We start from the raw sequence: 144,179 nt of genomic DNA, 5'->3' as shown, positions 1-144,179 counted from the left end.
GCTTGCTTTTTGCTGACCAGGCCACTCTATATAAAGATTTGGAATAGATGAAAATAATAAAGATATAACAAAACATGCCATTCCTATTGCAATACATACCTCTATGACATGATTACATAATGACCGTGTTTTCATTTGACGTCACATTGAACTTTGTCTATGACTTAGAAATTAATGTTTTGCTTTGTTTTTTTCATCTCGCATTACAGATAGCAATTTCATTCTGGCCAACGCCCGTGTCGTGGACTATCCGATCGTTTACAGCAACGATGGGTTCTGTAAGATGACCGGATACAACCGCGCAGATTGTATGCAGAGGAGTAGCACGTGTAACTTCATGTACGGCGAACTGACCAATCAGGATGCAGTAAAGTCAATTCAGGAGGCCTTTGAGAAGCTTGATGCGGTACAGGTGGAGCTGCTTATCTACAAGAAGAGCAGTAAGTGGATTTTTCTTTTTATTTCCCTCTTAATGTTTTGTTGTTGTTGTTTTGTTTTGTTTTTTGTTTCGATGCCTTATTTGGGAACAAAGAGCCTGGTTCAGGCTATGGTTTTCCAACTGCTTTCAGTCGTGAGAGGCCGCTGTCTTTCATACGCGAAGTTTGAGCCATTCTACTTGATTTTGCTTTCATCTATTTTTAGGAGTGCTAGCAGAGAGGAATATTTTCAGGATGTATATGCAGTTCAGCCTTTAAGGTACAAGAGCCCTTTGTAAGTCTCAGTCCAAGAGACAGTGAAGTGGGGTTTTGTTTTGTGTGTGTGTGTTTTTTTTTTTTTTTGTTAGCAACGTCTCCAGGTATAAAACAAAAACAAGTAAATCTGATCTGCAATGTTGGTTCTACTGTATCTATGCTTTGTGTATATAATACGAAGAAAAAGAAAAGCTGTTACATGTTTTAGAAAATTTAAATGTAGCCTGTGGGTGACCGGATATACCATACTGAAATTTCACCAGTAGAGTTGCATTAACCAACTGGGACACGAATTACTGTTTAATTACAATGATATTTGTTCATTAATTAGACCTATCTTGATTGTGACACCGTCAAACTGTCAAATATTTGTGTGCTCGATGCGATCCTCCATGAGTTTGAAAAAAAAAATATTTATTTTCTAATACTAGTAAATAAATTGAGATACAGACAGTTGAACATTTCCTTTAACCTCCCGGATTGATAGATGAGTGGAGAGAGGGAAGAAGACTTATTTTCGTAGAAGATTTGGGATCAATTTCTTCTTCCGATGTGATTTTGTGTTGTGCACCCTCGAAAGAATTTGGAAATCACCAGATATTCCAGTAAGGATTGTTTCACACCTCCGTATATGAAACCAAGCTTGGCAATTATAACACACATACCTACAGCGGGTTAAACAACGTGGCTTATGACCTTATTCGTATTCAGAGTCTGCAGTGCCTTCCCTACATAAAAAAGGAGAAACAAATTGGTTTCACACGATTACCGCGTGCATCTTCTTAAATGTTTAACGAGAGTTGGACAGCGAAGATTGATGTACCTCGCCCACAAGGGATCATACTACTGCCCTTTGTTCTAGGGTTCAAACAAACTGGCTGCACTACAAGGCTGTAGAAATCACGTCCTTTTTCTGAGATCGGTTGTAGTGTATAGGGACCTAAACATCTTTGTATGTACTATGTCCATAAAAATAGGCTGTTGAGTACTATAATGAATGATAATCAAAGGTAAGTCATCATTAGCCGTACAGCGTACCGGGAATTCGCACGAATACAAAAAGGAACGATTAGATTAATACGTCTCCGCGAAACGGAGGGAGTGAGGGCGCCCTTTTGAATTGAAGAGACAGAGAGAGTTGGTTGCTACCAAAAATTTCTCTTAAAAAAAGATTTCATGACATTTTGGGGAGCGCCAATGAATGCATGAAAGGTGCTGAGTGGATGACCTACAATCTAGGTTATCATGTCGTCATGCAGATTCGTGCCAATTATTTCAAGCTTTAACCACGAGATTGCGACACCGTGGTGCATTTAGTTTGACATAGGGAGCATTTTGTGGCTATTTACGGGAAGAAAAGCCCTGACTGATACCCCTTTCATACTGAGAGTTAGACCTCTTCAAGCGAGATAACTTCCAATATAAAATATTTAGCCCAAGCTTAAGTTAGCCAAATCTACAATGAGGTTTGATATTTCGATTTTAATCCGGTCTAAACTCACTAACCCAAGCCGTCAACAATGGGTTTGCTTTCGAGTGTTTTTATGTTAATTGAATCTCCGATAGGTGCATTGTTTTGCAGCCAACTAGGGTGGCTAAATTTATCTCTCTTCAGAAGCGGACTGGAGTCATGCACAGTAAAAAAGGGGGTATAAAATTGCATACTCTAAGGACACTGTCAATCAATATTCTGTAAACTACCTAATGACAACGTTAAATTTTCCCCATGCATACGCAAGTGACTGTACCAGGGTTATTAAACCCGAAAGTTTTGATGGAGATTGTTCGATGTTTGATAGAGTTCAAGCGTGTTGCAAGGATCCAGTGGCGCCAGCAGCGAAAATAAGTGGGCATTTAAATCAATTTAAGACCATGGTCTGTCGCTTCGGGTGGATTAATGCTCATAATCTATCAATAGTTTTACCTTTAGAGTCCACTAATCAGCATAATTATAGTGGGGGCAGTGTTTGGATATATATACCAGTATCTACGTTGACTTTTATGTCCGTGTACGTGTCAATGTGTGTGTGTGTGTGTGTGTGCGTGCGTGCGTGCGTGCAAGGGAGCAAGAGAAAGGGAGAAAGAGAGATGGTTCCCCATGCCATGTGAATGCAGTCTTTTAAAGGCATAATTTACCATTTGCAGATAAGCAAAAACCCAGCATTAAAGTTTTAAAATAGTTCTTAAATGTGAGTTAAGGATAGAAACAACCACTGTAAAAATTTGAATCCGTATAAGCGATAATATATAATGTGAAATACACAAAATGTGAACAATAGTTATGATAAAAATGTTTCCAGACTAAACCGTCTACAGTTATGGTTTATTGAGAAAAATACTGATTTCTCCATATATTTTAGACTTCATTGCCAAAATTTTTGGTAGGATGTTTTGCGATAGAACAGACCTACACATATGCATCAAATGTGATATCTTGAAAATTGCTGAAATCACTGCTCCAAAAGGTAAACAGGACCTTTAAGTAACGATATATTTTTATTCCTTAAAAGACTGTATTTTATCGACGTGTTCGTTCGAAGGAAAAACATCTGCAGGAAAATAAAATACAGTGTATGCTGGGATGGACATTTTTTTCTTTTTTGTATGCCGTTTGTTTTGCATTGCTCAGCAGAATAAAGCTCGAGATCACACACCTTTGGGAATTATTGAAAAAAATGTAACAAGAAAAAATACAACAATAATTTTTGTAAGTCACTGGGTCATTAGAATATAGTATGATATTATGATTATTTTATCAGCAGTATTCTCATCATATCTCAACATTCTGACTGCGAATTTCATTTGAAAATATTATACAGTGCATTGTAACTTTCATCTACTTGCTCATGAAGAACTTTGAAAATCTAGAATAATTTACCATGAATAGATTCCATTATGCAACAGAAATGTAAAATGAGAGCGTAGGTTGACATGAGCAAAACAAGAAAATCGTCGTGTAGTTTATTTCGGGGTTGTTTGTATGTGTTTGTGTATATGTGTTGTCAGCAAAATAAAGTATCACGAGCTTTGTAATTTTATTTGAAACATGTACACCCACACGCACACGCGCGATATATCTGTATTGGTGTAAGGAGAGACAATAAGAGGTAAATCATAATTACCTTCGTAGCATTCAGAGAATGTGTTTGTTTGCGTCACTTGTTGTCCTTTTTAGTGTGCGTTTGTATGTATATTATGTGTGTGTGGGTGCGCGCGCGCGGGTGTGTGTGTTTACACAGTTAGCGAACCACGGACTCGCCTTGAGGTCACTGGCTCGCTGTTGACCGCTCCTTGCTTACGTCTGCCCACGTATCATGTCTGACATAAATGTCTGTCCAAAATATATTGATCTTCATTGCGTGCCATAAAATTGATAGTCCATGTTAAACCGATGCCCTTTTGACTTTTTACGTTGGGCCAGCACACCGGCTAGGCTATGTTATTTCTCACGTTAGCAATAAAATGTAATGAACATACGCCAGTATTAAAGGAAATCAGCAGTTGCCATTTCTTGGGCTACGACCCAATTTTATCTCGATGCACGCACAAACGCACAGAAACAATATACATTCATATATTATATAGATTAGGATTATAATATATGATAGAGAGATGCTAGATTAGAGAGATCATATATTAGAGAGATTATATGATAGAGATGTGCACACTACTTTTTAAACATTGTAATAAAACATATTCACCTGTGATATAAGTCGCAAGCACGTTGCGATGTTAAGTCTATGCCTCGTTCTTCTCTTTAAAAGCAAGGTTTGTGGGGTGTTTTTTCCAAGCGTATTGTGTAATTGAATACTTCCTGTCACATGTAAATTGGTTGAAAACTCTATGTCAGCTGAACATTATAATTAGCATCACATGAAAGTAGATAGACGAAAAAAAAATCGGCATCTTCAGACGATGATGCTGTAATCTATACGAAAGGAAAAATCCTCCCATAAATTTAGAATTCCGATGAACAGAACTGCATACGTGTAGATGCCAATTTCAATTTCAATTTCAATTTACTTTCACGTTTTTCAGTGAGAAATTGTGGAATTTTTTGAACTTTTTCTTAAAGAAAATTTTTTGAATTTTTGAATTTTTTTTTGATGAATTTTTTTTTTATTTTGAATAATTTCTCAATGGAGAATCAATGAACAAATTTTGAAAGAAAAAAGTTTTTAATATTAAACCTCAAATTGATAATTTACAAATGCTATGTTTAATATAGATTCATACAAATTTGTAATTGGATCTGTATTGTTTGAATTAATTCATCACAAATTTGCTTCACTATGTGTCTGATTATTGTTTTGAAATTTAGTAGGGTTTTGACAAAAAACAAGAAGTTTGAATTATAAGCCACTTAAAATCAGATCTGAAATTTGTGAATGATCTCTGTTGGTTGAAGGTAGTACATAAATTGGAGGGGTTCCCCAAACGATATAAAAAAAAATATAAACACACGTAACATTTTCGCAAATCTTTACAAAAATATGTCATGGCGAATAACGTTTAATGAGCCACCATAAAAACCTGTAAAACCTGTATCATTACTATTTTTTTATAATCTATGATGTTCTTTTGCTCTTGATTATTTTGTGAGTTATGTGTTTTTGTTATCGACGTTAATGTTTGGTAAATGAATTTCGTTTCATTTCATTCCATCTATTTTCATTCAAAAATCGTATTCTCTAACATTCGTACTTTGCATCACAGATTTTGGATTCTTTGAACTGGTTCCTGTGAAAGAGTAGTGGGGGGTTAGGGGGAGGGGAAGGGGAGGAGGGAAAAAACGACTAAATTACCCGTCTTCATTGTCTTATCCTCAAACTTTGATATATTTTATCTCATTCTAGAGTGATTGATTTTTCAGGGTTAAGGGGGAATTTGCTCCCGTTTGATGGCTTAGATTAGTTTAGATGCTCCGGTAATGATTGTCAGTCTATACCTGCAACAGAGAAGGACTAGGCAACTAGCGGGAAAAAAAAAAGTAAGAAAAATCTATACAAAATGACTACGTTTGCTCCTCCCTCCAGACAAGTTTAATCGATGGAGATGAGTGTTCTCAAAAGTACCTACTCTGAATGTTGCTTCCAGAAGAGCCCCGGGGGCTGACGTACTTTTCCTAATCCATTTAAGCTAATGAACATAAATTCAAGGCTTTTAGGCCCGACAGTCATCGGTCACTGTCCATTAACCTTGCGATCATGATCACCAGTAGTTCAGACAGTTCGCGCTTGACTGTGCTAACATTTGAAAACTGCGCGCCTATTTCCTCCCCGCAGTGATCCGGGTCGCAACAAAATGATAATAGCCAAAGCCAAAACAAAAACAAGCGAAAGTGAGACACCAAACTTCGTTCCCCGACGTGCAAGGAATCCCAATGCCGTGATATTCGACTCCCTTACCCCCTTTCCTTAGCGTGTTACGCTCGTATACCATGCACGCGTTTCCCTGTTCGTGAGCGCGCCATTTCCCTTTGCCATTATCACGCGATCAAACGATCACTTCATGAAATAATACAGCGCTGTCGGCAACTCATGCATCACTTTTATCTTCCCACTGTTACGTCGCGTGATTATAAAAGATTATGAGCCTGTTCTAAAGTGCGCGTTTATGTTGGCCTACAAAAAGCCATTATTGGCAAAATGATCGAATATCATAATCACCTTAATGATCCTACATGTTTCGTTTGGTTGTCAGCCTCGCAAGTTATCGGTATCTATATGCGTCCTGTCTCGGTGCATTCACGTTGGATCCCATAAATGCTTTTAGTGTTCTATCGTGTCCTGTTGGAATGTACTGTTAATTAAAATGATGTTGGTGTCCATCAAAGTTGGTGTTTCATATGAGTTCGAGGAAATCAAATGAGATTTTACTTTGATTATGTCTTCCGATTGATAAAAACGAAACTGTCATTGCGTTATTAATATGATCTTCGAGTAACCGTTGGTTATATTCGAGGCTTTCATGAAACGTTACCTCGCGTGGACTTGTCAAGCTTGTAAAGAATACTGAACAATACAAACAACAGTAAAGGTGTAATATCTTACAATTTATATAAATCTCTATATTCATTCCCCTTTCTTAATTGAATAAAAAAGAAGATATTATGTCTGTCTCAGCTACATGGTCATTGCGCAATAAAAGAACATACCGGTTTTATTCACATTCCAATGGTAAACTTGTAAGAAGCATATACATTTCAAAAAACGTTGTCTGCATAATGTGGCTGTGGCGAGTAAAAAAAAAAAAAAAAAAAGAGGAAAAGAAATTGTAAAATTCCCAGTGGTTCTCATGTCCTGTTCAAATTTCAAGAAATGTCCTTTGTATCCTGTTTGTTTGATTCAACTACTTTCATGCATATCAACCAAGACTTCGAGTAGACTTTCCATTTACCTTGTACCCCAAAACGGAATGATGGAAGTCGTTTCATCACTAAATATTCGTTTCAAATATAAAGTCAGGATAAAAGGCAGCAGATAAACTTTCTCTACATGAATCCACTAGCCCAAAACTATACCATCTACCACTAATCATCTAGATTTATCCCGCATCCGTCCTTACATTCACTTATCAATAGAAGATAACTTGCGCTTCTTGTTTTGCACTTGTTTTATGTATCACCTAAGCATGCGTTGAGGTTTCTTGAAAAGAAAATAGATTAACCTTCCTCCCAAAACTTAAGCAGACGAGCGTGGACGAGCGAGGGAAGTGACACGTCAAAGAATCCAGTTACTAAAGAGATATGACTCGTAGGGTCATCAGCGCCGGCGATTCCTAATCATAGTAATGAATGCACAATTACAGATAGAATGAGTAGAGGACCCCCCCAAAAAAGAGCGTGCATAAGCGAAGGACCTTCCTTTTTAAAGCCAGCTTGTCGCATTATCTCTACTTTGCCTCATAACGCGGATGTCCATGTATTCACGCTTCGCTCCATTCACTTGGCTTGTCTCGCGTCGCTGTTAACCAGAATAGCGTCCTAAACAAAGCGTGCGACGAAGGGAGACTGAAATACTCAAATTTGTTCAAGTGCAGTTTTCGTCTTGCAAAACACCTGATAGATTTGTGTTGTTCGCGAAAATGACAAACAGATATGGCTTCGGATAGTGTTTTAGTATTAGCGAGAACAAATTGGTCTAATATGTGTTCAAGGAAATTGAGGAATATCCAAATATTGAAGGATATACACGTAGTTAGAATAAGTATAGAAAATAATTCAACGCAGATTGAGAATGCGATCTTTATTCACGGAGAAAACAGTAAACACGACAACAAATGAACTTAATTCTTATAACTCACCTTACGGAAGGCTAAAAGACCCATAGAATATGAAGGAGAGGTGAGGCTTTGGGTACTTGATGAAAATATCATCATTTCACTGCCATGAACTGGCTTCATCTCATTGGAAGTGCTGCTGCTTGGTAAGCAGTATAGGTGAGGCAGGTTCAAATCCCAGGCTAATTCGTTCTCTTTCACAATGTCATGACATTCACAATAATACAGATCGCGCATATGACCGTATTCTCATAAAGTAACAGCAAAAAACAACAACAAAACAAAAATAAAAACAACAACAAAACAAAGCAAAAACAAAAACAAAACATAATAAAGCAAACAAACAAACAAACAAACAATTTCTGTCACTTATATAACAATAAAAGTAAGCATGGATTAGGCAAGAATTTCTGCCACTCCGCGTTTCAAATTGAAGACAACCAGTTTCACATTAAAATGGTGCATATAGGCATCTTGTTTGATTTACTTCTTTTGTATATGGGCTCAATTTCTGCTGAAAAAGACTGCATCGTCGCTATTGCACTCATCCTCAGGAAACTTTGAATTTTAGCTGTACACTCTAAGAAAAATAGGTTCAAATATGCACCTTTCAGACCATAGGGGCGCAAGTTGAACCTATTTTTCTCAGAGTGTGGGTGTCGTTGTTTGATAGTTATCTACAGTAGATATAAATAAACTGAGAAATCCTGGTGGATTGTATACGTGTGGTGCTCCGCGTATCAGTCATAGAATAAGGTATATACGATTAGTGAGTAAAGTGGTGACTGAATTTTTTGGTTTCTTGATTGTGAATTATGAGCAAAGTTGATTCATCCACAAACGTAATGGCTATGTTCAAGCCACTTCTCTTCCATGATGAGATTCAACCTCAAGGGATGGTTTAGTTTTGGTTCTGATGGGGCTTCAGGTTTCCAACTTTCTATTTGTGACATAATGAGAAACCTCTTATATATGAAATGTTATAGAGCATACAATTCTAAGAGGAATTCAAAAATACTGTATTTGACAAAAATTGGTTGAAAAATGGCTGGGACATATAGAAACAAAGAGGTCCTAATATGTAGGACCCACCTTCTATTAGGACCACCTTGTTTTTGTCTTTGTTTTTAGTTATCTTAGCCATTTCAAAACCGATTTTCATCGAATAAACTTTGAATTCCTCTAATACTCATATGCTCTGTAATAGTTCAAAAGAAGTTCCTCATTATCAAAAGGTAAAATTCTGAATTCCCCATCTCAGATAAATCTATACAATCCCTTTAACTGCCCAAGCACCACTCCATAACAACAGCAGATCAAGGCGAGGACAGTCGTAATGTGGCAACTCGTACACTCAATCCACATGTCAGTTCGGAGGCGCCGTGCCACTAGCTATTTCGCGTGGGATAATATGTTTTAAGATTATAGCCGACAACCTGAGCTGGGGGTTATGTGCATTTCCAAACATAGATTCCCCGGGCACCTAATATACAAGGGGCCCCCGGCGCAACCTCATTTTGACCGAGAGTAACAGAGGTTTCATCATCGTTTACACTCTGCTTACGTATGGTGGGCAGATCAGTGTTTTAAGACTCCACACAGCATTTCCCACGGTGCACATAAACAATTATAGTGTTCAATACCATGAATAATTACTAATGGATATACATTACATATTTACTGATTTGTGGATGCAACGCCGAATGGTAGTGACAACTATGAAAGTTTCAGCAGAAAAAAGAACGTAGAATGTACACATTCATTGCTTTCTTCCAACTCATTTCTCCCCTTCCAGGAACACCCATGTGGACCCTTGTACAGATTGCACCTGTTAAAAATGAAAAGGATCAAGTGGTCTTATTTCTCTGCGTCTTCAAGGACATTACGTCCCTCAAGCAGCCCATTGAGGATGAATCGGCGAAAGGTAACAATTTAGTATCTTTATTCTGTTATTTTGCATCTATTGTGTATCACTTTTTTTTTTACATTATCAGACATAATTTCCAAGCGTCACCGAACCCTTTCACATTCTCTCTCTCTCTTTCTGTCTGTCTGTCTCTCCCTCTCTTTCTCTCGCCCCTCCTCTATTTTGTTTTATATTGCACTATTCTTTCAGATTTAGGTCAAGTGTGAGTGCACCATTGTTTCTAATTTTAACGCTGAGTATAGTTGTCTTAAGAATTCGTGATGTTCTCTGTAATTGCTTAAGTTATTCTGCAGTGGTATATTATGTTTATACGAGTCACGTTCTATTTTATTAGTCAAAAACATACTGTGTGTTTACCATCGAAATCATTGAGCTAAGCTACATTCTAAAACTAATTTTATTAAAGCTAGTGAGTGTTAAACCTTTGAGGAAGCTTAGAACGCTCATTTGCGGACCATCCAAGATACATCCGAACGATACTCATGTTTGCGATGAGAAAGAAAAAAGTGTAATTCACCTAGATTCATGTACAGTAATGATACTGATTGGCCTAATTGAGTCGTCCTCGTTTTAAAAATCAAAGCAAACTCGTGGAACCCATTGGAACTTCGAATATTGTTATTACTCAGCAAAGCTTCGGACTAATGATACATTTCTGTATATTCGGTAATCAACTCGATTGTATTATCACGTTTGGGTGAGAGTTTTTGAAAGACGAGCGCCAATATTCTTCGACAGTACGACGACCCCTGCTTATTTCAGCTAATATCTTACTCACACATAAACAGAATGTACAATGTCCCCCTCCTCCCCCCCCCCCCAAAAAAAAAACAACAACAACAAACAAACAAAAACAAAACAAAAAAATCTCCTGATGACAGTTCGGTTTTCGGCATGATAACGACCTTTTATATCCTTTCAGACACGCTTCATGTGATTCGTGTCCAATCGACGCCCAATGTTTCTCCCATATTCATCTTAAATTCAAAGCTGTAGCCGGAAATGGTGGCTATTTATCACTTGCTTGAAATCGCTTTTCGAAGAAACAGTAAGTTAAGCGCCGACGCGTCGGCGAAAAAGCGAGAAAGTGTATACCGTCTTCGAGCTGCGCGGTATAGTAAACACATAGTTCCCGGTCATCTGCTGTTGCTATGGTAACTATTCGTCTGATTAGTCCGACGATAGATACAAGGGATGGTATCAAAGAAGCATTTCCTGTACCGGACAGCGCACTCACTGTCGGTACACGCACATGGCTGAAATGCGAGGCACTCTTGTAAACGCAGACTGACACTCTCATCTCGTTGCTAAGTGTCAACCGGAAAGATCGTAGCGAATTCAGGATGTTGTAAATTGGAACTTGGCTCCAAAGGATTTTTGAAAAGAAGTTCTGATCGCTGACTGTGGCTGCTGATATTGTTTTTGTTGTTTCTTTTTTTCTACGACCGTACGTTTTTCCAAGATGTTCACTTTGCCCAAGAGCCCCTAAAGATCATGTTCAAAGTCAGAATAAAGATATTACCCTATTTGTAGCTCCAGTAAGAAAACGACTTCAAGATAATGCATTAAAGTAAGTTTTGACAACAAGATTTAAAACAGCAACAAGAGAGAGAGAAAAAAAGAAACAAGCCAAATACATTAAATCTTGTAATATAATACCCGCAAAATGTATCTACATGAATATTTGTTTATTCTCAATGTCTTGTCAATATTTCCCTTCAACTAGTACATTTTGAGCATGGTGTAGTCTTAGCAAAGAAATATCTTCATCATGTTTTTATATTCATCTACAGAAATCATTCATTGTCACCTTGTTACTCAGTTATTATCCGTGAAGGGACTTCTAAGTGTTATCACAACCGTGTGAGATCGAACTGTGAATCTTGTTGCCGAAAATGCAGTCAAGGTTTCTGGAGACAGATTAAGGGAATTCACCTCTGAAATTCAAGAACATGAGAGCGACAAAAAGCTCTCGGTCTTATTCCTGGCAGGGCTATCTGTCAACCTGTAGGATGAGGGCGCTAGACATGAACGGGGTCATCCTGGTAAACCTTGGAATCCATCACACACGTTACTTTCTTATACGCTTAGGAATCAGTCTTTTCTGCAACGATGTATCTCGCAAGTTACTATAGTAGACCCCATATGCACAGTAGCTTTGTCACGTAATGAGTAATTATCATGATTATGCATAACCCGGCCTTGTACCGAATTGCTTCTTATGATTTTCTATACCCTCAGGCGTGGGCCGATTCGCCAAGCTGGCCCGAACGGTTACCCGGAGCCGGTCGGTACTCGTGCAGGTGGCCCAGCATCTACCCAACATGAAGGCGGAGCAGACGAAGCAAACGCAGATATCTCAAATTTCACACGTAAGCTTACGTATTTCTTTTTAAAACATTTGAAAATACCGATGATTTAAAAACAGATCGAGTGACTGATCTGTAAGAGCCGAAGTCGTCAAACATAACTAAATGTGCATCTAATTGTAATAATGCAATTCGAATTGAGACAGTAATGTTTATGGGGGGAAAACAGACCATGGCATCCCATGATACACTGCCACCATAATTATATTCATGATCTTGTCCCTATCTATAAAAAGCAGTGTGTGCACGTTTTCCGGGAGAACTTATGCATGCAAGGAGAAAGAGTGGCCCGGTAATCTGCATAATTACAGGGTACGTCATCGGCCTACCATTATGGTAGTTGACGTGAACGGGTTCCGTGATTACCACATACGGCGTGTGATCAGATTGTGTATGAAATGTGTATGTGTGTTTAAGTCCGGAGCCTTTAAGAGGAATGCTCCGTAGGGAGTACTGAGTATTCAGTTCACGAGATTTTGGTTTAGACCAGCATGTTGAATGGAACTTTTTAATGAACGGAAAGCTCCGCATGGTCGATTTTAAATAACATTACTCGTTCCCGCCGGCATTCTGCTTTCTTTTCTGTCATTACGACGGGTCTCTTTTCCTTTGCGGTTGCGATCAATCGTACCTTTCTGTTTTGCTTTGTTTTTCAGATTATAAGTTATGTAAATTAGCTTCCAAAAGGGTATTTCCAGTGACAACGCAGCGACGTAACAGACATTAAAGTTTATGTTTATTTTTATACTGATCGTAACCAATCATGTCATTTCCCCCATATCCATTCCCTGTTGTCTCTGAATACCCATCATGTCTGTTTATGTCACCTTGGAAAAATTGCATTCCCTCCCTCATGTCGATCGTTATTTTCACGAAGTGGCGTTCGACTATTATCTCTGCGGCGGGAAGCCCGTTTTTTCGTATGACGTCACCATTTCCGAATTGAACGTCTTTACAATGAGTTGGTAAAGAGGAAGAGGAATTTCGGATCGGTCAAAAGTTAGTCTGATAAAAAAGAGTAACATTTTTATAAGCACAACTGCGCAAATTTGATCAAAATCGGGGAAAAAATAAGGAAGTTATGAAATTGTGAAGGTTCGCTGGAATTTTCACAAACAACTTCTTAAATAATTATTATGAATATGCAAATGAGTGAGTAGATGATGTTTGACATTTGATAGTTTATTCACAAGTTCTTGAAATTTCCAGTGTCTGTGTTTAAATGCAACTATGTCCAAGTAGGTCTAAAAAATCCCTGTATGATATCTGACAAATCATTTTTTTCGAAATCATTCATCGAGAAGTAACATTGTGATTGAAACTTTTATAGCAGAAAATTTGAATTTTAGTCAGTTTTTCTTTGAGTGTGTGTGTGTGTACACAATGAATAGAAAATTGTGAGGTGATGACATCATCAGTGCACTTATTTACATATTCATATTAAATGTTCGATAATGGTTTCTTTAAAAAAACTTGGCAATTTCATAACTTTATTATTTTGTCGAATTTTGATCAAACTGTCACTTTTGTGCTCATACATGCAGGTAACTCTTTAATTCAACTTTTCAGACTATGTTTGAAGTGGTCCGGAATTTTCCTTTAACTACTGCTATGCTCGATGAGATTGTGTTTCAAAGAGAAAGATAGATAAAGAAGAAAGTGCCATTAAAGAGACTTCGTGATCACAGCAATCGTCTTAATGAGAAATAAGCAGACTTCCGTTATTACCTAGGAAAAAGGCCATCCCTCCTCCCCCCACCCCCCCCCCCCCCCCCCACCGGAAAAGCGAATGCTGGATAGCAGGCTCGTTCCTGCGTATTCATTTAAATGTTTATTGTTCGATGGTGAGATTGTCGAATCCATTAATATCGACAGGCACACCTGTTGTTTCTGCAAGTGGACAGGTGGTTACGTGTATTAATTGAACACATTGTAATGTCGCGGCATTTCAAGTGCACATTATTATGAGTTGATTTGGGAATCAATAATATCCCGTGTTACTGCTCGTTCGAACTGGCAAACATATTGTCTAAACATTCTTGCGCCTTTTGTCTATAAGATTAACCACTGCAATCATCACGCATGGTTGACACAGAACCGATAGCTTTAATTACGATCAGAACGCAGCTTTTGCGATATAATGGTCTGAATCTATTTATGAAAAATTTCGTCTTCTTTCTTTCCCCTTTCCATTTCCGTTCAGATGATGAGCCTGGATGCCGAAGTCTTACCACAGTACAAGCGTGAAGCGCCCAAGACTCCTCCCCACATTATCCTCCACTACTGCACATTTAAGACTATATGGGACTGGGTGATTCTTGTACTTACATTCTATACCGCTGTAGCAGTGCCTTTCAATGTGACCTTCAGCACCGATTCAACCCCGGATTTCATGACGCTTGTTGTTATCGACGGTAAGAAAGCTAGCAGTTGTTCAAATAATATGATGATATCGAACATTTTCGGCGGGATTGGGTTCGGGGCTTAAAGCTCCCCCTTCCAAGTCCGCACACACACGCACATACACACACACACACGCGCGCACACGCACACACACACACACACACACACACACACACGCATGCGCATATATATTCTTGTGGCTATAAATAAAAGTATATTTGGCTTTTAAAGAAATATCGTATGTATTCATACAGCATTCAAAGTCTGAACAACAAAATGACAACGCAGCTAAAACCCAGGACTTCCCTCTTAATTACATTACAGATTCCGCCCCGAACCCTATACCCAAAAAAAAAAAAAAGTGAGACCCGCCCCTGGAAGCCTCCCCTCCCCCCCCCCCCCCCCCACTTCTTCACTCACGCTCATAAGCCTACATCAAAACCACTCCGCTTCCTCTACAGTGATATACCACGCCATGTCCGCCAATTTGACACTCCTGACGAAATGTTACGAGATGTGATGGAGAATATAAATGAAATATATTACAATAATAAGCTCACCATTTCTTCCATCGAAAGGTCAAAATTTGGGTGGTGACGTCAATATGGTAGTTTTATTTAGTGCATTCGTATTGTCAGCACTATACTCGAAAAAGCTTGCCAAACCTTCTACCCCTCCCTGGCAGTAATAAATGATCACATATTCAATCAGACTGGGGCTTAAACATAATGTTCACAAAAAGTCACAGAGCATCTGAAAAAAAAAATCGGTTCCATGACATATGCTCCTGCGACAATACATTGCTCCCATGAAATATCTGCAACCTAAGCCAAACATTATTTCTCTCCACAAACATAACCCTTACCCTAATCTTAATCCTCGCATGGCAAACCAAACCTTTAAAACTCTATCGCAATCCTAACCCTAACCCTAAATCCTTGGAGAAAATAAGACCGGAGCAATATTGTGGCTTGAGCAAAATAATGTCATGTGGATTGTCACCGAAAGATTCATGAACAAACAATGAAAAATTGAAAAGCCAACTCTCGTTTGTGTTCACGTCCCAATTATCTCATTCATTTTAAATGAAACAGTTTGCTGATGAATTCAAATTCCTCGAATTATTTTTTTTTCATGAGGACTGAGTAACGAGCTTTTTTTAATTAGGCGTAAACATATAATAATGAATTGATATCAATGCCGATAGCCTTCTTTCAATATACTTTCTGGCTATTGTGTGTGTGTCGTTTGTGTAAACTGATGGTGGTAGTGTCCGTCTACATACAGAGCTTGCAAGAACCGCCCTTTGCATCCTTGATGATGCTATGCCATTCGTGGCTTGGTGGCACGTATACATTTCATGAGAAAACTAATTAACTAAGGTGTATGAAATCGTTTTTGGAAACGACCACAAATGCGTCAACGTGTGTGATCAAAATACGATAGACTTTTCGTCACTTTCAATCAAACATTCAGGATTTTTTCTCAGCTGAAATTCATATTATGATATCCATGATATATTGCGGCTTATAGAATATAGGTTGTGTCCTTGATATCTGGGTTTCGCTTTGGGACTATCCCAATAACGCTTAATCAGTTTACTTGTATTTTCATATATTCCCTTTATTTGGAAAGAGCATATGGCAAGCTTTAATCACATCGGGTTTCATCACTTAATTACACCTGTTCAATTGGATTTTTAGCTCTTCTCTCAGAGGTTACCAAAAATAGCTTTTTTAGTGTAACCACATGTGACCAGAATCACATGGCATTTACACATTGGCGGTCAAAAAAACCCCCAACAAAACAAAACTATATGACGTCAATCCTAAATACACCAGAATTGAAAACTAAATAAAGGGGAGAGTTCGAGTTCGTTAACCTTACAAACTAGCGCACCTCACAAACATGACGTCATAATGTTATACCCTTAGATAAAGGAGATAAAGAGTACATCTAAAGAGGAAGCGAAATCTGTTTGGCTTCGTTATCACCTGAAGAATCCTCGTCACTAGCCATGGATATTTCCTTCTTTATATTAATATACATTATATATATATATATATATATATATATATATATATATATATATATATATATTTATTTATTTATTTATTCATCTATTTATATAACCTATGCTTGTCTATATAATACAGTATATGTAAATATATAAATATATGTTTATATATTCATATATTTATATGATTATATAAACCGTATTATACTGACACGCACGACATAATAAACTTACGAATCTACACTGGATATGTTTCCTAATTGTAAACCTTCTCCACTCCTTTAGCTCTTTCTCTTTCTCTCCCTCTCTTCTCTTGTGCGTGGATCCGTCCAAGTTCGATTTGTTTGCAAATACGAAAATACGTCATGACGATGAAATTCTACAATTTTATATAGGCCCTAACTCATATAGCAAAAACACTTTGATACAATGATTGCAGTCTGTAGCCAGTTAGGGCAGAAAGAGCATGATTTTTTTCTAGTTTACTAACTTACTTGAACACGACATCATATTCTGTTTATCAATTCTTGCGAGATACTAATAGCTTTGTCTCTTCTACTCTGATGGAGTTGTCTTCATCCTTTTATCCGCAAAGAAACGTATACACTCACAAACAAGAAATGCTTTAACAGGTAGCATTTCACTCAAATAATGCTGCTTTATCATAAAGATTTCTACGTGTGAAGAAGTAATTTCTACAGATTCATGCAAAGATAAAATCATCCAAAGACCTACACTATGTAAGCATATTATAACTCTGACGTCATTATTCAACTTTATCACCTTAACTTTTTATTCACACGAAATGCAAAATATAACGCATGAGTTCTTGACTTAATACGGCGTACTCTTCGGCGATGTCACAGGCAACCTTTGCTCCGGTATTGGGCGTAAAATTTAAGCACCAGCGTGAACGCAAGGTTTAGAGTATTTTTTAGTATGTTTAAAGTCTTAATTGAACTTGACACCTTTTATGTGTTGTTCTCTTTCGTTCTCTACATCAGGTATCGTGGATATCGTCTTCTTTATCGATGTCATTCTCAACTTCCACACGACTTTCGTCGGCCCGTCGGGCGAGGTGGTGTCGGAGCCCAAAATCATCCGCATGAACTACCTGAAGTCATGGTTCATCATCGACCTCCTCTCGTGCCTCCCTTATGACGTCATCAATGCATTTCAGAGCTCCAACAATGTAAGGCATTGTTTCGTCATCCTCTTTTGTTCTCCGCCGCGAATGAAAAAAAAAAAAAACAACAGCAACAAGTTTTTTAAAAAAAAATTAAAAATCCGCATACACATCACAGTTACTCTCGAACTTCCGTGCCAGTCGCATTCCTTTCTGTTGTCTATCTGCAGTCCTTCTCACATTGCCTTACTTCCCGATCCGCAAAAATGGTACATCCCAATTGGTGGATCACTCAGGACAGCCATTGCTATATATTTTCATGCTATTGTCTCGTTGTGCACCATGCGCTATGGAACAATGCGGCTGTATGGATTGGCAATCTTTGTACAAAAGGAAACAAAAAGGAAGGTAAAAAAGGAAAAGCATCACCTTTTAGTGTTCTAGTGAATGAGATATATAATCTATACTTAGGCCAAATATGCATGTAAAGATACCGTTTGTCGTTTTTGGTGTATTGTAACGTTTCTCCAAGTTAGAGCCACGCATCAAACATCATTTTTTTTTTAACTGTAGTAAAGTTCTAATATGCAAATTTGGTACTGTACGTGTGCCACGCTTGGAAATTGAGATTGGGCTGTGTAATTTGTCATTTTATCATAATTATCTAACCAATATGGGACACTGCTAGTAAAAGTTGCAAAAGTTTCTCTTGTCTAGAAACTCTAGGCATCCACTTGTCTTCTTTTGCTTTAATTGGCCTGAAAGAACGCACCTGTATGCGTACCGGTAGAGAAATGTAGAAAGGTATACTTAATGGTATTCTTAAAGGCTTCTTCGCTCCCTTTAAATACATAATACTACGAGCCACTCTAGTACGATATTCAGTGATGACGTATAGAAAACATGTTCCCCATACTTTCTTAAAAGTAAAACTGATGAGGTGCCAAACGTTATTTCCTTTGCTGGTGATCGAAAATGCCTTAGTTTGAGATTGTCAAAGCAGTGCTGTCTTAAAACATTTTAATGGTTGAAACCTACAAAGAGAATCAATGCCTGCTGGAATTCCAACACGACCTTCAAGTATAGAGCGCCTCACTGCGACTCTCTAATTGCATTCTTGACGGATGTCTTTACTTCCGTCGGAGAAAAAAAAAAAACACCAAGCAAAACCAAACAAAAATTGAAGGGAACAAAATGTTCCTGGGAATCGCGATGAATAATTCTACCGAGTAAACAGCGACACGTCTATCCTCAAACCGCCGTTGGCGTCGCGCTTTGCACCTCTTCCATTTTCCAAAATAAGGCGCCACCACCGGAGCCAATCAGTCACAGAGGATTAATGGGACCATTTTTACCATCTCCCTCTCCAGGAGCAAACATTGATTATACATTTCAAATCCCTTCTGTACCATCACGATTCCTGGTGTGCAAGCGGGAATCGCTCCGAGAATATCCCTCTTCTTTCAATCATAGCAGTGGGTTAGAGGACCTTCACTACAACGCTCTCCTGAAAAACAAGCTGTATACAAACGATATATTATACCTCATTTTCTACCTAGTTTCTGCTTATTCTTTGCATAAACACCGACACTAGCTTACAACACAAATGCACACTCCACGAAAACGTACACACTCATTTGCGTGTGTATCTATATATCATAAATATTCATATACCAACCATCGCGGTGTATAGGCTTAGTTTCACTGCATATCGTCCTGTTGCAAGAACATTAACGACCACAATGAAGGGCTGACTACAGACATTCGTTTTTAGAGCACTGTATTATTTCTGCTTTTGAATACATCGTTTGGTTCTCTTGCCATGAATAGCTCAGTGCACTGTCTCTAACCCAATTACACACAATGTCAATTCGCGTCTTCTGTGTACAGGAGGTGGTAAACATTGCAATGTTTGACGTTTTGGTTCTCATCTGAATATTGATCCATACAGGTGACTTCTTACAGTTGTATGAAACCATGCAGTTAGAATGCTGCGTACGGCAGAATGAATGTTCTTCTACCTTGAATAATAAACTTGCTCGCACGTAGACATATAAGAACGCTGACGACTGTATGTTTTTCTCTTTTTTTTTTTCGTGAAGTTGCCTGTAAAATAATCACACACATGAAAAAAGAAAACTGAAACAAACAAAAAAGAATGCTGAAAATACGTTTTGCTTGGAGATTTTCTCTCCCCCAAAGCGTCAATGTTAGCCTGAGATAGCATTCCATTCTTAAAGAATTCTTAGCAGCAATCAAGGTCTGCCACATCTCCCCCGTCGATGACCGGTTGCCATAGTAACACCATCGCAGCGACAAAGCCCAACGTCTGCTCATGACATCGGTTGATATTGACGAAAACAAAATGCGAAGGTCGGTTCCTTTCTCGTCGCTATTACTCGACGCCAGCACTCCAAAAGGAATCATTCTCAAAATCATAACTCAACAAAAAACCGTCTCACTTCTCTGTGTTTACCCGTTTCGGCAAACACCGGCACATCTTAATGCATTATGGGAAAAAGAAAACATCCTTCACACGAGCATGCAAACTCCAAGCATTTCATCTATTCATGACTTATTTCAGTATGTACGCCAGAGTCTATAACGAGAGTGGGAGTGGGCTGGTGCAAATTTCAGTAAATGCGAGCTACTCCTAGGGCGAACCGGTTGACATTTCGCTGCTAGTCCGTGACTATCATTGTGTAGCCGGATGAACATTCATTTGTGTTCCCCTGCAAAGTGGCTTTAATAGAATTTCAAAAAGAATTTTAAAAAAGCGAGTGCCCTGTTCGTGGTACATTGACAGGAACTTTCTATCAAAGACAATAGTACTTGCTTTAATATTGACCTTAAATCAAACGTTACATGGAGGTTCGTTGGAGATAGATGCGGTCTTGTGTCGATGAGATCGAAGTTAAACATATTATATTCTTGAAGCGCTATTGACATATGATTAGCACGCAGTCTTAGGTTTATGTCATGTTCTCAGACCCGGCACATACTTTGTTTGCACCCGTCGTGATAAGTTAATATCTACTGAAGATGGTATTGTCAAGGGCAGCAAAACACCATTAACACATTGATTAGATCACTCCATCCTTTTGAAAGATAATGCATGCATATCATCAATAGTACTGCAATGATCACATGCGAAGAAAATTATGGTTCTTCCATATGCACAAGAAACTTCGATTGTTGTGCGCAGTATACTGCTTTACTCTTATGTAAGGTAACACATAACATATTAAAAAAAAAACTTTATACATGGCATAAGAAGTATGTCGTTGTATTTTAAGGAAATTTAGGAAAGAACAAAATCTAGGACTCTAGAAATTTCTCAAACATTCATGATATTGTAGTCTTCACTGTAAAGCAACGAATACATTGTAAAGCCGGGTCAGTACTTACATTTTCAAATATATGTTTCTTATCATCTTAATTAAGGTGAGGGGTATACTGAGCAAAACTTGGAAGAAGGGTATTGACCGTTGACTTTGACATCTGCCAACCAACTGCTATACAGTCCAGCCGAAATGATGTAGGAAGAAATAGCATGCAATATTTGAAGGCTTGAAACTGCATGTTAACCGCGTATTTACTAAACACATGTCTGTTGAGTTCGATTACCCATGACAGCAATTTTGTTTCAAAATACATGCAATTATTTCTCATGCATCTAAATCAACGTTGAATTGAGGAGCTGCTGTGGTTTCGTGGGCGAAACTTCTACTCTTGAGCTCTGTGGCAGCGGCAGCAAAAAAAGAAAAGGAAAAAAAGTTCTTTAATAAGGGCAATTTCCCCTGCTTACTCGAGTTACTCCAGAAGACTTTGAAGAATTAACGACGTCGTTCATTGTGGCTGACTGCATAGAACGACTTCTTATAATATACGGTGGTGGTTTAGTTTGAACGGACATTTTCAAGCCTTTCAAAAGATTACATAAGCGGATCTCTTCCTCCGTCTTGTAAAATACTCAATATCCTTCTTGCCACGACGTGAATTAAATTCAAACTCAAACAATTCATACCACTCATTCATGATATTTTCCACTTCGTAAGTCCAACGACTTCTCCATGAGTGATTTCATCTTTTTTTTTTTAATGTTTACCCCCCCCCCCCCCCCTTCGTTATTATGATGGGAACATAAGTGGTGTATAATCCCGCATTCTATTCGTACCAGCTGGGGATATTCTCCTATAAAACATTTTACCTACAATGTTTCTTATGACCTGGTTTATATTACATGTATATACATGTATGTATGTATGTATGTATGTATGTATGTATGTATGTATGTATGTATGTATGTGTGTATGTATGTATGTATGTATGCATTGATTAATTCATTCATTTTTAACTTAGTATACCTGACAATGCTAAAGTAATACTGGAAGAGAAGTGCTACTGGCTCTGTAGATACCCTAAGTAATTAAGATCATCATTATCGTCATTACCATAACCATCATAATTATTATTGTAAGCATAACAATTATCATTATTATACCTTTATTATTATCATCATTATCAGTAATAGTAGTACTGGTAGTACGCTAATTTGTTGTTTAACGATTTTCGCGTGATGCTAGTAACTTGCTTTCCTGAGGACCTAAAAATTGACGGTATGGGCTTTTAAACTTTAAAGTTTCTTTCAACATCGTTTTATATGTGCAGCATGCTCAAGTCGTCCGTCTCTTTCCCCACCACTCTCTTGTCTTGTTGCATAGAAGAAGATTAGCGGCATATTTAGTGCGCTGAAAGTAGCTCGACTGCTCCGCCTCGGCCGAGTCGTTCGCAAACTCGACCACTACATCGAGTACGGGCTCGCCTTCCTCATCCTCCTCATGCTGAGCTTCTTGCTCTTCGCACACTGGCTGGCCTGCGCCTGGTACGCCATCGGCTTCGACGGCCTCCGGAAGAACGACACGAACTCGTGGTTGCTCAAGTTCGGCAACGACATGGACCAGCCGTACCACAGCTACGAGAATGGGACGGTACGGCGCGGTCCCGACATCGGCAACGAGTACGTGTCGGCTCTCTACTACACCATGAGCAGCCTGACGAGCGTCGGTTTCGGCAACATCTCGTCGAACACGCTCTACGAGAGGCTCTTCACTATCGGCATGATGGTCATCGGATGTGAGTTTGCTTCGATATCATCTCGTTGTCTAGCATATAAAATGATATATATCTGCTGGAAAGGGCACAGCGTGAAACATTATGTGAAACACAGTGCCCACAGTGTGAAACATAATTATGTGAAACACAGCGTGAAATGTCTTCACATTGTTAAATTCCAGCCTGTGTGTGCATATTGTGAATCATCAATGCACAGTGTGAAACATATCGTAACTATGTAAAAACACTGTGAAAAACCACACCACACTGTGAAAATCATCTTCACACTCAAAAATTCGAGCGTTTTCACATAGCGCACAATGTGAACACATTGTGAACACACTGTGGGACACTGTGTTCTTTCCAGCAGCAGTATCTTTCGTTTTTTCACATGAAGTTGGTTTACTTTTGAAGTGTATTGCTATCCTGCCTTCGAGTTGACTTTTATCCGCAGAGTAAATAAAATTAATAGGCAGAATCCTGGAAGTTCTATCAAAGTCAGACATGAATAAGAAAGTCGAGGAACTTTCAGGTTTCATATTGTTTTCACTAAATTGTGGTATCGAACGCAACCACATTATGCAAATCTAATGAGGTGGTAGTGTCGTCACCCTACTATTCGTTTCCCTGATAAGCAAAATTGATTATGAAAAGAAAATAACATTCCTGGTTGCTAATGCAGCAGGCCCTTTATAAAGCATAATTTCCACCTCTTCAAAACAATACAATAATTTGATTGCGAAAGATACTAGTCTTCCTTTTTTTAAATTTACTTCTTTTCAAGAAAATGTAGTGAAGTGGGAAAGTTGTGGAGCCAAGACATTACCACTTCACCTAATTGCATGGTGTGTTTTGCGACTAAAATCACTGCTATGTTCGTATTATGAGATACATTAAACTCCCATAGCCATCTTATTTGGCTCGTGTCGAATTTTTTTTTAAAACCCCTCCAACTCTGTGCTTGATATTGCTCTTGTCAAATTCAGCATGGTGATGGATTGGATTTGCGTTCAGCTCCTCTGAACTCACTTTCTGTAACTGTTGATTAATGTCTAAGACGAGTAGCCTGTTCCTATTCCACGCCTCGTTCACATCGTGTGCTTATAATTTTTTTTTTTTGGAAAACATAACTCACTGCTCGTGACATGCATTCTGATTCTGACTTAGTCGAATCTTAACTATTAAAAAAGAGTTTGATGAATTATATGCCTTCAGTGGCAGTCTGTTTGTCATACTAGCATCCTGCCATTTCTACTCAAGATTGCATTCAAATGACAAGGATATGCTTGAACAGTGACTTACATTCTTTTGAATGTGTGTTCTAGCGCAAGTGATGCTTGAAGTATATCATGTTCGTGATTAATCGAAAGAGTATTCACAGGATAAAGGGGAGGGGGTAGGAGTGCTTTAGGAGCAAAGTTATAGTAAAGGGCTTGAGAGCGTAAGAAGAAACATGTTAGAAGTCATTTAAATGTGCAGATACAAAGTGTGGATGTTTGCCCGCGCTTTTGTTACACATATCCCATAAATCATGTTCTATACACACAAAATTTGAGCTATGAGTATTATATATAGGAATCAGCAAATCACATTTCAAACTCGGGAGCATCGATCGAGGGGCGGGGGAGATCAGCCGCCAGACCTGAAGAGAACTCGGCGAGCCCGTCTCCCGTGACGGTGATTAAATTACCGATTCCGACGGAGATGGGAATACGTCCGATGCACCTGTGGGCGAAATAACACCAACACAACTTAAGGAGTTCATTTTCATCACCCTTCTCCATTGCGTGTTCATTCTGTATTTATAAGATGCCTCGGTGTGTTGTTGGTGTCACCCTACACCGTGAGTCGGTATTATATGAGACAGGCGCTCTGTATTGAAGTAACCCTAGCCTGTTATCTTTTCTTCTTTTATCCTTTCTTCTCTCTCTCTATCCCTCTATCTATCTCTTTATCTTGTTCCTTTTCCCTCCATCCATCTTTGTCTATTTCTCTCTTCCTTCTGGAGTAATTTTTATTCACATATTTCCATTTCGTTCTCTCTGCTGTTTGTTTAATCAATATATTTCTTTTTCTCTCCCCATACTATTCACTCTCCTGCCTCCCTCTCCCTCTCTCTCTCTCCGTCCCTCTCTCTCCCTCTCTTCTTCTCTCTCTCCATATCTCTCTCTCTCTCTCTCCCTCTCTGTCTGCTTCTCTCTTCTCTTCCCTCCTCACTTATTCTTTATGTCTCATTTTTCACATTCTCTCCTTTTTCCCATGTTGCCGTGCATGCATAGCTCATTGAGATGTTTGCTTAATCCAGTCTTCTCTTCTTCCCTCATTATATACTGCATTCTTTCGTTTTCTTTCTTTCTTTCTTTCTTTCTTTCTTCCTTTCCCTCCTTCGCTCTCGGTCTCTCTGTCTATCTCTTTCCGTATTCCTAAATATCAATTTCAATCTATTTCTTTTCAATCTGTCTATTTTCATTGTTCTCCCCCCCCCCTTCACTCAATAGCGCTCGTTTTATTATCCTTTCCTTTGTGCACAAGATATGCCTGTCTATGACATTGGGGGTAATCAATAATTTAGAGTGTACAGCGATAAAAATATCGAATCATATACGCACACTCATTTCACGGACTAGTATAATAGAAATGGAAGGTAAAAGGTAATAAGATTATTTCCCATGCTTATTTATGATAAGTACTGAAGAGGTCTGTCAACATACTGTTGTATGGAACGTTTTGCACGCAGTTTGGTTAACTGCATCGAAAATCTAATTGTGCGCACATATCCAAAAGCAGCTGGATAATAGACGATATATAATGTAACCTTTCTTATACGGTTGAAACATTTTTCTTTACAGGCACATCTTCGGATTTGCTTTCAGCACATTGTAATATTTTATCAGTCTTAAATCACTAGGGGAAAACTTGTGCTTTTTTATGCGATTGCATATAAAGCACTAAAAATATTATTGGATGTTATCAGGATTTTGTAACAACACCAATATCAAATATTCAGAACGTTTTGTTTCAAATTCTCTGTTTTGTTTTGTTTTTGTTTTTTTGTTGTGGTTCTTTTTTGTTATATCTTAAATCTAACTTTTTGGAATTTCCCAAGCGTTTATGAATAATGACTTACGTTCTTCACTATTATGTTCGTAAATCTGACATGACGTAATACAATCAAACTGTCAGAATTAGCAGCATTGTTTATTGTTTATTTTCTTCATTTATTTTGGGGGTCATTGCCATTGTCACCGATATAACATTAATCGAGTTCGTCAGTTCAAATTGAATTCCAGCCATCCGCAAGCAATCGTACGGGAAGGCCAGTCATAAAGCTGTGTATGATAATGTGTAATCAAATTTTGATAAAAATAGAAATGTTAAGGGCACACTGTTGCCTTGAAATCACTGTTTCAGCCGACCAGTAGAACTGCGAAACCATGCCTCTGATGAAAAATTGTTTATTTATTGTGTTGGGTGTGTTTTTTGGTGACATAATGAGTATCATCAATTTCTAGGTTTGTTGTCAGTGGTAGTGATACGAGGAGGTTGTGTTTGGGACCACTTTGGCTGCATTGCTCAACAACACAGTGTGACATCATTCTGCGAGAAATGAGAAGATGACACCTTGAGCGTGAAAAGAGATCTGTGGTAGATAGACAAAGCAGCACAGTGTATCATCCTTTGTAAATGCATTGCGTATCCATGACAGTGTAAACACCGACACACTGAAAATACAACTGTGTGAAAGACCACACAAGATTCGCTTGAACACCGTGTGGGCTCTGATAGTAACAGTACACACTCTCCGCGATGTTGCCTCCTGTGTTGCAGTGGCGTGTGGCTATAGATCACATCCACAATTCAGAGACTGGTTTCACAGTGTGTTGCTCATAGTAAAATACTGTGGATTAAGACAGAATTCTGTTGACAGCGACTTCGGGTTAGACGTATTAGCAAGAACCCTTCCTGCCACAAGAGAATCACGGCGTAAACATAATTATTGAGTCGTTTGAGTTTACGTGCATCACTATTCTTTACAATTGCACTTGACCACATTGTTCTGGTCAAAAGTCTATACTGCTCCCGGCCGCGAATTCTTGGATTCTGTCCGGAAGGACGTCCTACACTGCACAAAACTTTTTAGGGAAAAGCAGAAGGTGGTTTTGTTTTTCAGATATTCTGGTGTGACTTCAGTGTCGCTGTTTGTTTGAAGAATTATTCAAAGTATGGAAATGCAATCAAAGCACGCGTTGATTATTTAACCACCACCTGAAGGTGCGGAAGTTTTCAATGTGTTTTGATATATGAAAATGGGGCAAACTTGCATCGGCAACGCATGCAGCCATATTTTCCTCTCTCTCTTTATTTTTACTTTGGTGCTAGGCATAGTTGTATCCTTGTTTCGTGGATCCTGATTGGTTATTTTGTTGTTTGGTTGGTTGCTTGTTTACTTTTTGTACTGTTGGGTTTTTGTGTAGTTGGGTTGTTGTTTTTTAGGGGAAAGGTAAGAAGGGGGAGGATAATACACGGAGAATACAGGTGGTCCTTCGTTCATAACAACTGGCTGTTATTGCAAAGACACAAAAAATAGGGAAAAGATGCAAATACGCGAATTTAAAACTCATTTTGAGTTCGATCATACCTTTACTGTGACCATGTTCATTTGAGATTTATATGCCTTGACTTCATCAAACATATTAAAAGAAAACTTTAAAAGAACAAACAAAAGCAACAACATCTTGAAGACGTAGAATCATGTGTTTCAAAACAATGAAACATTTCAGAAGGCATTTAGGTAATGAAGGTGAACAAGCATGCATGATATATTCTTGATGATAGGGCATCATAACCTACCAGTATTATGAAAATAAATAGGCATTGTACATGTTTCATTAACAATGGTGTTAAAATGAATGCTTTGACCGCTCGAAAACGTTGCGAGCACACTCTAGGAGATTACTCACCCCCTCCCCCTCCCCCCTCCCCAAGAAGGAGGCAGTTTGGAAGAATGTGTTAATTGTTATCTGTAGGGGGAAACGCGAGGGGGATGGGTACGAGGTGATGATAAAAGCCCCATTGAGTGTTTTGATGGAGCTCTTGATCTTTCGTCCCTTTCGAGTACTTGCCAAATCCAGGCGCATTCATATAGGCATTATTTACCATTTGCAGATGAAACAAAAACCCAGCTATAGTGCATCAAAATGGTTTTAAATTGTGAGTTAGAGATAGAAACAACCAGTGAAAAACGTTAATCAGTATTAATCAATGTTAATCATTGTTAAATATACAAAATATGAACAATAGCTATAATAGAATTGTCTCTAGACTAAACCGTCTACAGTTATGGTTTAGTGAGAAAAATAGTCATATCTCCTAATATCTTAGGCATTATAGCAAAATTTTTATATGTTAGGATGTTTTGTGATACAGCTGACCTACATATTCATCAAATGTGATTTAAAATCACAGTACCTTTAATTCCGGGACGATATGACAATGTGAGTACCGTGGTGTGCTATGCCATCGGCTTCAGCGACTCCAGTGACTTTTTTTAGTTATGAGGGGGATGAAATATACATAAATATTTATGGCTATGTTTGAATATATATTTTGTTATATGTATTATAATTTTAGATATTTGTGTGCATTGGACCCAATGGAAGAACAGAATCATTCGAATAATGTTCTGAAATGGGCGATCCATCCATATTTGTAATCTTTGATTATTCTTGTATGATTTAAATTTTCTGTGTATCTTTTAATGTTAAATGGAAAATGAATTAACAAACAAAACAAACAAATAAACAAACTCCAAAACTACAAATAAAAAACAGTCAACTCGTAACTGACCACGTACCTCATCAACTGCTCATATTGACTGGTTTTAAATAACGGACATACAAATAACGCGAACATGTTTGAGCTTTACAGTCTCTTAAAACTTTTTCTCAAACCTTTGTTTCTACATTTTTGTTTTCTTTTCAATCTTTCCATTCATCAATCTGCCACATATAGCCCTCCTGTATGCCTGCATCTTCGGTAACGTGACCACCATCTACCAGCAGTTCACCTCCAACACGGCCCGCTATCACGACATGTTACACAACGTGAAGGAGTTCATGAAGTTACACGGCGTCAACAAGCCACTCACAGAGCGTGTCCTCGATTACGTCATATCCACGTGGTCGATGTCAAAGGGCATTGACACGGAAAAAGTATGAAAGATGGCGGGGTTTTAATCAAAAGTGAAAATAACTATGTCATGATAATCATGTAAGAGTTTTCTTTTTCTAAGGATGTTGCATCAGGCAACTAACGATTGCACTCATCAGCGTAAGGATTATTCAGTGAAGTCAGTTAAAAGCGTACTCCATTTTTAGATAAATCGTGTTTCAAAGCACGCAGACTAAAAATCCAAGTCATTAAAAATTGACTCGTTGCAAAAAAAAAAACCCCAAAAAACACGTATATTCATTAAAAACTTTTATTTTTAATGACTGATTTGGCATTAGATGTCATTCTTTGTTCTTGTTATAGTGCACAACGGCATTATAATCACGAATTTGGAATTTATTTATATATGGATACATTGTACATGCAACAATGGTGCATTAACTTTTAGTGATGCACCATTCTAGAGTTTGTTATCACAGGATATACTATTACCCCACATGCTCTTGAATTCTACTTCTTAGATACAGGCCTAGGTGAACTGAAACTCCATTCGATTTAATCGCACGTATCGTAGAAAGTATACATCAAATCCTGGTGTAGCACTTTCTGCGTCATGAAGTGGGCCTATTCATAACTTTATTTCAGTAACCAACGTCCAATCTTCAGCTAGACTTACATCTCAAGTGATTGTCTAGCCACGTGCTCACAGCCCTACACTATCAAATAAAAAGGGAATGACGCGTGCAACGGCCTCAAAAGCCAATAAAGGTTTGACATAACATTTATTGGAAGTTTCATCACGTTCTGTCATCGAGCAAAACGTCATTTGGTAAAAAAATTCAACAACAAACAATTACGCGTGCACATCTTTAAGTCTTGATAAAGATAGAAACCAAAGGCCATGATTGTTTTCGTAAACAGATTTAAAAGGGGAAAGAATGAAACCGCATTTTGCTGTGTGATTTGATTTTTGCCAATAAATCGATAACAAGTGAAAACTTGACGCCCTCAATTTGTGAAATACTTTGTCTTGCTAGAAGCGTCATATTCGCGGAATTTTTCCTCTTCGTGACAGACCGATTATGCATATGACGCCAGTCGATTCCGTTATCAAGAGACCAGAATATTCTTTTCAACCACATGTTGCGGACTTCCAACAAGTTGGGTTATCTTTCCAAAGTAAACCAAAGAAGAGGGCGTTGTGAAATCCTATCACGGTTAAATGTGGCTTTTGAAGGCGAGTAGACGTTGTCTGTACGTGACGATACGACACGACTGCACGTGGCAAAATTCATCTTAACTGGCTAAGTGAAGGATTGTATTGCTCAGAAAGTGTAGAAAAGTCGCGAGGGGATGCGGCCTAACGTGGGGATGGTGTGATGGGCCCTGGAGGCCGAGGTAGCAACACGGGTAAAGTAATAAATGAACGTGCGTGATCGATTTTATTCATGTCTTCTTTGACTGCTTTTCCTTTTTTTCTGATATAGGAACATTATGGCGTTAGTTCGCACAAGTGGGTGACATCATAGATTGTGCAAACTCAACCAAGTCAATTTGTAAATCCATGGCAATGTCTCGATGTCGGTCCATGGTGTTGATTATGAGAGCCCAGTATTTGATCTCCCACGTCGTTTATCTTGTTGTTGCCATTTGTAATTTTTGCTTGTAGGCCGCATATTGAAGACCTCTGCGAGACATCTCTGGTTTCTGTGTTGTGAATTTCACAGGTTCTAAGTTACTGTCCCAAGGACATGAAGGCGGATGTGTGCGTGCATTTAAATCGGCGGGTGTTCAACGAGCACCCGTCCTTCCGGTTGGCCAGCGAAGGCTGTCTGAGGGCGCTAGCCATCAATTTCAACATGAGTCACAGCGCCCCCGGCGACCTGCTCGTTCACAGCGGAGAGAGCATCGATTCTTTGTGCTTTGTCGTCTCGGGGTCACTCGAGGTCATACAAGATGACGAGGTGGTCGCGATACTTGGTATGTAAACGACGAACCTGTGGCACATCTAGTTTATGTATACTGTAGTATAATCAAAGTTATTTTTCGAGGAATGAACATTTCTGCGATATCTCAAAAATGAATTCGACTCAGAGGGATTCTTTACATGGACGTCAGAACACCCAGGTTCTATTTTTTTAACTTAATTTTTTAATGTTTAATGAGCAGTAATGTATTTAATGTAGTAATCTTGCCATGAGCGTCATCTTAAGTTAAATCAAATCGAAATAAGTTGAAGGTCTATAAAATAATTTGTGCTTACGTGAAATTCTTTTAGCTTTGGTTGTATAACGATGACAATGCTGATAAATAATTTCTCATCCTCTCGATTTGTGACGTGATCTGATTGGTCAGGCAAGGGAGACGTGTATGGAGACGCCTTCTGGAAAGAGGCTCACCTGGGCCAGTCAGCAGCAAACGTGAAGTCCCTCACCTACTGCGATCTCCACAGCATAAAGCGGGATGACCTCCTCGACGTGCTCGACTTCTACACGTCGTTCGCGACGTCGTTCGCCAGGAATATGGTGCTCACGTATAATCTGCGGCATAGAGTGAGTTGACGCTGCTCGGAGGCGAAATGCACATGTTGGAAAAACCAACAGATGCATGTTATAATAACAATTCATTTCAATCACGTGTTTCGGCTGCATATGTGTGTATGTTGCATGTGCCGTCAATCAGCCCAATGTCGAAATCTCGGCATGGTTGAATAGTAATTGACGGTGCTTATCTAAATGATAGGCATTTACTGACATGTGTATTTTGGATGGCAATTACAGCTAGCTGGATTAGAGTAGAAGAGCCCTTAAGATATCCTGTTGAGCAGAAAGCAATGAAAGAAGTGAAGTGACTCAAAGCAGACCAGAACAGACAACAAGAGGCTTTCATACTTCAGCTGTCGATAGGCATTGGTTCACTCATCAGTTCGTATTCAAAAAGTTCAAAATTCACAGTTTTTCTCAATAATAGTTATTATATTCAGTGTTTCTACTCTAATGCATCTTCTGTCGTCTACCTTTCAATTTACTGTGTCTCTGTTGTTTTCATCTCCTACTACAGCTCATATTTCGGAAAGTGGCCGACGTCAAGCGAGAGATGGAGGAGGCAAAGAAGAGGAAAAACGAGCCGCCGATTCCGGCGGACCACCCGGTCAGGAAAATGCTGAACAAATTTCGAAAGCTTAGCGACGTGCCTGATAAGAAACCTCCGCCAAGGAAAGCAAGAGATTCGCGCGATGTCGAGAAAGGTGACTCGCATGCATTGACTCGAGTACCAGAGCACCAGACGCCTCTGCCGCTGTCAGCGGTGGGCAGGGTGCGGTCCGTTAAGATGCCTGATGCGCAGGTGAGGCGGCAGGACAGTACTAAAGATGCCACTGAGTCCAAGTGGGGTCCGTTGAAGAAAATTCCTTTACGAAAGGCTGAGAGCACGGACAGTGGGATCCTTCGCAGCGAGCAGCGCCTTGATGAGATCGGCCGGGCCGACAGCAAGGACGGCAACAGCTCCGCCAGCACGAGCAGCACGGACCACCACCTCCTGGCCAGCCTGATGGAGATCAAGCTCGAGCTCAAGGAGGAGATCGAGAGCCTCGGAGTCAAGATGACGAGACTGGACGATCAAATCGCCGACATCATAAAAATCTTCTCGCCGGACGTGTCGCAGTACTCCTCCAGCATGGCCAGCTCGAGCAGCTCCCAGATGGGCTCCTGCAACGAGGTGCCGCTCAGCTCGCCCCAGAAGTCTCCCATGGTCGTGCAGGTCAGGGAGCAGGGCGAGACGTCGTCGTCGTCGGAGAGCAGCGGCCTGGGCGAGCAGAGGAGCTCGAGTGTGACGTCGACGGCCTCGACGGGATCGAGGCAGACGACGTCGAGCAGTGGCGGTCGGAGTCCGTCATCGATTGGCTCCCACAGGGGCCCACCTCCCGTGGAGAGCACGCTGAATCTCCTCGATCACGACGCCCAAGCCGAAGGGGGATCTCTGTCGGAGATCGAGTCTCCCCCTAGCCCGGGACCAAGAGCCAACCCGGAATTTTAAGAAACATTCATTCCATCGCCTTCGGCGTCATCGCATCAAAAATTGATTACGGGCGACTTGTGCAGTCAGCCATTACAAATGATGTTCCCCCAATCTTTGTTCCATTTATCTTTTGTATAGACTTGATCAATTTAGTATTTCTTTATGTTAATTTATATTAATTTATGTATTTCTATATGTCAGGAGTGGAATTATAGTGTGTGGGTATTTTCTGAAGAAGATAAGATATTATTTCGATGACTTTAAAAACACTTTTCTTGCCCACTAAAAACTCAAAGAAACAAATTATAGTTTTCTACAGCTTTGGCAGAAGAACAATGTATCAACAAAAGGGAACAAATAAACTTCGCTATAGACATTTGGTTCTTTTCTTTTCCTTTTTTTTTTACATTATAACATAGCACACATTTTAATTGCAGAATAATTGGCAAGTTGTTTAAATCTATGAAAACACGTGTAGAAGACCCCAGAATGTAGAAGACCCAGATGACACAACAATTATGTCAGTTTCAAATCGTATATGATAAGAAATTGTGTGTGCTTTTTGTGCTTTTTCTTTCCTTTTTTTAACACTCTGCAATAGCCGTACAGAACGAATTACCGGGTACGCTACAACTGTACGCCATGCCAAATAAAAATTAAATTGATTTACTGTAAAGCTGAAAGGAGAAGTTGCAAAATTATTGTCTTTTGTTTGAGAAATATTTCATAGGCATATTCTTTTTTCATCTTTTTTTCAGTCAGATCATCCTAAGAATGCGAATCAGGCCATGACAATATAATGGTTCTTATCAGATATAGCAATACAACAGAGTGAACCAAAGATAAAATTGTAATCGTATACAAGCATGCATTTTTTTTTTCCACGGGAGATTCTGCGGGGTTCTGCGGGGTCATCCCACAAGACCGACACCCACGAGTCATACAGCCCACGAGTTTGACATTGAAAAGAGAATCCATGAGTCATACAACTCACGAGTCATACAGCCCATGATTTCGACACTAGGCAAATAAAGCTCATGAGTTTGACACTAGGTAAAAACAGTCCACGAGTTCGACAGATACAACACGGGGCTTTAATGTGTCTGTCTCGTGGGCCTTGTTAGCTTAGTGTCGAACTCATTGGCTGTGTGACTCGTGAGCTCTATATATCATGGACTGTATGACTCGTGAGCTCTACGACTCTTGGGTTGTATGACTCGTGGGAGTCGGTCTCGTGACGTGCACCCGGTTCCGCAGGTTCATCGGGAGATGGAGTAATGATCAATGAACAATTTTTGAATAGATTTTGACGACAGGCTTGTTGAACTTATCATAAGAATAATTTACTGTCGGGTTACGTGACGATAAATACTCCTTGAGCTTGTATGCAATGGGCATAAGTGTCAACAAGCTTTGTTCTTGCAGTTATTCTTTTTTTTAAGACTACTGAAAGTGGTATGATGACCTGAAAGAAAAATCCACTCTTGCTTAACGACATAATGTGAATTATGTTGGATTAGAGGAGAAGGATCGCCATAGGCAAGAAATGTATTACATTCTGTCTTCACACAGAAATTATCGCCAAACTTGAACCCAAAGAGATTCTGGAAATTAATTTTGTAGCTTTGGTCTCGTGGGTTTCCATTCTTTCTGGATCGTTGTGCTTTGGGGAACAAAATCGGATGACATAGTCCGTCAAAATGTTGGACTGGTTTGCGACCATAGTTATGCACTCTCCGAGTGTACTTGTCATTTTGAAGCTAAGTGTAATACTATGATGCACACCAATGCAACTGTTGTGAGAATTTGATAAAGGTCGAGGTTGCAACAATTAAAATAATGACAGCGAACGAGACACCTGAATACACACACACACACACACACACACACACACACACACACACAAAGAACGACACATCTGAATACACAATATACGGCCTTTGCCGAAGACATATTATATTCGCCATTTCTCGGCAATGGCTTGCGTTTCGGACCTCGTGGGTGAATCTTGATACTCGCAACAGAATAATATACATATTACAGAATACGCAATGTTTTAAACAGAACTTACTGCTGTCTTTGGCGTCAAATCTTGATGGTCGTCGAAAATGGAAATTTGAGAACTGGACTTTAAAGTGAATTGAAACTGGAGGTGTGTGATTATTGTTATGTACAAAGTAACGAATAATTATGATGAATCTAATCAAACGCACAGATCTGATGACTTGCACATCACGGTTAGATAATGGTTAGACATCGAAGTGTTGAAAACTGGCACTGGTAGTATTCAAGTGTCATGGTAACGGTGAGTTACATATGAAAACAGCCAATGAGCAATTACGGATACCGCTCGTGTGATAAAACCAACCGGAGAAGACACTCCGGTACTGGCTGTGTCTAGGTTTAACTGCTCTGTCTTATCTTTAGATAATTTTTGTAGCGAAAAATAATACTATCGATCTTTCATCTCGTAATTTATGCACCTAGAAGTGAGTGATAAATCTTCAAAATAGTGTCAACGCATTGACGTAATCGCATTATATTTTATATCGTGTATTATAGTGTACAAAGATTGGTCTGCACGTAGATAAGGACTATTTTCTACGATCAGATACGTCAGAACAATCTGCACAGTCGGAGATGTAAATAAGGCAAGAGTTGGCGTGTTGTACTGCTAATCATGGATGAAGTTTGGTTATATTTTCCTTCAAGTCTACAACGTTACTACAGCAAACTCTGATGATGAGTATTTATCTGACTTATAAATTGATTATTATTTTGTAAATAGCCCAAGAGGTTGTAAATATCTTATAAGACAAAAGATGATATTTAACCCCAATTTTTTCACTGCCTACTATACCCTGTACCTATCTCTGTCGATTTCTCTGGGCTTGTCTTGACTTTGTGCAATATCGGAGCTGTGTGAGTGTAAATAGATCTATAAGAGCCTTCAGGAGTTTACATTTTTTTATACTTTGGTCTCATTGGTGATGTGAGGTGTGTGGATGTCGGAAGCAACTGAATCCAGGCAGCGGGGGTGGTCGCTTGGGCACCGTACTCCGACCCTGTCCCGCCAACTTCCCTGATGCGCGGGTGAAAGAGAACGCCTTTTAAAACAACGACTGCTGATCTTCATATAACTGTGTCTGCTATAGCAGATCTCACCCCAGTGTTTCAATCAATTTGCTGCAAGGAGATTGTAGCGTACCAGATCATACGCGCACACTTTTGCGCAACAAATATCCTGTTCCGTTAATCAAGATTCAAATTAGCCAACTTTTGGATACAAAGGGTAAATGTTGATTTAAGAGGTTTCATCATTTTTTTTCTCTCAAAACTGCGTCAATCCATACCACTTTTTCATGGATCTAATTCTCTGAATTGATATTGTTTGCATATGTGTGTGTGTTTTCTTTAAGTCAGACCGTGTGGAAAGCGATTTGAAATTGTTCCTTCCCATGAGTAATACATCCATGACGTCAGTTTACTTTTCAATCTACGTAACAAATTAGCACAAATTACATATTCTACACCGGGCTTGAAGTACTCTTCTTTATTTTTAATACTTGAGAGTTAAGTCTCGAAATTTTCGTCCAAACCATCATGACAAGAGAGTCTGAGGTTTTCAAACTTCGTCACGTCTGCGACCATGGAATGCTGCTCTCTGTCACTGAATGGTGATAGAGTTCATTCAACTCGGAAGAGATTCCCAAGCACCAAAGTCATCATCATTTCTAGGATGATAGAGAGAATTCTTTGATTAAGAGTTCACCAATTGAACACTAAACCTCAAATTAAAGAGATCAAATTAATATGTCCATAATTTCATTGTTTCAACGTAAAAGTTTAAAAATCAGCATGGTCAGAGTGGTATGCCAATTGCCTTAAATGGAACAGCATAATCATTGATCCAATGGTATATAGCTGCTAACTTCAGCTGAATTCAGATCAAATTACCAAGCTGTTTCAGATTAAATCACGAAGAAAACTGTTTTACCCACGGGTGTGTCATCACAATCATCTGCGAAAACACTTTCTCAGTGATATTTAGAATACGATTTTGTGTACACGGTAAAGCATATATCACGAACGAAACGGCATCAACATTTTCGCACCAACATTGTCAAGCTGTGGGTACACGTTTTAGTACTCCCATTCCTTCTCTGATTCACATTGTCAATGCAAGCGGACGTTACGAGCAAAATTGCAATTCTTGGAGCTTGTTATAAACAAAATTCATAATCATTGTCGTTCTTTAAACAGTGTTTCCATGCGGCAAGTGGAAGATTGGGCCGGAATCCTTGTACTAGACCTCAACTGTGACGCGTAAAATTGTCACGGTGCATAAATTCGCAAACATGAACCCTGCAAACTATACTTTGCGATTCACTGCTAATCATAATAGTCGGAAGCGATTCCACACTCTGACGATAAGTTTGGAATCGTAATCGATGGCTGCGTAGCACCTTATGAAGGTCCTGACGTCATAGTTTGGTTATAGCAGTTTGATAAAACTCAGTGTGCCGATGTTGTATTCTGAACTGTAGTAGAGGACATTGTGTATATATCTTTCTCTACCTGTGTTGAACAATATTTCAAATATAATATCTGTGTGATTCTCTTGTTTCTTAAATCACAAACATGCCTTTGTAGACAATTTTAGCTAAAAATATCCTGAATCCACGTGTACAGAGATTGATAGTTCATATAGATGTAGCTCTATCGTCGAAAATGTGGATTTCAGAACGGTGTGCCTTAACGCAGTATACTATCAGTTGTTGTGAGACATTATATCAAATCTCTATCTTTATTTCAAGAACGTTTAACTTTGATTGAAATATTATCTCTCAATATCAACAGCGTACACCCCAATACGCGTTTGCATTATTCCTTTCTTCTCTATTTGTATTCGGTGAAGTTACGCCAATAATCACATCGTGCTATGGTGGAGAACTTGCATGTCACTCTTGTGGCATTGCACCGGATACACTTTTCGTGCGCTAAGAGTATATCAAAAAGGCGTGGGAAGTTTTACAGCGACAGCGACATATTTACAAAATATCTACACTGCATAATTCATTTAAACGATTCATTTTTTTTATTACGGTCATTTATTTTGTTGAATTATTTACATGTCATCGCAAAAGCCAATATTTGTGTCTTACATGCACTGTACTCCATTTCTTAAGTAGTAAGATTGTTCGATTTGCCATGGTTCCTAGGTTACATTACTTAGACACGGTTTAGTATTTTGGCTGAGAAGGTGATGTATAGCTGTTTGAAGGGCACTCAGTGCAATTTTCATTTTGTTTTTACTCTGGTTATGTGTAAACTGCTGTTTATACAAAGAACGCGTTTAAACAACTAACTCTTCTTGAATATTGGTTTTGATTTTAAAGATGCTCTATCTGCACGCTGCGAGCGGTTAAAAAGGAGGTGTAGAATTGTGTACATTTGTTGTAACGAGACTTTCCTTGTGATTTTGTTCTTTTTTTTCTTCTATGACTACTCACAACAATCAATGGTGTATTATTTCGCTACTTTGACGAGAAAGTGTGCGCATGCGCACTTTTTGAGTGTGAAGAGTGGTTCAACTGAACGATGAAAGCACTTTTACTAAATTTGAAAGTTTACATTCTTGCTTAATTATTCCGTAGTTTTTGTTTTTGTTTATTTAAAAAGAACTTTTATAAGACAAGCATCGCATCAAAGGAAAAAAAGAGCTTTGTTGTCAGTACTAAACCAATCTAAGGCACGTTATTCGAAGCAATTTATGACTGAATCTAAAAGGCAATGGTGTAATCATTATAAACTGAAATTATGGAATATTCAAGATGCTCTCTTGAGCATGGTACATAGACTTCAAGGTAATTAGCCATGGAAGCATGTAGGTGTTAATATATAGCAAGAAATATCATGGAATCTTGTAATCTTGCCAAAAAGAAACAAAACAAACAAAAAGAAATGCCAGAGCGTCAGTTTCCTTTTTTTTACATGCTACTGATATTAACTTGTGTTTGAATTTATGAGGAAATACATAATGGTTATGAAAGAGACAGTATTGTTCCAATGAAAATGTGACAACAAAATTTGATGTCAAATCGATATTCTACACGTGTGTAGCTCACTTTAAGATTCATTGAATTTTGCTGGGATTAAGGTGATTTAGAACACACACACACAAAATGAAAGAAATGCCCTAGAAATGTGAGTCTGTAATCTACAAGAGCGTTTATCATAATGTGAAGAGTACAATATTATGGTCGAAGAAAACACCTCAAAGGTCGGAATACCTACATTCCAATTATACATTACTTATGTACAATATTTTGTTTTGTATTGATGCTGGACACATTTTCTGTTTCATTTCCTTCTTATGTCTTTCAAACTCCAGGTACATTCTAAGTCGTATAGCATGTTTTCAAAATGGGTAAAACATATTTGCATTTTTTATTGCCAGTGAAGAGTTCTTTTCACCGAATATAATATGCTGGTTTGCATTCCAGCTCAGTTTTCTCGGTATATATCATGACATTGATAGACCCGAGTGGCAAAGTAAATCCGAAATTAAAGTACTTTTATGCAGCAAAGGGTTCTATTTTCGTCTTAAAGCATTAATCTAGCTCAAAATAGCGTTTAGAGTGACAGATTACTTATATTTAGCATTTCACCGTTTCGGCAAAACATTTGGTGTTCTTAAGAGTCAACGGTAGAAATAAACTATTACATTTATTTCTGCTTTCGGATCCTGAATTGATCAAACTACGATCGTTACATGATATGGTTTATTCATCAGACATGTTTTGCAAAGATGATATGAGATATATATACACAAATTTGCCAATTTGAAACAGATAAAAATACAAACGAAGATATCAACTGCATTTTTTAGCTATTTTGATTTACCATACTTTGATTTGATCAGCCATATTTCGCAGATTTTGTTTAGTTAGCTTCTTCAAGAAACACTCACTCACTGTTGATATCAGTAGACACAATAATTATGCCTACTAACTTTGTCGATTGAATAACCAGGTACAACTCATAAAATTACTGTGATCGTACACTGATAGATAGACAGCCTTCGTGTGACATAAATGTGTTGCTATGTCAAATGTCAAAAAATGTTGTGGTCACGTAAGGTGATGATGACCGATGAACTTTGACCTCACGTTTGTCAATGGGCTACCTGAAATCTGATGCACTGTAGTCCTATTCAACCAACTCCACCACTAGAGCAGAGAGTAGAAAGACGGCTGATAATAGCCGACAGCACTACACACTGCAAATCTGTGAAAAGCTAATGGGCAATAACTTTGGCATCAAAATCCTGCTGCATGCATGTCAACACAAAAGTTTTGACGATGAAGTGACATGCTCTTTCAACATGCGGTCCCATTGCCACTCGTGGAAGACATTTGGTATCTTATTCAAGTTTCAAGTTTTATTTTCCACTTATTAATTCACAGCACTGTCTGGACCTTTCATACGCTCGTGATTGAATTCAATCATGTACTCGTGTTTTAGAAGTTAACCGTACATCTCTTCAGCAGAGTTGTGCTTTTAGCACTAGTCTTTGTGAAGACGTTCCAACAATAATCTAGGAATGATGCGGAAAGAGGAGGAACCTGGCATAATCGAGATGTGTATGAAGCATTTCTGCGGGTTATCTGTCTCGATGAAATGGAAATCTTCGAACAAAATACGATGAAACTGGTGTAATGGCTCACAAAATTTTGTGTTACAAGAACTCATTAGCGAAGACCATGAGAAATTAATTCAAATTTAATCTTGGACCCATATACTGGTATTGCTTCTGTGAGTTATCAGTGTAAGCCACCTATATGGTCAATGAATGATGTTGCCTTTTTTCTCTCTTGCATGTATGCATTTTGTTTATTGTTGCTGTTTTTTCTTCTTTCAGCCAAGAACAAATAAGTATATCATAGAATTATATTTGAGGTGTCGATTTTACGGTAGAAAAATCAGATTTTGAAAGTTTCCGGTTTAAAGAGATATCTATTGTTTGCATTGAATTGTACTCTTGGGCACATGTACCAAGTAAATGTATCAATAACAACAAGTGTTATGCTGGTTGTGTATTTCTTTCTCGAGCATTAAATGCATATTCATATGATATATATATTATACAAATAATGAATGTTTATGAGTGCAATGGACAGAATATTTCATGAGGTGAAAGATGAAATGATCCATTCAACGAGGCGCAGCCGAGTTGAATGGATCAAACATTTCATCTTTCACCGAATGAAATATTCTGTCCATTACGCGAATGAAAAACATTTATTATTTGTTTTATATAACGCCTGAAAGAGATCCTTGTCCTTTCATGTTTTATTTATTTAGAAACAATAGAGAATGTGAGATCGCGAGAGTGCTCACTTAGCGCTTTACGCTAGGTAGCGCGCTATCGCATACATACACTGCAAAACACAAGTGTATATACGCGCAGTATGCCGGGCTCTCAGTGAGCGTGCAATGGAGCAAATCGTATGGATCCAAAATTGCCCGGATGATGACGTCATTTTGTGTGTGTGTGTGTGTGTGTGTGCGTGTGTATGTGTGTGTGTGTGTGTGTGTGTGTGTGTGTGTGTGTGTGTGTGGGTGGGTGGGTGCATGCCTTGGTGCATTGCCTGTACGTGGTCCTTCTTATTTTCTTATTTGATCCTTCATTCAATCATAATACATAATTATTTACAATTGGTCAGTTTTATCAAATGTAACTTTTATTGCATAATCATAAATCATCTCGCAATATGAGAAAAATATACAGTGTAGAGATAAAAGCAAGCTCATTTACAATATCTTTTAATTCTATTGAATATACTACTATTCTAAAACACTCACATAAAGCTTAGTGAACGGACGTAGATATCTCTTTTGAAGTAACTGAAAATATAACTCACAAACAGGAAAAGAGAAAAGCAAACTGACAAGCTGGAAAGGGGAAGAGGACTTGGACAGGGAGGTAACAGAGACATTGGTATAACTATAGGGCATCTCTTTGTATAAAAAAAGAAGCCTACAGTATATCACCGTTTTTTATGTAAACTGCATAACACACTCTATGTTGAAAGACTTGCTTGTCAATTTTAGCTGATTCCAAATGAAAGGAAACACTGATATTAAGATATCAAATGGGACATAGATGTAATAATTATGGTGATGACAAAAATTAGATTATACATGTAATCATTTTCATCATCATCATCTCAATTGGAATAATCATTACTACCAATACAGAAGTAATATGATACTCATTTGGTTGAGGTAATGGTGGTAGAGGTAGTTGAAGTTATAGGAGTGACAGAAGGAGAAAAAATACTCGTAGTGGAAGTTGAAAAAGAAGGAGTAGCAGAAGGAAAGCACAAATATACGCATAGATGATGGTTATTGTCACTGCAGCAGTTATGCCAGAAATATATTGATTCATTACTAGTTTCATTTAATAGCAATATCATACATTAATACGGCCTTATCTACCAAGGGTATACTCTTCAGCAATACCACTATTCTCCCCGAGGGTCCCACAGTGATCATTACCCCCATCATTGCCAGGTACCTGTTTATCCCGGCCCCTCCACTCCGGGGTCGGGGGACTGCATGCGTGTTCCTTAAATCTCCAGTAAAGGAGTACTTCAAAATCTGGTCCAAGAATAGTTAAACACAGGTCTATATTTGACTTTTCACCAGCAGATTTCTTTCATAAAGGAGGTATTTTTTTTTTCTCTCTTTCTCTTTGGACTCTTTGGATGAATTTAAGAGGAGGTATATGAAATATCTTGGAAATCATAGAAATTGATCAAACATTTGTGTCATGAGACTTTCATTTTTGCTTCAGTTCAATTTGAATTCAAATTCATTTCCGTTTTTCGACAATAAGAATAACATAATATACATGTACATCTCACTTTCTTCAGTGATAGAAATCGTATAAACAAAACAATGTGAATTTAACAGAGTAAACTATGCTTGTGAACTTGCTTCGTTTCTTATGAGTTTTGAGACTCCACTTTGAACACACAAGAAAATCTTTCCTAAGGTATTGTAATAATGATTTACCTGAGGTGGGGTGGGGTGTCTGTCTTGAGACAGGGGATTGGAATGACAGCTCACCCGAGATGGGGATGCTTTCAAAGAGAGGGAATAAACATAATATGCATACCTTAAATAATTAGAAGTGGGGGCAGGCTGTTTATACACCTGAGTCATGTGGAACATTGTTGGTAAAATGTCTCGTTCAAGAATGAACACAGCAGGATTTGAACCCAATTTTTCTGCTCATATATATATATATATATATATATATCATCATACAGAACCTCATACACTACTATACTATGGTGCCCCCTAAATCTATTATTTCCCCTAAACACTTTGCTACATTTCAATTAAGATACAAACAAAGCTCTAGACTAAGAGGCATATTTAGGATATTCATTTCAACAAAAATAAACTTTGACATCATACTAGAGTATTCTAGTCGGAGTAACAGTGTCCAAAAGTGTACAGTTTGGCCCGATTTTCTCCATTTTTTCAGTTTATTTCATTTGTCCACTTGTACAAATATATAAAAGAGCAAATGTAATACAATTTGATTATGAACAGGACAAAAGTAGAGATGCCCACAATCTATCTGTTAACATGCTTCAGATAAGTTAAAAGCATCACAAAAACCTGAAGCGTTAACATATTCATCATAATATCACAGAAATAATGTATCACAAAAACCCCTCACCTAACAAATTACCCTGCAGAAGCTGTACATAAAGTGTAAAATGATTCACTTCTGACAAATAGAATATGCTAGAAGAAAACCAGGGAAGAGGAAAAATTATTTCAGTCTCACTAATATGGCTAATAATTCATTGTATTGTTAACCTCTCGCCACTCACATTTTATGACATTCATCCACCAAAAATTTGAGGATACTGTAATTGCTGGAAGAAAAAAAAAAAAGGATGCCATCACACTTTAGAGGAGCAGTTTCACCCTTTCCCTTCAAGATTCTGTTTAATTTGCAGTGAAAACACAAAAGCCAATGGGTTAAAAACCTCTGCTACACATATAGCGTAGTAGCTAAGAAAGTTTACCAAGAGGTAATAACCCCAAGTCTGCCTTGAAGTACCATAAAAGCTGTTATCTTCGTGTACAGATATTCTCGCAAATGAGGAGGTTGCAGACATTTTAACGAGGTGTTCATTTTGTAATTTTACACCAAGGCTATTGTAAGTGCACTAACAAGTGTCCCCTCACTCCACAGTGCATCAGGTGGTGATATTTTTGCCTCTTGTTAAATTTGCAGTCCAACACTGATTTGCGAATTTAATGAAAATTAAACCCTTGCGAAAATAGCAGCTTTCACAGTAGAAATAGACAATGAAAAAATATGAGGCAAGTCATGAGGTATTTGCATTACCAGCACAAATGAGGCAGCCTCAAGCACTGACCGTGAAAAGTCATGCTGCCTCTAATGCGTTCCAGAGGCCATAAACTGCTACATACTACATGGATACACTTAAAGAAAGCTCTTGGTTTGTTGTCATATATTTGTCTATCTTTTCTCTCTCTCTCTCTCTCTTTCTCTCCTGCTCTCCTCAGCTATCTCTCTTAATCTGTCTTCCTTCTTTCTCATTATCATTCTTTTTGTTTCACTAATTTTGTCTCTCTCCCCCTTCCCCCTCTCTTCTCTCTCTCTACATATATTTCTCTCACTATATTTCTCTCTCTCTCTCATCACTCTCTCACCACTCTCTACATTTTGTGCTTTTTTGTTTTTGTTTATAATGAGTCTTCCCTGAACTCCATCCTCTTCAAACCTCCACAGTGCTGGGAATGTGATCCATCTCGTAATACTGATGGAAGATGCCTTCCTCCGTCACCTTGACGACCCGGATGCCAGGTTTGTCATCCTCCCTCTGCTGCCAGCCCATGGAGGAAGTGACGATCTGTTCCACTCCCTTGTACACCCCTCCCGCATTCTGGTGGTAGTGTCCCGAGAAGACTGCTTTCACTCCTGTGAAAAAAAAAATACAAACAAGGTCAAAATCTCGGTCACAGATTAGTATTTTCTTCTATTTTTACACTCGTACATGTGCACACAAATGCACACTCACATACACACAAACACTTGGAATATATAAACCCTTACATATATCGATCTATGGGGTACATCTTTGTTTTCCCATATTGTTTGGTGTTCCTTTGATTCAGATTAACACCACAGCCAGACCAGCCTTCTTGTCCAAAATTTCTGGTCACAAAACAATATGCAATTTAAATCTAAATGCATACATTTGCACATGGTAAATATTTTAACTTGGCAAAGTTGTGATAGTCTTAGTGATTGATATCATTAGCCCGTAACTTTTTGCCCCCTCCCCCCCCCCCCAACTCACACACACATACCCAATGCACACACAATCTGTTTCAACATGCAATGCTATGGCACGTTTCAGTCCGAAGTTCCATCTGCACAAAAACAACTGGTTGCCTAATCAACATGGCAGAGTAGTCTGTAAACACAACCTTCGTTGGACAAATATCAAGTTCCAGTTTAGGTCAAAGGTCATCAATCTACAGGATGTGGCTTTCTATCTATCACACAAATATTTGTTTCTGTGTCTAACATGCATGCAGAGTCACAACAATGGTTTCATTATCCATATATGAGACAGAAACGATATTCTTGTAAATTGGCATGTCATGATAATGAAACTTGTTACTCATAGTAAACCCACCTTTAAACATCATAAGAATATGACGTTGCAGTGAGTTTCAATGCACACAATCAATATAATTGCAGAGAATAATTATTTTCAAGAGTAAAGACGACAACACAAATCAACACACCTGCATCGTCGAATTTGTCCAGCATGGCCAAGCGGAAGTCTCGCTCGATGTTGAAGTACAGCTTGTCCTCGTGGGCTGTCTCCAAGAACCAGGGGATGTGTTGGCACACGATGCCATGAAGGCAGCCAGATTCTTTCATAGCTGCAAGGGGGGAGGGGGGGGGGGTAGCATTTTATTATTACATGGAGAGAAGAGGAGAAAACAAGAACACAATTCTCTCATGTAGTACAGATGGCACATGAGGAACATTTAGACATGTCCATGAATGATATCCTTCAGTGTGTTGAAGTTGTGGACATACAGGCTACTTGGTAGGAACATGTGGTTTCCATGAGTTGCAACACACGATTCAATTGCTTCCCTGCAGTAAGAACTAGCAATTCTGATTCTGGTGAAATTACAATGTGTTGAAGACATGCATTTCAGACTATTTTCAAAATGTCGGTGCCTAAAATGTAAGTAAGAGCTATTTATTTGGTATTTTGTGTTGTTAACACTGTGCCAGCCTTTCTCTTGCCTCTTTATGCAAGGCTTAGACTAGTTAAGTCCTCTGTAATGAGTGATACATACCTTTAAGTTGGTTCTCCAGCCAGGCATCATGTTCTTCCCTCACATCTTTTGCCTTGGAGTCGTTGTCATAGAGCTGAGAGTTGAGGACCAGGAATCTCACGCCGCCGGCCCAGAACCCAAAGTAGTCATCACCAAATCTATAGGGAAACAGGGGTCAAAATGATTCCGGCAAGTTAGAATCTGAAACCTTTGACCTACAAGATAGTGTCAATAACTTCATAGATTGGTCTTATTATCAAGTGGTAACATTCACCAGTACTGAATAAGTTTCACCAAGAACACAATACCAGGTATATTGGTCCTTAAAGCGGTCTCTCATTGATGAATACAGATTTAAAAATCATTCTAGTTTACCTATTCATGCAACTGGTAGATATGTGAAGCATGACAAGAGTCTTTCAAAAAGCTTAAAAACAACTAACTTTTAATGTCTTGTGACTGGGTCCTGACATGGCTAAGCTACCCTGAGTAATTCACTCACACATCAACATGGGACAGAAGTCCAGGTTGACTCATCTAATGCCTAATGTCTAGCACTGAAAAATGTCTAGTACTGAAAAAGGAGTAACATGTGGTTAAATTTTTCCTCCTCAGCAAAAATGGAACATGGGAGGGATCAATATGACATGACAATAGATCTCACAAGTAATAGGCAATGGTGTGGACTCACTTGTCGGTGAAGACCTTAATGGACTCTCTATCCGGTATCCTCCCGACGTCATGGTTACCGCTGACAAGCACAAGGGGAATCTCTGAATCCAGCTTGGAGAATTCTGCAATGAAGTCCTTCTCCTGTCCCTCTCGCCCTTCTTCACCTTTGACACAAAATGAGGTAAAAGAAATACAATATGAGATATATAATTGAGCATTAACAAACTGCTATGATCTAAAGCAAACATCATTTCAAATAAATAATGAGTGTCATGACTATGAGCAATGTGACCTGAAAGAAAAAAAGAGAAAAAAAATCAAACAGGTACACATACAACCATTCTCTTCACTGACTACATCACAAACAGCCAAGAAGAAGTCTTGATTTCTGTGGATGACTTCTGTCTAAACACCACTGATGAAATCCACCCTGCTTAAATATCATAAGCATTGTCACACACAGCCAGCAGTTTACTGGACTACAGTCCGATGCATATCCTGGAGAAATCTTGAACACAATTACTTTGGGCCCTATGTAAGCTTCTGTGGCTATGTGCGGCCTAAAAAGTAGGAAGGACTCATATCTTGTAGTACAATGTGTAATTACACACACACATAACAGAGAGCATTTCCACATACATGGGTACTGCTGACTAGCAGTCATCAGTACAGGATATGTTTACAGGTTCTGTATACTCGTATATCATTTTTCCTGTGCTAAATTTTCTGTTGATACACAATGGAGTGTATTGCTGAGATTTCACTTGCGACACTTCAGTGTATGCAGACAGATGCCCAATAAACAGCTAGCGTTTTCACAACACGAATCATCAAGAGCCAATGCAAACCTGGCACGTTTTGAACGAGGTCTCCACACATCAAGAAGAACTTTGGTCGCGGTCTCATGGCATTCACAGCCTCTATGGCCTTTCGGACCAACTGGATCTCCCTCTCCCAGCCCACGGGTTTCTTCTTATCCATGGTGTCCAGCATACCCATCTGGGGGTCAGCTCCTACGATGAAGAAGAATGGACCTTTCCATTTCTCCTCATCACCTGCAAATCAAATTTACAAATACAAAAAAGAAATAATGAAATGAACAGAAATTTAAGGTGCACATCACAAGTTCTCTATAGGATTAAAGTTAACCTATGATGACAAGTATGAATTTCCAAGGTGAAAGGTTGCCAGGACAGTGTGTTCAGGTCATCATAATCCTCCTTCACTATACATTAGTTGGCTTAAGGTCATTAATCTTTTAATATCATACATAACTGAAAGTGCTGGAAAGCAGAAAGAGTCTACACTTCTCTTTGCTATGCAATGTATTTTGAGGACTTTCATATTTTGAACCATCAACTTATGTAGTTTATTAAGATGTACTTTTTAGCTCTTTTCTACACTTCAGCATAACTTTGTAACTCTTTGCAGTGAACAATAAGACTCCATTCATTCTTCATAACAAGCAAAGTATATTGTCTCTGTTCTTTGTATACTGGCACCATGACCATAAAATAATGAAAGAAAACAAAAAACAAAAGAATAAAAGGTGGCACATGTGCCTTCCTTCTAATCTTTGTAAGAAACAATCTTTGTCAGCTGATTGTAGAGTGGCACCAGTCCATTGCACTGAAGCCTTATTTTTTGCTTGTCAGCTGATGAAACCTGGAAGTGTCACGAAAAACGGAAAAAATTGCACTGAAGCCATTTTTTTTTTTTTTTGCTTGTCAGCTGATTTAACCTGGAAGTGGCACCAGAAATATTTCATTTTGCCCCCCCCCTCCCCCCCCCCCCCTTTTCCGGCATTCCTGGATCTGCCCCTGATGACAACATATATATGGCGCCTGTAATAATCTTCAAGTATGAAGGACGCAGGACTACCAGAAAAAGATATCGCTGACCCTCTACATTCACTCTTGGAGCTCTGAGATTAGCTGTTAAATCACCATCAGGAAGCTTCCAATGTCCTTGTCCACTACTAACTTCCTTTTGGCTACACACTGATGTACAGACTCACGGCATCGACTCTTAGACTGACCAGACAAACATGACTGGAATATGTCGACTAGAGCAAATACCTAGCATTATCAGACAAACACCAATGAAAAGTCTAGATAGAACATAATATGTAACACCACCAAACAGGAACAGTTGAATGTAACTCAGCACAATTTATCATCTATTTTCATTTGCAAAACAGTAAACAATTGACAATTGATATTCTATATTAGTATGGCATATATCATACTTGAAATCGCGTAGCACAATTAATGGTACTATTACTAGCCTACAATATGGTACTAAGATTAAAATACATAATAAAATAACATAAATGTAGGACTAATACTTTACCTGGGAACCCATAGAATTGACGATCTCTTGCTTCAATTTTAAATTCAGTCATGGTGACAATATTGAAGACCTGGCCTGGCTGCTCACGCGGTAAAGGATTGTCCTCGATCTATCAAGAGACCTCTATCTTTGCTCAGAGAAGAGAGTGATCCAACGCACCCAGCTCCAGTACCTGTATAGTACACTGTACTAGTAAGTGGTGTATGTTCAGGATCGACCAGTCCCCAGTCAGCCAGTCTTCCCCTTCTAACTAACTTCCTTTCTCCCGCTTCCTTCATAAATGGCATATTGCTTTCCACGGGCAAGTATTTATATCAAGATTGGCAGATTCCCCTTTCACCGTGATATTGGTAAACTTGTCATTAAGTTCCACGTCAGGCACAACGCGTCACGCTGCCTGCTTATGCCCAATGAAAACACGAATTTATTGTACCCCCATGGCGCAATAACTTCTTTTGGCTTTGTAAAGCGATCACACATGGTTTCATTAATACAGAGTGTATGCATCGCCGTCGGTCGGTACGGTATTCCCGCGAAAGGGATTTCCCCAAGCCCAAGCTGCGTAATATTCGTAGTCTAAACTTTCACACCGTCTTTACCAAAACCTTACTGCTACACACAGCGTGCGCATGTAGAATAGTGAGTGTGTGAGTATGGCGATTTGTGTACGTATATAGTGTACGAAGTCACTCGACAGAGAAAGCTGAGAGAGGGGAAAAAAAAAAATCGCCATGTCTCGTGTATAAAACCGCTAACAATTTGTCGCTTATCATCATCCAATACAATCTATGGAAGGATATAAATGTTACTTTGAATTGCATTACATTGAATCTATGAAAAATAATAATAATAACAATAAAATGCATAATGTACTAGTAAAAAAGAGGCTCATACTGACAGCTGTAAACTGAGACTAAAAGTTTGGATCAAAGAGTGTATAGGCGCACGCTGTGCTTTGGATAGCCGTACCCAATTGCGTAAGCACCCTGACTTTTGGGTTTTTACAGAATTGTCAAGGTCACACAAACATACACATACAGAAGACAGAAAAAAAAAAAACATACAAGAAATCATCTGAAATATAAGTCCCTACCAAGCCACTGATTATAATCACTCTAGTATCAACCACATACACAGTTTAAGATAAAGATTGTTGAACATCCCAATCCTGTATCAAACCACAAAATCTTCAACACCATGTTTCCATTGTGATTTATATAAAAACAAACAAACAAGCATTCAATTCATTGTGCTGAGCTTAAGAATCCAACATGGTAAATAAGATTATTACTTACTCTCCAAAAATAGCTACCTGGCTAGACGTACAATCATTTCAACGTTTATGAGCATTGGTGGGGGGGGGGGGGATGGGTGGTGGGTAGCTCGATGGGGCATGACAAATACAAAAAAGTGAGCATTATACCTATCACAACATTTGCTCCTGCCACAACTGCTCCTGTCTTAGTTTCCCCAAGGACTTGGTTAGGGTTAATTGTGATAGGGCTTTAGGTTTAGTTTGATGCGAGGATTAGATTAGGTTTATGTGTGTAGATAGGTTTATGTCTGGCCTTGCGTTCAGATATTCATGAGAGCAATAAGCTAGTTCGGAGTTAGCTCATGGGCGCATTGGTATACGAATGACCTTTCTCTTTTCTCAGTCGGTTAGGGGCACTTCACTCGTTTTAGAGCAACATAATGCATAAGCTTTACATAACAATTTATGGGATTCACAATCCTGTTCAAACAAACAATACGAGTTGCGTAGACCAGGTGAGCAGAACGACCCGTCAATTTACACTTGGGAAAGCATCCATTCATTATTTTGCACTGAATGTATTGACAATCTCTTTCTATTGATATTGCCAAATACCACTTTTGCTGTCAGGTGGATGTGCTGGCAAGCAGCATTTATAAGTATCTCATGAATAATCATTACATTACAGATGCTTATCCCAGTGAATTTAAAAACCATTATGCCTGTTGGTCCGAATGACCTTGTTTCTGCTCATGCGCAAAGTGGAACTACGAACTGGCTTATTGCCACTGGAGCATGTCATGGAACCCTATCATTCATAACTTTCTGTATAAGAGGAATCACAGAAAGACAATTGATATCGCATAACTGGATTTTGATTGTTTTGTTAGACTTAATGAGGGGTATACCTTTACAAGATATGAAGTCACAAAAAATACAGCAGTTGTAGGCATCCATCGTGACGTGGAGGTATTGGGGGGAGGGAGCAGAGAAGTCGACTATACTGTACCAGGGAGGTCACCTCCCTGACTATACCGACAGTTGTAGAGGAATGAGGAAATGGTGTAATTATATCACTTCCTCATTCACTCTGAACTTTTAGTGAACTCAAACAGGTTCAACTGTCCTTTATCAGTCATTCATTGGAAGCCCCCCCCCCCCACCCGATCCCACATCCAACACCCTGTTCCTATACCTCTTAGACGAACTGAACTTCTATACTATAACCTTCTAACAGGCAGTCTACAACACACACATACACAAAGGAGCACACATGCAGTTTCAACCATACACACCAATAAAGCACAACACGCCTTACATGCATTCATGTGTTGCCATAGCAACACACCATTTCATCTACAGGAAAGAACAAGGACCATTGAGTGTGTTACAATACATGTATCCCAGAGTTTATTGAGCTCATCGCCTTGGAGGACAGGGTATGTTTTACACACGTACAAACTTCACTTCCCAGTATAGTTTTGGATTGAAATTGTGTTTTTGAGGATAGCATGCAAGCGACATTGTGTTCAAGTAGCAAACTGTTGTTATTCTTCTACATATGTGTATGTATTTACACATATTTTGTCATGTGGAATAGCAAGCATAAACAAAAACAAAGACAAAAACAAAACACTGTGGCAAGCTACATATTAGAGCAAACTGGAAAATTCTGAATAACAATGCTGTAAGTGCATACGTCAAAATGTAAAGACCTGAATATGGGTAAATGGAAGTATAAAATAAGAATAAATGTATATGTTTGAAGTGATTTTTGTCAATTTTTTTTTGCATCATGATGCCTGCATATTATAATATATTTTCTGAAGGAAGACAAAATTTTGAACCACTTCAAAAGTGACTTCTAAAACTTATACTTGGGCTATTAAAACAAATAAACATAATTTTGCACATGTACAAACATAAACATCATTATACTGTGTAAATTAAATGTCACCTGTGCGATGCGGATGAATTGACTTGTCATTTCCATCAATCACTTCACAATAATACACAAGCATAAATTGATTTAAGATTCTGATGTGAACAAAATAAATCTATTACAATATTTCTTCAGTCAGTACATATATTCAGATGACTAATGTAATAAAGTTTACCATATACAGCTTACTAAAAAATTAAATTCTCATAATTCAGACGAAAGCATGTAGGTACTGTACACTTTGTCATATATCAAATAAAATCATAGTTTTCCGGTAAAAAGAAAACGATTTATCGACAAGAATAACAGTGTAGATTCCACTCAATTTGTGCAAAAATAGATAGTGATCTAGAGCTTATGACTCACACTGTGCTTGGTATGGAAACACTTAAAAAAAAAAAAAATTTGGATTGTCCAATGCAAGAGCTGCACAGAACGTTTTGTTTCAAATCAAGTCTCAAATCACAATAATACTAAACAAGATTTAAAGATTACTGCTCTTTTTTTACGAAGTGTGACTGGTGGTTTTGGGGGGCAACAAATATCTGTACATTTGAATGGAAAGGAGGAGATTAGGAGAGATGAAGGGGTAAGGAAGGGTGTAGGGTACAGGCAAAGGGGAGGGATGAGGAAGGGTGTAGGGTACGGGCAAAGGGGAGGGATGAGGAAGGGTGTAGGGTACGGGCAAAGGGGAGGGATGAGGAAGGGTGTAGGGTACGGGCAAAGGGGAGGGAAAAGAGGGTGAAAGAGTACAAGAGGAGAGGTGAGGGGGAAGGAGGGGGCAGTGAGGGAGGGGAGGGAAATCAATTTCATCACTCCCTACAGTTTGATGTCTGCTTTGTGCACTTTCTTCTGTAACAACAAGCAGTGGCGGGTCCAGAGGGGGCGCACCGCGCATGTGCCCCCTCTTTATTTGTTGTTAAAACAAAAGAAATAAAAAGAAAAACATGAGGTAAAACCCAGAAGTAGCACCAGAAATATTGTTTGCGCCCCCCTTTACGGAATTCCTGGAACCGCCCCTGACAAGTGCAACTTAGCACAAATTGCGTGAGTGAATAGTGGGGATAGGGTAATCTGAAGGTTTGAGTTCTGTTCGGGACACAATAGCAGATTACTTATGTCTCATAAGCTCAGACTAACAAGAGTGTCATTTTATCCACAGTGGTGCTACAAATACCCGTAATCCTCATAATCGTCTAGCTCAGCAATGTATTTTGCCCCCAAAGAAAGACAACCTAGTCTATCTAAACATCAACATGCCAGATGTCTTGTGAGGCATATGTTGCAAATGGCAGTATTTCAGTAACACTCTATGGTATGAAAATATTGTCACATTTTGTGTATTCTAATTTGCATACTCTTTCACTTTGGCAGACATAGGCACAATGTAAATTTTAAAAAAAAGTCAGTAAAATCATTACCAGAGTGCAAATAATATAAGTTTGACAAAGGGTACACATCACACTAGGACAGGGCGTCCCTTATTTGAATCTCTACAACCCGTCATTCACATGAAAATAGAATTGCATTGTTGCTGCAGTGGTATTTTGGCTCTTTCTTAACTCCTAAATACAGCACATGCCATATGAAAATGTACAAATAATAATGCATTTTGATGTACATTTCTCAAATTTGTGAAATTCACAAGAGAGAAAAATGTAGAACACATAATATATGAAACAAAGTACAAAACAATCATTTTCTTGGAATTGTCAAAACTTACAACACATACATGCTGCATGTTCTGAAGGACTCTATTTCACAGGACCTGCTCTTTTTTTCCTCCCTATTTTGAATGACTATTATATGGATACATGTTGGCACTTCATTGTTAAGTGTATTCACATTGCCAATACAGAATTTCACAAGATGGAGTAAATGGTAATATACCTGGTCTAAGTAGTTTGGTCATTTGTACTTATGTGTGCTTATGAGGGTCTTGATTTTAAACCAACTTCACCTCTGTGCACTGTACACCACAAATGTCCCCTAGTTGTATAGTATTGCAACAGAAAACCTATTTCTACATCCAGTCAATTTTTGATTGAATTGAAGTTGATTATTAAACCTAAATAAGACAATTGCGCATTAAGCACATTAGTAATCATAACTCATTAACAGGTCCCCATAGATTATTTGTGAGAGTTGATAGATTAGAGAAAATAGCTCATGAAAATTCAATTTCATGGTTTTTAAAGGTACATTATATCAATATGTATGATGTAAAAGAAAGTATGATAAAATAACACTTAATTTGAGTTGCTGACAGAAATGTCATGTTCCAAATAAGGAAAATTCACATACTTAGTCTTTGTCTCCTCACTCCCCCAATATCGCTAGAATTATGATTGTAATTCACTGCATTATTTTATCAACTTTCCATTTATATCATAATTCCTTTAAGAAACCAAAATCATACTTAAAGCATTCCCATCATTTGAATTTAGATTTAGGTCTTATGTTACATGTAATTTTCCCTTCATTAATTAATACTAAAAAGGTAAGTATTGAGACCTGGCATATCCATTGTTATCATATCAGTTTAGCGGGTGGGGGGAGGATATTGTCTTGCTAACAACTCATACCAGTATTGAATATTCCATGGTACTACTGTCTTGCACTATCACTTACACACTTGTTTAGGGAGATAAAAATGTAATTTTGCACACACTATACTATTTGCGAAATATGTTTTAATTTTTATGCAGTGCAGGTCATTGATCACTACTCATTATTCCAAGGCATCAACATTTTTTGAGCATAGCTAATACGCCTTAGGTTCCAAATTTTTGACACAGTATGATCCTCGTCAACACAACAGAACACAAACATTGTATCTTTCTATAACACTTTTTTGACAGATTCCCTTACGGCACAGTTGATATTCAATCATATTGTCCATATCAACATGCTTATACAGTACACTTTGCTGAAGATACTTGGTGCACTTGACAGCAGCTCAAAACCTCCCTTGCTCTTAACTCTTTATGTGCCATGGTAGAAACCCCCTGAGTGCCACATTATTCTGAGACACCAAGGTAGTCATACTTTGAGAAAACATTTTCCTTTTCAAATCTATGTACTAACTTTTAAAAATTCATGTTGAGCTGGTCATGTATAGTGCACAGAGTTGTAGAGAAAATGCCAAGCTTTGCTTTAATGTAAATTGCCTGTCAAATCTATGATTTATTTTCTTTGAAATGACCAGTAGCTACATTTCAGTAAAGGCCTGACTTTTGCACACAAAACAGTGGCAGTAACTTAAGAATTTACACACAAAAACAGCAGGGAACACCAACTGATAGCCAATTACCACATAAAATGCAAGCTAAATATGAGAGGAACGGAATCACAAGAAATGCTGTCATTGTTCTGTGGCATTTGGCGATTTATCCACCGGTTTTGGCAGGTTTGTGCGTTTGAGCAGAATATGCGAAGTTGGCACGCCGTCGACTAAGTCGGATGTGCAAATGTGGCACATAAAGAGTTAAACAAAACAGATTGTGCGTTCATTTGGAATGACTCATTCTCTGACAAATTACGAGCAGAAAGACATGTATATTGATTCAATTATTGCAGAGTACAGTATAAAAAATGACATCTTCACAAATAAAACTGGTGAGGTCATTTGGTTCTGAAACATCACAGAACATTTCAGTAATGACTACACTGTGTGAGCATGGGTGAGATCCAACCAAATCACGATTTTTTTTTTTTCAGAAGCAACTGGACATTGCATAAAATCATATGAAATATCTTCTGAACAAGAAAAAACAAACAAACAATGGTTATATCTATACTGTAGCATGTTCTCATTGTGGCATATATGTTTCTTAGCCAGAGTCGATGTATTTTTAATGTATTGATTATGTATTATACTAATGTACCTGTATACAACGTACGAATATGCATATTCTATTGTTGTGTAATAATGTGGTAGGGGCGCTGCGCTATTTGAGGCGCCCTGCTCTGTTTGGTGCAGGCGCGTTGTTTGAGTGCGTCACGCTCTTTTTGCAGTATTGTTTTCTGGTTGCCACAACATGGTGCTCTCCCGATGCATTGGTGTGGAGACATTTTGAGAGAGATTTTTCAACATACAGTCAGAGACCAGAAAGATAACGATTGCCTGATTATCACTCTCAAAGAGAACTGTAGAATTATATTCGACTGTTTGCTGAACTTCTCCTTCTACATCCTCGGTTTCCGACTTCATCGCTACCAGGACATCTCCTTCAACATTCTCATCGACGACATCGTAGTTTATTGCACCATCTCCCTGAACTGTTGAAATACATCTCCTGACTGTTCGTATATTATCTTAATAGCAAAACAACAAGTACATTGACCTAATTTAACTGCCTTAGTTTTGTTATAATATAGATCTACGTACTTCGTGTAAAGTTCAAAGTAATTATATTTCTTTTTGCGTAGATCTAATTTGACTAGTGTATTGCAAAGTTGTCTATAACCCAAGAGAGTGTATTAGATTTATTTCTGATTCCAATATAAATATCAAACTCTCAACTTTTTGGCACTGAACTCAAAACAAATATCTCTAGTATCTACTTCTCGATAATTCACTGAAGAGTTTAATAGTTAGCTGTTAAAGTAGATTCTATAATAAAAGTACATAATTGACCATTCAATTAATTTCCTTTTGTTTATATTTGTCTTTGAGTTGTCTCAATTGATCACTTTTATAAAGTAAGTTTTTTGGAGGTGATATGCAAGAATATATTTTGTCAATATATAGGTAGTTCAAATCCTCCACATTGGTGACCCCGAGGTTATCATAAACTTTGTGGAGTGACAGACATTGTAATAATAGATCTGATATTAGATCATTTTTCATCTATTCTACCTTTATCACCACTCAGATCGTGTCTGGCAGGGGAGTAAATGTAGCGTCATCGCTACTGTATTTGTATCCAATCCTTTGTATTTTTTGCCCTTGATCATGTACCGTTAGATTTCACTAAAGTTTCCCCCAGCCTCAGACAGTGATAGTGGAAATTTCCATGTCAGCTTGCTGACCTAGTTTGCTGACCGATCATACCGGTGTATTTTTAATATTCATGTTGAAGTTATAATCCAATGACAGTTACTGTTTATGCGTAAAGTTTCTTAGTATCATTTTGCATATTCCCCTTTGACCAATGGCGACCCGAGGTTCGCTCATCAACACGCGCATGTTTGGAACATTAGTTCGCGACCTTTTCGTCGGCACGTCATCAAATCACTCGCACCTCGATCTTGCTTGAGTCTACACCATCATCACTACGCTCCTGCATCAACTTTCATCGAGCACGAGCTCTCAAACTTCATTCACCGCGATTGATTAATGTCTTCACATGCATTTTTGCACTCGCCAGCCTGCTAGTTGAGGTGGTTCTATCAGCAGTAGAAAACTCCGCTTATCAGAGTTCCGGTCCAGGGACATTTCAGTTTTGGTTCTGCTGTCGCTGGTCATGGACATTTTTCCCTTCGTCTCCGTTTGGTGATTTTACGAACTTCGAGATATTCATCTTCTTCACTCAACACATCTCCTTTAGAAGGGAACTCGGTGCGCTTGACATATCACGCGTTCAGATATGCAACTGAGAAGCGTCAGCCCATCCGATGCAGATAAGTTGGCGGAAACCGAGTGTCGAAGGAACGAGAAACCAGTTGTCATTGCGGCTAAGTCTGAAAACACTAAGTTCCGTAAGAAGGTGAGAGCCACGTGGTCTGCTGATGGCATCACCAGGGAGATAACCACCCAATATGATTGCACAGCCATCCCGCTCTGCGCCCTCTACAGAGGTGTGACATCGAGGAAGTCAGTCTAGTCAGTTGATCAACTATTTTCTGACATCAACGCAGACCTGGTAAGTCATAGGGACACCCTGGTCATATCGAACGATGCCAGCTCTTGGTCAGACAACGGCCCACTTGACCTATGATCTAGGCATCATGATTATGTCTTACAGACTACCACAGCACCCACACCACAGATCACTTCAGCACCAGTCCTTGCATACCCACTACTTCAAGAAACCCTTCATCCTTCAGACGGATGCTTCACTTGATGGATTTGGAGCAATTCTCGTCCAAGAACAGGAAGACAAGGAGAGGGTAATCGCATATGCAAGTAGGAGTCTTCAACAAGGTGAACAGCGCTACCCTGCTCATAAACTGGAATTGAAGGCATTGCACTGGGCTACTACTGTGAAATTCTGGGACCATGTTTATTGCCAACATGTCATTGCTGTGACAGACAATAACCCAATGAAGTATGTTCTGAAGTGATGATGATGATGATCCACAGCATTTGTATGGCGCCACATATCTGTTATAGAAACATTCAAAGGCGCAGAAGTCTGCCAAGCTCGATGCTCATGGTCAACGATGGGTCAACGACCTTGCTCAGTGTGGCCTGGAGATTGTATATCGCCCTGGGAAAACGAATGACAAAGCAGACAGTCTTTCGAGGATCCAACGCTATGAGGTACAACGCCTGCTGGATCAAGCATCAAGAGAAGAATCCAAAGCAAAGGTTAACACTATCCAAGCCACTAGTTATGATGACTTATCTTCCATGCTGTCTGGAACTGACCCAAGCCTTTCCAACTCGGGACCAGATGGCACTAACCGTGGCAAGGACCCTCTTCAGGAAGTACATAGTACACTACGGAATCCCAGAGAGGATTCACTCGGATCAAGGAAAGTGCTTCGAGGCAGATATAATCAAAGAGCTGTGCGAACTCCTTGGGATGGAAAAGTCAAGAACGACACCATACCATCCACAAGGAAATGGTATGACAGAGCGCTTCAACAGAACACTCCTGAACGTGCTAGGGACTCTTCAGCCTTCCATGAAGATCAACTGGGCAGAACATGTGGAAACACTCACCCATGCATACAATTGCACGAAGCACGCCTCAACAGGGTTTTCGCTGTTTTTCCTCATGTTCATAAGAGAACCCAGGATTCCACTTGACGGAAAGCTTCACAGAGAGACAAAGGAGGAAGACAGAGAGGGATACTGCGAGTATGTGGCACAACTGCAAAAATCTCTCGAGGAGGCACATCACCAAGCTAATACAAATGCACAGGAGGCTCGAGCAAGGCAGCAGGCACACCACGACCAGAGAGTGTGGCCAGCAAAATTTTCTGCTGGGGACATTGCGCTCGTGTCAAGCAAAGGTCATCGAGGACATCACAAGATAGCAGACAGATGGGAAGCGACTCCATACGTTATTGTTCAGGAGATCGCAGACTCTCCTGTATATGTTGTTAAGCAACAAGACACAGAAAAGGAGCGCACCCTCCATCAGGACATGCTAATCCACTGTACCTTCAGTCTCAGTTAACAAGAAGACGACGTCAATGACTTCGCCAATGAAACAAACGACGCGGATGACGAAACAAGTTCACTCTCTTCTGACGAAGATAATCTTGCTCCTCTCCAATCCTCATAATCCCGGTCAATCTGTGTGGATACATTAGTATATGCTTTATTTAATGTAGTTATCTTCACCATTATTGATTATATCTATATTGCCAGGGATGGCAACCTTTTAAAGCGCTGGTGAGTGCTAGGAGAAAAGATTATAATCATAACCATGTATACATGTATTCTATGCTGCTATAATATTTTTGGTGTATTATATTCTTTGTTCATCATTGATATTGTTATGCATAATTACCACGGATTCCTGGACATGTGTATGTGTGTCAATTCATTTATATATGTTTTCTTTTCCTTTCTATATTTATACATTCTCTGTTATGTAATTAGTACATGATATTACTCATATTTATTTGAACTCCCTCTTCTTTATCAGATTCGTTGTTCATATGTATTCCATGTTTGCCTTTTGTTTTTTCTTTTACTGAGTCATCTATGTCAAGGCTATTCCTGAATTAATGAATCATTATGTATCATGTGCGTTTTTGCGCATTCTTACAGTTACGTAACTGTGTTGCTCGGGTGACAAGGAGTCTTGTAAACGCGTTACAGGTGGCTACTTTGTATTTCGCTATGCTTTCGTATATTTTATTCCTTTCTTTTGCTCTTTTTGCTCTCTTTTCTTTTACGTCCCTTTCCTTCCTTTCATAGTTTTCGTTTCTAGGTTGTTTAAGAAGACCAACACTTTCATATATACAGGGACCTATACATTACAAGCTTTGCTTTTTAGTAGGTCCCCACATTTCATGTTTGTTAAATTGTCTTCTCTTGTATTTTTTTTTTTTACGACGCTATGTTCAATCTTATGTTCAATCGATCGTATCATGTTTGATGTTTTGAAATGTGGAACAATAAAATCAAATCAAATCAAAATTGCCAGGAACCGTAATCATTCATTTGGGAGTGAGTGTCACAGAACAAATTCGTTGTATAGATAATATTCATGTTATTTGTGCTTGTTAAATATCAATATTTTGTTTACTTTTTTTAATTATACAATTAATATTGTTATATGTTATATTGCCGGGACGGCAATTATTTTTAGGTGGGGTGTGTGTGGGAGGATAGGATTGTCCTCTCCATCAGCACCATTCAATGAGCACACGGCGCATGCCCCCGCGGTTATCATGGCTGCCTGGCCAAAGGCGCATGTTGTTTAGCAGCATGGTAACCGCGCACCTTATTGGCATCATAGCATGAAATTGTTGTTTGCATATATAATTTATTTTATTGATGTATTGACTTGTAAAGTCTCTGGAAGCTCAATTCAAAGCACTCCCGCTTGTGGTAACGGATTTTGTTTTACAACACGACGATCGGTCTCTTTTACAGGTAAGCGCATAAACAGCTGTTTTGCCAATAATAATTATTAAATACGTATTTCACAAATATCTTGTTTGTTTGCTTTGACAATATTTACATTGCAAATTAGCGGGATTGTCTTATCATCAACAGACCTCTATTTAATCTTTGGTTGGTGAAAAATATTAGTACACATTTAGAATATCTTCTTATTAATGTTAGCGATATCCAGTATGTTATATGCTCCGTACCGCGGTATTTGTTTATGATTTATGAGTTATTATGAAAATATCATTACGAGAGCTGGTTGTAATTTGTAAACATTCGAACATATTCGTTTTATTTGAGGATTGTTTGGTCAGTCTATATGAGTTTCATAGTGGAACTTAACTTCTTTTACTGTGTAGGTGACGCATATTATCTAAGTGATAACGGATCCGCTGATGAGGCACCGTGGACGGTTTAATTTGCTCATATAGGAGGTAAATATATTCTATGCATATTTTGAATTGTAAGAGGCATATTATGAGATATTTATGTATTCTTATTTATCAATGTATGAGCTTGTATCATATAATCATTATTATTATTTTAAATATCTTTCTGTTCTTGTTTTATACTTTAATTTCTGTTAATAAATCCAAAATTTACATCGTAAGATTACTATTGTATCTTGGCGAGCTGTTATGAAATATGTAATTTATTTCATTTTTTCTTATTACATATTTACAGATGTCATCTTGTCATGCACATGTTTATGCAGCACAACTACATCTGGTGTGATGTCACTACTGAACAACCACGTCCGTACATCCCTCGACAACATAGATGGGCAGTCTTTGAATCAATCCATGGACTATCGCATCCAGGCATCAATGCCACACAGAAGCTCATTGCCACGCGAAATGTCTGGCCTTGGATGAACAAAGACGTCCGCACATGGTGTCAACTCAGTGTCAACGAGCAAAGGTTCACAGGCATACCAGAGCACCTCTTGGCACTTTTGCTACACCTGATGCACGTTTTGCCCACATCCATATCGATCTAGTTGGACCCTTGCCTCCTTCACAAGGCTTCACATACCTACTGACGGTAGTAGATTGGTTCACCCGTTGGCCAGAAGCATTTCCCCACAAGGACATCTCTGCAGAAACAGTCGCCAAGGTCCTCATAGGACAATGGATCTCCCGTTTTGGAATGCCTTCATCCATTACCCATGACCACGGACAAGAATTCGAATCTGTGTTATTCAAGGCATTGTCCGACCTGTTAGGTAGTACCTCAGTACGTACTACTGCGTATCATCTGCAGTCCAGTGGACTTGCTGAACGACTGCACAGGCAGCTCAAAGCCTCTCTCAAGGCTCAGCCTGAACCTCATTCTCCTGAGCATACGTGCCACAGTTAAGGAGGATGTTGGATCAATGCCAGCTAAGCTGGTCTACGGAACCACGTTCAGGCTACCCAGACAAATGGTCGATTCAAGATTAACAAAAGAACCCCAGGACCCCACAGGCTATGTACATAAGCTTAGGCACCACATGACCACACTGTCGCCGTCTGACACATGCCGTCAAACTACCAAGCCATTTTTTGTCTTGAAAGCCTTGGAAGAATGTACATATGTATTTGTTCATCAAGACCATGTACAAAGAGCCTTCCAACCACCCTATACCGGTCCCTTCCAGGTCAAGCATCTCACTTCCAAATACTTCGTCATTGATCAACTCGGTAGAAGAGCTACTGTGAGTATTGACCACGTCAAACCGGCATTCATAGAGGATCCTTCGGGATCACAAGAAAATTCCCAACAGAAGCCTAGGGAGGCTGCTAAGGTCTCTGCTTCTCCTGCATCAACCTTTACGTCAAAAATAAAAACTCCCACTCCTCCCCATCCCACATCTCCAGCTCGGGTGACTCGTTCTGGCCGACATGTACATTTCCCATAGCGCTTTGTTTCTTTTGCGTGATAATTCCTTATTATTTCAGATTTGGGCACATGCTCCTATTTGTAATATCTTAATTCGTCATTTCTGGCTTTTCAGCAAGTCATGACTAGGAGTGGGCTAATGTAGCATGTTCTCATTGTGGCATATGTTTCTTAGACACAGTCGATGTATTTTTGATGCATTGATTATGTATTATACTAATGTACCTGTATATAACATATGAATATGCACATTCTATTGTTGTGTAATTATGTGGTAGGAGTGCTGCGCTATTTGAGGCGCGCTGCTCTGTTTGGTGCAGGCGCGTTGTCTGAGCGCATCGCAATCTTTTTGCAGCATTGTTTTCTGGTTGCCACGACGTGATGTTCTCCCGACGCATTGGTGTGGAGACATTTTGAGAGAGATTTTTCAACATATAGTCAGAGACCTGTACCGGCCGCACAGAAACGTTGTTAGTGGGAGGTTTGTTAGCGCTATCAAGTCACTAACAAATCAGCCACTAACAGCATGAGCACCATGACCGCACAGAAAGCGCTGTTAGAGTGCTGTTAGACATGTGCGCTGTTACGGCACTGTTAGTGAATTTAGCCTTAGAGTTAGGCAAAATCTGCGCTGAGTCACAGTGGTAAACATGTTATCGCGCACTCGTTGCAAGAGTACACGCACTTGTAACAAAGGTTCGCGCACTTAGTACAAGAAGCCTCGACAAGTGGCAATCACTAAAAAAATGTGTCAAGGAAAAAGTCGCCCAGAATAGAGCCAATGAGTGCAGAGAAAAGAACGGGGGAAAACGGGAGGAGGGGAAAATACAGCAGTCGATGATCCTGATGTACTCGATTCCTTGAATGATGATGAAAAAGAAATACTCTCAGTCATACCCCCAGAACAAATAATAGGTAGGACCCTAAGTTTTATTACATTTCCAAATGATGTCCCTATCTACAGTGCTTCACAGAAGTTCCTATAATAAGGCGGACCGGGCCTAACTGATATTATCTTTTCAATAAAAAATTTACCAGCTAGAGATTGATTGAAAGAGCTTAACATGATTTTAGATATTTTTCACCATATCAGAAAGTTGACATGTTTGACACTGCATGAAATGTATATTTGTAAAATAACATCATTTCTATGATGACATAGATTATTTGCAAAATTATGTCACAATCAATTCTGAAATTGTGTGTAGTTTTGTACCTTTCACTCCAAAATAAACCACTTTTTAAACAATGTGACACAGCAAAGCAATTCGAACAACGTGCACTGCGCCGTACACTGTCACTCTGTGAAATGTAACACTTTCTAACCAAACAATTGCAAAGAAATGATCCCTATCGAAACCGAGAAACTAAATGTCATGAAAGAAACTTTGGAAGTCAAGCAAAATCTACGTCTCCTGCAACCCGCCACATTCTCAATTATTTGTAGTTCTCGGGTCAATTTCGGGCGAAGTAGGTTTACTTGGGAGACAACAACAGCGCATGCACTCAGCGTGCACGCAAGAAGCACTAACAGTGCCACTATCGGTGCCCCTGGCACTGTTAGTGAGTTGATAAAACAGCACCACTGTCGTTAGCTTCTGTGCGGCCTCGCGCTGTTAGGCTAACAACGCTGTTAGTGAATTTGACTAACAGCACGTTTCTGTGAAGCCAAATCGGCGCTATCAGTGCTGTTAGTGCGCTGTTAGCGCTAACAACGTTTCTGTGAGGCCGCCCCTGAGAGATAATGATTGCCTGATTATCACTCTCGAAGAGAACTGTGGAAATATATTTGACTGTTTGCTGAACTTCTCCTTCCGCATCCTCGGTTTCCAACTTCATCGCTATCAGGACATCCCCCTCAACATCCTCATCAACAACATCATAGTTTATTGCACCATCTCCCTGAACTGTTGAAATACATCTCCTGACTGTTCGTATATTATCTTAATGGCACAGCAACATGTATCTCTAATTTAGACCTAATTTAACTGCCTTATTTTTGTTATAATATAGATCTATGTACTTTGTGTACAGTTCAAAGTAATTATATTTCTTTTTGTGTAGATCTAATTGGACTAGTGTATCGCAAAGTTGTCTATAACCCAAGAGAGTGTATTAGATTTATTTCTGATTCCAATATAAATATCAAACTCTCAACTTTTTGGCACTGAACTCAAAACAAATATCTCTAGTGTCTACTTCTCGATAAGTAATTCATCGAAGAGTTTAATAGTTAGCTGTTAAAGTAGATTCTATAATAAAAGTACATAATTGATTTTTCAATTAATTTCGTTTATATTTGTCTTTGTGTTGTCTAAAATGATCACTTTTATAAAGTATTTTTTTTGGAGGTGATACGCAAGAATATATTTTGTCAATATATGGGTAGTTCAAATCCTCCACACTGGTGAACCTGAGGTGATCAGAAACTTTGTGGAGTGACAGACATTGTAATAATAGATCTGATATTAGATCATTTTTCATCTATTCTACCTTTATCACCACTCAGATGTAAATTACAACTTCGTGTCTGGCAGGGGAGTAAATGTAGCGTCATTGCTACTGTATTTGTATCCAATCCTTTGTATTTTTTGCCCTTGTTCATGTACCGTTAGATTTCACTAAAGTTTCCCCCAGCCTCAGACAGTGATAGTGGAAATTTCCATGTCAGCTTGCTGACCTAGTTAGCTGATCTTTCATTCCGGTTCAGACCAGTTCACGGTCAGGTCTAGATTGCATAGATAGGTGCATTTCTAATATTCATGTTGAAGTTATAATCCAATGACAGTTATTGTTTATGCATAAAGTTTCTTAGTATCAATTTGCATATTCCCCTTTGACCAATGGCGACCCGAGGTTCGCACATCAACACGCGCATGTTTGGAACATCAGTTCGCGATCTTTTCATCGGCACGTCATCAAATCACTCGCACTTCGATCTTGCTTGAGTCTACACCATCATCACTATGCTCCTGCATCAACTTTCATCGAGCACGAGCTCTCAAACTTCGTTCACCGCGGTTGAGTCATGTCTTCACATGCATTTTTGCACTCGCCAGCCTGTTAGCCGAGGTGGTTCTATCGGCAGCAGAAAACTCCGCTTATCAGAGTTCCGGTCCAGGGACATTTCAGTTTTGGCTCTGCTGTCGCTTGTCATGGACATTTTTCCCTTCATCTGCGTTCGGCGATTTTACTAACTTCAAGATATTAATCTTCTTCACTCAACACATCTCCTGTAGAAGGGAACTCGGTGTGCTTAGCATATCAAACGTTCAGATATGCGACTGAGAAGCTCAGAACCTCGTCTATGACCCCAGAGGTTAAAGTTGCCCACAGAGATATTGAACACAGCTGTCACATTGCTGGGAACTTTGACTGCGGCCCTTCGTACGCAGGCAGGAACCTTGGTGTCACTGCTTTCTACAGGGTTGGTCCATTCTTCTTCCTCCACTACAAAAGTGAGACACTAGTTCTGGACCACTTATCCATTGCACAGTTGCTCGAATGTGCAGTCTTCTGGGATAATGCATCAATATACTATAAGAACTGGAGAGTGGCATCTGGAACAATAGTGGTGTCAGAGAAGATGTTCTCTGCCTTCAAGCAAGCTGTGAGGTGGATGGTTAGCCAGCTTAGAGCATTCTCTTCACGGGACAAGCCTTCGGTCCCACGACTCATGAAGATTGGTCTTCACCGGTTTCAAAACAACTTTCATGAGCAAAATGCTAAGTACGACACAGGTTCAGCTGCCGGGGACGATGCTCTAATAGGAAGGATGGGAGAATGCCTGATGGAAGCGACTGGTGTGACTGCCTCTCTGGACGAGGCATCCCCCTTCGCACAGCGCATGACCTAGCACACCTTACCATGGCCTACCTGCTCCTGATTGCGACCTGAGTGAACCGTTTACTCAATCTCAGGCCAAGCTAACCAACCGAACTCTTATGATCCACGTACTGCTGAGGCACTACTGAACAATGGAGGGCATTTCATCACAGCTGTAAAGTATGTCTACAAAGTGAGGATACAGACACACAGCCAGATTACAAATTATTTCAGATTTCTCACATCTATGATGTCATACACACGTTTGCCTTGTGTGTACATTAGACCAACTTCTTTCATTCCTTCCTTGTTCCTTTCTCTATTCATTTGATCGATTATTGACAAACTAGTCAAGTTTCAATGCAAATATGCATTACAAATTTCACAACCTGGCTTTCAGCCACAATTTGCTCTATCACCACATGCACCATTGGCATATCAATCCATGCCATAGTCCCACATATATATCAATTATAACTGCCTTGGACATAGTCATCCTCAGCGTAGGAAGGGTATCAAAAGTAGAACCTCATTATTATGAGGTTGGATATGATGAAATACCTGATATTCCAAGGTAATTTTGTAGGCCCCATTCCTTTTATATTCTTTTGTTTTTATCCCTGGTGTAACAAGTTTCATGATATAGCATAACATAACATATAACAGAGGTCCCAGCTACTTGTTATAAGGAGGCTCCCCTGTACTAGTTTATGAATATGATTGTGCTAAATTTTATAATTTTCATCTGCTGAACTTGGGCATCTGCAAGTCAGCTGGTGAAAAAAAAAATGAACCTGTGCATTTTCCAGTCATGAACATATTCTTAAAGTTACAGATGTGATGACAAGAGTTAATGAAATCCTCATTTCCTGAATATCTAAAAGCTTACTGGATTCACTGTGCTAATCATGACTACTTTCCTTGATAAAAGTTGTATCTTAAAAACCTAGTTCTGATTCTGTTACAGCTTATAGAAAAATCACATTTGTACATACACATGTACATGTATATATATTGATTCAGTATAAGTTTCTTTGCATCTATATACTACTTATTTGCTTCATGTTTGGCATCAAATGGACTATACTCAGTACACAGCACAAATACAAGTTAATGAAATATATGTATCGTTTTAAAAAAATACAGAAAAAGACCATTGTACTGCTTCTGTGTATCAAGTAACATATGGGTATTTCAGAGAGTTCAGGCTAAAGGTCAACTTTGGTAGGAATGTCGTCCATGGCATAGTACTGATGCGAGATGGTGGTCTCGTGAACCTTGACCACTCGTAGACCTGATGGTTGCTCACCGAGTGGACAGCCCATAGCTGAGGTAACAACCTCCTCCATGCCTTTGTAGACCCCGCCCGCATTCCGGTGATAGTGACCACAGAAAATTGCATTCACACCTGGAAAGTATTGCAATGGAGCAGAGATAGGGAAGTGGACGAAGAAAACCAAGTGTCCGGTGTAGTGCATCTTCATGTCTTTGTTTCGGTATTATGGAACATTCTCAGTACCATCCACAAAGATAAGAAACAATAATTTGCTCTTTTGAATAAGCATTTCTATTAAAAGCACAATTATTTTCTATGTTTTATCACACCCTGGTACTAGTAATGCCACTATGGGACAGAGGCATAAAATGCACCGCTACACATCACAGCTATTTTCCCCAATATACTATGCAGTATTAGCACATGCACAATATCGTACGAAGCTTTGAAAACCCTTCAAACTGACAATTTGGGAACTGAAATGAACCAAATCAAGACTGCAAACACTTATTTTATACTTTCATTCAGCTATTTCATCTCTCATTCATCTCTCAAATGACTGACTTCAGAATGCGGGACAAAGGCAAGTGGCTTTTTATCATTTATGGCTTTAAGATGGCAAAACTATGAGAAAGTAAACGATTGATTTCATGAAAATGTCCATTGCAATGTGTCTTAGATAACAAATTCTTATCATTCAAGGATGGATCACCATAGAGCCATAAATACTGGAATATTCATGACAATATAATCATTCTACAGTCTGTTCTAAAGCTTTTGTTAGTTTTCACTGGTGACAATAGCTTATTTTTCCTCAATTTCATCTGGTAATTGGGGGCTTCTTCTTTCTGAACATTTCTACCACATTTGGTGCTAAGTTGTTTCAGAGCTTATCAAACATAACCTAGGGTTATTTCAACTCACCCGCAGCAATAAACTTATCCAGCATGGGTATCCTGATGTCTTTATCAATGTTGAAGTAATCATTCTCCTCATCGGCAGTCTTTAAAAACCAGGGTATGTGCTGAAACAAGACTAGTTGCTTGCAGCCTGAGGACTTAGCATCTAAGGACATTGGTGCAGATAAGAAAACAAATCATTGTCAAATATTTCTTATTCTATAAAAACAGGACAAAAGAGACATCAAATAAAAATCAACCGTAATGTGTGTGATACAATAAGACTGCAACAAAGAGAGACAGGTCCAAAAAATATGGCATTAATCTTAAGTTTATTTGCAACTTATGACCAATTTTACATTCACACTTTTCTGCACTGTTGAAAAAAAAAAAAAAAAAAAAGTTATTAGATGTACCTTTACAAAATTACATGTATCAATGTTGGCGCTGTTTGACCATCATCAAACTGTGAGAAAGAGAACACCTCTAAAGTATCAACTTTGAGAACAATCAATTCTGACATGACTGAAAATTACATTTGAGCCTCCAAAAAGAACTAGACAAAGAATCATATTAAATTTTTTCAGGACTACAAACGTAAAATACTATCAACAACAAAGTCTCATAATTAGCCCATGGAAGTGACAGGGCTAATGTCTACTAATATCACAAGACAAAATAAGGATCAGAAGGCAGAATTAAATACTAATGGAAACTTTTTGATGTAATAAAACCTAATCTGATACCTACCAAACACATTAAATTGTTGTGTTCTCTTTCATCTGAAGATATCTCAGCTATGTTTTGCAGAATATTTCAATGAAAGGTAAAAACCCGAATGGGTATAAAATGGGTTTATATGCATATCTTGGGCATATACTAATACACATATGTTTAATATGAATGATTCTGTATTGAGTGGAATGACAGAACTATCTATTCTGGTACACTCAAATGTACTTGCAGAGTTCAGGTAAATGATCACTGATGCAAAGTGATGTAGTTACCTTCCAATTCCGCATCCAGCCATGCATCTTGCGCTTTCTTGAGATCCTCCACTTGGCTCGCATCTTCATACAGCTGGGAATTCAACACCAGAAATCGGATACCACCAGCCCAGAATCCAAAATAGTCATCCCCAAACCTGAATGGGTATAGATAAGAGAAGAGAGAGTGTGTTACAGCTCTATCTGGTTATTTGCTCCTGTGACAATTGCCCCGGTCTTCATTTCTCCAAGGACTTAGGGTTAGGGTTGGGGTTGTGATAGGGTTTTAGGTTTAGTTTGATGTGAGAATTAGGATTAGGTTCAGGGTTTATTTGTGGGTAGAATCAATGTTCGGTTTTGTGTGCAGATATTTCATTGGAGCAACTGTCGCAGGAGCAAATGTAATGGAACCGTGTTATATATTTCTAATGTCTAAAACCACAAGACTATCAAATCTTACACAGATGTTTCCAGGAAAATTTCCTTTAGTGTTATGCAGTCTTTCTAGAATGGAATTACTGGAAGTGAAGAACTGAGTAACAGTAATAAATGACCAAAGAGAAGGAAAGAAGTACTGAAGGAATGATGAAATGAGTTCAAGTTTTCATACAGGATTAACATCAAAATAAAAAGTTTTGTATTTAATTTACTGCTTAAACGAAAAATATAGTTTTGGACAAAACTTTAAAAATATACATATAGTAAGTCTAGGTAAGTAAAAGACTAAAGTTTACCTTACTCTTCTGCAAAATTAAGGTTTATTTCTATAATTTACACTAGAAAGCACTTGGAGAGTGAGAGACCTTCACCAAGCAGCTCATTTCCACTCATACATGCATGCTGAAAATTGCATGATTTTGCAGTGATTAAAGAAGCCTTGTGTTTACCTCATTAGCTTCCTGTTGTGTGGCGCCTCAAGCAGAGCACGCGCTTTGTTACGCATATCATGCAAACCTCAAATGCGCGCAGCTTGAACTCCCAAGTTCATAGACCCTATTTGCAAAAGATAAATAATTCTTCAGAAATTCACAAAAACTCCTAAATCACTACCAAAATTAAATCATCTGTTCCTTGAGTCATTATCAACTTTTCCTGTACGTTTCATCCAAATTCATTCACAAATTTTTGATTTATTTTGCAAACAGACAGACAAGCAAACCAATGGTGACAAAAACATAATTTCCTTGGTGGAGGTAATAACTAAAAGGAACTTTTTTCACCCATTTGATACCCCTGTCATGACACGGAGTTGCTGTTTGTTTGTTTTTGTCATTGTCGCTGTTGTTGTTCTGGTTGACTGTTGCTTTCTTTTCTTCACTGACACATGGGAAGGGATGCACAAACATATCATGTGGCTTACATGTGTAACAGCATGTCTGGAAATAAAACCCAGAATATTGCCTTTGTGAGTAAGACATGTTGTTCACTGAGTAACACCATCTTCTTCCACTAAACTGATTAGGGGAAACTTGTTCCTTTTCCCCTTTTCATAAGGGAAAAAAGTTATATTCATTATTCTTTTAGCAGGTTTTCTGGCAATTTGGGCATATCTCTGACAATGCAAGAGGAGCACAGTAATCCTAATACCTTCTGATTTTTCCTTACCCAAACCTTTTACTTGGTTTTCTTCTGGACACATGGGAAGGGGTGCTGAAACATAAAATGCAACTTATGGGGGTGGGTAACCACTTACTTTTAACCCCCTCCTAGCCAGCAGCCCCTAACCTTTACCCCTCACCTTTCATTGAAGTGTTGAATTGATGCACGGGTTGGAGTGTTCCCTATATCATGGTTGCCACACACACAGACTAGGGGAATACTGGGGTCCACTTTGGAAAATTCCTCCCTGAAATCCACCTCCTGCTTTTCTCGGCCTGTCTCCTCTAGAGTAGAAGGAAACAAGCACAATATTAATTCATACTGATTTTATTCATACTCGCCCATATATCTCACTCCTGCATTACATACAACAATGTGATATAATCCCAGGATAGCATTGAAATAGGAATTGCACTGGTAAATGCATAAAGTCCACTCGGAATGTGTTTATATGCTTATTGGGTACTTTCCAAAAACAATATTAGTAACATTCACTCTGTACAACCTCTTCAAAAAAACATCATTAAAAACATCTGTTGCAACATTTGATGACACAGACAGACTTTCATCCATTTAAAAGTACAGTCATTCAAAGCAATATCATTTCACTACATCAACTATTACAACTTGCAAAAGTTAGTTCATACAATCAAAAGCTATCATGCCACATGAATAGTATTTTGGGCACTGTTCAAGATGTCTTTCATGCATAATGCATTTACTATTGCCTTGTTAACACAACAAATGAAAATCAATGCTTTACTGCAAAAACATGATTTAAATATCAGTCCATGCATAGATAGTAATAATGTCTCTTGTGCATTTTGGTTGAAATTTTAGATAACTGTGTATGTTTTACTTCTGATCAGCAGAAAATTGTAGTGTTATTTTAGTTACCAGGCATGGCATGTACCAAGTCTCCACACAAGACAAAGAATTTGGGTTTTGGCTCCATGGTATTGATGGCTGCCACAGCTTTTCTGGTGAGCTCGATCTCCGTCGCCCAGCCGATGGGGCTCTTCTCGGCCATGTCGTCTATCATACCGTACTGAGGGTCTGCCCCCTGGATGAAGCAGAATGGTCCTGTCCATTCCTTCTCATTATCTGTGGTATGAAAGAGAACAGCACTCACACACATACATACATACGGTGTACACTCAAACTACAGGAAGGACTTCCAATTATGTCCACTCCCCCCCCCCCCCCCCCCACACACACACTAATTTTGCTACTAAGATACCACTCTACACTACCCTACCCTTGTTAAAGGGTGTGTACAGTTCTGGTAGAGGTGAGGATTTAGCTTTTAACATTTTGCGAGATATTCAGAAACCACTCTATGAGATGACAAAGAGCATGCAATTCTAAGGGGTATCAAAAGTTTATTTGATGAAAATCGGTTTTGAAATGGCTGAGATATCCAAAAACAAGGTGAAACAAAGAGATCCTAATAAAAGGCGTGGCCTGTTGCCTTTTATTATTATTACTTTTTTTGGATATCTCAGCCATTTGAAAACCAATTTTCATCAAATAAACGTTGAATCCTTTTTAAAATTGCATGCTCTTTCATATTTCATAAGAGGTTTCTCATTATCTCACTTAGGAATGTTCAAAACATGAATCCCCACCTCAACCAGTACTGTAGAGTCCCTTTAAGCTCACCACACATGGATGTGGATGCAGCACACAATCACATGCATAAGTATTTGGAAAGTGGTGGGGACAGCATGATTTCATGATTATGCAAAAGTATGAAACTTGTAGACAAAATGACATGTGATTCATTGGTACATATTAAAGAAAAGAAAATGGAAGAGTGTTGGTCATCAACTCTGGAAAAAGGTGAATAATATACATACATAATCACGAGTAAGCAGCTGGCTGTGGCATTTTGATTTTGAAATGTTAATTGTAACATAGCTCATAACCCTATACCGGTATATATTTTCCAAAAAAAAAAAAAAGAAATACATAACAGGAGCCCTGAGCTGGGCCTAAAAGTTAAAAAAACTAGATCCAAATAGTACTTAAAAGTCATTACACAGAGCAGAGTTTAGTGAATCTGTGGTAGACATGTAAACTGATGGTGACACTTTTGTCAGAGCAGGCCCTATACAGGTAATAGTGATACCGATAGTAAATACAGATTTTCTTTCTTGTACATCTCAGCCATATCAATATCATTTTGAAACATGATTCTGTCACATTTTTAGATATGTTCGTTTCTCTTCTTGAAGGGAAAAAATCCAGTTCCTCACCTCCTAATCCCTCATACTGCCGGTTTTTTGCTTTAATCTTGAACCCAGCCATGGAAGACAGTAAACAGGCCTGGTGTTGGGCTAGGTTGGCTCTTGTTGGCAAACTTGCAAGAGAAACAGCTACGTCAGTACGTGGTCGTGGATATTGTAGTTTTTCACATTCACGTATTTCACAGTTTGTCCCAGACGTATCCGCCCCACTACAGTTCTAAGCATCGGTAATTGTCAGTTACCGTAGGCGTAGGACTTTAACAGGAGAAAGTTCGGAAAAAATAGTTTAGTTAAAAGTGAATACTAGTATAAACAGGAGCCGAAAAGGGTCATCAACTCCCAGGAAGAAATTACTCAGAGGACGCGCTCGCGCCCGAGCTCCAGCAGCGGACAGGAGGGTGTATCGGCTCCGAGGACGCCGGAGGGCCCCGAGGGAGCGAGAGCGGGGTATCGGTGGGCCGACAAAGTGTACGACGTGTGGTGCGCTTGGGGAACGAAGGTTTCCAACTAAAAACCGGGGCGGGTTTACGGATGCTCAGTCGACAGTCTCAATGTGTTCTAAGTGCCACAAGAGAAATCTGTACCGGTGATGATATCATACCAATGCTTGATAAATGAATCGACAGATTCGTCCAAATCGGCTCGGGAACAGTTCAAGGCCTCACTTTGATCACCACCGCGTACCTGTGCTGTGGTTCCAACAAATCTTTTTGCTTGTGTGACGTGCTTATCCAAAACGTTCCACATGATTGGCCACCGGTAGAGAAAGGTGGGAGGTATTGCTTCCGGCCCGCTTCGCTCAGGGTATAACTTTTTGAACATTACAAGTAGCGCCTGACAGCATAGACCTACTTTCTTGTTATATTACAAATATAATACACTTTAATTCCTCACCTATGGATAAATGCTGAACCAGCCCGAACGCCACAACAACATGAATAGACCTAACTGGTCAGCAACCACGCAGAGCACTGGAAAACATTGTTGTTATTGTTGCTGTTGTTGTTGTTGTTGTTGTTGTTGTCGTTGTTGTTGTTGTTGTTGTTGTTGTTGTTGCTGTTGTTGTTGCTGCTGCTGCTGCTGCTGCTGCTGTTGTTGTTTGTTGTTGTTTTATCCATGTTTCCTATAGAAGTTCTCAAGGCAAGGCTGTTTTATATTCCACATACGAATGAAAGAAATGAGGCGATGAAAGGAAGGTTTTTACATTTTGAGATTTGCATTTATCTTATAAAAAATCGTGGACACTAGTTAAAGAAATAGTACAAGTATTGGCCTAACTGCTTCACGAGGTGGCTTTATTTTTCAATAACGAAATAGCCTTTCAAACATAGCATGAAGAGGACAATATCTTTCCGTTTGTTAACATTCTTCTAGAAACAACAGAATCTAGACCGTTAGTAATAACTTGATTCTGTTATAGCACGCAAAACATTGGCCATGGATCATTGACAACCTGTTTTATACAATGGTTGTGCAAAGTTGATGCTAGAAACAACTTTCAAACCTCAACGAAGAGTGGGTCGTATATCAAGGCCTATACACCGTTAATTTTATAGGACCATATGTATACATGCCTATATCTGTTAACACTTTTACGTCAAATAGAGTCTAATCGGAACCAAAAATATATCATTTATATAGGGGGCCTATAGAAATGATGATTGTATAAGTTTATTTGTATTTTATTATGAAATCGCATCAAGCAAATTCGTCCATAAATATTTTCATAGCAACTGATCGTTTTCAAAATAATAGTCCTCAATAAAATCCTATTCAAATTTTGTTTCCTACAAATATCATCAAGCTATCATTATTCTATTAAAAGCTTCGAGCGGTACTATAACCATATAATCATTTTGGTGCATATCGATGGAAAGTGCGTCATAATTTGTTCAAGAGCGGAATATCTACCCCGTATGTAGAATACGTCATTACAGTGAAGAGAAAACTCTGAATATTAACACATTTATGCTTATCACAAATTGAAACGGTCTACAGATAGCATCTTCGAATGAAGCGCCAACTGAAGTTGTTTCTTTCAGATGATCTGCCTCGCTTGTTTCATCTGATAACTTTCTCTCTTGATGCTTATGCGACGACTCTGAGTGACTCGTGTTTTTGTTGTTTTCTTCGTGACTATGTAGCAGAATAAAAGCCATTCACAAACTATCATAGAGAACTTTGGGGGAGGGGCGAAAGATACTACGAAGGCTTGCCATTATACGGTTCAATGGCCAAAAAATTCACAATTTCATATTTGTTTTAGATATTTATTTTTTGGCCTATGTAATAATTTTGTTATTTTGTCATGTTTCTTTGTCTTTTCCTGCATACACGTGTACGCAATTATATTTGTCCCATAAAAAATTACAGGCCTAATGTGGAAATGTCCTGAATAAATACCCCTTAATTGCTGCGTAGACTCTATAAGTTATATACGTGAAGATAGGTATCTGTAACAATGATTATTTTCTTTATTCGTAGTATAGTGCAACTGTCAGGCGATGTCATGGTATACTGGGCCACTGTTTTTATTATCATCATTATTATTATTATTATTATTACTATTATTATTATTATTATTATTATTATTACTATTATTACTATTATCAGTATGTATAGCAAGTTCAGTTTCTATAAAGTCTCAGTTCTTTTTTTTTTCTCTCTCTCTAAACATAACTTTGTATTTTGCTGGTATAATTCTATTTTTTAACCATTATCTATCCTGTAAGGTTGAATGTATACCTATGCTATGCTGATTCCTGGTTTATTCTGTGTCATGATTTGCTGAAGAAAAAATAAGAAGAAAATAAATGAAAGAATGAATGTGCAAGTGCTGGGGTCTTTTTTTGTCCATATTCTAGATACGGCGGAGATGGTGAATTCACATGAATGTTAGATAAAATTTGCGAAGATAAACTCTGAGACTCTTCGATAAGTCAGTTTCATTTTGTTGTCCAAGTATTTATTGGCCATTCAGAACATAATTTAACTTGCTTGAAATAGATTTTGGATATGACACAGAAGAAGTCTTCTTCCCTAAGAGAACAATGCTTATTTTTAGCGTTATCTAACATCCAAACAACTCACTGAATGTAGGGATAAGCATTAAAAAAAAAATGTGTTAATATTCAGAGTTTTCTCTTCACTACAGATGTAATGACGTATTCTACAAACGGGGTAATATTCCACTCTTGAACGAATTATGACGCATTTTCCATCGATACACACCAAAATGATAATAGCACCATTCGAAGCTTTTAATAGAATAATGATAGCTAGATGATATTTGTAGGAAACAAAATTTGAATAGGATTTTATTAGGGACTACTATTTTGAGAACTATTTCTATGAAAATATTTTTGGACGATTTTGCTATAGATGCGATTTCATAATAAAATACAAATAAACTTTTACAATCATCATTTCCATATGCCCCCTATATATAAATGATCTATTTTGGGTTCCGATTAGACACACATTTTTTTTTTAATCCCCCACCCCCTCAATAAAACAAAATTATAACGGAAATAACAAAAATCACAAACCCCCTGCAGTGACTCACCGAGAGTTCTAACTGGAGATGTTTGGGCCTAATTCCCCCATCAAACCGAAGAAGGGGGGGGGGGGGGCTAACAGGACCCTAACCTTAACAGGACGGGGCAAGATATAGGTAAAAACAAGCAAACAAGCACGCAAACAAAAAGGAAGAACGGGAGAAGAAGAAGGGCGAAGTACTGTAGAGACACGAAAAGCTAGCCAAAGGTTTATTGACATTATTCGCATATTGCCAATTTAACAAGCCTCACTGCGTTTTTATGGCAGCATTGCGTCAGGGAATTATGTATCCATGAATTTGGAGAGTTTTTAGAGATATCGAATCATTATTTCTTTACTTTGATTGTCCCAACCAGCAAGGTTGCGCTCTTGCTGCACCCGTTTTGTTTTGCTCCCCCCCCCCCCCCCCCCCCAACGAAACAGCGCAATCCCGCGCGAAATTTGAAGGCACCTCTATGAACGCGCGCGGAACCCACCTACACTGTGGCAGGGACCGTGCATGCACAGCCGGCATAGCATGTGGGCCTAGCGCCTCGATCGCCGCGCCAAGCAGAACAGCTGGCCCGCTGTCGACTGTGTGGTTCTTGCTGCTGCTGATGATACACAAGTGTACAGCATTATATAGCATGCAATCGTAGAATAGAATCTCTACCGCTTGTACCACTTCTACGTTAGACGTTGTAAGTGACTAAGTCGTTCAAGATTGCTGGCAGAACGGGAATCACACATCTAGGCTAGGGATGGTGCAGTAAATATGTTGCAACAACTGTACAGGATCCGCGTTTAGGTGACCAGATCAATTGGTGGTAAGTGCTCGAGCCATTTCTTTTACTCTATTCTGAGTTGGATGAACATGTCATTTAATTTTGCTACGTTGGGGCTTCTCAAGATGGTCATGTATGATGTAACTAACGAGTTACACGTATACACAGCCCAGTGCAGTCGCTGTAAAACGGCGTCTGGTCGGGCTATAATGGAAAATGTAATGGTCATGTGGTGATGTAATGGCGAAGTGCATTAGTAATGTAATGGTAATGTAATGGTGCACCATGAATACCCTGGTAGCAAACAGGATTAATGTGTTTGTCTGCTGGAACTGCTCGATGATTGTAGAAGAGACTCGGCTTGATTTCACCGAGTAGGCAGAAATAAACACCAACATTTGACAAGCAATAAACAAGTGATTGTGCCTTTCTAACGTCATGTCAGCTCAGGCGAGTGATCTATCATCTAGATCAGAATATGAACAGGAAATCAGGCATTGCGCCATCCTAACCAACATGAAAGAAATACTACAAATAGAATCCTACATGATATCTGTAATTGTGGCCAGAGAAGGGGTGACCTATACATGCTATATGAGGCTGTGTGTGTGTGTGTGTGTGGGGAAGAGTTCCTTTCGGTATGGTAGTGTGCTCTACTAGGGATAGTTGGGTGACCTGCACTTTTTCATAGAATCTAGTTAATGTTTATGCATGTGAAAATCACATTTTGTCACTGAAATTCTATGAAATCCCACTCACAGTAGTCTAATACAGGAAAAGTGTTGAAGATTCCAAAAGAACCAAAATTTCACCGATCGATACCGGAAATTTGCAGCTATATCGTCAAATGCGAATGATGCAGAATAGTTGTGCGCTAAGGAAGGGGCCTGCAACTTGTCACCCGCGCTTCCATAGACAAAGCACGTAAAAGACGTGTGCGGGTGACCGTGATGCTCCCATAGACAAAGCACGTAAAAAATGCATGCGGGTGACCGTGATGATACAAGTTTATAACATATAGGCCTATTCCTAATATGAATTTAAGATTTTCACGAAAAACTCTGCGGTGTTTACCATGTCCATAGTTTGCTTGGTTGTGGTAACCCTGCCAAGTTTCAAGCGTACAGAACACAGTCTCGGGCATATTTTTTTGTTCAGTGCACTTGTAACAATTTTAAGCAGGGTGATGGTATTAGGGCCCCGGACGAGGTGCAGGCACCTCACTATACTCATAGTTTAACAAAAAAAAAAAAAAAAAAAAAAAAAAAAAAACTGTGCCGGGCTTATGTGTCAGGAGATCTATCTTTGTAGTAGATCTAGTAGATACAATGTATATCATCAAGCGGAATCCAGTAGATCTAGAGTTCTCATTCACTACAACTTCACAAGCTAACAGTATTCCAGTTAAACACTAAAGCAGTTTAGTAACACACCAAACCTTTAACTCCAACCCAAACCCTGACCCTATATCAATCCACATCCTGACCCTTGGCTTTATAACTCAGGACTCTGTGTACTTGTAGGAGCATTCACCTTAGTTTAAAACTTTTAGACCCCAAAACTGTTACATATTCACTAAAAAATGTATGTTGTTAAAACTGTTAGAATATGTTTTTGTTTTCATTTTGGGTGGCTGTCCCAAAAGAAAATCTTGCCAACGCAAGATGTGCCTTTCCATGACTAGTACTGTAGTAGCCAGTATTGAGAGGATAGTGAGCAGTAATGAATAGTAGCGATTATCTTGAATCAACAATGGCTATCAAGATTTAAACAGCTACCGTAATGTGTGAAACGCCAAGTCTAACAGAATTCTTTGTACTGAATTTCTGTAGGACTACCAGGTCATTTTATTGTTTGTCATATTTACCTTTGTATGCTTCAAAAATTGCAGCCAAAAAACTCTCCACAAGTCAGCAACATTTAAGGAAACAGAGATGGGAATTCAAGGACTCCTCCCCTTTCTCAAAGAGGCTTCAGAACCTATCCACATCAGAAAGTACAGCGGCTACACTGTCGCCGTGGATACGTACTGCTGGATCCACCGTGGGGCTGTGGCCTGCGCTTCCCAGCTGGCAAAAGGAGAGCCTGCCGATCAGTAAGCACCAGCAAAATCCTGTAATGTAATGTCATTATCTGTTGAGAAGCAAAAGGGTGTTATCTTACTGGCATTAAGGGTAGCTCCTTTAATTCTGCCCTTGATTTACATGATTATGCCATTACAAAGTTTGAACCACATCCATTCCAAATTTGTGCTGGGTGTGTGTAAAAGATCATTAAGTTGTCCATGCAAACGAAACCTGTCGCTGTCTTACTGATAGCATAAATTATATTAATCTCATAGACTGGGCAGATGCTGTTTTCTATCACTAAACAATGATGATACCCAAAGTCTTGATTTTATCAATTTCAATTTTCTAGTTGTCTATCCTGATATTAAAAGTGAAGTGTAATTGTGAAGATATCTTCATATTCATGTTGAAAGTACATAGATGTTTAACTTGACTCAATGAATATTATAGTTAATACATGTATGTATTCACCAAGTTGTGTTGGATGATACTTCTCTATCACATGCATCTCTTATTGTCTGATTTTGAGTAGCTAAGGGTAGTGCAGTCTGAAGTTTATCAATATACTTATTTTCTTTATTGTTCAATCTTTTTTTTTTTTGAAATGCATTTCTCATTTTCCCATTTCAACCAGCTATGTGCGGTACTGTCTGAAGTATGTCAACATGCTCAAGTCCCTGAACATCAGGCCAGTGATGGTGTTTGACGGAAAGAATCTGCCCGCCAAGGCTGCAGTGGAAGAGAGTAGACGAGAGTGAGTCTGCAAGCAGTAGAATTAAAAATCAAGAGAAAACCAGAAAATCTTCTTGGATATATATATATTATATACAGTGCATTCCCATTATAACGAACACGGTTATAACAAAATTCTTGTTAAAATGCAGTAAAAATTCAGGTCCCAAAAGTATTGCCTATATACTTAACTGTTTGGCATATAACAAAATTTCGATGTAAGGAAAGAAATCTGCAGGTCTGGAGGACTTCATTATAACAGGTGTTGCCTGCATAGGGATCAGTGACTTCTATCAATGTCACCTCAACACATGCAAACTCACTAACTACAAACTGTGTTGTTCCCTTATTGAATGGGAAAGAAATATCATTTTGACTGAATCTTGCTGTGGGATATCACCAAGAAAAAAGAAGAAGAAATTTTAATGACTAGAAATTGGGTATTTTGCAAGATTATTGCTGCAGTGTTAGACTACAGAGAAAAAAATAATAATTACATTGTTTCCATCCATTCGTATTTTTCCACACATCTGTTTATATTTGTAAACATATTTCCAGATCTATTTATTGAATCAAGCTTTTTGGTATAGCCCAGAAAAAGCAAAGAACTTTTAAGGACTGGAAGTAGGGTATATTGTGAAATTATTGCTGCAGTGTTAGACAACAGAAAAATAAAATTTCATTGTTTTCCATCCATTCATATTTGTCCCCACATCTGTTTATATTCACAGTCTTTTACATATTCTTCAGTTACAATGAATATTTTTTTTTTAAACAATGGTAATGTTTGAAGCTATACTGTACGACTTTATAAAATCTATACTGTTTATTTCTGAAATATTGTGATTAGATAAGATCATGTCCTTTCGTCAATGTTTTGCAGGCGGAGGGAAAACTACAGCAAGAAAGGTCGTCAGTTCCTGCGTGAAGGGAAGGCCAGCGAAGCTCGTGACTGCTTTGTGAAGTGTATCAATGTCACTCCTGAGATGGCCCTGGATGTCATGAAAGTAAGAAATTGGGACACAGTGTTATATTCAAGTTGCTTGGTCTTTTCTGGATAATGATCTTGTCATTATTAACAGTATATTTGAATTGACATGCTTTTGTTATCATATTTATTTTGTTTTGTTGAATGTTTTATCTGTATGTTTGTGGCGTTTTGTTTTTGGTTGATTTTTTTTTTTTTTTTGCAGATTGTGGTTATTTTTTTTTTTCTTAACTGGAAGTTGTATAGTAAGCATGAAATACACCATGATTATGTTTGACTTTTGAAATCATATGTACATCTTTATGATAAGTGGTATGCCTTATTATTCATAGTTTTAGACTATAAAGCCTTGTCAAAAATAATTGATTGTGAGCAATGTGTCAAACGCTTACATTTTTGTGTGACATTCCTTCAGCACAGTGGGGTCAGAAATTAATTCCTTGTCTAATGCAGAAATGCACACTCTTACCTTTTGCAGTATTTCATACTATTTTTTGCCCAAGATATTGCAGATTTCATGGAAAATATGTCTTTCCCACCTATTACAGTGCACTCCCGTTACAACGAACACGGTTATAACGAAGTAAAACTTCTGGTCCCAAAATTATCGCCATCAAAGTCTATGGTACAAAATTCGCTTATAACGAACACGGTTATAGCAAAATTTTCGTTATAACAAAATCTTTTCCGAGCACCACTGACAAAGAAAAACAAAAGAAATGTACTCCGTTATAACGAAATGCGGATCGCTTTCGAAAATACGTAGCGGAACAAGGCATTTACAGCGTCTCTGCATTGGCGAACGTGTCACATCACTGTGTGTTCGCTTGGTGTGTCACGCACAGTTTCCGAGGGAACTTGCATTATATATTGTAATACAATAATCTGAAATTGATTAACCAATTGTTTTATTGTTCACATAGGTTTCCAGTGTACGACGAGTATTCAACAAACATAATATCATATATGCGTGGCTTCCTTGTTTTCGTTACATATTGTATTTGTTCGGTTATAACGAAATTTCGTTATAACGAAAGAAAACTGCCAGTCCCGAGCATTTCGTTATAACGGGGGTGCACTGTACTACACATGTCTATTGCAGAAAAGGTAAAAATATGTTTTTGCACAAAGTTGTGCCTTTCCAGCCCTCACAACGCTGCAATTCTGTTCTTAAGGTTGGCATGCCAATTAATGAACAGATGATGTGATTACACTCATCGTAACCATCTTAATTTACCACTCGCAGGCTGTGCGATCTCTAGACGTGGATTGTATAGTGGCACCATACGAGGCAGACGCCCAACTGGCTTATCTGGAGAAGAATGGATTCGTCCAAGCCGTCATCACTGAAGATTCTGACCTCATTGCATTTGGCTGCAAGAAGGTAGGTTTTTTTTTTGTTCCTGCATACCATTCCTAACACAGATGGTATTTCATATGGCACTTTACACAACATTTTATGTTAAAATTTGGGAAGACCCACCGGTACTCATAATTCTTCATTTGTTGTCAGCCATTTGTGAAAGATGGTACAAAGGAAATCGATTTAAAGAAAAAAAATCCTGTGGCTTTGTAAGGGTAGCAAGTTTGAAGAACTCTAAATGACTTGTTATATGGCCTGAATTCCTGAGGGTAATTTACACATACCTGAGAGTACAATTAGACCTCTTCCTAGAAATAAAGGCAAAAGTTACAAGTTTGTAGCCATCATAGCAAAATTCAGACCATTTGGTAAATTAGAGTTTGAACATGGTTTTATTTAAGTTTTAAATAAGGAAAATGTCATGTTTCAATTTCATTTTATATCGCATTTCTGAACAAACGCTGTGCTTGCCTCAAAAAGGTCATTGTCAAGCTGGACCTGGCCGGTAACTGCCTTGAGGTGGACTCCTCGCGCCTCAACCGCGCCATGAAGGCCGGCAGCAAGTTCACGCCAGACAAGTTCCGCTACATGTGCATCCTGGCCGGGTGCGACTACCTCTCCTCTCTGCCGGGCATTGGCATCGGCAAGGCGCGCAAGCTCTTCCAGCTGACTGACAATCCAGATATCTCACAGGCAAGCAGATATATCTTGCTGGAAAGTCATTTCAACGAGTCTGTTTGTAATTAGCTCATGTGCACATCTCCCTTCTTTTTTCTTGGTTGGACACTTCTGTTGTTTTCAAAGTGACATAATGAATTGATGCGTAAGCTCGCTCAATGTAACAATTTATTGAATTCATGTTCAAACAAAGAGAAAACATGTATAGACCAGGTGACCAGAATGGTCCTTCAATTAAGAATTGGGGAGGCATACATTTCATTGTTTTACATTGATTGCATTAATTTTTTTTAAATTATTATTATTGCCAAATACTAGGCAGCCGTAATAAACACATTGTTGCTGTCAGGTGCATGTTCTGGCAAGCACCATCTATAAGGATGACATGAGGAATCATTTCATTGCAGATGCTTATTTCAGTGCATTTAAAAACCAGCATGCCTGTTGGTACAAATGGCCTGTTTCTACTCATTCGCAAAGTGGAACTACAAACTGGCTTTTTATTGTTTTCAGTTGTAATGATAGGGATCATGATGCTGAGTAAACATAGTATCAAGATATTAATAATGATTGATTCTAATAATTTTGCATGATGAGAAGTTACCATATCGTTGCTTAATATTTCTGGACGGAATGTTTTAAAGAGCTCCAGCCATGATATCACCAATTAGGAAATTTTCTTTTTCTGCAAGATGTATGCAGCATAAGTTTCTTAGTTATACCAAGTCATCAGGTTTTGCACATGGGTGTGGAAATGAAACACTACAACATGGCAGAGAACTTGTCAGCACCATTCCTTTGCAACATATCTTGAATGTCTTAATTACAACAAAGTTAGCCTGTCATTTTATAAATTTTCCGAGCATAAAGAGATGCAAAATTTACTTCCAGATGCCAGTGGTGCTGAACAGTACAATTTTTTTTTACATTGAAGAAGAGAAATTCATCACAGTAAGTTACAGAGTGATAAAGAGCTTTAACCCTATTCTAAATGGGGGGTCAAATTGACCCCCCCCCCACTCGACGTTTCGCGCCACAATTCCGCAACGCGCAAAGATTTTGCCGCGTCGTTTCACAACTTTTTTCATTGAAGTCTCCCGCAAATTTTGAGACCAAATTTGCAACGTCCGAGTACACCGTTCTGAAGTTACGTAATGTTTTGCATAGGCATGTCAACCCGAAAACAGCTCAAATTTATGATATCGTGTGCAAATCCAATGCAAATTGTGTTTTTTGGTTCAATTGATATGAATTAGATTATTTCAACTTTTAACCATTGAAATTAATCAATTCTAGTGTAGATAAACCTGAAAAAGTGCCTGCAACAAATTTTGGCAAAAAGACAATAAAAAACAAAAGGTCGAAAAAACAATAAAATACATAAGAAATTAACAAAACAATAAAAAACAAAAGAAATTGATTTTGATTGCGCTATTTTTTTACATGATAATTGTTTGATATGTCTTTCGGAATTCTGACACAAAAATTTAGGAATCCTTCAGTCTTTTTGATGGAGTTATAGGTGAAAATATAATTTCATGCACAAATTTGCATAATTCATTTATTGAAAATAGAAAGGAAATATTTTTCTATTGTATGACCATGTAATCTTGTAGTTGACATCCAGCTCTATCTTTAGGCAAAATTTCGCGGCTATCGCGCGATCGGTGGCCAAGATCTGAAGGGGGGGGTCAAATTGACCCCCCCCCCCCCCCCCAGTAAAAACTTGGTCTCAAATAGCCCAGTTAGAATAGGGTTAAAGAGTACAATGTATCACAAAGAGCAGTGAAGGGCCTCAATATTAAGAGTTGCAAAATGGCATGAAATGCAAAGAACTATTCTAGTGAGTGCATGCAAACTTATAAATGTTTTATACTAATAGAATTTGTCGGATTACATGAGTGAATTTAGCAAATAAATGGGTGCACAATCTTGTAACTAAGACGTGAGACTTCAGCATTTCCGCCATTAGCATAATGTCTTTGCAATTGCTATTTGATGCATGCAGGTCGTCAGGCGGATGGCCACAACGCTGAAGATGAAGTTCACTGTGCCACCAGAGTATCTCAAGGGGTTCTTGGAAGCCAACAACACATTCCTCTACCAGCTGGCATTTGACCCCAAGCTGAAAAGGTTACAACCTCTGACCCCATACACTCCTGAAGTGGGCCCCTCTACATTGACGTATGCTGGAAAGTGAGTAATGGTCTGAAGGAATATCTTTGCGCCCTGATGCTAGGTTTACATTACATTCACGGCAGCCGTAGCAGTCATTTTTGGGCCATCATAGACAAAACAAGATGGATGTGAAACAACGCAGGGGAATGGGATGGTCAAACATGACAAACCACGATTGCTCTGGATGTCAGGCCAGATTACTAAACTATCGAAAAATCTGTCACAGCAGTCATGGTGTGGATGAGAAACACATTAGGACGTAGTAAAACAGGGTGAATGACACATCAATGCATCTACAATACAAAGAGAGGAGACCGAGATATGACGAAAGAAGGCCAAAACTCAGAATGTGGAGGGGGAAAAATGGTCAAAATCCCATGGCACACTATGTTTCAAGCAAAGAGGTCTACCATGGCCATGGAGAACATAATATTAACCTTGTTTTTTCTTCACATGACTTGTTACTTGTCCACTCTTTCTTCACTCTAAGTGGTTGAAATGAAATCGTCGGCTGAGAATGAGAAGAGCGTTAAGGTGTCTTGAACACTATGGCTTTAGTGGCAACTTAACGCCCTTCTAATCCTCGGCCGACGAAATGTTGACTATTTAGGCAGTTTCTTGGACCAACCAACTCTATGTGACATACACATTTTGTGGACACTTCTCAACTTTGAGATACCATGACCATCTGCTTTCTCTTCTGACAGATATAATGCAGACCGTGAAGCGTACCAAATGGCTCTGGGAAACCTCAACTTCAACACATTGGAGAGAATGTGGGACTTCAAGCCACCGATTGACAAGGTACGCCCATCTCCACGTGAGGTAGCAGCATTTCCTTTTTTTTTAAGTTTGATGCAGTGGTGGTATAAGGTTGACCTTTGGTATAATAGATAGACCTCATTCATTTTGAAGCTTGTGTGTCTAAACCTGTTACTTTTGTAATGTCTTTTTTCAGATGCTAATTGGAATTTATTATTTTTTCAGAAGAAAATTCTGATGTTGTGACATGATTGTCATCACTAGAATGGCATTCATTTGACTATGATGTCTATCTGTGTAGAAGTGTCTAAGAATTTTTGTATCATTTGAGAGGTTGCATCATACTTCACAGTAATGCTTCACTCCTGTATGTTTGCAGAGACAAAGATGATAAAATGCATCATCACATGTAAATGCTGAAATGCAGGAAATTCTCCAAATTGCTCCACACAGGTACATGACAACAACATGTTGGGATTGTACAAACTTCATCCAAATATGTTTAAGGTAGTGTCAATGATTTCCTATATGAGTAGGAAATTGAAATGCAGTGTTATGATTCATTTCATATGAAGTTTACATCTTTGAAATCACATACATGTCATGTCTAAAAACACTGAGAAATATTGTACCAAGCACTTAATAAATGTATATTATTGGTTCATCTTTTCAGCTGAGAATATGAACATACTCGTGACAATTGAATCATCAAATTCATCTGTTGCTTTTGTATGCATACTACGAAGTACAATTTTCCTCCAACTTCACCAATAGCCCTATGACAAGAAGAAAATACCCAGACACATGCTGAGTATATGGCACCAGGACTACCAGCCAGGTCCTGGACTAGCACGCGAGGACCAAGTCCAGACGGTAGACCGCGAGAGTACCAGAGGGAAGGAAGTCACTGTTGATACCAGCCGACAGAAGGTCGTCCACAGGAAGAGGCAGATAGAAGGTTTGTGTCTCACAACAAGAATGCAAAATTCTTATAGTGTACGTGTTTCTACATAGAGAATAGCAAAGGGGTCTTGCTGACATTGTGAGGTGAAATTGTTGCATGTTCAAGCCATTACTCTTGTTTTGATCTAGTTTTGGGAAATGAATGGCAAGCTGCTATACTTGAAACTGACTTATAGCAATACATCCACAAAATCTACCTGAATTAAAAAAGAAGAAAAGAATGATATGACAATCACATGGATTAGCTGTTCCATTATTCCATGTAAAGATAGACTGCCATTTATGTATGTCCCAGGGTATGGCAATTTGTGTTTCCCCCCCCCCCCCCCCACCCCCAATGCCTGCAGAGGAAATTGTACAAGTGTCCTAATGTTTTGCAAGATGTTGTCATGCCCAAGCAGGTACACAGATTTACCACACCCTATGCAGAGTGCATGGATTTCATAGATATAAGGCACATTAACCCTAAAAAGGCTGGGGGAGGGGAAGGGGGAGGGGAGGGGGTTGAATCAACCCCCTCCTCGACATTTTTCATGACTATTCCGCCGCGCGAAATTTTTTGACCGCGCCGTTCGCTGACTTTTTACTTTCAAGTCTCGCGCATCTTTTAACACCATTTTCGCGAAAATTGCGTATACCATTACGATGGTGCACGACCTTTTATACATGCCTGTCACACCGAAAATGGCTCACAAACATGATTTTGTGTATAAAGTCGTTGCAAATGGAGTTTCCTCACATTATTCATAAACATATGATTATTTTCACTTTCATAGGCTGAAATCAATTAATTTAAGCATAATTATGCTTGAAAAAGGTTCTGTCATAAATTTAGCCAAAAGAAAATAAAAACAAAAGGTAAAAAAACAAAGTAATACACAAGAAATTCATAAAACAATAAAATGCATAAGAAATTAAGTTTGATACCAATTTTTTTTTTTAGTACATTGTTAGGAATGCTACAAAGAATGTTATCACCGAAATTAGGATTCTAGGAGCTTTACTTTCTGATTTAGAGCAAAATGTATGATTTTATGCTTATATTAGCATAATTAATTAATATGATGAAAATTTCCATGTCTTTTTGTATAATGTGGTAGATTACGCCACAGGTAATGCACGTGCCAATTTTCATGGCGATTGCGCAATTGACGGCCGAGATCTCGGGGGGGGGGGGGAGGGTTGAATCAACCCCCCTCGGCCACAGAATACCCCAAAAAGCCCGGCCTGGTTAGGGTTAAGGAAAGTATACAGGAACATGTAGACGACGACCACAATACTAAAGATGTCAAAAGAGACAAAATAAATGAATTAAAAAAAATTACAAATTTTGTTTTGTTTCAGAACATGTTTCTGTTCGAGAGAGAAAATGGAAAAATGTTGGTTTGGGCATTCTTTTTGGGGGGGAGGGCGAGAGGGGTATGGTGTAGCTTTACCTATTGTGATTCTAGGCAAGTTCTATCTGAACACTGTGTGAAAATGTCAAAGATTGACCTAATTTCTAACTCATTTCAACGGGAACAATAAGACCCTGTTATAGGTAGATCTTTAAAAAGCAATAAAGCAAACAAGTGTCTCCATCTTTCATCATAGATGTCGAGGAGTCGGCCCCGCCCTCCGATGCACAGCTGTCTGATATGTATGCCAACCACCAGCAGTCCAACCACACCCAGCGGATGGCATCCAGTGTAGTTGTCCCGGAAACCCCTGACAAGGATGCGGCCAAGCCAGCCAAGAGGAACAGATTTGCATCCAAGATCCTGTCCAAGAAGAGAGCAAACATCTTAAAGAGTGGCGAAGTGGTCACAAGCAGGTACCCAAACAGGTTTATTTCCATCTCGATAATTCATTTTGTTTAAATATTAGTTGAGTTTTATTAGTTTTAGTCAAATTTGAAGATTATATTTAATCCATGGCAAAAATAGGGGTTCAACTGTACCTTGCACATTTTCTTGTCACTGTGCAGTCATTAATGAATGTCCATTGGTAGAACTAATTTGTCACACATGTTATCACAATTGAAATTTGCATAATCCTTGGATGAATTTTAAGCTATCCTTGTGAATTCTGGCATATTGTCTAGCAGTGGATTATTTCATTACATATTCAATGTTGTGCATATCTTTCACCAGTGAAAGCCGGGCAACTCATTTGGTAGTGAAAAGTATTTATCATGTTGCCTTATGGAGCAAAACTAGTGTGTCCCAAAGAAATTTCTCAGGTAAAGAAATGATATCCAGTAAACACACATGAAATGAACTCTGTGGGCAAGACACACAAACAGATAGGTAAATATATTACTCAAATGCTACTTCTTCATTTCCTTTGCTGAAATCTTTTCATTTAGTACATTTAAACAGAACCTGTCATGGAAGTTTACAAAACCTGAAATCAACTTTCAATTCTGCAGACACTATAAAGTTGTCCTCTCCTCTTCACCAAAGTATTTGTAGACCAATATTTTCTGTATAATATGAAAGTAACTATTATCTCAGCATACAAGGTTCTTGGCCAAAATGTGTCGAAAGCATATAACACATGGTGAGTGAGGAATATATCAAAGAGTCATGTTTTACAGTTACAATATCTGCCAATACAAAAGACAAAGGAGCCCATGATTTCTAAGGACCAACAGATGGCTGATTTTTCCTCATGGTCATTTTCACTCCTGTGTTTCATTCTCATACTTGTAAGGTGTAGGAGGAATCCTGAGTGGCATCCAACTTATGTAAACTCTTTAATATATCTGTGATATTTTTCACCCAGGTTTTTTAACTCGCAAAAGCCTGTTCCTTCTGAGCCAAAGAAAGCACCAAGGGTCAAGATGGAAGGATATGACAGTGAAGATGACAAAGAAAATCAAGACGATCAACTGAACAACTCCGGTCTCTTGGAAGGGATTGCAGACATTGAGATGGAGCAGGAGAGGCTCACCAAGGAGGAGGAGGATGACGATGACGATGCAGAATCTGTTGTTGGAGATGAGAATGTGTCTCTTAGAGGAGTGCATAGGCAGACACATGTGTCCAAGAGCTTGGATGCACTCCAACGATTCCAGAGATCAGCATCTAATCCCATCCTCAAAGCCAGCTCCGATGTGCCACGCCTTCGTCCTCGTGGCATAGATGCAACCTTGTCCAAGGTTCCCTCTGACCCAGTCCTGAAACTGGACTCACAAGAGAGTCAAGCAAGTGTCACTGACATGGACTGCTCTCAGGAGGACTTGGGCAGATCCTGGAGCCAATCCTCACTGGACTCTTCTGCCAGCAGCCAGAGGCAGGGTACCCCTCGACCAAGGGGCGCCTTCTCCTGGAGCCGCAAGAAGGAGCTTCAGGGGAAGCTGGGGGGTGGTGAGGCGATGAAACAGAGCTCCCTCAGCAGCTTCCTCTTCAGACCGGGCAACCAAGCCAGGAGGATGCCGAGGAGCTCCTCAAGTGTGAGTCAGTCTTCGGGTGTGGAGTCTCTGAGGAAAGGAGACTCCTTTGAGATGCCCAGTTCTCAGGATTCCGCCGATGCAGCATTCTTGCCACAGTCTTTGCCAATGGGCAGTATGGATATGATGGATCTAGAAGATAACTGCTCTGTGGATTCAGTGGTAAGTTTGACATTTCAGTTCATCAAATGTCATGTGTGATGCAGACATTGATATCCCAAGGCAATAATACACACCTGATGCTGCTGAGACATGGTCTACAAAGCAGACACCTCCTAATAAGGAAAATGGCAGGGCCACATTTGGAGTTGGTTTGAAGGGGGAAGGATAGGAGAGAGAGAGTTTCGTAAATGCTTGGTCAGTAGTGAATAGCACTTCTTGCCTAGCAGCCTAGACCTTGCCAATGTACCGTATACGTCTTCATTTTACCACAAGAGATAAAAATGTAGAATCTTGCCTTCATCCAAAGTGTCTGGTGATGTTATTGTACACGCATGTGATGTTGCCTGAAATAGCGCCTAGAATTTTTGCTTAGATATCCTCTAGCAGCACAGATAATTTTTTTTTCTTGCTCTTTCTCTCTCTCTCTGGTGCAAAACTTTTCTAAAAGAATGAGATAGCACCAGTATCAAGAAATACTGAGAATTACCAAGAGTTGAACTTGACATTACCAAGTGCAGTGTGTTTAAATTTCTTCTGGCAAGAATCATCAACTGCAAATATCCATTCATCGGCCATGCAAATTGCATACATTTTGTCAATGCCAGAAATAGTCGCTCTCATTTGCCTCATTTGTTATCCACAAGGAGCTTCAGAGCAGTGCCAGTGTGAGTCAAGGTCCCTCTGTCCAGTCAGCCGTCCAGGCGGCGACCGTTTGTGAACCTCCGCTCCCTTGCCTGGTCTTGCCGTCATCACCTGGCAGGGATGAACCGGTGGTTAAGGGAGGCATCACTTGTAAGCGTAAGAATGACTGCAGCAATGGCATTAGAAGAACAGGCCTTTCAGGGAAGAAGAGAGTGAGCCATTTCCCTTGTGCTTTGATATCCATAATATTCTGGCCATTCTGATACGTAACTACCAATTATATGTCAATCAGTTGCAATGTCCGGACAGTGTTTACTGTTTCATGTTTGTTTCTCAAATTTGGGTTATGAGTGCTTATACTTTTTGTTGTATGTGTGTGTGTGTGTGTGTGTCCATGTGCGATTTAAACATATTGGGGGAAGGCACATATTTCATTAAAGATCATTTATCCAAAAAATTTTTTTAGCATTTTAAGAGAAGAAATGCTAAAGTTTAAACACTGGGTTTTGTATGCGCTCTATTCAGCAAAATGGTAAAGTTATCTTCAGCATTTATTTTGCTCGTGTGAAGATTACAAAAATCGTAAAGACACTTCATACAAACATATATGTTCATATTGATTTCAAGTATGAAAGCTTAAAAAGACAAGGAAGAAAAGCTGACATATGGGGAACCTTACTGAGTGGTCATAGGAGGATAATTAAAGACAAAAGATGAAGAGTATACTTTAATTTTACAGCTCTTTTGTGTAAAATACCCTACCCTCACAGATTAATCTTTGCAGGCAGAAGTTCATGCAGAATCCACCTTCACCAAAGGTGGGAAAGCCTGCAAGGTTATCTGTAGCATGATGCAGACCAAGGAGATGTCATCATACAACTCTTCTGCAATCATCAAACAACCTTTTCCTTTTGTGATCCAAGCAAAAGTCATAGATTTACCCAGAAATATGTATCAGGGCAGCTTCTGTTGGGACGTTTTGTCCTTCCCCGCAACAAAGTCACTTCTCATTTCACTATGTATTTACAAGTGAACTACGTAACACTATGTCGTGTTGCTATCACAATGATTCGTTTTCATTTTTCACACTGACATACCGTACAGCGGCTCTTTTGAGTGCATGGAATGAATTTACCCACATGTGTCTTTGTAACTTCAATATATTATATTTTTTTTAATACTTTAATTTTTTAATGTCTATTCTCTCCTCAGTCCTTATCAAACTTGTCTCAGGAGGGATCCCAAAGTAGCGAGACCTCCAGCCCAGACACTGATGCCATCAGTCTCAGCCAGTCATCCTCCCCATCACCACCGCTGCCATCACCTCTCGCATCTTTGAAAGACTCTCCTCCGAGTCAGGGTAATTCCTCCAAGTACTTTGGAGCAAAGAGAAGGAGGAAGCAGGCGGAAGACAGCGAAGGGAGCGAGAACACTCCCCCAGGCAGGATGCGAGTCTCAGCTTCCCCCACATCGGAGCGACAGAGAAACATGACGTTACTGGCTCCCCGGAATTCAAATGTAAGATTGTCACTCAAGAGTATGTGATGTGTGGAACAGAAATATCTGGTTTGTTTGTTTGCCTTCACATTTTATCGTCTGTTTTACTTATACAGGTTTTGTTTGCCCTTCATGTTGCTGTTGTTGATTGCATGTCACATATACATGCTTGACCATTTTTACAAAAACAGAGGAAAGCTAGGGAATCTTGTAAAAGCATTTTTTTTTTCAAAACTTAACCCAGCCTGAAGAAGTACTTTGTTAATGGCCTGTGTATCTGCTGTAACTGAAGATTGAAGTCAAACTGCACAATGATAAAATTGATATCAATGTATTGCATATCTGTTGTTTCAATGAGAGCCCATTTAATAAATCATTTTCACAGGGATCATAGCATTCATTTACAATTACTTTCTACAATTTTGAAATCAAGTGTTGCAAGATCTTTAGACTGGTCCAAATTTGTAGAAGATAGAAAGGATAGGAGTTCAACAGTAAAAGAGAATGGAACTTTGTTTAGGATGTCGTTAGGGTTTGGCCATTATATCACATTACAGATGTATTTGTCATGCCTGCGCAGTCTAGCAAACTGTAGCATCAGAGAAGGCAGCCTTGAATTTTTGTCTGTTTACATTTCTTGCTGCTGGACTGAAAGTACCCCATCTATTGACAAGCCTGTGCCAGTTAGGATAAGCATGCAGCCATACACATTTTAAGTTGATATGATGTGGTGTTACACCCATTTTCTTAAAGAAACCCTCTAAAGAACCTGAAAGTGTGCATCGTAGCAGATGCATGTTTTCAAAAATAACTGTCAGGAAGGTGGTTTCCTGGTGAAGGGGAATTCCTACTTAAACCAGGTCTGTTTTTTACAGACAGCATTTTGTTCAACACTGTGTCTAGTGTACAGAAATGAAACTCCTGTTTAATCATGGGCATCTCAAGGTAGGGGGACAACCCAGTCATGTTTGTAAGGGTCAGCTCAGTATGCTTCCTGCTTGAATCGAAACAGAAAATTTGTTGAGTTTCCTTTCAAGGAATACCTTGATAATTGATTATGAGCTATTACTGATGTTGAGGTAACCTAGAACTGCGCTGGCCATAGGTTTATGAATGAAATCAGCTCATCATAATACTTTTGTTCCTCTCTCTCTCTCTCTCTTCTAAAAGGACCAAGCGGAGAAAACCAGAAGCATTCCCAAATCAAGCATCCCTGCATCAAAAAGTAAGTTAGGAAAGTGAGTTCTAGCAGCCCTGTCCATTGTGCTTGCAAGGCTGCTAGCGTAGCATCACTTAACTCTTTATCTGTAGTGCATAATGTATCTCTCTGAAGATTTTAGTACTGCTTGCATCAAGATCTATCTTTCACAGACACAATACAGTACTGCTGTGCTGCATTTAGAAAAAATAAAAAATAAAACCCCCACAAAAAAAGAAACAAAAAAAGAAACAAAACAAAACCCACTCCACTGGTTTGTGTAATGTCAGTCAAGTGGCATGTATCTAATATGACACTATGATGACATGTCCAGCTATAGAAGCATACATTTTATATATTGTAATGAATGTTGCAAAAGCTTCCACAAGACAAGTTGATCAGTGTACGCACCCTGCTCCACTGACCTATTCTGAGCATTTGATGTCCTTACATCTTTCACGGAGCTTGATACTTTTGTTGAGATTCCCTGTTGATAGCAAGAATCTGTAGCTTAATATTTTCACAGATGCATTGTCTGATGATAGACCATAATAGTGCCAGACTTTGTTGAACCACCCAAAGTTGCTCATGGAAGTACAGACATGCTGTAAATACACAAAACATGAGGCTATACTTCACTCCTCAAGTAGCGAGAGGAATGATGTGCATGCTGTCTTTTCTTTTCTTGTGTAAATTCTGTTGTATCTTGTTCATTTTTGCTGATCTGATGCCATGCTTATAAAAAATTTTCCCTCAAATGAGCTTTTTAACTACTTTTAAGTTTCATGGAGACTGTTCAATGAGTAATGCATGTTACATGCATACATCATAGTACAGGGGAAACTCGGTATAACGAACACTGCTATAACGAGATATCGGTTATTACGAGGAAATTTTCCCGGTCCCAAATTTCCTTCCACACAAGTCTATGTAAAATGCTACTCTTATAGCGAGATCGGCTATAACGAAATAACTGCTATAACGAGATAAATTTTGTGACTTCCAAACAAAGAAAAACATAGCCAATCAAACCTGTTATAGCGAGGTAAAGCAAAATGTTCTCGGGTAAAGCTTTACTTTGCCTGTGCTATCACCTTCCGAGATTGTAAAGCTGGATGCGCCAAAATTTGTCTTGTACACACATATTTTCTTCAGTGCACTCCAGCTAGCACCGCATGTTGTACGTGTATGTGTGTGTGCGCGCGCACACTGATACATGCAGAAAATGTGGTGGGACGGCCATATGTATACATGACATCATCATGACGTTTAGCAGGTGTGAGGCAATCTGATGCTGTGATTGGCGTTCTACGAAGGGAATTCCCCATCTTCACACACACGCAGTCATAATGTACATACAGAATGTGTCACATACACACACAGCATTGTGCAGACCATAGATATTCCACACACCCATACCACAACCACATACCAATCCACAGACGATCTTGACACAATCGCAAGCTACTGCAGTATATAATTTACAGATTCAAACATCTGCAATTAATAAGAAACACATTCTTGATATTGGATTTCATTGGCGAAAAACATCTTCTTACCCATAAAAGTGAGTAATTCCGTCACATACATTATCAAGTTATCAGTATTGATTGAAAGATGATGGGTAGTCCCACATGTGCAAATTAATGTCTTTATGTTATGCTTTCTTTCATGCCTACTGATATAACGAGATATCGGCTATAACGAGGAAAATGACTCGGTCCCGACCATCTCGTTATATCGAGTTTCCACTGTAGTTGTCACTGAAAGTGAGGGCTTTGCATGCAGTGAAGAAAATTTGTCAAATGGAACAAGGTAGATTTTAGTCCAATCAGGCTGCAGTCTGTTCTGATAATGATGTTGGGAAATGCTTCAAAGCTAATCTGTGAGCCTGCTTGCTTCCATCTAGAACCGTCGGCTCTACTAGGGCAGTGTAAAGTAGCTGGACTCTCGAAGAGGCGACGCCCGAGCGACAAATCTGCCAGCGGTACACCCAAGGGGCAGACTTCCCTTCTCGCCTTCATGACCAGATCCAAACCAAAGTAAGGGCTTCCACTACGTGATCTTTGAAATTTAAAGGCAATCTTAATTTCCACAAGTGTAATGATTACTGATATTCTGTGTCACATCTTACAACTGTAGTTTAGTTACATGGACAACAGATGGTACATTTTTGTTGTATCCCCTCTTTTCTTTCTTTCTCTCTCTTTTATTTTGCAAGAAGACAGAGAGAGAGAGAGAGAGATGTCTGCTGTTTCTTATTTCACTCCAACTCGCCTCACAAATCTTTATCATATTAATCATCACCACCATATCATTATCATTTCACCATGAGAATGGATAGGTAAGTTTGTATTTTAAAAAAAAAAAAAGATCACTCACCAAATTACTATACATCTGTACTTTCTTAGTGTCCATTCCTTCGGTGATATTTCAGTTTTTTTAAGACTCGTAAGCACTAAAATTAATTTTTATGTGGAACTGGAAATTCTTTTCCCTGCATTTGTTTTTTTAGGTAATGTTTTGTTATGCATTCGGGACATCATTCATGCTCTTGCTGAAAAATGTTATTACTTTTTATTGTTTTATTACATTGTTATCAGTAGTTTCTATAGCACTCATAGATGTCTCCAATCGTGCATCAAATTTTTAGTCTGTACGAATGATATAGATCATCTGTTAAAGAGCGTTTCTCTGCTCTGCCTCTCCATATGATATTGACATGAATGCATCGTTCACATCTGTACCCCTCCCTCCAGAGCGGAGATGTCACTGGAAATGGGGAAATCCCCCACTTCCCCGGAGGAGACAGCTGGCCTCTGTGACCTTACTCCAGAACTGGAGGGTAGTCTTCTATCAAGGCAGGCTGCTGTCACGACCAAGAGAAACATATTCACCTGATGCCTTATCCACTGTCGGCAGATTAGACATTGATTTCTTTAAACTCTATTCCTTTAAGTATTAGAGCATGGTAAGTGTGCTGATTATGGGTTTGTTCTTATCACTTCAACCTTTTATTTTGTTGTCCACCCTGTTTTATGAAACAGGAGATCAAACTGAGAACCTTTTATCATTCTATGCTTGTTTTACAGTACTATTTTCGTCATCATTTTGTCAATGTGTAACTAATGTGAATATCTGAAAACTGGACGGGCTTGTTCTCAGAGTTGTGTGACTGTACTCTGAATGAGAAAGGGCTGACAACCCATGCAAGCACAAGAAAAAAAACTATTTCCTCCTCATCATTACTCTATGCCATCATTAACATGCCACATTGTATTTGCCATTACAAACCAAATCATTGACACAAGATGTGCTGAAGATAAAAATACTAATTGACATGCCTTCCCAATATCAATTCTATTCGACCAAGTGTCGGCATGTACCAGTAGTATCTTTATGAAATTTGCAACCTGTTATGGGTTCTTTTCTTTCTTAGTAGTAACATGTTAGCCAATAAAAGTACATTTCATGTAGTCCATGTATGAATGTTTGAAAACTGTTGTAGGATGTATTTGTTTGTCTAATTTGAATCTTGTTGCCTGCAGTGGGATTTCCTGTAAAAGTATGAATAGCTATGATGTCAACTGTTTATTTCATTCAGTATTTAGTACTATTTTTTATCAAAAATATGCTGCAGGTTTCGTGGAAAATACTATCATTCCCAAATTGTATTAATATGCATAGTTTCGGTTGAAAATGGTATTTTTACCTTTCCTGCCATACACATGTGTATGGCAGGGAAGGTAAAAATACCAATTTCAACCGAAAGTATTAAAGCCCTTTCAGCCCTCAGAATGTGTGATACTGCAGTGCTGTTTTCAAAATTAGCATTCCAAAGGTAACCTGTAGTTTTCCTTTAAACAGCCCGAGTGCAATTAGATTTGATTTACCACCTTTCAGATGTGATATAGATGGTTCTGTTTGCAAAAGTATTCATGTTGCAGTAAGTCACTTCAGTTAATTAGTTAGTTTCGGGTTGCACAAGGAACAGTAATGACACAAGCACAAAGTTTTTCTCACCCAAACAAAGCATGTGGTTGACGGTATTTGTGACAGGCATAAAAAGGTGAGCAAAATAATCCAATAAAAAGTACACATTGGATATTAAGAAATGAAATTGATGTTATGAAGAGAGTGACTACCTCTACCAACATGCCAAGTGTGACTTTAAACTCATCCAGGAGGTTGCCGTCCTGTCTATTAATTTGTATGTCAGTGTGTGATTATATGTACAGTAAATCTAGGCGTAAGCCAGCATCCCGTAAGTCGACAAATCACGTAAGTTGATGCAGTGAAAAAGTCCTGATTTTTTTTTTTGCTTTTCTGTTTTGTTTTGTTTTTTTTATTTCTGTTTTCCAACTTTTGCATAAGTCATTAGATTGTTCTCTGGTCTCTGCATTTCGACTTGTGCATGGTTTACTTTATTTGTCTTTTCTCTTGTCGTGTTATGGGATCCCCCTAGCTTGTAGAACCAATGTTTTACATTTACGGTGAATCCAGTTCCATAGTCCGTCTGCTGTTTTGTTATCAATATGTTTTTAATTTGTCTATTCATTACACCCTCCCTCGCTATGAAGATTATTGCAGGCTGATTATTGTGAGATTTTTGCAATTATTGATACCCATCGATTCGATAGGTAGTGTGTAGAACCAACTAGAGGTTCTCTATATTGATTTTATGTCCATGTAATGTACAGTTTCAAATATATGTAGCAACAGTTTGTACTACCTAGTTACTGGCATGTGTGTGTTTTATTGAGCAAAGTTGGACCTCCTGTGTATTTTTAATCATGATCACCTCTTCTCGCCACAGTATTCACTTTTGAGGATTGTTCTTAATGTAAGTGCCAAAAATCAGCTCGGTGAATTTTATGTTAACCCAAACTATGTGTGAATGTTGTAAGACATTGCAAACATTAAATTCATTTCTTATCACTTGTAATGATTTTGTGTCAGCTGTTATGTCCAGTCTTTGTTAATTAAAAGTGTTGTCATTGCTTTCATATACAGTGTATACTCAGCAAAAAAAGAAAGTAAACACTTGTTCGATTTGAAATTTTGTATAGAAGAGTTTGATGAAAATTAATTCTCCTCCATTAGTTTTAGCCTTTATTGATCTTTTGGGCTTCATGTAATGTGATACAGATCATAGGTTTGTTTTTGCAAATAAATTCATTTTCTTATTGTGTTCAATTTTCCTTTTGTTCTTAATTGTTATATGGGAGAGCACTTACCTGCGCATAAATGACAATTTGTTCATATTTGCAATTTTTACTTTTCTGTCATGAAAGAGAAATATAAAGGTGTTCACTCATGTGTAGAGCTTCCCTTTTTATTGACCTAGCAGGTTGATAACCAAATGAATTACCTTTCATAATAGGTGTATATAATACATTAACTTTTAGCCAAATATCTCAGAGAAATATAAACTTGAAAAAGTGTTTGCTTTTTTTTTTTTGCTAAGTGTATATAAACTAATGTGTATGTATGTATGTATATATATATATATATATATATACATGTACTTATATAGTTACAATGTATATGTGAATACATACAAGCTTACAGCATATAGATATACATGTGTATACAGTGTACATTGTATACTTCTACCCTACCTTACACCCATCCACTCCCAACAAATATAAAGTGAAAAGCTTACATTCTATGGCATCTATCATGCACATTTCTTGCACACAGACATTGTAGCAGCACATATATGTAGCCGAGAAAATATGGCATACATTTTTTTTTTCTTCAGTATGGTAATGTAAGATTTTATTTACACAAATGTACATTAAATTATACAAACATTTACAACACATAAACACTCACTCTTGGTTTTTTTCATTATACACATGTCACTTTAACAACACAGAACAAGAGACGTACAAGGCATAAGTATTTTACATTTGGCATATTTCGGACATACATGTAGTGACAAACAAAATGGGTCTTAGAATGGCAGGTTTTCAGTGGACGTCACACACAGTCATGTCTTTGTGATGTGTTCAATTCCTGCGATGCACAAAGCGATAATGTACAAAAAGATTGCCATGTGTCTAAAGTAGAGCGAGTAATTCTTACAGCTTGCTACCCCTTGCAAGTCGAGCCTTTCATTTTTCTTTATAGTACACATATCACTGAACGCCCTTCAATAATAACATAAATGTCGTAATTAATTGATCCGTGTGTATTTCCATCACAGACAATATCCAGGAAAACATGCTACCCGTCTTCTGTTGCAATTTGGTGTCACGATGAATTGAGACCTTTTGGCATGCCATAACTTGTTGTTACATCTTATATTGTTTTCATATTTTTTTTTTCATTATCATCGTCATGTAACATTGTCAAAGGTAACTCTTACGTCCTTTTACCAATAGAGATTCTGAAAAAAAAAAAAAAAAAAGAAGAAACAACCTTTAACTGACGAGGGTGTTCCATGCCGTGAGTGGAAGATCAAACTGATTGGATTGATTGAAGTAGACGTGACATCCTAGTAAGCATCTGAATTCATAATCACGAGAATGTATACTACATAGCAGGTGAAGTGAACTGTATTTCACCTTTCACGTTAGCGAGAGGACACAGACTTTGATACGCTATACAACTTAATCTTGGCTGAGATCTCTAGTTTGGGCTACCCTTCCCAATTGCACCTCCACTTTTTTTTTCTTCCTGAGAACCAAGTAACAAGCGAGTCAATGCAGTGGTTTACCAGCATCAAAATATATGTACCATGTGCATCGTAACAACCAGAAAGCTTATCCGAGACTTTCCTGACATTGCAACATACAAGTGCGCGCAAGCTGAATTCCTTGCACAAGGTATTGATATGTATGTTATAGGGAAAGGTGATTTTAATAGCTCGAAAATCTGTCTTCAGGGTAAAAAGATCGGAACATTTTTTTTTCAATGAGTAAAATGTCCCATGTTATACAAGCCTGGTAAATCCAACGGTACTCCACATAGGACCAAGAACACATTTCGACATGTTTTCGTTGCAATCCAGCAACATGCTTGAGCAATTTATATTTGCCAAGCCTCGTGCAAGATTTTTACTTTTCGGAAAGAAACTGTAGTCTGATCAGGCATGCTTGTAGTTCTCGATGGTCCTGAATCGGTCTATTATTTCCTTCATTAACCTTCTGCTTGCCACATTAATTACGTGTCCACAGGTACAGTATTTGTGTGAAATTTGTGTACATTCAACTGATTGGCACAGAGGGGGTTAAAAAATCGACTCACTGTATTACCTATTATCATATGTTGCGACAGCATGGGTCACACAATCACACGATCTAGATACTAAATGTGGGTGTACAGGAAGCCTTCTATACAGCTGCAATAATTTCATTACCGATAAAAACGGGTCAAAAAAAAAGAGGAAACTTTGATTAAAAAAAAAAATTATCTTTCCTTGTGCCCCATCCCTTCTCTCCCTCTCTCTCTCTCTCTCTCTTCCTCTCTCCCTTTCTTCCTCTCTTTCTTTTCTTCTCTTTCTCTTTTCATGGTCATTCTCTTTTGACTCACTGAAAATTCAAGCATAACATAATGCATGCTTTCGTCACATTGTCAATCCAAACTATTTCTCGATGTACATTTATAAGTGAACTCATTAACAAAACTTACATATTGCAGAGTATAATGAATGATCTCTTACAGCATTTTTGGGCCATAGTCACAGTTTTTCTCCTAAATTTAAGCCCAAGAGGATATTATCTTTTGCACATGACAATTGAATATTTATACAGTACTAAATCACTAGCGCAGGCGACAAAACATACACAATAGTGGTACAACGGAAGTAGGAATGCTAATTGTTTCACTTTCCTGATGCATCTGATTGTTTTTATGTCCAATCAGCGAGCGATTCGGTAGTCATTTTGAGTCTCAGTTGGCTTTTCTTCAAGTGATCCGGCACTTTTAAATCAGGTGCGCTTAATAGTTTGCGTTGTTATATACAAGCACCATGAAATTTAGCGACAGTTCTTCTTCAAATGAGCAGATAACGCAGACTGAGCATAAACTAAACTGTCCTCACTTAGATACCAGTATGGCACCTCTGAACAATGAGGTGACAGAGTATAAAAATATGAAATAATCAATATTCGATTTGATATAAACATAATTTATTTTGCACTGTATATCGCAGCTTCGCTGCCACGAGTGCCATTTTATCGCATTAACATCCCCGTGGAATAACGAGTTTTTGGTGTTGTGCAAACTACACGGCAGTCTCAAAAAAGAAACGCTCCGTTGTCGAACTGAAATCTCGGCAACGACGCGCCTGAGGATGAGTCTCCTCGACTATGACCGCCGTTGAAGCTGTACCGAAAAACATTGCTCTGCGGTCTTGAGATAACACCACTGTTTAGAGGTAGCATGTGCTGTTCTGCCGACCCCGTTGTCGTTTGTCGGGAGCCGGTAGTTAGCGACGTCGACGCGGTCACCTGACCTTTCCGTTTTGGACTTCGCGGTAACGGCGCGGTAGACGTCTGGTTGGGCGGTGCAGGTGACCGCCGCTCAGCGGTGCTCGCCATTTGACGTTCAAGCGTGCCTGTACCCAAGACGCGGTCAACATCCGGGAATGCTTCGTTTCGATGATACGCGCTCAGTCTCGATGGTGACGGAAGTGAATTTTGTGGCCACCACGTCAGTGAAGCGCGGGAGAGAGCGAGATCCTGCGTTTTCCCGCCAAAGTATCCACTGGCACTCTTAGGCCATGTGCAGACGACGCGTCGCGAACCGGGAAGATTCTGACGACGGTGCTCAGCGAAGATGGAGCACAAGTGATACACCTGCAGCACAAGCACGAAAAAATTCTTCCCAGCAAAGAAAAAAGTCGTTTCGTCGAAGATGTGAAAGCGAATCATAAAGTAGAGCCTCATCACCAGGAACGGACCATCTTGCATGAACATGGCGACCGCGACGTCTTTTACCTCCCAGGAGCACGCCGACAAGAGGCCGGAACTCGTCGTGCCGTCCCAGCTGAGGTCTTCGGCGGAACCCCACACATTAGAGCTGCAGGGTCCTAGGGTGTATTGCAGGAGACTCCAGGACCAGATGATCATGATGATGAGGAGCAGCACCCGGTCACATGACAACATCTCGGCTTTCATACCTTCCGAGATGAATTCCAAGATGTCTGCAGCCGAGGCCACGTAAACCAACATGGCCAGGGTGAGGTGCTCTCGGGATACCTCGGTGGAGCCAAGCTTAGGGAGGAGGAACCGCTCGAGAACCAAGAGTAGTAGGAGGGACTGGTGCACGACCATCAGCCAAGCTTCGTTCGTCATGGCAACCAGAGATGGGGCGTGTCCCTCATCAAACACCTGTAACAGGTCAGAATGAAATGGAAAATCACCGTTAGATGACGCAACAAAACAAGCTTACTTACATGCACAGTAATCCATGTTGTTTGACGTCACATAGTGTTCACGGCTTTTTCTTTTAAATTACATATGCTTTTCAATAGACACATAGTTGTCAGTTTGATTCCATAACACATAAATGATGATAATAATAATGTTCTGCGGCGTTGTTATCTTATGCTGTTATAGCATGCTATCTCATTTGATATCTACAGCATAGGAACATCTGTAATAACTGTACATGGTCAGATCCTAAATAAAAAGGATATAAGTGAAACATAAAGCAGCATAAAAACGAAAACAAAAACAAAAGCAAAAACAAAAATGCAAGGTGAAGAATTACAGCGCAATCTGGTTTGGGTATGAGGTTATATATTCTTGCTTTCCGAACAGCTCAAGAAAGCATATAGATCCTCAGAATTATTTCCCAGTAATTTGCCATTTTGATTAAAAAAAAATGTTTTGACCATTATGACTACATTTTGTTTGCAGACATGATGATAATAATAATAATAATAAAACTGTACATCCATCCAGGCTTTCCATTAATGTCCCCTTTCATTTCCTGTCACCATTGATATTCTTGTCCAGAAACAGGCCTTGGATAATTTCGTGGCGATATTTTACATCTCACTTCATCTTGAAAGTCAATTTTGTTATTGATGCAAACGATCGTAAGCAAGGTGGTATACCACAATGTGTTTGATCAACATGTCATTTACTAAGTACATGCATTAGCATTTTATATTCATTCGATTTACGAGGTCTGTTATTCGTAGAGTTATTCCATGAGAGAAAGTGTCTCGAGAATATTGTTTTGCACCGTATAATGCATTCGATAAAAACAAGTTGATGGATGACGCAGTCTGATTTTTCAATAAACGATATTGTTGTGTTTAATCGTTCTATCACCTTAGATTGCCAGTTGAATCCATAGAAAAAAGAAAGAAACTCTTATCTCCTAAGATACAGAAATACTGTTCCTAAAACAATGTAATTCACATCTATGAGCCAGTTTGTTTCCTGGTGTAAAATATGTTCACGCTTGTAGTTATTAAATTTGTACATAACTCGCCTGTAAATAAAAAAAAATCGGTAAAATTGCAACATGATAATGATCGCTTCGTCTGTCAGTTTAAGTAATACACGGTGATTCACGACATCGTTTTCCCTGTCAACCCAATTTCTCTTGATTCTCGCTACCGGCTGTAGACTGACATCCTATTGCGTGTTTTGCAGAATGTTATATACGCAGAGATTTTGGAGGGAAGTGTTTTCGAGTTACAGCCGAAGCTGCTTACGGAGCTATTTTTTGCTTCGACAATCCGGAGCGAGAATTTTGATCGATGAAGTCATCCAGGATTCATAACGATTTCGTGCAGACATTTACGGCGTTGCTACTCCCTTCACCAGGACTGTTTGTCAATTGCACGTAGCAGTTCTTTGGGCTGATATTGAGATGACGAATAATTATGATTTGACCGCGAGAGGATTTTTATGGAGAAATGCCACACGCAACGAGGAAGATAGCAATAGCTTCAACCGCTCGTGTCAGAGATCTTTTCACATACACTGCAAATAAAGAGGAACGAATAAATGAAGGTATACACTTATAAGTCCACTTCCATAGCTCATCTCTGATTACCTGTCCAGCTGTGTTTTCAAAGAGTCGTTGTACTTTCTCTGAGTCATTACGAAATTGGGAGTCGCTGGTCATCACTGGAAATTAAATTTCTCTACGGAGAACAGAGCCGTAAGACGTGACTGTTAACTAAATCTCATTGGACGTCGGCCATGCAAAATTTGTGGTTCTGAGCTAATTCTAATTTAATCTCTCCCACCTTTCTCTCTTTTTTTTTCTTTTTGATTGTCAAGTTTTTGTTCCGCCACAACTGACATCGCATTCCAGGATCCGTGGGTGAAATCGGCACAGTATGTCGAAACCGTATAGACTATCGGGTATACCCTGTAAAGAGTTTGACATTTGGTGATGGAAAAGAACATGTTTTCTAGAATGAAACCATCATCCGCGAGTGACAATTGGCGACTTAATTGCATCCCACATTTAAAGGATTCAAATTCATGAGGAATGATACCAATAATTTGCTCCATTTTATTTTCTAGAGCTTCCTAAGCCTATCGAGGAACCGATCGAACTTCTCTGAGTAGAGTTGTCATGGCTTAAAAATCGAGGATAATTAAAAAAAAAATCATGTTCTGGTTACAGTTATGATGAGTCCTGAATGACTTTTAAAGTGCACCATCGCATAATCTGTATGCAGGAATACACTCACAACCACCTGCTTACCTACCCCTCCCCATCTTCTTCCTCAGCTAAGGAATGCGGGATATAAAGTCAGGAGAATGTCCACTTAAAATTCCCTGTCTTTGCCCTTGTTCCCGAGCCTATAAGAAGAAGATCTGAGCTATACGACTGTCAGACCTCTATTTTGTTATGAGTCTGCAAGAATTGACCGAAACGTTTCTTTAGAATTCATCGCAACACTCTTCAATAAAGTCGATAACATTCTGTCAGGTTTCAGGCAACAAGGACACAGCTACCCTTCCTTACTCCTGTAAGAAGTGACACGATGTTTCTTTTTCTTCATTAACCCTTGTAACCTAAAACCTGTCTCCGCATCAAGATACGTAGACCCGGAGGAGCGGGTGGGACGGATAAAGGCATTATTCTCTTTTCATTGCCTTTATACTTTACTAGTTCAGAAGTGAAACAGGCGACTGGAGCCTTTCCTATGGTCAGTCGATGGCGCCAAATTTTCCTGTACCTGCATGAGTTTGTCGTCTGCACCCGTCCAGAGCCCTTCCTTTGTCTATGGTAAGCTGAGAGGACAGTTCCTCTACGGGAAGAGGCCAGGTGGCACAAGGTGCGGGATTGATTGGATGTCTGCTCGTGGATTCGAGACAAATATAATTTGGAGGACTCTTATGGACATCCAAATTTAGACAGAGCGATAGTGAGTTCACAGACACCGATTTATCCTGTTGATGTTGTTGTTGTATAAATTGTTGTTATGAACAGTGTTTCCATGAAATTAACACACACACACACACACACACACAAATGTCTACAATTCATTTAGATCTTACTACTCTTCCATATCCTTGTTAAGTCTGTGCCTCTGCGAGCCCCTTGTTCATCTATGGTAACTGGATAGCAATTCTTTAAGTGATGACGTAAATTAAGTTTTTTTTTTTTTGTTTTTTTTTTTTTTTTCCCTTCCACAGGGTGTTTTATTCATACACATATTCAGAAAGTCACATTTACAAATAATTTTTTAAATACAAAACATCGACAAAGAGTGGCCTACTGCACTTGTACATATAACATATATCATTTTTTTTATTTTATTGGCAGAAATAACCCTGAAAACACTATGAATATCATGCAATTTTAATATTCAAAAGCACTTAATAAATAAAGCCCATTTTTTCACAAAAGTTTTTTCTCTACTATTCATTTGACTTATACATTTTTCCATCTCAAAATAACATTTTATCTCAGATATTATATGTTCGAATGACGGAACGGTCTTTTTTAATTTCGCTGAAAAAATTTCTCTTCTTATAACAATCATCATACAGTTTAATGCACTGTTGTTGAGACCATAAAATCCGAATAACTTGTGTTGGTTTGTAAATACAATTTGTTTATCTATCTTCAAAAGTAACCATCGCTCAAACTTATTCCATATATTATTTGAATAAGGACATGAACAGAATATATGCATTATGGTTTCCTCACTGTCATTACAAAACGTACACTTTTTATCTGTTACAAAACCAAATTTTAAAAGAGCATCTTTCATATATAATATTCTATTGAGAATCTTAAATTGAAACCACCTCATATTAATATCAATAGTTGATTCAAAAGGAATTAAACAGTATAAAGACCATGTTTCATCATCAAGATCCAACATGCTACTCCACTTAACAAAACTGTTACAATGTTTTGACGTGTGTCTTAACAACGTTTGATAAATATCAGAACAACCTTTCTTATGTTTCAGTATTACATTTAAACCATGAGGAATAAAAGGGTCTGCTATTTTCGACATGCGGTTTTTTGCAAATGATTGGATAGAATTACACAGTCCACCGTGCTGAAGAAAGTTAGTTTGTATATCAAACTTCCTCTGAAATTCAAAATATGAAAGAAATTTTCCATCATTATCTAACAAGTCATTTATAAATCGTACACCTTTTTCACACCAAGACTTAAAATATACAGTGTTATTATTCATTTTAATCAAAGGATTATTCCAAAGAGGCTGGCTTGCCCAATTATCATTTGTATTGATTTGTAGAAATTCTGAAAAAGCCAGAAGTACCTCTTTCCAAAAATCATTAGACATTACATTGGCAAGTTTTTTGTAGTACAGTGACCCCATAAATAAATGAAACGATACTGGTTGGGGCAAGAAAGAACGGAACATGTGGAACGTATAATTTTCAGTCTGCGGATCACTAATAAACCTTCTGATCCAGGATATTTTAAGAGATTTAGCATGCATGAAAATATCAATCATTTTAGTACCACCATGACAATATAGCTGGCACATTTGATTTCTATTTATTTTATCGGGTTTATTTTCCCATATAAACGAATAAAAACAACGATTTATATCTGTCAATGTTTTAAAATTTGGTTCAGGAAGTGATAACAACAAATAATTTAATTTTGACATCAATAATGATTTAACTACAGTAATTCTTCCTAAAACAGTAAGTGATCGTTTAGACCAGGAGGTCATTGTGTTTGTAATATCTTTCATTTTTTCACAATAATTTTGTTCAACCATTTCATATAATTTAACTGAAAATTCTATCCCCAGGTACCTAAAGTACCTACCCTGAAAAATCCAGTCAAAATTACAATCTTCCAATAATTTAATTCTACAATTCCGATTCTTTCCTATCCATATTATTTTAGTCTTTCTGGGGTTAATTCTTAAATTCGATATATTAGCAAAAGTATCAAAAATCTCAAAAGCATCTTTTAGATCTTGATCTGATCCGTTAAGTGTTAAAAGTGTATCATCTGCGTATTGTAATACTTTAAAATTTTTTTCATTAATTTGCAACCCAACCACAGAATTTGTGTGCCTAATCATAATTCCAAGAATTTCACTGACCAACAGAAAAAGGTAGGGTGACAAGGGATCTCCTTGTCGACAGCCCTGTTCTATTTTGAATCTATCTGTAAAATAACCGTTCACTAAAACACTGGAAGTAGCATTGTTGTAAAACAACTGAACCCATTTTTTCATAGATTGGCCAAAGTTAAAAAAATCTAAAACTTTAAAAAGAAACTTATGAGACACAGAATCAAAAGCCTTTTCGAAGTCAATTAAAAGTAACAAACCTGGTATATCATGTAACTCTGTATATAAAAGTATATCATACAGTAAACGAATATTTTCACCAATGTATCGACCTTCCAAAAATCCGGTTTGATTTCCATGTATCAAATATGATAAAAATTTCTTAAATCTGTTTGCTATACAACCAGATGCCAGTTTATATATTACATTCAATAAAGAAATTGGACGCCAATTCTTTAGAAACTGTCGGGGTTGATTTACTTTTGGAATTAATGTGATTACTCCCATTTTTTGTGCTCCCGACATTTGTCCTGAAAAATAAGCATAATTTAAGGAATTTAACAAAAAAGATTTTATTTCCTTCCAAAAAACACGATAAAACTCCACGGTAAAACCGTCTAATCCGGGAGATTTATTACATTTCATATTTTTTAACACAGAGTATACCTCTTCTTCATTTAAGGGACCTTCTAATGATAACGACATTTGTTGTGATAGTTTTGGTATGTCAGAAGATGACAATAATAAGTCTAAATCTACATCTATGGTTTCTTTTTCTTCATACAAACTGGAATAAAACTTAAACACTTCTTTCTGTATATCGCATTGATTCATAATAATATCATTGTTACAAAAAAGCTGACGAATTTGTCTATTAACATTATTCTGTTTTTCCAAGGTTAAGAAATACTTTGAGGGCTTCTCTCCTAATTCCATCCACTTAATCCTGCTTCTCATTGCGATTCTTTCATTTTCTTTTGAGCGTAATATTTCAAATTCTTCTTTCTGTTTATTTATTTCATCTAATATTTCGCTTTTATCATTACACAGTAATAATTTTTCTTCTAAATTTTCTATATTTTTCTCCAATTCCTTTTCTCTATCAATATTTTGCTTTTTAATATAAGAAGCGTAAGAAATAGTTTCCCCACGTATTATCATCATTAAAATTTCAAAAAATAACTGATCATTAACAGTTAGCTGACATTCACCAATTACGTTGTCACTGTGATCAAACTGGACATTTCCCTTTGCATAAAATATAATTGTATCTTTTATAATTTGTTTAATTTTCTGAACATATATTTCATCTTTCAATAAAATATTATTAAATTTCCAAAACCCTGGTCCCCGTTTAAACTCATTAAGATTTAAACTAAGAGAAACTTTAGCATGGTCAGTACGGTAACCTGAAGAAATATCAGTGTTACAAACTAAAGAGAGCAATTCGGAGGATATCAAAAAGAAATCTAATCTACTTTGTTTAAAGGGATTTTGTTGCCGCCACGTATAACATCTTTCATCCGGATTACATATTCTCCATGTATCACATAAACTTAAATCATTTTTCATTGTGTCTAATTGTTTTTTGGCCCTAGGGTTATTTACATGTACATAATTATATGTATCGAGGGTTGTATCCTGAACTAAGTTCCAATCACCACAAAGGATAGTATGTGGGTTTTCGAATTCTAATATAATCTTTTGAAGGTCAACAAAAAAATCAGGTTTATCAGTATTCGGACCATATAAAGATATAAATGTCAGATTATATTCATATAATTTCAAATCTAATATCACAAAGTTTCCTGTTTTATCTATCATAACTCTATTAACTTTTACTGGGATTGTGTCTTTAAATAATATGGCGACACCTCTTGAATTTGAGGTATTACATGAAAGAAAACATTCACCTTTCCATTCCTTACGGATTTCTGCCTCAGTGCTCGGTATAAAATGAGTGTCTTGAATACAACAAACATCATACTTTTTTGACTTCAGATAAGACAAAACATCTTGCCTTTTTTGGCTATTCGCTAGGCCACGACAATTCATCGAAATAAATGTTACATTATCCTGCATTAGGTAAATATACTTTCAGAAAACGTGCAAAAGGACAACCTGTGGAAGTAGTTTTCAAATGAATTACACACAATAGACTACAAAAGACAAATAGCAAAACACACACGGGAGAGGGCGTGCTAACCAAAACTCGGTTGCTTACCCGAAGAGTCTCAAGCGACCCCTCAACAACAATTAAAGATAAAATAAACCCAAAACCCCAAAAGAAGCTCCATGGGAACACCTACCCCCAGAGTACTTAGAAAAAATGTTTGCAAACCGAGATGCCACGAAATGGTGGCACCTCTGCGTGAAACAATTAAAATTAGCATGTACACACTGCTTTCAAATACTAGTACACCCCTGTAGCCCGCGTATGCCTCGTACCAACGTATTCGTGTCTGTCATGTATCTCGGGTCGAGGGAACCCTGAAAATACTTCAAACAAAACTACCATATAATGCCATAAACATGTATATATTATGCATACATGTATGTATAGACATATAATGTATAATCACACATCCATATCCATACACACACATGCACATACATGTATGATATACACTTTTGCAACCCAGTCATGAATAAACCAACCTGTGTGAGCATTCACAAAAGTTTTGGTTGCTATGTCTCAGACAGTGTCTTGGGCAGAATGAGTTAATGCTAATCCCCTAAAGACTGCCGTTTTAAAATTCCACTTACGTTAACAAGCCGCCAGTGCATGGTAATGACCGGTTGTTGTCTTTCTTTTTTTTCTTTCTCTCCTACCCTCAATGTTTACACCTTTTTTATCTTTATAGATAAACACATAAATATCTGTCGGCACGCACACACCTTGATGTGAAATAGGAATATAGTGTTTAAGTATTTTCTTTTGTTTTTGAAACAAAGGATTGCTTTTAGGTAAAGTGTCATGCGAGGTATAAAAAGCGATGTCTAAGCTATTCGCTTACAGGAGCAGCACTCGATGACCCCTGCGACCATAGACTGGACTTTCTCACTATATTCATCGCTTCTTGATTCACCCAAAAGTTAAGCCATATCCTGCTCACTTGACATAATGGGCGGAGGAGCATCCACAATCTTGGAGGCTTGATGCCTTGCGCTCAGTGTAAGTAAAACAAAGTAAAACGAAACAAGAAATCAACCTATGACTCATTGAACCCTCCGTGGGAGAAACGAAAAGACAACAGCAGAATAATAAAACTGAAAAACAGGAGTGAAAAAAGCGAAGTAGGAGCTACAGCTTGTAGCATCGTGCTCCAGTATCGGTCTTTCTTGACTTAACATTTAGGTCTACCCTTTAAAAAAGAATCAAGCCCACGGTCTATTTTCCCTGGTTCTAACCCGTCCACTCGTGGCCTAGTTCCACTCGTTCACTTTTCTTCTTCCCGATTGTTTGTGGCTTGACGTGACGCGATTAGTAATCCCTCTCTTAAGAGGGAGTTCAATTTCCAGATATCATCTCCAATCGGAAGTGAGGCACAAAACAAACTCCGAGCCGTGCGCCGCGCACGCAATTGTAACAACGCAGAGGCGTACAGCGAGAAGAGCTCGGAGCCGGTTGATGGGTGTCCATGGAATCATTGACACAGAAACGAGGCGAAGAGTGTATGTCATAGACCATGAAGAAGTCTTAATGCGCTCTTTGACACGAAACACGACGACAAGTGCACGTCGTACACCAAAACACAGTGTTCGTGAAATCATTAACACCAGAACGTGACGAAGCTGGGGTGTGAAACACCTGTTACAAGTGTCAGTGACATACCTTTTCACAAGTGCGTACCAAACACCAATACGAAGGGTTTACCAAGTCCTTTACAATGTGGCAGAGGGGTAATGTCAAAAACCCAGGAAGATAATATTTATGTCCAAGAAGTCTTTAGCAGGAATTTCTCAATTTCGCCTGTCAAACACCAAGATGAAGTGTATAAACTTGACACGGAAATGTGGCAAATGGAAGGAATCCTGTTTAACACCTTGAACTCAAAGCATATTAACCTCATGCAGATAAATGGTGACATGAACATTACGGTTGAGAAACTGGACTTGCTTCAATTTTCACTTCAAATATCTCGCATCCAACGGCAGATCTTGCGCGCTCATACCTTCGTTATGAAATTTAATCGTTCTCCACAAATGTAGATATATAGGTTGTTTCTTCTTGACAAGATTTATGGTTCCATAGCGTGCTGCTCTTCAAGTGGTTTTGATAAGAATCTCACACACTGCTCAATTTTCCAAAGGTTCTGTTTGATCAAAAGACAAAAGAAAAATAACTACATGACTTTTACCCTAGTGCTTTTTGTTGTTTGTTTGCTTGGTGTATGGAGATTGTGGTCTTAGCAGAAGTTATAATTCCTTTAAGGTTTGAGAGAGTGGTGAAAATGGATACTCTGATGATGAATGCTGTGTCTCTATTTATGTTCATTTGGCCCTGGAAGATTCTCAGATGAAAATCTTGGATTTGGTTTTGGTGTTTTATTTTGCCTTCTTTTTTTTTTTTTTTTTTTTTTGGGGGGGGGGGCTTTTTTCATCGATGCTTGTCAGAAAAATTTGCTATTTGTTCATCGTACTCCAATGTGCTACTAGCTATCAATGGGTGAGACAGCAGGCACTGCTTGGAAGTATAGAAGAGCTCGCAAAAGACCGTTTCATCCTGTAACCCTAAAATTTTATTCAACTGGGCTGATGAACTGAATCTATTGCATGTCCTACTTTAGAATGACCCTTGCTATTTTATTTTATTAATCGGCTGATTAATCAGCCGATTGCAATTGACATAAAGACTTAACGTAAAGTTAAGAACGAAATGTCTCAAGGCCTGGGAACACTCTCTTTATTAATTTACTGCTTTGTGAAGGAATATTTTAGTCACCTCTTTATATTGTAACATATTATAAAGTCTCACCTAAGTTTTATTTTACGACCATTAAACTGAATTACAGGGATATTATCTCATATGCGTTGTCAAGTTTTTGTGATAATGAGCTACCTTCTATCAGAGACTCTCTCCCGTACTTCGTAAATGAACACTGCTACTTTTTTACTTTTGAAATAAGATCTTTAGGTAATAAAATTGTAGGCTGAACTCTGGCCTATTTAAACTCGAAATGGCGAAATAGCAGGTGCAAGCGCCGCCTCCGCCTAGACATTTTATATGGCTCCCAATCATTATCACCCTTTAGCGATATCCATCCTGCTTTCGGTTGCCTGGGAAGAGGAAATAAATGTCTGTGGTCTGGGGCACGAGTCTAGAGCAGAACCGCCCAGACGCGCCCCACAGGTGCAGTCCACTCAAGACGCCCCCTCCGCCAAACCATGGACTGATACTTGAAGGAGGTTGCCTTTAGGTAAATCAAAGAGTCGTACTCCGAAAGTTTGATGATGAAGACACGATAAGAGCAATTGATATTCACTATCAAGAAATGTCTGTGTTTGACGATCGTGTGGCGGTTCTTTTGACGAATCCTTGGTGAATTAAGACACTAAGCCAGGTGGCAACTGAGATAGTGCCATCTTCGTAAATATTTCTTTGACTGTTACTTCTTTTCGATTTTGGTGGTTTTCGTGGGGCCCAGACAAGGTTGATGATATCGAAGCAATGTTGTGTATAATGTTATGGTCTAGCAGATTCTTGTACTGCAATCTCAATAACAAGATCCTGAATTCGAGTCGTATGCAGCACCCTTGTTCTTGAACAAGGTACTTAATGTATGTATCAATACTCAGGTGTATAAATGGATAACCTGCAAGAAGATGACAGCCAATTAAGTTTCTATTATAGATACAGGACAGCATGAATGTTCTCGAAAAATTCCCCATGTATAGAAGAGTGAGGGGAGTATTCTGGGTACTGGTTTGGGTCCAGTGATCAGGCTAGTACTGTGTTATAGAGCGCTTTCAGAACCGCGACATGATATAACATCTTGGTCATCTTTACCCAGGGTAGCCTCTTCAGTGCTGCCACTGCTCTACCAGTCGCCGCGATGCGGGAAGGCTCACTGGAGCTGAGCGATCGCGGCTAGACGCACAATGTCTTTCCGTAGCTCCCTGTCTTTTGTGGCTTGGACAGCAGTGGAGAGCCTCACTCCAGTCGCTGCCACACCACCCATCACCCTCATTCTTTGCCGGCCCCTGTGCCGCTCCCTCAGGAAAACATCCCAAATATCATCAGATTCTATTTGTCAACAATCTGTGTGTCACATAGCTGTTGGTCTTTCTCTCTGTCCAGCTGATTCTCAGCATTCTGCGGCACTGATGTATAATGAGATGCTCTACCAGGCGGGCCCTGCAATCATTATTACCCAAGCGTTGCCGGGTACCAATATATACACCTGGGCCGGGAGCATGGTATATAAAAAAATCTTGTCCAAGGAGGTAGGCACTTGGCGGGATTCGAACTCGGGACCTCGAAAAAAAAAAATCGAAAGTCAAGAGGCTTAACACTATGCCACAGTGCCCCCACAAGTAAAGAAGGTTGAGATAGGTCAATAGGAATGAACCTGGCATATTTCCCAGCCATGACATGTCATTGAGAAGTCAGTGTGTCACTGACACGGAACTTTGGCGCCCAACACCAATCCAATATCCTGAAACTCTCCGCTTTTTTTTTTAAATAAAAGAAAAAGAAACAAACAACTCAAGATATAACTAAACACCATACACCAATATTACTGGCTGAACATTTCAGCACAACTCTGGGGCCATTCGAGGAAGCAGTGGAGGCGCAGCGCGTCCGTGAATATTACGCGTTGAGAGAAACGATGCCTGAGGTCGCTTTGTGGTGACGAAATTTCCTTGTTTCCAGTGATCACAAGCGAGCTTACCGTACCTGTTTTACCGATTTTATTACAGCCAAATGTCAGTTTTCTGCAGTTTGGATAGTTTGTAAACCCCCTGAGCAGTGGTTAGGGGACCAGCTGTTACTGGAAAATCGGAAATGGTTTGCGATTAACAGCAAGGATAAAGTGAACTCGGCTTTACACAAACCAAAAGCAGGAATTGACAATCAACATTCGTTGTGTTTTTCGATTTAATATACATGTAATGTAAATGACAATAAAAGTAATGACAACTGTAATGTAAATAGGCTTATATAGTATAAAAAAGTATATTGATAACAATCATCGCGATGAGAATGTCAATGACAAGAAAACTGAAAATGATAAAAAATAACAACGATGAAAATAACAATTACGATAGTAATTATTTAGAATGATTTTTTCTGTGCCCAGGTAAGCCTAATTCAGTTCAGCACAATCGTACCACAGGGCCCTGTCATTATCACCCCCCCCCCCTTCCGCGTCACCTGCTACCCATATCATACTCCTGGGTTAAGAAAAGTAATTATATCGTCCAAGAGCAAATGCACCGGACAACAGTCGAACACATTGATCATCTATTTTTCAGACTCGAGAGCCTTATCCACATTATATTCGTAATTTTGAACCGACAAACTTCACTCATTAACATTTTTCATCTATGACAAAACGTAGAGTGGCAAAGCTACTGGAAAATAAGAAACGCAACAACTTCAGGAACAACATGAATTCTCCTTCTAGTTCAGTTTCTGATTTTTTTTTTCTTTTTCGATGAGTAACTTTGATATCGATACACACAAGGCGATAAAATCATAAAACAAGGTGATCGATAGTTGTTATCGACCGTTGACTGCATCAGCCTTGTGCCATTGAAAAATCACTCGTCTTAGGAAGATTGCCTAATTTTGCTTCTCATTAATGTCTTCCTTGCCTCACAATCATTCCCGTATCTGCTTATTAGCTTTCATTCATCTCACTGGTTCCCTCCCTGGAAGAAAATCTAGGCACTTGTTTTTCAGCTTAAGAATCCTCCAAGAAAAGAGGGGAAAAAAATGTCTCGCCTCCTGTTTTCACTTCCACGGGAGCGCATCAAGCGAACTCGCCTGACCCGCCGGCCCGGAAGGCGCCAGATTTCCATGCGGATGGCTCGCCGGACTGCTGCAAGAGTGTGAACTCGACAAGACAGTGTCTATAAGACGACATTTTCTCGTCTACGCCCCTCCTTTTTTCCCCTCTCAGTCTTCCGGAGCTTCACTGATGAAAGAATTGAAAGGTGAGCTACTGTGAGACCTGGGGGATGTCCATGATGTCCCCGTTACGGTGTCGGCATGGATCTTCTCCTTCTCGAAGCCTTTATGTCTGAATTACCAACTCAAGAAGACCTGCCTCACATACGCGCGGGTCTCAACAAAAATGTCATCAAAGTTCACCTAAGTCGCAGTCACAGCGTGAACGCGTGAGAAGATTGACATTCATACAGGTGCAGTCACTAATTGACAGATATGTCGTCAAAAATAATCATCACTGGCGGCCAGGTGATTGAAGCCGCGAAATACCGTGACATTGGCAGAGTGAAGCATGTGAGGCCATTTCTCCTGTAGTATCAATCACGCATGCGCGCTACCCGGCATTTGAATGGTCGTTCATGTTTTCATTCAAGACACTGTTCACAAGTGGATAGTCGCCACAATTCTCTGTGCAATCGGAATCTTGGAATTCCAATAGCTGAATGAGATATTTCTTGGGAGAAGTCACATTTTAAAATTGTGAAGTTAGATTTACCTTTCACTCGAGTCACCTTTCGCATTTCTCATTCAAAAGTATTGTAGTTATATCATACACGTAATAAAAGTGGCTATCATTCTATCAATATGGCCATCCCTACATATTCAAAGTCTGAGCCAGGTGCAGCATGCAGTTGAATTTTTAGACGATGGGTCCCGAGATTTCTTTTGTATCTTTTGTGGATTGCGATATGGTTCACTTTACAATTTTTAAGGTGAAGTGCACTGAAATCAGGTATAAATGGCCACGTTTTCACCCCAGTTACACATTTAGATTCATACCAATATGTTCAGATTATGTGTGTGTGTGTGTGTGTGTGCATGTGTGTGATTCAGTAACACAAGTGAGAATATAGCTGCTTATTTTTGTTCATATTACTTTCATTGTGAAAATGAGCCTGATATAGAGAATGAGATTTAAGTAAAGATTATATATCATTAAAAAAAAAGAGTGTGTGCAAGTGTGTGCGCAAGTGTGAGTGTATCTGTCTGTCTGTGTGTCTGCGTGTATGTGTGTCTGTGTGTGTACTCAGAAGTTGAACTTTTATTAACTTTACTCACCGGCATCGTGTCCGCCACAGATGATGAGTCGTTGGTCAGTGTGCTTTTGTTGTCCACCATGTAATTCGGAAAATTGCTACAGTGCGCCGACGGTCGGAGCAAGGCCCAGAAGTCCAGTTCTATCTGGAGGCGGTCCAGTTCCAGGAACCAGAGGCACGGTATGACGGAGATGAGATAGATCAGGACGCTCGGGCAGAACCTGGAACGAAAGAAGGAAATATTATATCAGCTTCACTGTGTTTGGATTGTTCCAGTTTTACAAATACAAAAAAAAAGTAATAGATCAATGACCATTCAGCTAATACGACGTGAGAAGAAAATCAGTGATAACCAGATCCGTTGGTATGTCATCAAGTGGAGGCTCTTTTTCTGACAATTTGTCTGATGAGTGTTATAGTTGTTGGAGCAGAATTGAGAGAAGGAGAGAGACAGAAAGTGAGAGAGAGAGAATGATATACCGTACATGAATATATGTCATATCTTTATAAGACTAGTATCTAGCATTATTCAAGAAAGTTTGTAAGTAATGTACATTTGTCTTTTTGTGTATCTTTTTTATGATTTGTAAGCACGTGCAAGAACCTCCCTTTATCGAATTTCGTCATTTTATTGTGATTCTATCAATGTAGTTATAATAGATGAGCTTTTGTACAGGCAGACCAGTGTATACGGATACATTTTGTGTTAAAAAGAATAATCTCATCCACCTCGGCTAAAAATCACAAGGGCACAAGTACTAAACATTTGGAAATAGTTACGGCGTCCGAAAGAGTATACTCTACGATACCTCAAGTGCGCTTCTTTTCCCCCTCGAAATTAATAAGATCGAACTGTATTTTAAGAGCAAGAGAAGCGAAATTGTGGTGTTCTCATTCTCCTTCTTTTTTTTTTTTCTTTCATCAAGAAAATGCGTACCTTGGAAGAGGAGGGGAATAAGTTACGCGCCAAAATTAATCCTTAATGGTAGTACATCCGCGTCTTAATCTCATAACTTCCTTATTTGTTTGGTTAGGACTTATATTTAGCCTGAACTCGACCTCGTTTGTTTGGTTGCTTTTTTATGACCAAAAGACTGTCTGGCCAGTGAGTTGGCGCCAACTTTGGAATAAGGAAACTGAACCTGCCCTCAGTCTAAGACGGTGTGAAACCAATAATATCAGTCTGTAAGAAACCTTGTAGCTTAACTACGGATCTTTGTTGGAAGTTTGCCAGTAACGCCTTGTGTTTCGTCTATTCATCATGTTCATTGGCTTAGCGTCAGAAACATGACATTTTATGTCATTAATGAGTTTACCCTTTTATCGCACTGATGCTGCTTTCCCTTAAATGAGATCGATTTGATAACGTCAAACGATATCAATAACCAATATTCGAATAAATAGTTGTGATTAATATTATCGTTATCGTTATAATATAACATTTATCACATTAATGTGAGTATTGTTATCTTAATAGCAAAATAGTGGGTGATCACTGATCGCTACTGAGAGATTTGAAACAAAAAAATGGTGATCAAAAGAATATTTGGGCTCTACAAAATATCATTGAGTTAGAGCCAAAAGCTTTTAATAGTCAACTGGCAACATGCGAGGCGCCCACAAGTAAACTTTGTCCGCGTAGTAGTGCCATGGCTTAGCGTCGATAGGCATCGGGAACCCCTTCTAAGAGCACCCTGTCAGTGCGTAGTATCGATGTTGTTCAAGTACAGTTTATCTTTCAAATTAGTGTGTCCTAAAAATGATGGTATCTACCGTCCTAGATATTACTGCCACTGAAAACGACTCCTATTATTCTTTCAATTATTGAAGACACCGTAGATTATTCATCTCTAAACTTTTATATTGCTAGCTTCTATTTCTGTAGGGTACTCTTTTTATAGCGTCTGTTTGTTTCTTCCCGTCTCGGCGTGTTCTCTGTTGTTATTGTGAAAGGTCCGGTGTACTATTACACTGTTGTTGCGTGTTTCGCGACTTGCCGTGACGTATGGAACACCACATGATATTTCATTCTGATGGTCTCTATGAGCGCAAGACATTTCACATAATCGCGCATCTGCCCTTGTGTAAATACATCATCACGCTCGCATCCGAAGGATAACATGACTGAATACTCTGAGGGCACTTGGCCGGCAGATGTGCGTGGAACAGCGGGTGCCTGGGGACTCCGCGGACTCAAAGTGGGCTATCCAGATACCTTATCGTTCCTTTCGATGCGTGATGGTGCGACATCAATTGAGGTGCCGTACGTCTGTGCTTCGTGTGCATGCAAACATCATCAGCAGCCATTTAAGCTCCATGCCAACGTCTTCACCGGCAGTATAGCAGACCTGGGAAAGAGTCTCTTGACGTCCAAATCGCGAGTATATTTTAAGTTTCAGCCGTCGGGGGCTCCTGCTGTCTTGTTACAGCAGCTAAATCAGGTGCGCTTTGCTAGCATAGAATTAACGCATTGGTTTTTAGTCTATCAACTTTTGAGAGAATGGGCTCTAAACACCAGGGTTTAATTGCCATAGCAATTGAAGAAACATAAAGTATATAACCATGAGTTGATGCATGTGCAAGACCATCTATACCACAGCACGATGGAGACATTTTTGTGAGAATGTTCAACAAATCGAGCAGTGTAAATATATCACCGACCCATCACCACCCTCTAGCCGAGCATAGGTGACAGTTTGACATGATAATGCTTCCTTTTTCCATTAGGCATATGAAAAAAAAACACGAAAAGAAGCAAAAGAAAAGAAAACAAAAAGAACAGTTTGGATCTTATCCGCTTTCACTTCAAACCCGCTCGACGGTGAGTGATGACTGTCGCGTCGGCCCCGAAAGAACTTTCGAAGGTCCCATTTCTTATTCTGATCCGATCATCGGAGACCCTTCTAAATCTGTGTTTCCACATCAAAAGTTGAACTGCTACCGCTTTCCTCGGTGACGCCTATTAAACTCTCATTGACAATTTCAGAGGCTGGGAACAAATCCTGTTCCCCGCGGCTCACCGATCCCCTAAGCGAAGCCGTATCATGGGGCCTTCCCTTTCCCCACGAAAATTGGATCATTATCACCCGTGAAAGATAGATGATATCTGCGAAGGTGCATGAACTCGGAACCGGGGGTGTTAGAAAACAGATTTGACCTACCCCAAGTGCGGAATCGCCCGTTTGGGTCTGTTACCAGTAACGCTACTTGTGTTACCTTTAGATCAGCAACCGGGGAATTAAATGGCTGAGAAAATTACCGCGCAAATATTGTCCTTCGGAAGTTCGAGGAGTTGGGTTATAAGAACATTTTATCTCATACTGTAGCATACATAGGCGTTATTGGAAGCATAACTCGTTATTGAGGATCAATGAGGGTTAAAGAAACAGGTGACGCTGGCTGGATCTTCTCTGCTCCTTCCTGACAGTTGAAAAGAAGCAGATTACTAGAGTTACAGCTCATCCAGGTGAAGTCCTGACGAATTCTAGAAGGGTGGAAACGGCGCGTTGATTGGCATGTCTGTGTTTGATCAAAGACACATTTCCTGAGCCTAACTAGACAACGGAGAAACATACTCGATGCTTTCCCCCGTTGCTATGTGGAAACCCACTCACGTGCCCCTCCCCAAAATAGCTCCCCGAACTGATAGACCGGTTCCGCTCCCGTTGCATCCTTATCTATCCACTAAGTATCATGAAAATGGTTGGAGAAAACCTCGTCCATTCCATTCCGATTTCGGAATGTCATAATGTTTGTATTTGATCTAAGCATGGCTTAGCTTTTTTCTCATTGATGCAATTGTATGCTCACACCATGTGTCTCGTTAGGAGTGTGTGGTTAGCGCAATCATAATCTACGAGAAATTCATAGATGGATTAATGTTTTGATTTTTTTTTCTTTGCCATATTTGGGAAGGCCGTAACGTATGTGCACAGGGTAGTCCGCAATATCATCCTTTTTACTAATTTATGTTCTCCTGAGTCTCATTAAATCAAACGCTAAACGAAGTTATCAAAATGATCAGAAACTATTAAACGGGGATTCTCATTTCGGCTTTACACTTGATCAGCAAGATCTCTTAGATTCTGACAGGCGAACGCCCACTCATGATGTATAATATAAACCACAGAATGCGATCTTACCACCATGTGATAGTGACAACCACGCAGTTTGTTCTGGCATACCGTATCCACGTCACGTATGATATCTTTTTTGTGGCGTCCAATGATGTCATGCTCTATGATCGGGACCCGAGAAAACCATGGGATTAGGGTCAGGTAGAAAGTGGCTTACGGTGAAAGGTTAAAAGAACATCCATCTATTTCATACAGGCCCCTCCCATGCCCTTGCTACACTTGCGTTTTTCGAACACTTTTTTTTTTCATTTCCATCTGAGAAGATGGCTGGAAAACCCATATATTCAGCTGCAATAACTGGTCTGTGTTCCATGGGGTCCAGTTAGGTGTTAGGTGGGACCACTTCAAGTGGTTAAACAACCTGCTCTTTGCGATGAATAGATGAAGCGGGGTCTTTTACGTACATGAGTTGTGACTCTCTCACAAACGGGACCTTCATTTTTATGTCCTATCCGAGGGACAGTGTTTTGCCTCTTACTATAGAGGACGGTATGATTACACACAACTTTGCTCAGTAGGAATCGAATCCGAGTCCTTTGGATCGTGTGGCAGACTCGCTATTGATTGAGCTAAATCACCGTCCTAAACACTTTGTTATCTTCTGAGCATGTTGTGGAACTGCTTAGTCGTTTCATCTGGAAGAGTCTTGCGTGACTCTTTGATGTGTATAGGTTCTGGGTTCGACAGCATCGGCCTTGCCTCATCAAGTAGTATTGCAGAGAATAACATGATCGATGCAACAACACAAGATCCATCGATGTTGTCTGTGTCGGTTATGACTGCCAAAACATGTCGACGAAATTAGTGGCATAGAGAGCCGAATCAAACTAAGAGTCGCGGCTCGGTTTTCGGAGTGGCTCTCTGGCTGGTTGCCACTGACGATGTGTTCCTCGAGTGTAGGAAATGACGGCCTGGAAAATATTTTTTTCCTTGTTTCCAAGTTCAATATTGTTCAATCAATCAGGTGACTTGGCATAGAGATAGCCAATAAACGTCAGTCCTCATCAAAGAAAACAAGAAGCGAAGAACCAAAAGTTGTCTGGCAATACGAGCAGTCAACATAGCAATGTTAGGTCATGTTGTCCTTGTGCCAGATGAAGTATGTATACTCGGGTTATTTTTGCGTTTTTATGTCTGTAAATGAACGCGGATGAAAAGGCTGATCTATGTTTAATGCAATGAAGTAAAATTGACTGAAACATCGGTTAAGAAAGGAAAGGTCAAACGAATGTGAAACTGTTCTTTAAGTGTCAAGAAATGCAACCCTTGCTTCCTAATACAGAGAATACACACCGCTCTGTTGGTATTTTATGTATGTAGGTCGGTTGGTATTATAACGTCTGCTTTTAAGATGGAGGGAAGAAAAATCCCGGACTTGGTAGCGTATCACATGCATATAAATGATACTCCCTAGCATGGTCATTACTTAACTGTTTTCCAAGATGCTTGTGCTTGCTTACTTTCTGGTAAGACATTGCTAAGTTTGTTGCATACGTAAATGCGTCGGTTGGTGAAAAGGTCCAACCTCAAAATGGCAAAAAATGGGAAAGACCCTAGGCTTTGGAGTGTACCACGTGCTTATGACTAATGTTTTTAATGTCCTAAGAAATATTTGTTTTATTTGCTTCCCTACTTCCTAGAAATGCATTGGTAAGTTTGTTGCACACGTAATTGCGTCGGTTAGTAAGACACACCTACTCAAAATGGCAAGAAGAAAACCCCCAGACTTGATAGATCATCACGTGTTTATAAATGAAAGTCCCAATTAGGTTCATTAATGAGTTAGAAATACTTCCTTTTTCTCTTTTTTTTATTTGTACTTACTACCAAAAATGCATAGATAGGCCTATGTTTGGTGAATACGTAAATATGTCGGTTTGTAGGTAACTCATGCTCATAATGACAAGAAGAAAAAACACCACGCTTTGAAAGTGTATCAGGCGAGTACATGTTGACGCCTAATTCGTTAAAGTTCACATGCTTGGAGATTATTCAGAAATGGGGGAACCGTTCTGACGTCATTCCTCTTTACAAAACACACACGCAGTGGTCGTCCAAACGTTCTATCCACGACGCAAAAACCGCGAACAAATAATGACGTCATACGACTAGGGACTGGACAAAGAGAGAAGAATATTGAAAGGGAAATATGAAGATTATTTTCCACAGCTTGGAAGCAATCGTCACTTTCCCAAGAAATGACCTCAGAGAGGATGGGAGCATTATCAAATTGCAACGAAAATCAGATAAAATACAAGTAGACTCACGAGCAATGCCGAGTTCAGTCAACTTTTAGGGCAGTATAGCCTTCAACTTCTACCACAAAATGTAGTTTGTAGATTTCAGATAACGGTATTGTAAACATTGGTAAATCTAATCTAAAACCTTAAGGTTAAGTTGCCACATTGTTTGTCGAGAGGGGGTTCTTAACTGAAAACGTGTCAAGGTAATTCTTCGAGATCTCTTTTAGAGAAGCTCATCGGGAAATAATGACTTTTCCAAGACGCCTTAAAAATGCGCGTTGTGGTGCAGAAATCCAAGGTTCTCGTGTGAGGCCGTATCGCACCTCGCAGTAGGAATCACGATCATTACACCTACGAGCTTTAAAGTTTCTTTGTTTTGAAACTCTAATTTTCTGCAGAGGAGGAACAATTTCCCCAAGGTCATCGTGATGCATTTGTTCTTTTTTTTAATCATGTGTATGAATGCGTTAGTAAAAGAATTGAATTGCTGTAAATTTCTCATTTCTTTAACAAAGTCTTAGGATGATGCGTTATAGGTTCTGTGACAGTTTACCCTCGAACAACCTTCTAGTATTCTAATCATTTTAACATTGCTCATTATAACTTATAAAACTTTCAGAAGAATTCACAAATGTATTGTGAGAGTAGATTGAATTTTGATTGCTTCGCGTGGTTAGAGTTTGTGTATGTGTCATGTGAGTTTAAGTACTTCCCGTAACTCGAGGAGTCCTACGTGACGCTGTATCAAACGCTAGTGAAAATAAATCTTACAAAGCGATAAGCTTTTGGAGAACCACAGCTGCCATAAAGTTCACAAGTTCAGGGTGGCGAAAATCTTGACTTTTTCTTGAAAGAGTGAGAGAAAGAGTGAAGCATTTAACCTACAGAATTATGTAAAGCATGTCTACGTGTCAGCTTTGGTGTAAAATAGGACCTAACCTTGTCAAATCAACTTCTATATCGCGTTTCCCTATCAGTTTCCTCCACCATACGGCTTCCCTTTCTCTGGGCAGAAAGCGTGGAAATTTAAAATAATCGAAGTCAAGCTCGGGTATGGACTAAATATAGAAGCAGTCGTGGAACGTAAATGTTTATAGAACTCTTTTACAGCGGGAGAGGGGTACATTGCCATTACGGTTACATTCTACGTCGTGAGGGGAAAAAATCATTGCAGAGGTGAATGAACGATTTTATCGAATCTCAAAGACTTGCAATGTCATGTTCCGAAAATAAGATACCCACCAAACGGCCAGTTCAGAAATCAAAAAGTCCATGTCTTCAAGAAAATGCCACAAAAAGAAACTATTCTCAGATGGATGAACAGTGATATCAACCACTGATGATACATTCTCTCTTATGTACTGACAGCGAGAGTGAGGTTATATCGCATAATTTTATTAAAACACAAATTACATAGGTAGGCCTCACAAAGCAATGCGAAGCATAAAAATTCACACACACATGCGCGCACACACACACACACACACACACATGCTATCCCGCTAAATAACCGCTAACATGGACAACTACCGTTCCCTGTGCCAGGATGGGTTTGTGACGACGTGACGAGAATGTTCGACAACCAACAACTTTGTCGTGTCATTCAGAAGCAATGTTCTTTTCCGTGTATTTTGAACCATGCCCTAAATGCCGAACATGTCCAAAGTCGCAAAGATTCTTACAGACACCAAAGGTACGCACACAATCAGAAACAAACATACACACACGCACAAAAAAGGGCATCCCTTGTTAACTGCAAACTCACTCTCAATCTCTGACAATTTTGCCACATCCTCATGGCATCATTAATAAGGTTCTTCTCCTTTCCAAGACGAAAGAGCCGCGTAATGTCTCGCAGCGGATCACGACTTCGCCAAATGGGAGCTTGACCTGGGATCGCCAGTTCTGTACTTCAACTGAGCGGCAGGTTTAAAAATCACACGTATAGTCATCTTAACAAAAGGACACACGTTATTCGAATTCTACAAAAATCGTCGAGCTAGTATGGCAGAACTGACTAAAGAGGGTTATTAGTTTGAAGAAAAAAATAAAAACAAATCAAGTACATAATGTCAAGAGAGGTTGAAAAGTCTTCAAAATTTGTGCTATCAAAATCAGGCTCCCCTTCGCTCAGGCAGAGTTTTATGAGCAATTTTGCTTCCAAGTAGCTTGAAAGGCTCGAAGATATACCGGGAGGGTATCAGAAAACTGAGGTAATGACTAAATTCTCCTAAAAGCTCTTCGGCAGTCTAGGGCTAAATTGTAAACACAAGTCATGGCGTTCCTGGCCATGCATGCACACTTCTCTACGAGCCTTGTCGAACACGTTGCCAACGCAAACCTTCTAAGGAACGAAATCGTTTTCCTGTAATTAGGTTTTATTTTTCTCTTCGGATCTTTTTTCTTTTCTTTTCCTAACTTCGACCCCTCAAGACGTTGCTGACTGGGTGCGATCGTTTTGTTTGTGTGGTTTTCTTGAAGGCGAGAGAGATCCAAACAAGACTGTTTAAAGGTGATAGCCCATCGCTGAATGGAGATCGCGTCGGCTTCGTTGACAGATCCCTGCATTGGCTCACGTCGTTAACCCGTCAACTCCCATAACCATTTTGGGCTGATATTTTGGTGATTCTCTTATTACAATTTTATCATTTAGGTTCCTATTTATAGTGTTTCATGAGGAAGTGTAAAATAAGTAACTTACCTAAGCCAGTTGTTATTCATATCCGATTGTTTTGATTCGGTTGTAGAAATTAAACAAAGAAAAAAAAAACCAATCAAGCAAAATGACTAACCAGAAATAATTAATTAGAATGTATCATATTTTGTCGGCTCTTGAAATATGATTGCCATGAATAAACGATTTTTTTTTTCATGAATGGCAAAAAATGTTCAATGTGTGTCGTCGTACATGTCATTTGCCTATTATCATATTTTCCGGAATGCACCCGCTTACCAAATAAAACCGGCCACCGACTATTGATAAGTGGTGTCTTCAAATTAGTTAATTGGCCTTAATGGGCTTCCTTCCATGATTTGGTTCGCTGAAACAGAAGTGGGCGTATCCCTTCTGCCTTTTTCTTTTGGAAGACTAAGAAGATAGTTAATTCAATTACCAACGGGATCATATCAAAATGATCAAACAAAACATCCATGATAGAAGTCAATTTCCTAAAATCGTGCGGGATATTTGTGCAGCTGCTATCTCATCGGTTTCATCATCATCGTTAAAATATTTGTGCTCAAAACACGGAGACATTCGGTTTATTGTCTTTAGTGCTCTATATACATATATATATAACCAGCATAGATAATAGTTAACGATTGCATGTATTTTACAATGTAAAAAGCATGGGCATACCTAAATGGGATCTTTTTTTTTTTTTTGTAGCTGGTCTTACTGACAAGTGAATTTTACTTTCAACTGACTTTCATGTAGAACTGACTTTTGTAATGATGCATCGGAATTACGGGCTCCCTCAAAGGGAGTTTGTCTTGGACTCATCTTCTGTTCACTTCAATATTTTGAGATGTTTGATGCAAGGCAAAGCCCAATTTCCAATCATTATGCTGCAGAATGGTGATTAAAGAAAGCTGACGAATGTGAGATAAAGGATTCAAACTAGCTTAGGGGAAAGACGATAGTATATATCCTAACTCTTTGACTCATATATGCACATTATCCCAATGTCTCCGGGATCTCTTCGCCTCATGAAAGTGATGCATCTTGAGTTAGGAGAGGATCGAGCTCCACCCGCAAAGCAGCCGGAATCTGAAAATTCTGCTCTCTCTACGTCCCTCACTCATCTCCTTGCGCGTGCCTGCATTTCCCGCCAAAGTCCGGAGAAGATCAAGGGAAACGTTCCCCGCGCAGACGACATCACCACCAGAGCGCGACGTTGACTTGAATTCGACTGATGATTCACACCATAAACAGGACCCACTCCCTTCCCGGTGAGATTTCTGCCAAGTGGTTGTCAAACACGCGTCCGTCACCACATTGTTCCTATACCTTCCAGTGGAACCTATTGAAGCCCACATTCCCGCAGGGAATGTAACTTTTTGTTGTTGTTGTTGCTGTTGTTCTTGTTGTTTATGATGTAAAAAGAGTTCCCGATGAAGAATCTTGATACAGGATTTTAAATCTGCATCCCCCTGTTTGAAATCATAATTCCCGCTGGGAATGTGACTTCCCGATATATGGCTTTAGGCAAGAATTCTATATTGATTTCATTCTCTAAAATTGAACATATTCCTATTGATCTTATTAAGTCAATATTTCATACAACGCTCAGGTTTCTGTGAATTCTACAATCTCGGCTTATAATGAATAAAAGAATGATAAAGGCATGAATTTTTTAGTAAAAGGCAAGTTGGAATCACTTGTTTAACGGAAGCGATGACAAAAAAAAAAAACAAAAAACATTTGGGAGCAGAAAGCAGTTCCTTCAAGGTAAGGTGACAGCAGATGGGACAATACGATTCTACTTGCTTTTTGCTGGGGATGAGAATGTTTTTATTTGATATCGTACCATTAAATAGATCGAAAAGCAGGGGGAGATAGAGAAGCCGAAGATACTAACCTCCACCTTTCCAGTAGGTCTATGCATGCGGCCATTCGGTGTCTGTATACAAACCAATTTGGAGCAAACTACAGAAGAGACGAGCTTTTCTTAGATAAACTCGGCACGATATTTTCGACATGTCTGGCCAGATTATCGGATTATAATATTTGGGCTTATATGTATTTGGGACGAGAGATAACGAACATGGTATTCAGCTTGACAGTCTAAGGTAGCCTTAATCCGCAAAATTTCGAGGAACATGATCGCTGAAATGAGCAAAGACCTCTGATGCCACTATAATTATGATAATTACCAAATACTGTTTATCAGTCAGCAATGAAAATCAACAAACACATTCAATTTTTCCATGTCTAAAATCAATGGACAATACGACATGAGCTGAGGTTTGCGATAGAGACAAAGCAAATTCCATCTCTCGGCAAAAGTTGATGAAATCTGGTAGAGGGAAGAAGAAAACTGAAAAAAGTGCCTTCTGCCTTCGAATAGCCTGTGTACAAGTTTTCAAGTATCATTGCTTTCTCTTTCAGATATTTAATGTCGTATTGAGAGCAGATAATTTGTCTACGTGGACCTTTTCCCTAGTGTTGGCACACACCCCCGATTCCTTTTAGAACATTCTGCCACGAGCTCTATTCTTGTGTTAGATATGAGAGCTGATCTGGCTAACCTTTTACACTAACTTGAAGAGACAAGTAACTGCCCGAGAGATTTTCACATGGCACTCTCGGTGTATGTGTGTGTGTGTGTGTGTGTGTGTGTGTGTATGCATGTTTGTTTGTTTGTTAGTTTTAATCTGGTATCAAAATATTGAAGACGCAAGCAAAGAGACGCGTGAATGAGTGTTCGTACTGTGATATCCTCCTATTGACAGTGACACACGCCTTCTCACCAAACTAGATACAGCTTGCTTCCTGCTTACTTCACGCGGGAACATCCAAACTAGTGAGATTAAAGATAAAATTTTCGAAAATGTCAACATCGCCACATTTTCAGCATTATGTCAGTTGAGGCACTACAGCCTCTGGGGGAAAACTACTATAAATGACAGGGGGATGGGGCTGAATATATCCGGGATGTAAATGAAGACTTCTCAAGCTGCATAATTTCTGTGTAAAATGAGACGAAACTGAGTAAAATAGCACAAACTATCATTACCACGCTTCCATCGCAACATTGAAAAAAAAAACCCCACACCAGTTATTCACTCATTCGTATTCCAATCACAGAAACATTAGCAACTTCTCGTTAATCTTCGTAAGATGATCGGAAACGTAGTCAATTCCCGAGATCAGAATCGCAGATAATATCAGGCGCACTGTAATCCCGAAATACGATAAACGATATCAAATTTGCGACCTTCGCTGTTGAGTTCTTTTTGCGGTGTTTTCTTACCCCCAACGGACAACACGATCTGAGATTTCGATATCTTACGCAGAGTCAATGTCGGTTGTTCACTGAGGAATGCACTTGTTGCTTTCCATTTGATTAATAAACCATATTGCCTCAAGTAACTGCCTTGAAGTCGTCTTCTTTTGCGAGGTCGTGTCATCCATGAATTTGGAAAGATTAGTTTCCATCCTGGAAACAGACGGAATAGTTTTTTTTAATAATATTTTTACTGTTAATACTAAGATTTTAGGTTGGTGACTTTATAAAACAATGCTGTCAAAAGCTGCGAAATAACAAGGGGAAGTACAACGCATAATCAAGTCACAATCACATTACTTCAGCTGTTTTTTTTTTTCCTTTTCAGTTGAGATGATCAGAGGAAATCGCTTTTCTCCAATTGTTTACTTCTGAATTCAAATCATAGTTAGTAAAACTTGTCCGTTTTTTTTAATTCATCAATGAATTTGATCAATTCAGTGCCTATTTACGTCGATGTAGGGCAATTTGTCAATCAGTTGTATTGTCGGTTTTTGTATGAATTTCCTCAAACTTTTGTCCATGGTGTTTAATTTCGAGAAATGATCTTTCTAATGGATAGATAGATATGATATGATCATACAATGTTTCACTCAGCTCGGTCTCTCTCTATATATAATATCACAATTACCTCCATGTACGTTGTGCTGTATGGGCGGAGTTTAACACAGCGTTGCCATGGTAGCGTTTTGATGCCTCGTGGAGGCGGAGTCAAGCGGGAAGACTCCTTTCCTGTTATAGTTACACGCATCACCTGCTACCTGACTGGAACGACATCTGACGTCACCAGTGGTGGCGCCCAATTCTCAGCGGAGCGAGAGATCTTGGGTAACACGATTCAACTTAGTGATACGGAAAAGAAAGGTGTGCGATTCAGTTGAAACGTGATTCTTGACACCATTCGTAGATCGAAACTTGGCATTTCTGTGATATCTATCATATAAAGTAAAAAATCTAATTGAAAAGTAGAAAGCGCCACACTACATGACAAGTTGTAGAAGCAACAATGACAGAAATGACATATTCACCAGACAAAATGAAAATGCTGGTGGCAACTGAAGTTATAAAAGTGCTTTGAATCGCAAGCAACTAAATTAAAGGAATTAATTTGTTTACAGAGCAAATATGAATAATGTTGCTTTCAGCTTTGTTGTGTGAACGTGAATTCGGTTTCACATCCTGTTTCGCAAAACAGTTTTTTCTAGCATCCTGTGATAATGAACCCGTCTCGCGCGAATGTCAAATGCTGGTTTGTTTGTTTATTGACGAGTAGAATATAGGGCGCCTCCAACGTTGTCACGAAAGCAGCAATCTGAACGATATCTAGATTGCTGTGACGAGCACACAGAAATATACAGTGTGGAGGTCACGAATCTACTCGGGGAGGAAAGTGTGGCCGCAGTGGGAGGAACATTGGATGGCGTGTTCCGGGATGAGATGGTTACCGGTTCAATCTGGTATCAAGCCTATCCACATTTTGCCTATGAGTTTCCCCTGCATTCTTGTTATCTAAGGAAGTGGTTTGGCATTTGGTGAGATTATAATTATGAGTCTTCATCGTACTATATGAATCCGGCTGCCAAGGTTGGTAGAATGAATGTCTTCCACATCTGTTTGGTAAAGTTGAACCTTTTCCATATTACAATCTCACGAATCTTTCCAGTTTATTCCCAAAAACGAAAATACAAGTCTGTGTAAACCAATGTAGTTCCATAATATAAAAGGACAGGTGTTTTGCATAAAAGTTAGACTCAATTGCAGATTGTCTATATTTCTCTATTAGCCAAGCTAAGTGCAGATAACATTTCACCTATGGCAAAATCGTCCCTGATACAAGATACTTTTTTAAGCTATTACAATCATGAAATCAAAGTCTTTGCTCAGTAGTCTTCTTTTTCCTCGAGATGTCGCTAGAGTCGATTCGCCTCTTAAATCCCGTTTAACGACAAGGACAAAATATAACTTGATAGCGTTGTTCAAGCATTCGTTCGACAGGTGATGATCTTCGTATGCAATAAACCGACTTCTGTTTTCCTTCACACCCCTTCATGTGACCTCAACATTCGTTCACACTCTCCCTCATCCCTTCATGTTTGTTTTCTCTCCTCCATGCCCATCCTTTCCCCCTCCCCCATCCTTTGTGTCTTATAACATGCAGGGGTGAGGGTGCCATGTTGAACTTCCCACGCAGTGATTTCTTCTGCCCCCAGAATGGCGGGACTCGCTTCTCGTTTTCACCTGCGACATTTCTGTCCCCTTTCTGTCCCCGATGAATCAAAGTCCGTTATTTCCGCACCACTCATCGATGTTGGGATGCATGGAAACAAGAGACTTTCTTTACAGGAAGCGCCGGGAGGAAGGTGTCATTTTCCGCCGAAGAGGGCGTCACGGAAGTGCATATTATTTTCCCTGATAGATATCTCTTTAAGTTATTTTGATTTTTTTTTTCCCAGCTCTAATTTGTGCCTCCTTTACGAACTGGAAACCTCTGACGCTACGGCCTGTCAAGCAGGGCGGAGGCATCAGTGCATTAATATGCCTTTGGTAGTCACGCGTTACCACCAGATTTCGATGCAAGGAGGCGGCTCAGGTAAACTAGGTTTACCCGAATATCAGTTGTATATGTTGTGGGCTTTTTTATTCACCATATAAGAAGACAAGAGAGAGCATAATTACATACAACCGTGCACAGTCTGAGCTACTCAAACTGTAAGGGGTTTATTGCAACTGAAAGAGAGATATGTCACAACGGTTGACAATGATACAAAACAATGTATTTTCGAAATTTCAAAATGTGCGCGAGTTTGTCTAGTGATTGTTTTAAATCTTTGGACAATATTGATCCATGCTTCATACAGAGATGTTAAGGGCGTGCTGTCTTTCATCATTACAATGTAAAATCCTGAATGTTTTCATTTCTACATTAATTGTCACAAGCAATCTGGGAGATATGGTGCAAGAAGCGATGGGATCTGGTAACAGTTTGAGGAGGTCTGGTTACATGCTTGAAGTGACGATATGCTCATCATATGCTCATCAGTTATGCGTAGCATAAATTTGAATCTTGAATCTTGAAAAGTTATCTTCACTTGCATTCCAATAGATAAGGATAACATTTTCCTGTCGACTTCTATGATGATTGTTTGTTTGTTTGCTTGTTTGTTTGTTTTTTTGTTTGTTTGTTTGTTTGTTCATTTCCATCTGAGAAGATGGCTGGATAGCCCATATTCAGCTACGTTAAGCTAGTCTTCCATGGGGTCCAGTTGGATGTGAGGTGGGACCACTTCACAACACCCTGCTCTTTGCGATGAATGAATGAAGCGGGATCTTTTACGTGCATGAGCTGTTACTCTCTCATACACGGGACCTCCATATTATGTCTTATCCGAGGGACAGAGTGTTTTGCCTCTTGCTAGAGGGGACGGTATGCTTACACAAAACATTGATCAGTCCAGACTCGGGTTCGAACCCGGGCCCTTAGGATCGTGAGGCAGACGCGCTACCGACTGAGCCAACTCACCGACCTGATCTTGGTTCCGCCAGTCATTGCTGAAACACAACCACTTCTATTGGGGGGGTAAAATAACATCAAAGTACATTGTCATGCCATATTCCGGTTGACCTTGATGAATGGAATAACAATCATCCGTATGTTGGAATTTCATCAAAATCGGACCTAGAATATGAACGCAACAAATTTTTCAAATTTTACGTGTTTTAACTGAATATTGATATTGGTCTCAATCAGACCTATGTAAATTAGCTGAGGTAATGATGGCATCGGTTGACTGCTAGGTCATTTCTCTGTGCACAATGATGCTATAAAGGAATGCTGTTGGTCGATAATTATTATGATAATAATGTCTTATTTATCCCACTGCTCTGCAATTATTATTACCCAAGTGTTGCCAGGTACCCATCGTTACACCTGGGTCGAGAGGGACATGGTGGGTAAAACATTTTGTCCAAGGACGTAAGAACTGGGCGGGAATCGAACTCGGGCAGGGGAGTCGTATCCCCTATAAAACAGCCACATGCAGAAAATTAAAACGAACACCAAACAAACAAACAGGTACAACACCAAGCCACATGAACTTGGTCTTCAGAAATTGATGGGTTAACACGTGTTCTCCTTTGTGACGTCACACCAACAGGAACTTAATTTCGAGTATTCGGATAGATGTAAAGAGGACGTACATTTTCAGTTTACTGTAAAAGGAGTTTCTGAATGTATTCACGTACACCACTTGAGAACAAGACTGTGCTTTTTTGCAATTGTCTTGAGGAAAGCTGTACTATTATTTACAATTCCATGGCTAGCAGCAACTGCCGAATTAAAATTGAATAGGATGCAAATTTTAACAAAAAGTTCGCAGAAAATGTTTAAACTAGTTGAAGGAACTAAACTTTACTCGCATGAACTTGACAGAAACATTACATTTGAAATATTTCGAAACTCCCTGAAGTCTCGACGCAATACTTTGGTCTCGTCTATCGAAACTGGTTACAATAACTGCTTTCCATGCACATGAGGAAATAATATTTGCATTAACGTAGACATGGGTACAAAAGCATTTCATTCGGCTAACACAGAAACGCTCGCACACATCTCACGAAAAGAAACATCAACCTTCAAGCGTCTCACCTCTCCTCTAACTCAATAGGAAATATCAATATGCGATGACCCGTAGGTCTCGAGGGATTTTCCCTCCCTGCCAGGTAAACTATATATTTTCAAAAAGTGAGGGGTAAAAACATTTTGAGAGGAATGCAATGAATGTCATCAACTCGGGATGATAAATAGGACAGTGAATCAAAAAATCTCGTCAATCCCAGGTCACGATTCCACCACACCTATCAGCGCAACCCATCCCTCTTTTTTCCCGCCTCACACGAACCCTCTTCCGTAATGACTTCGTCAATTTACTCATTAACACGGCTACAAGGGCGACAGGAGCTACGGTTACAGCCGTGCAACACGTGTGACACACACTGCTATATATTATGTGTTGAGCTCACTGTGCGTGTAGTGCATGAACATCGGCATTATCTATAGAAGTATCATCACCTGCATCCGATGTAACGTGTTATTCAGTTGCCGAAACAGTTGTCGAATTTATACACGCATATCAATTATAGCTGATCACGCCAGGTGTGGAATAAAAAGTTAACATCAAATGAAGGCCAACCATATGCCACTAAGGTTACTCTCATAGGAGCCAAAAAAACAATATTGAATCATTATCTTATGAATATTAGTGAATACAGTGCCAAACATCACTTAATCATCAGTTTAAAGGACTAAAAAAAAAGAAGAAAAAAAAAACAAATCTCACTTAAAAACGATTTCGTAAGGGCCTATCATGGGTAAGATGAAATGAATGATCCTGGGATAGTACTTTGTTACAAAATATGAATTGTTTTTAAGTATACATCACATTTGTTGCATTTTTCCCCTAATTTTGTTTTGTGCAAAATTTTACTAGATTTTGGTATCATCACCTGCGAACATTAAATCTTGAATAAGGGGTTTCAAAATGTTAAGTTAACCAGAGAACAAGAGATTATTTCTTTAAAGCACGAAAGTTTCTTTGAACTTTTCCTGCATAGCAACACAGAATGCGAATAGGTTCAGACTCGCGCGCTTTTACACAAGAGCCACAACAACTACAGACTCGACAGGCAAGTAAAAGAATTGTATATCATAACTAAACATTGCAAAAGCAAAATAACGAAACTCCTCTGTCGTTCAAAAAATATCTTATGAATAGGAGAAACAAGGGACTAGATTTTACAGACTAGCTAAAGTGTCACAGTCAAAGTTCGAGGTAACTTCGTTAGCGCTCGTCTCATTGCATTCCTTACACAGTTCGTCAATTAACCTTCCCCCTAAAAATAGCCCGACAGAGAAAAATCAGGTAAGGTTGAATCAAGCAAATGAAGGTAGCAACGACCTCTCGAAGAAGCTCCGTATGAAATAGACCTGGTTCATACGATATTCCAATTTTGGAGCTGCAACATTCCGCGTTTCGTTCAAACATTTGTTGATTTTTCAATTCCTTACAGCTCTTTTGTTTCAAAATTTCAAAATTTTAAATGAAATAATTTTAAAACAGAAAATAATAGAATATTCATGCACATTTAGTGGTTTTTTTTTAATGTACGAAGTCGTTCGCATAATCAGTGAAAGGAATGAATTAATAAAAAAAAATTAATGTAAGGCACGAATTGTGATTCAAGAACAACATCTATCATGTTACCCTCATGAAAGATTAACTTTGGTTTAATAAAATGCTTTCATTTTATTCAAATTCGATTCAAATGAATATAATTTTTAACTAGATCTGTATTTCAATGCCATGTGCTTACTTTCCATATGTATATGTGTGGAATGGCAAAGAAGAAATCTAATTTAATCATATTTTCACAAATTTCTCCACACTTGCGGTTGGGGATCCCAAGCATTATGGCATCAGTCATGTCTCGTTTTCTAGACATTTGCAAATCTGTAGATTAACAAATCCGAGAACATGCTACCTGCAAAGTCGAGTTATCGCCGCTTTGCAGTCAAAGGCAACAGCTCCCCAATGTCTCGGATAGAAACATTCTCTCTCGCTTGTCCTAAACATTGTAGGTCTTTTAGCTCTAGCTGGCTCACCATACGTCGTCTTTGCGTTCCCCTTGGCAACCCGACAGAGAAAGTGGAGCGATACACACCGGTCGATGCTGTCGTGTTGCTGAGCAGCGGGTCGCACAGGGGGCGCGAAATCCCGCTAGACCAATGGGCCTTAATCCGGACAAGCCATATCTCAGACTAACATGCCATCCCCGGCTGAGCTCTCATATACAGACGATTCTAAGAAAAATTACTGAGCCCGCCGAGAGAAAACTTAAAGCCCGCGATTTGCAGGGGATAACTGCCTCGGAACCAGTTAGAAATTTTAATACCTCCGAATGTAACCAATCTTTTTATTCTTATTTGCCTGACGACCCCAGACACACATACACACACAAAGAAGTCTGCAGTAAAGCATTATTCAAAGGTAGATCAGTTTCGGTCTAGATTGTCCGACTTTTACAATCTCCCATCAGTTCAAGTTTCGCTCTAGACTTGAAGTACATCATTTTAATGCACGCATCTAATGAAATGTCAGACATGCAACGTTATAATCCTTGTATGCATTTCTGTTTTGTTTGGGTTTTTTCAGCAAGGATTCCGACAACATGGAAAAACTACACAGGATGTTGTATTTCATATCTGCACCTCATCTAAATTTAAGTCCTATCAAATTGTTACAAGAAGACATTTTGATAGTTCAAAGCATTATTGGTGGATATCAAGAAAGCACTTGGCACATTACACTTTCAGGCTCTACATAACAGGATCACGTAATAAAGATACTTTGCAAGAATTAAGTGCTATTGACTTTTGCGGCTATATAGCTGATTAGACTTCGGGTGTATGACAAGCCAGGATTAGCTATGCGCCCTGTACATGAGCGTCGTGTACTCATGAAACAAGACCAGTGTTCATTTCATTGCGAAAGTCTCTATACGTTGCAGCCCTGGGCATTCATTTTGTTGCAAATGCATGTAATCCATTTAAAGTTCATATAATACCGATTTAATATAGAATCCATTAAGATCTGACGATAGAAAATAGGATAATTTCACGAATTATAGTAAGAAATAGCACAGGATATATTCAAACCTCCAGCTAACATCCCCATCACCCCCACCCCCAAAAGAAGAACCCCTATTATTATTTTTTTTTTCTTAAATACGACTGCTTTCATGGAATGCAATACATATTTCACAAATGAGTGAATATTTGCGTACCAGCAAAATCTCACCTTTTTTTTTCAATATAGCATCAAAACTTTTAACACAATTTCTCTTTTGGTCTTTCTCTCTTTTTGTGCAAAAGCCTTTCTGAACAAATTCAAAGGACTGTCAACATGCAACACGTATCAATTGCGCTGGGATTGCAGCTTACAAGTTCACTTTTTTTCTCTCCTTTTCCTATCGCTATCATAGTCTTCATTTGATCTCAACAATGATGGACGTTTCATCTTATCACTTTATGACTCACCAGGCGATGACCGATGACAACGGAATAACAAGGGGTCTTTTGGTTGTCGCCTCTCCGTACGGTACGCTACCGCTTTCGCGCCCTGGAGATCGCGTGGAGACAATGTTAGGTTTCTTATGCTTCGTTAATTTAGTAAAAAATTTATGGAATTTTTCTTATTCCATGAGGATCAAGAACTAGGTTAACCAATTCATATTTTTCCTATTATACATAATACATTTCAGTACCTGGAATCTATAGTTAAGAGTCATTGTTGTTGTTATCGAGGGCAAACGAGACCAGGGCAAGATAATAAGTTAGCAATGTACAGATAGCGGTTATCCGGTATTTTATATTTAGCCGCTATTATGTTGGCTGATACCTACAGGGAAAAATCTTATATTCATCAATAGAGGGTGATCAATACAGTACTTTTTTATTTACTACTTTTTTTTTCTTTCGAAGAGAAGTAGGAGACGATTACATAGATTGGAAATGGAACAGTTTCATCTCTATAGAAATTTCACAGTTTCATCTCGAATTTGAATACAATACTCACTATACTTTTTGCAATTTACATGTGTAACTGATGAAAATTGAGCGGCCATGCTTATAGGGCCTTTTCACGCTTAACCTGTCAATACCAGTGACGACCTGTTTGCACAGTAAGTTAACGGCATTTTGACATTGTGGTCCTCAGTCCGTAAACCATAGAGCTGTGTTTTCATGGAAGATGCGCGAGAGTCCACTCTTGGTTCACCTGGCCTTCACAGCAAACGAGCACCTGCATGGCGTATCTTTGTGGTATGGGGATTGTTTCTGTGATTCACCGGCGATGAAACATGAATAGATCCAAGGCGCCACCATACATTATCACACGACTTGGTGTTTGCGGATTCTTGAACGGGGTAATTCGGTGAAACCAGAGACCCCGAAGTGTCACTCGAGGCTTAAAGTCTGCCCCCTTGTAACAGGTCTATTTTAAGGTTCTTTTTCCATCTTTGTTTTGACCGATTGCACTTTTTGAGTCACATCAATCAGATGTATACATCTCTTGTAGAAAGTGTGCGATGTGTTTCATCTTTAGTCACTCCCATGTGATCTATTTTGCGAATTTGATCAAAACATTAAATTCTATTTAGCAACAAATCATATGATTTGTATTGTAATAAACATGCGATAGCTGTAAATCATTGGTTCAGTCGTTTAGCGCGCGACTCATTTTGTTAGGATCCTTTTTTTTAAGTATCAGGTACAGAATTTGAAGCACCAACTCATTGTAATAATACATACTGAAAAGCAGGTACGACAACTTTTCACCAATCACAGTCTGTCTGTTATTTCGATGCATTTTGCAGGTCTATTATGGACAGCTATATTTTGTCACCACATTCATGTTGTCATGTTATTAAGTGATAGCAAAATAATGATCTGTTCTTATCGCATGGTATCAGCTCGCATTGGTGGACACGTTGTTTCTCACGAGAGCGGTTAACATGTATCACTGTTTCCTGTGATATAGTCGGGTCACTCTTCCTTTATCCTGGCATTCAATTTATTTCTTATCTCAACAGTAGGAGTTTTTGATTTGTACTTAGCCTGATGAGTACAAATGCAGCCATTTGCTGTACGTTTGTTATTCTACCACTATTTTGATACACATCGAAGGCAAGACGGATTTAAGAGGCAGTTTTCTGTATTATCATAATCATGGTTATAATGATAACTCGTGTATTGTCAATGCTGATATGTAATCAAAATGTGATTTCAGGTTCCCTCCGAAGGACAAGGTAAGGTACGTAATGTGCTTTCTTAAAAAAACACTACAAGAGCTGCCAAGGGACTCGCACCCGGGACTTCAGGATTGAGAGTTTGCGGACTTATCCACAGAACCACAACCGCTCCTTGGCGTACATGGGTTGGTGCGGCCAACATTCGGCTGGTGTTTAGACAGGATGAGTATATCCATTACACTGTATGATTATCGCATGTCTTGGCTCAACACGTCTTTGCAGTCAGGTGAGGATCCACCTGTAATGCTCAGAGAGAAACGATTTCGCAGGTTGCTTCTTGGTTCCGCTGTACTGTGTGAGCAATTTCCTTTACTTCCGTTACACCGGACTCATTATTGATACGCACAAGGCATGCAGGGGAAGTGTCTTTATCTTTTAACTGTGTTTAAGACAATCAACACCACCCAAGTCGGTTGTTACTGAATGTCAACGCTTTAAGAACTTCTAAAGAAATGTTGTCATAGACAAAATAACTAACTTTTTAATTTACTTTCAACCTTCCCTGAAGAAAGCCAACTGAAGTTTCGCCAAAACTTGAAATGTGAACATGAATTATGCCAACGTGTGACGGTCTTGCAGAAAATACATGTGTGAACTTGGGTTCTGTGGTTAGAAATTCAGTAAAATTATGACATGAGGCATCTTAATAGTGAAAGAAAAGCAATCATTTATGGACAGCGCAATTTTTATGAGTTGAATATGTCCTCCCCATAAACAACGCTAAAAGATACACTTGTGTGTAGGAGTTACAAGAGGTACATTTTGCTTTAAAAGGGAAAACTTCGATCCATAAAAAAAAAGATCTTGTGATATGGAGTATTACTCACCATTTCCACTCCGTTCCTTGTTTCATGCTCAGTGTAATAAATGCTTCCAGCAGCACGAGTAGTTGAGCCAGCAACAAACCCCAGTATCGCCAATCGCCGGTTGCCGCAACAACCCGCCACACGCACAACGCGGCGTGGGCACTAAGCAACAGGCGGACCAACACGCCCTTGATAATGTGTCCTGCACGCATCTTCATAATCTGGTATAGCTCACAACCATCAGAAGGATCAATGCGGAGAGTGGCCAAAATCTCGTTATGTGGAGAGAGTGTAATCACAAGAACTCTCAGAATGTTGCTACCTGTTGCCAGTGGTGTACCACTGCATCGTGTATGATCCAGGCAAATGAATACGAACTGATTAATCCCTACAATCAAAGACTCGTCTTACTGTAACACCAGCAGTAATCCTCAGTAATTGGCGTGATCGTGTTCTGTACAAACGTCAATGTTAGGAATCACCGTAAATATAACGGGCTTCATAACCCCTGACGTGCTCGTCCGTCTACGTACGACTACACTGCGTCCACTGTGGAAAACCAACAGAGTTCGCGATTGCTCGAAAGTACGTGAGCCTCGCAAACAGTCTACCAATCAGCGCACGAGATTGTCCTAGTAACCGCTGTAACCCCGCCCACACAGTTGTGTGAACGCTTCCCTTACATCGCATGTGTTCATAGTGAAAGTGAAGTGCGCGCCCAAGCTCGCTAGCTGTCGTATGTCTAACTTGATTTCCATTCTCCCTCGAGTTGGCTAGAGATCCGTGTCGAGAAGTCAAGACCTGCACGGCTTACTCACGACCAGTCATCCAACGATTCATAACAAGATGTACGACGGCTCTCAACGTGCGAGCTTCACTAAAAAGAGATGGAATGTAATTATTAGAATGATATACTTATAGTACTGTCCAGCGACTGATAAAGGATTCAAAACGACTTCTCAAACGCAAAATTGGCTTCAGAAATAGGGAATGCAATTTGTCATCGAAATAAAATGCTAATTGTACAACACTGAAATTTGTTGGTTATCCCTATATGGGACACCGAACAATGGCATTCATTTAAATTGCAATAATATCAATCTATTTTACTTTTCTGTTCCCAAGGATTACCTCCATGGTATTTCATAACTACGACCACATACACCAGAGGGAAATATCGGACAATAAGATATTGATAAAGTCACAATATGTCAGACCCATTGTTACTCTATGTGCTATTTCCATACAAACACTGCTACTCATCCCATGTATGTGCTTCTACTACTTTTGATGCTATCATATTTTATTATAAAATTATTTTATATTCTTTTACTTAAAAGGATATCATTGTAGTCACTATAGTTATGATTATCATAATTGCAGAAGTAATAATCATTGTCATTATTATCATTATCATTATTAATATAATGACTATTATTATTTGCATTGTTACATGTACTATTGTTCTCATCAACAATATTATCGCTATTGTTAATGTAAATCATTATCACAATCATTATAGTACCATCATTATTTTCATAATTATTATAGGCGTTATGTCAATCGTTCTTGTTGTTGTTATTACTTTTCCTACCACTAATTCTACTTCATATTCGTTGTCATGAACTACACCATCAGACTCTGATCACACACAACATTAATTAATTCACATAAAGGAGTGGTACAGTTTTGGTTTAGATGAGACTTGATGTTTCCAACGTTTTTTATGATAATTCTTTGCGATAATGAGAAATTTCTTATGAAATATTAAAGAGCATAATAATTCTAAGAGGAATTCAAAGTTTACTTGATGAAAATTGGTTTTGAAATGGCTGAAATATCCAAAACAAAGCAATCCTAATAAAAGGTGGGGCCCATCAACACATTTCATTAGGATCGCTTTGTTTTAGTTTATTTTTTTTTTGTTGATATCTCAGCCACTTCAAAACCGATTTTCATCAAAATTAATAAAGTTTGAATTCCTCGTAGAATTGCATGCTTTTCAAAAAGTGGTTTCTAAGTATCTCGCGAAAAGTTAAAAGCTGAATTCTCACCTCAGCCAATACGAAACCATCCCTATAACATACACCGAAGTACATGCTCGTATGTCCACACTAACAACTGACAAACACACTTGTTT

General features: G+C 38.9%; 5 protein-coding genes across 5 annotated transcripts in view; 2 read left to right on the top strand and 3 right to left on the bottom strand.

Moving 5' to 3' along the window:
• LOC140231025 (voltage-gated delayed rectifier potassium channel KCNH1-like) overlaps positions 1–33,136 on the top strand; it is a 151,089-nt gene extending 117,953 nt beyond the window's left edge. Inside the window, exons 2-11 of the mRNA XM_072311181.1 lie at positions 210–440; positions 9,769–9,897; positions 12,142–12,272; positions 14,473–14,683; positions 17,694–17,881; positions 22,540–22,951; positions 28,943–29,142; positions 30,829–31,081; positions 31,457–31,653; positions 32,162–33,136. Coding sequence (XP_072167282.1) covers positions 210–440; positions 9,769–9,897; positions 12,142–12,272; positions 14,473–14,683; positions 17,694–17,881; positions 22,540–22,951; positions 28,943–29,142; positions 30,829–31,081; positions 31,457–31,653; positions 32,162–33,136 — 2,927 coding nt within the window. The remainder of the gene's footprint in view (positions 1–209; positions 441–9,768; positions 9,898–12,141; positions 12,273–14,472; positions 14,684–17,693; positions 17,882–22,539; positions 22,952–28,942; positions 29,143–30,828; positions 31,082–31,456; positions 31,654–32,161) is intronic.
• An 11,651-nt stretch (positions 33,137–44,787) lies between these two features.
• LOC140231013 (serine/threonine-protein phosphatase CPPED1-like) lies at positions 44,788–49,681 on the bottom strand. The gene is made up of 6 exons (XM_072311170.1): positions 49,565–49,681; positions 48,061–48,267; positions 47,232–47,376; positions 46,562–46,698; positions 45,992–46,132; positions 44,788–45,155 (listed from the first exon to the last, which is right to left on the bottom strand). Exons 1-6 carry the CDS (start codon positions 49,614–49,616, stop codon positions 44,953–44,955), a joined length of 885 nt encoding a protein of 294 aa, XP_072167271.1. The 5' UTR covers positions 49,617–49,681; the 3' UTR covers positions 44,788–44,952.
• An 18,794-nt stretch (positions 49,682–68,475) lies between these two features.
• LOC140231004 (serine/threonine-protein phosphatase CPPED1-like) lies at positions 68,476–74,449 on the bottom strand. The gene is made up of 6 exons (XM_072311158.1): positions 74,286–74,449; positions 72,925–73,131; positions 72,167–72,311; positions 70,450–70,586; positions 69,468–69,608; positions 68,476–68,675 (listed from the first exon to the last, which is right to left on the bottom strand). The coding sequence occupies exons 1-6, from the start codon at positions 74,335–74,337 to the stop codon at positions 68,476–68,478; spliced, it is 882 nt and encodes a 293-aa protein (XP_072167259.1). The 5' UTR covers positions 74,338–74,449.
• A 5,754-nt stretch (positions 74,450–80,203) lies between these two features.
• On the top strand, positions 80,204–100,454 carry LOC140236402 (uncharacterized). Its single transcript, XM_072316336.1, has 15 exons — positions 80,204–80,693; positions 81,302–81,421; positions 82,283–82,406; positions 83,634–83,771; positions 84,231–84,443; positions 86,437–86,624; positions 87,314–87,410; positions 88,143–88,326; positions 89,925–90,144; positions 91,098–91,926; positions 92,571–92,780; positions 93,781–94,086; positions 95,236–95,290; positions 97,173–97,305; positions 98,023–100,454. Exons 1-15 carry the CDS (start codon positions 80,533–80,535, stop codon positions 98,162–98,164), a joined length of 3,120 nt encoding a protein of 1,039 aa, XP_072172437.1. The 5' UTR covers positions 80,204–80,532; the 3' UTR covers positions 98,165–100,454.
• Positions 100,455–103,509: 3,055 nt separating this feature from the next.
• LOC140230995 (transmembrane protein 26-like) lies at positions 103,510–142,257 on the bottom strand. The gene is made up of 3 exons (XM_072311145.1): positions 142,061–142,257; positions 119,020–119,203; positions 103,510–104,604 (listed from the first exon to the last, which is right to left on the bottom strand). Exons 1-3 carry the CDS (start codon positions 142,255–142,257, stop codon positions 103,510–103,512), a joined length of 1,476 nt encoding a protein of 491 aa, XP_072167246.1.
• Positions 142,258–144,179: the final 1,922 nt, after the last annotated feature.

This window comes from Diadema setosum, chromosome 1, assembly GCF_964275005.1.
Source record: "Diadema setosum chromosome 1, eeDiaSeto1, whole genome shotgun sequence".
In the NCBI taxonomy this organism is placed as follows: Eukaryota; Metazoa; Echinodermata; class Echinoidea; order Diadematoida; family Diadematidae; genus Diadema; species Diadema setosum.
This window is presented reverse-complemented; position numbering and strand designations above follow the sequence as displayed.

Excerpts from the sequence above, each read along its gene's own strand:
- LOC140231004 (XM_072311158.1), bottom strand. The coding sequence starts at position 74,337 with ATGGCTGGGTTCAAGATTAAAGCAAAAAACCGGCAGTATGAGGGATTA. Across the intron at positions 72,312-72,924 it reads CTTGGTACATGCCATGCCTG|AGGAGACAGGCCGAGAAAAG; the intron begins GTAACTAAAATA and ends CTTCTACTCTAG. Across the intron at positions 70,587-72,166 it reads ATTCAACACTTCAATGAAAG|GTTTGGGGATGACTATTTTG; the intron begins GTGAGGGGTAAA and ends ATACCCATTCAG.
- LOC140231013 (XM_072311170.1), bottom strand. The coding sequence starts at position 49,616 with ATGACTGAATTTAAAATTGAAGCAAGAGATCGTCAATTCTATGGGTTC. Across the intron at positions 48,268-49,564 it reads TCAATTCTATGGGTTCCCAG|GTGATGAGGAGAAATGGAAA; the intron begins GTAAAGTATTAG and ends TTTGATTTGCAG. Across the intron at positions 45,156-45,991 it reads GGACAAATTCGACGATGCAG|GAGTGAAAGCAGTCTTCTCG; the intron begins GTGTGTTGATTT and ends TTTTTTTCACAG.
- LOC140236402 (XM_072316336.1), top strand. The coding sequence starts at position 80,533 with ATGGGAATTCAAGGACTCCTCCCCTTTCTCAAAGAGGCTTCAGAACCT. Across the intron at positions 82,407-83,633 it reads TGGCCCTGGATGTCATGAAA|GCTGTGCGATCTCTAGACGT; the intron begins GTAAGAAATTGG and ends TACCACTCGCAG. Across the intron at positions 87,411-88,142 it reads TCAAGCCACCGATTGACAAG|CCCTATGACAAGAAGAAAAT; the intron begins GTACGCCCATCT and ends CTTCACCAATAG.
- LOC140230995 (XM_072311145.1), bottom strand. The coding sequence starts at position 142,257 with ATGAAGATGCGTGCAGGACACATTATCAAGGGCGTGTTGGTCCGCCTG. Across the intron at positions 119,204-142,060 it reads CAAGGAACGGAGTGGAAATG|GTTCTGCCCGAGCGTCCTGA; the intron begins GTGAGTAATACT and ends CTTTCGTTCCAG. Across the intron at positions 104,605-119,019 it reads CCAACGACTCATCATCTGTG|GTGTTTGATGAGGGACACGC; the intron begins GCGGACACGATG and ends GACCTGTTACAG.